The sequence below is a fragment of the Leptodactylus fuscus genome, chromosome 2, assembly GCF_031893055.1.
Source record: "Leptodactylus fuscus isolate aLepFus1 chromosome 2, aLepFus1.hap2, whole genome shotgun sequence".
NCBI classification, from domain to species: Eukaryota; Metazoa; Chordata; class Amphibia; order Anura; family Leptodactylidae; genus Leptodactylus; species Leptodactylus fuscus.
The window spans coordinates 148,453,482-148,597,660 of record NC_134266.1 but is presented as its reverse complement, the minus strand read 5'-3'; the positions used below and the strand labels follow the sequence as shown (position 1 = coordinate 148,597,660).

The window sequence follows — 144,179 nt, the reverse complement described above, 5'->3', positions numbered from 1 at the left end:
ATAAAATGGAGGTGTAACGCCGAATGTAAGCACATAGGTGTGGGTATTGCTTTAAAAAATAATTTTAACCCCTGACAAAGCTTTGGAGGCAAAATGTGTGTTTGGGCACCTACACTGTGTATGGACCGTATTATGTTTTACTGCCCTCAGCCACTTTAAACCTCTACCATAGTTGTGAAGATGCTGTCAACAGAATAAAAACCATACCCTTCTTAAGTTTCAGGGCCCAAGGGATGCTTAGATAAAGCACCTTTATTCTATATTTAAATGAGGATTGTGGAGCATTGGGGAGTTTTCTTCTATTACTCAGCATTGCTGAATCCTAACTTAAACACACCCATCCTGCATTCAGCTCCTCCCCCTGGGTACTGTGAGGACCAACTGACATTGGGAGGATCAAATTACACTGCCTTGGGGAGGAGCTGAATACAGGATGGGCATGTTTATGTGATGATGCAGCAATGCTCAGTAATAGAAGAAAACCTCCCTGTGCTCCAAGATCCTCATTTCAATAAAGAATAAAAAATGCTTTTTCTACACAACCCTGGGGCTCTGAAACCTACGAAAGATCAGCGTCTACAGCAAGATGGGAGTGGTTTAAAGTAGCTGGGGGCAATGATAAACTCCCTTTAGTCTTGAGTGGATTGTCAGCTTAGATGCTTTTTTGATTTACTTCATTGCTTGGCTTTCCGGTAGCTTGTATACATGGTTAGAAATCTAACTATGCACATCTGGACTTTCCTTTACTCTTATATGTCTTGTACTTACTTCATTTACATGTACTGACTTTCTACGATGTTCATGTGTGGTTACTCTCTCATGTTTTCCTCCTACATATCATGATATTTTTTATCTTTTACTTATTAAATATGTGTTTAACTATTATTTGTCTAGAGAGTTTCTTGTTTTGGTTTACTAATTCTCACTCACAGTCTTTGCAGTCTTCATAATGACCTGTTATATTTTTTTATGTTTTAGCTTTGCTAAAAAAAAAAAAAAAAAAAATTCTTGGCGTCACCATATTCTGATATTCTTTTATATTTCCATGTACAGGGTTGCATAATGCTTTTTTTTTTTTTTTTTTTTTTTGCAGGGCCACATGTTCTTTTTAGTTATACCATTTTTGGGAATGTCTATTGTTTTGATAGCTTTTTATCCAGAAACAGCAAAAAAAAAAAAAAAAAACTGCATAAAAAATATTTTTAGAAGTTTACAGACCGGGCATTTTTGGCCACGAGGATACCATATATAAATGTATTTCACTTTATTTGTTGTTATATATGTTTTAAGGATAGGGGGTGATTTAAAATGTTAGTTTTTGGGTTTGTTTGGTTTTTTTTACTTTTTTTTTAACTGTTATTTTTAGACCCCCTAGGTGTATTGAACCCCAAGGGGTTCTAATCAAAAATTGCTGTACTTTTTTTTTAAATGTAGATCATGAGGCAATATGTCTTTGGAATATGGGATGGAAATCCATGCAAACACAGGGTGAACATGCAAGCTCCTTGCAGATGGTTTTATGCCCTTGGCAGAATTTGAACACCAAGACTCCAGCACTGCAAGGCTGCAGTGCTAACCACTGAGCCACTGTGTGGCTCCCCTAAAATTGCTGTACTTCTGTTGTAGGCTGCTTAGGGCAGCCAGTAAGAGAATACATAGAATGTCAAGCCTCAGAGCCTTCAATAGCCTCCTGGCTGTGATGTCAATGGATCATGCATTTTAGGGTTAGCGGTAATGATGGACTGAGGCATTAGATTGGTTAAACACTGATTGCGAGCATTACTTCCAGGTCTCAACAGTGGTTGGGTTTACAGAAACATCATAAGTTATGGAAATACTGTAGGTCATTCTTTCTCTTATTTCCATTCACATCAATGGGAATTTCTGAGACAGTGTTGCCCACTCAGTGAGCTTGGCTGTTTCCACAAACTCAACAACTATTGGCGGCAGGATTGGGTCAAGCTGGACAGGGGTTAGAGGGGTTATTTCTAAAGATAGGTCTCAAAGGTAGAACCCATATCTTTCACACTTAGATGTACCTTAAAAGAACAAGTCATCCTATCACCAACCCAAAATGGTTGCTTACACTGAATACATTATATTGAACTTCACAATAATAATGGGAAAGGCAACAGTCTTTTTATAAATTATATACTGACATCCAATTGTTTTGTTGTTATGTAACCTCATATTCACTGCTAAGTTATCACTATTGTTGAAACCTCTCATTGAACTGCCTGACAGATTTGTTCAGATATAGACAAACTTCTAAGGCTATATTCACACAACAATGCTGAAGCTTGGTCATGGGTTTTTTTACTACAACATTGTCAGCAAGAGTCTGCATTTTATCAGCAACAATTGGCATGTTTTTTCATAGGGAGAGTCAGGTTTTTGAAAATGTATGTGTATGCTTCCAATTCATCAAAAAGTAGAGAATGCCAGTGAACATTCTCCAAATCACAACTCTATGAAAACATACTGCCATATTAAACTTATATACAATACTCAATAAGGCTAAGGCCCCATGTGGGGTCTGGCAGCATAAAGTACTGCTGGAAAAAAAGCTACAGCAACGCATCGTGGTTCTTCCCTCAGAGCTTTTGATGGCACTTTAGAGTCTAGTACACAGAATGAAGCAGGAGAATCCTATTCAGCACCTCCCTGCTCAATAGAGTTGTATGTGTGAGGTTGAAGTCAAACATGAACGGTCAATCAGTGTCCACTGCAGGCTTCAGGAAGAGACCCGTGATGTCACCGGTAGTGACATCACATGCCCTTTGCTGAGGCCACTGATTGGCCTCAGCAGTCACATGTGGCTGGGACTTCCTCCACATGTCATCACTGGACCAAGAAGACTGGACCGTGCTGGGAGGCATTGGAGCACTGTGGAAAGGTGAGTATGAACTTTTTTTTTTTTTTTTTTATTAACTGCCCCCAGATTTAAACAATAAATGGGTTGTCCATTTTTGCCTGGACAACCCCTTTAAGCAGCATCCTTTCATAGACTTGTGACTTTATAATACTCTAGATAAACAAATATTATTGTGCAATTGCAGCAGGTAAATGAAGAGAAATACTAGACATTCTTGGCCATATAGGCTCCTCTGTCCTCGGGGCATAGCATTTATTGTGGAAGGAATCAGACACGTACCTGCTTGCTGACCTCCAGCTCAGAACATGTACAGTACAAGTATGTCTTGCCTTCCACCAGCACTGAACATCATGGCAGAAATTGTCTCTGTGAGCAGAGATTTCTTTTTTAGATTTTATTCTAATTTACGGTAATAAAATCGACAGATACAAAGTAAAACTTTAAAAGATCTTCAGATACAACATCTAATGTACTGAGAAAAAGACAGCTTGTTAAGATGCAGCTGAGCAGACAATGTATACAACAGAGACAACAAGATAAAGAATATGTGTACTACTAAGATAATTGTTGGGTTAAAGGAAACACAATGAAAAGGGAAAGGGGGACTGGAGCAAAAAGACAGGAGTGAATAAAATAGGAAAGGAGTAAAGATAGAAAGATAGAATATTGCTAGTAGTAATCACAGTGTGGGGGCAAGCTGAAGGCACAATGGTGTAGCTAGAGGAGGTGTAGTGGTAGTAGTCGCTACTGGGTCCTGGACCCTGAGTGGGACCCAAAAGATGTGCTGCTACGTAAATTATACCACTATTATAAATGGCACATGGTAAATGAAGGCCCCATTACACATTTTGCATAATATAAGATGCACATCATACTGATTCATTTTTAGCAAAATGGCAATGCTAACTTCACTAAGGATCAGCAGATATAGAACAGATGGGGCCGATGACAAACTGTACATCTGTGAGAAACTGTATTTTTGAATTCAGCAGAAATAAAAATGTGATAACTGCTTCTTGGATTGTGAAGTAATAACTAATTTTAAGACCCCTCTCAGTGAAACTTGGATAGAAGCCATGGTTTAGCCTTTTGGTTCTCTGCATGCCATTGTCCTTACTGTCATTTGCTTGCACACTTAATTACTGTGCCCCATTTCTCAGTTTCATTTCAACAGCCCCTATTCTCTATTTCTACTGACAGTGCTGGATCTCTAGTAAAATGAGATGTGCTGGAGGCAGTGCCTGTAGCTAGAAACACACCCAAGATCGCAGCATGTCATTTATACCTGCAGTAAAACTGGCGGTTTCCCTATAGGTATAATTGAAGCTTTTTCTATAAATGTGATGTGTTGCCGCCGCGGTTTTTCCTGCAGTGCTTTTTTGCTGTGGGCCACTACGTGGGGCCTTATCCTTTGACTGAGCACTCTAGCCTCTTAATTTTATTTTATTTATTTTTTTGCAGTAATTACTCTACCTACATGCCATATTTTTTTTTAGCAGCAGAGCATAAGACCTCCATCATAAACACAAATAATAATTTATTATTTAATAGGCCATCTATACTTTGATCCAAGAAAAACCCTTTAAGGCCGGGATCCCACGGCCCAGAAACGCCGCGATTTGCCTGTGGCGGAAACACCGTGGGAAAAACTGCAGTGTTTTACAGTATCTGTAAAGTGGATGGGATTCATGCGAATCCCATGCTCACTTTACGCTCCAAACTGCAACGAGGACACTCTGCGATTTCCAAAACCAGTGCAATTTTGGAAATCGCAGCATGTCAATTATATCTATGGAAACGCCGGTGGATTTCCTGTAGATATAATGGTAACAGAAAGTCCTGAGAGGAAAACTCTGTGAACTTTCTGTTCAAAGCACTGCAGGAAGAACCGCAATGCAGGGACCAGTGATGGAGCCACTGTATGGGGACCAGTGATAGGTCCATAATATTGTATGAGGGTGGTGATGGTGGCCATTGTACTGTATGAGGGTAGTGATGGGACTAATATTTGAGGGTGAGGGTGCTGGAACATTAGGGAGAATATTAAATGAGCAACCCTTCTGATGGCTGGATGAGGGGTAAAATATAAAAAAAAAAGCATACTAAACTGTCCCCTGCTTCAGTGTCCACTCAGTCTCATCCTGGCACCTTGATACTGTAAGTCCTGCTCATTTTTTTATAATCAAATTTTATTAAGGGTTTTTGAATACAGAAAAAGGAGTAAACAAAAAAAAAAAAGAAACAGTAAATGAGGCTTGCAGACCTCCCGAGGATATGAGATACAGAGTACAGCATTCGGCCAATCAGCACACAGTCGGCTCTGCTGCATCTCAGATGTAGCAGGGTTCAGCGCACAGTCAGCTCTGCAGCATCTCCAATGTAGCAGGGTTCAGCGCACAGTCAGCTCTGCTCCGTCTCAGATGTAGCAGGGTTCAGCGCGCAGTCAGCTCTGCTACATCTGAGATGCAGCAGGGTTCAGCAGTCAGCTCTGCTGCATCTCAGGTGAGGCAGAGCTCAGTGCACAGCCAGCTATGCTATATCTGAGATCGGACCACAATGGAGACTGTTATGGACCGATCTTAGACTCTGCCTCCTCCGGCAGAACCAGCGTTGATTGGCCGAATGCTGTACATTGTATGGCATTCGGCCAATCAACGCTGGTCAATGCATTCCTATGGGAAAAAGTCAGCTCCCGTATAACGCAAGCTGACAGGGATCCCGATGAGATAGAGAGCTGTTTGAGTAACATTCCCACCTAAATAAAGGTAATCCCTAGCTAACCTTGCCTGTACATCTATCCCTGTCTCACAGTCACATAGTTCACAGTCTCATATGACCCAGATATTAAATCCACTATTCGTATAAATTGGAGGTCACCTGATTTAGCCAGTCAATTACTTTTACCGATTTTTTTTTCGATGCCTACGTTGTCGTAGTTCCTGTCCCACCTCCCCTGCACAGTTATTGGTGCAAAAAAAGCGCCAGGGAAGGTGGGAGGGGATACGAATTTTCAGTGCGTTTGCCGCATGGTATTCGATTGGAATCGAATATATCGAGCAGCCTGATAATCGATTGAATATCAATTCAATCGAATGCGGTTCGCTCATCTCTACTTTTGAGGCAATCACTGCAATCCAACGATTCCTGTAACTGTCAATGAGACTTCTGCACCTCTCAGCAGGTATTTTGGCCTACTCCTCCTCATGAGCACACTGCTCCAGTTGGCTCGGGTTTGAAGGGTGCCTTTTCCGGATGGCATGTTTCAGCTCCTTCCAAAGATGCTCAATAGGATTTAGGTCAGGGCTTATAGAAGGCCACTTCAGAATAGTCCAATGTTTTCCTTTTAGCCATTCTTGGGTGTTTTTAGCTGTGTTTTTTGGATTATTATCCTGTTGCAAAACCCATGACCTGCAACTGAGAACAAGCTTTTTGATTCTGGGCAGCACATTTCTATCTAGAGTATATTGATAGTCTTGAGATTTCATTGTACCCTGCACAGATTCAAGACACCCTGTGCCAGATGTAGCAAAGCAGCCCCAGAACATAACGGAGCCTCCTCCATGTTTCACAGTAGTGACAGTGTTCTTTTCAAGATATGCTTCATTTTTCCGTCTGTGAATATAGAGCTGATGTGCCTTGCCAAAAAGTTCGATTTTTGTCTCGTTTGTCCATAGGAACTTCTCCCAGAAGCTTTGTGGCTTGTCAACAAATTTTATTTATTATTACTTTTGTCAGATTCAAGTTATTTCTGTGACCATTGTGGGTTTTTCTTTCATTAAATGAGGTGTACCAACAATTTATTTATTTTAAATGTAGATTGTGAGCCCTACATAGAGCTCACAATGTACATTTTTCCCTATCAGTATGTCTTTTTTGGAATATGGGATGGAAATCCATACAGACACAAGGAGAACATACAAGCTCCTTGCAGATGTTTTTTTGCCCTTGGTGGGATTTGACCACCAGGACTCCAGCACTGCAAGGCTGCAGTGCTAACCACTGAGCCACCGTGTGGCCCCTGTATACCAACAATTTTGTCCACGTGTGTATATCCTATTAATATTATAAATGTGAAAGTTTGTGAGTTTGTGAGTTTCAATCACGCAAAACCCGCTCGACCGATTTGGCTGAAAGTTTCCACAAACATAGTTAATACACCCGATTGTGCAATAGGCTACTTTTCGTCACAATAGCGCACATACGTTTGTGCCAGGACCCCCACAAAACCCAAACTCACACCACCAACTCTGCAATCTCACACACTTTGGACCATAGCAAGCCACAAAATTCATATTGCCCTCTACAGCCTAGCCCCTAACCCCACACAATCACATATACATATACTTTACCACTTTGCCCCTCACCTTAACGATACTCCAGGAGGCTCTCTTTAACGCTCCGGAGCAGTCATGTTTGCCGACCGCCACCGCTCTGACAATCCGCGACACCGCCCGCCCATGTCAATACCCCTAGGTGGTCTAATAAATACAAAAAAAAAGTTTAAAAAAGTTAAAAAAAATATTTAAAAAAATAAAAAGGATTAAAAATTCAAATCACCCCCCCTTTTCCTAGAACACATATACAAGTAGTTAAAAACTGTGAAACACATACATGTTAGGTATCCCCGCATCCGAAATCGCCCACTCTACAAAGCTATACAAATATTTTTCCTGTTCGGTAAACGCCGTAGCGGGAAAAATGGTCAAAAGTGCCAAACCGCCGTTTTTTCACTGTTTTGATTCTGATAAAAATTTGAATAAAAAGTGATCAACGCAATAACATTTCCCGAAAATGGTAGAACTACAAAGTACACCCGGTCCCGCAAAAAAGGCGCCCTATACATCCCCGTACACGCACGTATAAAAAAGTTACGGCTGTCAGAATATGGTGACTTTTCAAAAAAAAAAATTTTAACACAGTTTTGGATTTTTTTTAAGGGGTCAAAATGTAAATAAAACCATATAAATTTGGTTTCCCCGCAATCGTAACGAAACACAGAATACAGGGGACATGTCATTTTGGTATTTTGGTTGCACAGTGAACGCCGTAAAACCAAAGCCCATAAGAAAGTCGCAGAAATGCATTTTTTCTTCAAATCCACCCCATTCTGATTTTTTTCCCTGCTTCCCAGTACATTATATAGAATAAATAATGGTGGCATCATGAAGAAAAATTTGTCCCAGGAAAAATTAAGACCTCATATGGCTCCTGGGAGTGGAGAAATAAAAAAATTATGGGGTTTAGAAGGAGGGGAGTCAAAAAAGAAAAACGAAAATCAAAAAAATGCCATCGGCGGGAAAGGGTTAACTTCAAATACTTCTGTTCCAAAGTCACTATGTAAAGTTACTCACAACACCGTATAGCAGCTCAAATACAAATTAACTTCAACACAAAAGTCTCACGTATTCTCTGAATTACAGCAAAAACAAGATACAAAGTTACATTTGATATCCCATACCTTATACACACTACGAAAACCTTACCTACGCCTGTATATACCCACTTCTACAATCACCGCAGACGAAGTCGCAGGTACCAGCTAGTGATGCATATACCACACTACCTTTCTTATCCCTGCACCCACATATGATGTCCTTAATTTATCATGAGGTGTATGTCTCCTCATAATTTGAGCACATCCTCTGGCAATCTGTGAACATAGACTGAAATCTGCTAGCTCATAGCTGGCATAGATTTCAGTCTTCATGTATGGCAGAGAATTGATATATGTAAACTATACTAAATCTGGCAGGGCTGCAGACAAACCTTTCCCATGCCCTTTTTCAGAAAGTATAGAGGGCAACATAAAAAAGTAACTGGCACACAATTTTTGCAGCAATAGCATTTAAAAAGTCGCATACTCAAGATATTCTTAGCAAAATGATTTCAAGGTTTATGGGGTTTTTTAGAAGCAATCTTGTTATGCCATAAAAAGGACACACAAACAAGAAGTGCTGCATTAATCCATAGCAATAAACATTGCTATTATTATAGTATTATTATTATTATATAGATTATAACTTTGGGTTCTTCTGTCATTACAGCTGATATTAAATTTAAATTTTCTCAACTACTGCACCTCCAAGTATTATAGTCTGGTATAATGAGAGATGTCTTGGAGATCTATGCTTGCATATTAAGTCTTCAGACATAGTGGGAAGAAACAATGTGCAGGTACACTGACATTCTCATTATCTCACTGTGGTCAATTGATCTTTCAACAGAAAGTGATGAATTATTGAATATTGTTCATGGAGCTTTATGATCAGCAAACTATATTACTAAAAGCTTGCTGACTTCTGTTAGACGGGTTTAGCAGCTGCTTTTTTCTTCTTTTTTTAATTTAAATAGTATATATCAAGCAGAAATAGATACTCACCTCTAAACAAGAGATAACAGACTCGGCTTTATAAGCAAACTGCAACTAGCTGAACTGATTGCCCTACCAGCACTGAGTAAGTGACATCACTTGTTCTATCTCACAGGTCCGTGGTTATAGCAACTCTGTGTAAACAATGGGAGGGATAAGTTCACATAGCAAGCAAATAAAGCAGCATTTCTAAAGCAATATATTTAGGAAAAGTCTTCAATTTACATACCAGTATATATAGGATCCTTGAGATGGGACAACCCCTTTAATTAGGGACCACCTTCCACACCACTCATACATTTAATAAGGATTGACTTAACCTTCACTGAAACATTTACTAATCCCCTACCCTGCACTCATATACTGTATGTACTAAGAGGCCCCTCCACTCAAACTTCCACCATTGTCATTAACTGTATGAATGGTAGGGGAGGGTACCCTCGGTAAGGCTCTGTTCACATAGTGTTTGTGAACTACTATATATATACCTCCCAACTTTTGAAGAACTGAAAGATGGACAAAACGTGTGGCGCGCTGCATGCACTACGGTAAATTTAGTCCCATCCACTTTTATGTTGACTCCGCCCATTCACATTCATTTTTCATGTGCCCCCACACAGTATAATACTCCTACAGTCACCCGTAAATTATATGCCCCCCCTCCATCTCTCTCCCAGTTTCATATACCCCCTTCATCTGCCCCCAGTTTCATGTCCCCCTCTATCTCTGTCCCCAGTTTCATGTTGCCCACATCTCTGCCCCCAGTTTCATGTCCCCCCCATCTCTGCTCCCCAGTTTCATGTCCCCCATCTCTGCCCCCAGCTTCCTATCCCCCCAGCTCTGCCCTCATATTCATGTCCCCCATCTCTGCCCACAGTTTCATGTCCCCATCTCTGCCCCAGATTCATGTCCGCCATCTCTGCCCACAGTTTCATGTCCCCATCTCTTCCCCCAGATTCATGTCCCCATGTCTGCCCCCAGTTTCATGCCGTTCCCCCCCCCCTTCATCTGCCCGTATATATTTCACACATGTGAAAGCTAACAGTGCATATGCTGTCTGTATTAATAACCAGCTTTCAACTAGCATATGCAAAGCCCAATTTGCATATTGACAAAAACAACCATATCTCAGCAATGGAGGCAACGATTCACAAGGGGAAAACACTGTTTAATTCAGGTAACCCTAAACTTTGTATCTGCAGGGCTTGGTGGCAATGCTGAGTTCTGATGACAGATTCTTTTTAATTCTATTTCTCTTTTCTTCCTATCCCCTCCCCACTCCACAGAGTTCATTATAAACTGATCTGCCTCTATATGGTTTAGGACAGACTCACAGAGTGATAACAAGTATATAAAGAAGGCACTTTTCTTTAGTTACTATAAGTATATTGCAAAATGTATAGATTTATGAAAAAAATAAAGTAGTTTTACACTTTAAAGTAAAGGGCATGTGTACGAACCCTAAATTCTGCTATGGGGCATTAATATTAACTATGGACTATTTTCTTATAGTCATTCTTACAATCTGTTCCAGTGTTTAAGGTTTTTTTCCATGCTCTGTAGTGTAGTAAGGAGGAGGGCACTGCAGAGATCACTTCTTTTTGGCATCATCAAATGTTTGTAATGAAAATACTCTTGAATATGAAAGGGAATCCTTGTAGCATCTGGCTGTGGTTGCCATTTCCTCTCTTATGTCTCATCATACATATACAGTAATGTTTTATAGTGTAATTGAACATACCTAGCAGCTGCTAACATTTTAATCTCCTGCTCCCTGCCTCTGTAGGAAAAATGAGAATTCGGCTTAAAATGCAAGATGCCATTATCTTCTGTATTGCTTGCTTGCATCATAAAAAGTGCAATCTGTAGTACACAAACAGTACAGCACTTCATCATCTGGCAGTCATATATTCTCTCACTTCATTTTTTTGTCGGTAATCCAATTATATGGGAAGGAGAAACAAACAGAGAGAGAAAACCACAGAACATTGTTATCTTGGTAAAAGAATCTGGGGTTCTTTGTAAAGACAATTTGATCAACTGGTTGTAAGGTTTGGCATAAGGCTAGTATGTAACTGAAATATGGAAATCATTTGTTCAAGTTGGATGGTGCCACAAAGTAGAATAAATGACAGGTACATACAGTATCTGATTATACACTGTACACTGCTGCAGATTTTTACTATATAAAGTAAATGCTTGACGATATGGGTAAAGATATAAAATCAGACATTAGCTCCAGCTATGTAAACCACGTGGGCGATGTGTCACAGGGTCTATACTGCAACAATAAATATACAAGTACAATAAATAATAATAAAAGCTTAGAAAACAAATAACATCCCTTTATATATTCCAATAGATAATGGATGAATGGGTATATCTCTACCCATATCGCTCTTTTGTGCAAATTTTATATATGGGGGTTTATGGCAACGTACGCACAAACATTTTTGTTTTATTTATTTATTAATACACGGTATTATTACTGTGTTTTTGAATAGATCTGATGAAGGGCTGGAGTTTTTAAAATACCATGTATCCCGAAATGCGTTATCCTAATAAAAGTTCAAACCATTATCTCAAGCTCCAGTGGTCTTCCTTCAAGGAGTGTGTGCGCCCCCTGGGTTTCTTTGGATCCTTCTATACGTTGTCTATATCCTTCAGCCCAGTCAGCATGACGGCTGTTATCCAGGTGGTGACGGCCCTTCATTTGGCTATTTAGCCGTGCTAATCCACCTATACTTCCCAATAAGGAAAGAGTGGCTGTTTCATGATCCTGAGGAAGGATTGTGGACCCACCATATTTAATCAACTATAGTTCCATCAAAAGGAAGCGCATTTCCTCCATGTATTTGTTTCCTCACAATTGCATTATTAATCTAAAGATTCACACAGGGGGTATTATTAATTTTCAGTGGATTTTTCTATTATATATTTTATAAGTAGGGGTAGCAGTAGGATATGGACTTTGTATAGGTGAGGACAATGTGGGTTGGGTGTCTATAAAAGTGTGTAGCCAAAGACATCTGTGTTGCAAACTTTACAGAGATAAGTCACAGCTGATAGAAGTGGTCATGGCGGTCTAGATGGAAGAGACAGGTAATGTGAACGATTGCAGTCAGAGACGTCACTTGTAAGCAACTATGTTTGTTCCTGTACTGTATTCACTCAAATGGTCTGCAAAGCCCTGTGTACAGCTGATATCTACCACTATATTGTCACTGTATGGTGGTAATAGTGAGAGCCCACTCGGATAAGTTTGCCCCCCATGCTGAACCCCTAGTTACTCTTCTAATCAGAGCGCTATTCACAGTATACACTGTAAAGCAACACATAGAGCACTGTATGCAGCATTCATTTAATAAAGGAGGGCATAACTCTTCAATCATTTTACGAAAGCAATGTAGCACATATACAGGATCATTCTCGCATAGCTTAATAATTCTATTAAAAGGCACAAGCAGCTCTGGTAAAGTGAATCACGTACAATGATTTCATACAAGTCATTAGAATTAGCATGCTAGAAACAGCTAGGTGAAACACATTGCTTTTCCTCTTCCTGAGGTGCCAAATGACAAGCAGCATGTTTTTATTAATGTTTCTGATAGATACAACCTACTGCCGAGAGCTTGAAGATAAGAGAGGCCAAAGGGTATATGCAGTGTGCGACAGAGAACATCTACCCAGAGTAATGCAATGTAAACACTGAAGCTTCACCTAACCATTTGTATCACATATAAAACAGAGAGACATTTACAGAAGGAGTTCAATTTCATTTCAAAGAAATGTCTAATTTTTGCAACATACTGCCATCAATCTTTAACAATGATCTTTTTATAACATTATGGCCAAGATTTACTATTGTGGTTACAACTTGGCACCAGAGGTGTAGCTAGGGGCTCAGCAGAGGGGGAACAAACGTGTCCAAGTGGGCCCCCAACTTAGGTATACCAATATTATCACTGTATAGTGGCAGATATCAGCTCTGCACAGGGCTCTAAAGACTATTTAGGTGAATACAATACAGTAAAATTTTGTGACTTACCAGTGATGTCTCTGACTGTAACCTTTGTGGGGAATTGCTCAGGTAGATGCTTGTAGCAGTGCAGGAAACAGGGACACAGACACTGGATTGCATACAGGTTCAGGCTTTATTCACATGTAACACATACACTGCTTTTGCAAAGCCACAGGATAAACAAAACAAAATCTTTCTTGGCTGAGAGACTAACTTAAACGTAAGGAAACTTTTCCCTGACTATACAGGAGACTGGCTACCAGTCTCCCACCTTGGCAACAACAACGGGTGGCACAGTACCTGCTTTGGAGGTCCGGCCTGGACAGTTCAGCTCTGTCAGTGTGGTGCCACCCTGCTAGTCTTCACACTCAGACTGTTATTAGGGCCTGATTAGTCAGCTGACCCCCCTGGTGTGAGTTTTTACCAAACACCCTTTAGCTGCCTGGCTGGGACATACCTGTCTTCCCAGACCACACCCTTCACTCTCCCACACCATTCACATTTCCCTTTTCTTACCTCTGGACCGCCATGATTGCTTCTTCCAACTGTGACTTGTATCTGTAAAGTTTACAATACAGACGTCTTTCGCTCCTCACTAGAGATGAGTGAACACTATTCGAAACAGCCGTTTCGAATAGCATGCTCCCATTGAAATGAATGGAAGCGGCCGGCACGCGGGGGGTTAAGACCTACTGACCTTCTGTTCACCCTCCCATCCCATCAAGTAGTTTTACCGCTCTCCTTCTCTCTCATTCCATTTTTATTTCCTTTCTGGTTTTCTTTTCTTCTCCTTTTCCTCATTTTAATTATCTTGTATTTTAATGTAATTTCTTCCTGTTGTTTTAACCATTTGTGTTTTCCCATCATACTACAGGACTTCTTTTTTAGATGTAATTTGATTTTCTATTTGGCTATTCTTCATACAGATACATGTTAACATTATGGTGCTTAGCCCCTAATATTAAGCTTTCGTATTACTCAACTTTTCCCCTGTATGATGCTTTTGTTTATATGTATTGTTCTATAAAAATTATAAAACAGTTTGGTAATGGGAAAAAGTCAAGTGGGCTATAAGGGACATTTACATTTGCCTATCATGCCTCCTGGTAATAATAATCAATGATAAATAAGTACGGCTGATCTTTATTTTCATGTACGCTGGACAATTATTGCTAAGAGATGAGCAAGCTATATTGATCATTGATCAGTTTAAACAATTTTTAGGGTCTTTATAATCCATTACTGGCATTGACTGAAAAAAAATTTGGACTATGGACTATGTGAGCTTGGTCTAACAAAGCAGCAACATACAGTAGAACATGTGTATATTTATATTTTCTGTGTAATCAATAAAATTAATATAAAAGTTTTATTTCTGTGAATCTATTTTATATAAACAGATGGGAGTTTTCTGGGTAAGACATAACTTGTAGATGTGCCACGTATTGAAAATTCAGATTTTTGGCTTATTAGACATAAGCATGTGATGATTACTTTGTAGGTTTTGGCACAAGTTTTCTCCTAAAGAATGTGAGGTTTCCTTTCTCAAGCTTATATGGGACTATTGAAGGATTCAAGCTGTTTTAATACTATTCAGCCTTTAACTTTTGTAACTGGATTTGGAATGTAATCTCCTTTAACAATTTAGTATCCCAGTGAGCAGTGGCACATTAAGGCACATTTGTAAAAATTTGCTTTGATACGTTTATTTAGCTTACTAATATAGCGCCATCAAATTCTGCAGTGCTTTACAGATATATTGTCAACCCATGCAAACATGGAGAGAACATATAAACTTTTTATATGATATGCTATATACTTTAGTTATATTATGTAATTGAAAATGGTGATCCTTGGCAGGGGATATTACAATATCTTTCATTGTTTGTGACAGCAACATACCTACCTTTGTTATGTATGTCGCTTTTGTAGATAAAAGACGAAACATTGTTATATATATCAGTTTTGTAGATTTGGATAAAAACAACATTGATATCTTATGCAGATGAGGCAGTTGGTGCACTTAAGGTGGGCCTTTAGATCTGGGAGCACTGCTCTTGTTGCTTAGATAATATAGGTGATGTCATAGCAATGATAGGCTCAACGCCCGCTGTAAATGGTAGTGCAGGCAGGAGGTGGTAGGGGTCTGAGTATTCCAAACTGAAGGTCCATCCCAAGTGCCTCATTTGGAGACTTTAAATCTACAAAAGTGACACACATAACAATGGTAGGATGTTTAACAGTGTAATGTGCTCTGGAATGACGTGATGATAGTTCAGTATGTTTGGGGGAGATAATAGACTCCTTTTAATGAACAAGTTCTTTGTCATATTTTTAATCATTGCCTTCCTAGAATCAAATTTTTTTTATTTTTCAGTATTGCCATCTTCTAGGAATCATAACTCTTTTATTTTACCATGGGTGGAACTGAGTGAGTGCTTTTTTCCCCTGCAGAACAAGTGGATGGGTTTTTTCGTTGATACCAGAGGCATAGATAAGGGTTCAGTACGGGGGAGCAAACACATTCGGGTGTGCCCCCAACTCAGGTAGATCATATAGTGGCAGACATAAACATTAGAAGGGGCTAGTGCAGGAACAGTGTATAGGTATGCAGTCACTATGAGGAAGGTTTGCATTTAGCGTGGGTGTTTTTTTTCCTGATTTATTTGTATTCTTTTGTAATATTATGTTCCCCCCCCCCCCTTAGGTAATAAAAGACCCCTGGGGACATTTTCATTTTTTTTTTCTACTTTTGATTTTGCCACTGTGGGCATCAATAGGAGCTCCAGTTACATGAAAAAAACATTCCTTGGCAAAGTGCTCAGCCACTTCTGCTCTCACTAGATTGCAGGAGTAGGAGCTTTAAGCTAGCGCCATGCATGTACAATTAGGAATGCACAGAGCAAGTACACCTGGGAAATGTAGTTTTTCTTAGTGAAGTAGACAGTCAAATTCTACATAGCAAGGACTGCCTACTTTGGCCATTGTAGAGTATAATGGAGCTATGGGAGTGCAGAATGGAGCTATGTGGGTGCAGAAAATACTGATGACCTCTCCTAAATATAGGTCACAAATGTCAGATTGGTGGGGGTCGAACAACAAACACCCCATCGATTAGCAGTTCTTAGCAGCTGATCCACAGAGAATGGAGCAACAAGCAGACAGCTCTGTTCTTTGTGTAGTGAGGAAACGAGTCACTGAGCTCCCTTGCAAATGAATGGGATCTGACCTGCTGTAATCTGGTCTGACCACTACACAGAGAACAGCAGTATCTGCTATGGACTCCATTCTTTGTGTATCAGATACTGAGACCTGCTTATTGGTGGAGGTGTTGGGTTTCAGACCCTCATGGATCTGATATTGATAACTTATCCTTTAAACCCAAACAATTTTTTCATTCATTGTCTGGTGATCAGGATTCTTCTTTCCTGCCTCCTTGTTGTAGTACATGAGATTGCAATTGATTGCCCCGGTTTCTGATATTGACCCCATTTCCTGACTATGCTCCTGCTTTGTCCTGCAGATACTATACCTGGTGCTTGTAGTATTACTCTTGATCTTAACTCCTGGTCGCTCCTGACTATGTTCCTGCCTTGTCCTTCTTGATATTTGGCTACTCCTGACTACACTAACATTGAAGTTGACTACATAAAAAAATGACATTAGGAAACTAAATGCACAGTGAATACATATTTATTTACATCAGAATTTGCCAGTCTTTTCAGAACCCAAGAGGTCACCAAAATATAAACACTGGGCAGAAATTTCTCTGAACACCAAACTGCTATCAGAAGATTTTTAGATATTAGATAATTAATGGTACAAATCCTTTTCTATTTTGTACTCCTATCACTGGGACATCTGAAATGCATTATTATTGCACATGACATAAAATTATATAAGAAAACGCAATAGATCTGTTTATCATATTTTGTACTCTTGTTAGCATTACAGATATAACCCAAACAGCTTGAAAGCAATTGAAAAAATATGAGTTTAGTAATAATGACATCACTTTCTCTAAATCATGCACAGGCAATGTGATTCTTCACAGGCATGAGTAGCTGATCATAAGCTATACAGGAGGCATATATCGATAACTAAAAAATGGAAGTGAAGACCTCAAACTAGCTATGTATTAGGATCATATGTTTAACAGATTTTTCCTATTCACAGATTATCTGGCATTATATATTTCTCTATGGGTCCTCCATGTAGGGTCAAGGAAAAAAGAAAATATAACCTCTTAGAAATGTACGGTTTTATGTACCAGGACATGAGAAAAATATCTACTCCTTAGGTCTTAAAAATAGCTATATACAACCTCAGCAGAACTAATACATGACAAATTACACCATGCAGAAGTTGTTTGGAAAAAATTAACTACTCCTATACTGTTTTCATAGGGATTAGGGTGGTGCCACACAGTGTCCCAAACACTATTAAGGCTAAGGCCCACGTAGCAGGCCACAGCGAAAAAAAAGTGCTGCGGGAAAAACCACAGTGGCAACGCAAAGCATTTCCATAGGTATAATAGACATGCTGCGATTTCCAAAACCGCAACAGTTTTGGAAATTGCAGCATTTCTGCTACACATATTTTTCTGCAATGTGTGGATAAGATTCGCTAAAGGGGCCCCAGCCTAAAATAGCATCACTGCTGAAGCCAAAGATGATTTCACTTATAAGTAAGTGACATACAATTAATTACAGGCAATTTCCTTCTTACTGGCCATGTGGTAACTGCAAAACTTCACGCCCAGTAATAAGAAATAGCCTGCAATGAGTTGTGTTTCACCCACTTATTAGTGAAAGGGTATTAACTCGTTTTTGGCAAAAAGTGGAGTTAGAACCTTCTTGATCTAATGCCGTAAGTTGCAAAGCCACATTGACAGATGTCCCAGCAGCTGTATGGGGATGTAAAGGGAGTCTTTTGGGGGGGGCCAGGTCTACTTTTTAGTTATACCATTTTGGGGAATGTCTATTGTTTAGATCACTTTTTATTCAAATCAGAGGCGAAACAATTTCAATATAAAATTTATAGAATAAAAAAGCAGTGGCAAAATCGCAGTTTTTATCTATTCCTTCCCAAAAAAGTTAATAAAAATGTAACTGCTTTTCCTATCTACCTCTCTCACTAGCTTAGCCTGCTGCCTCTTCGTCTTGCTTCCTGTACAGCAAGCTGGTGGGTGGGCTTTGACTGTTTGATGGACAGGACAATATGAAGTAACTCAGTCTTTTATCATGAAAGATCATTTTTATGATTATTAGAAATCTATATAAGATCAAATAATATGCACAGTAAATGTATAATACATTACACAGGTTTGGGGAGAAAAAAAAACTTACATGCTGCTAGGACAGACAACAGACTTGCAGTAAACTCAATCTTATCTGTTTATCAATGTTATGTGTTTACATAGAGAGATAACAGACACTGTCTGAGAAGTTAGCAATTATTAGTTATTAACTGACCTGGGACCAAAGATCAGGAGATAATAGCAATTGTGATCCGAGAACTCAGCCCCCCTCCTCTCTAGAGAGAAGTCACATCATGAAATCAGATAAAAGGTCTGGGTCCAAGGAAACATTGTGTAAACAGTGGGAAGAGAATAATTTTATATAGGGAAGCAGCATTTCTAAAGCAATATATTTAGGAAAAAATCTTGAATTTGCATAAACTAGCAGCTTAGATTTATGAAACTACCCAAAAGAAAAACTTTTCTTGCCCATAGCAACCAATCACAGCTCAACTTTTATTTATTTTTCTGCTCTTAATAAATGAAAGCTGTGCTTTGATTGGTTGCTATAGATAACAAAGACAGTTTCTCTTTTAAGCTAAGTCCCCATATTGTGGAAACACAGCTTTTATTTGCAGATTTTGCTGCATTTTTTTGAGCCAAAGCCAGGAGTGAATTGAGCAGAAGGTAGAAGTATAAGTGATTTCTATATACTGTATTTCCCATTCTGTCACGAACTGAATTCACTGGGTCTTGAACCCATGACTTCCTGGCTATGTTCTGCGGCCTTAACCATTGCACTATTTGGAAACCTGTTTTGTTCTGTGCTTTACCTTGTCTGGTCTCTTCTGTTGGAGTAATTGGGTTATTAAGATCACCTGTTCTGTGGCCAATCACAGTTTAGCCCATCCTATATAAACTCACAGCTCACTCCATCCTGTGCCTGATTATTCTGGCTGTCTGCTTCCTGTTGCCCTGAACCTCACCACTACCTTGCTGCTCTTGTGTACTGAACTTTGCTAACGCCTGACTACGATTGATCTGCTCCTCCCGTGTACCGAACCTTGCTAACGCCTGACTACGATTGATCTGCTGCTCCTGTGTACCGAACCTTGCTAACGCCTGACTACGATTGATCTGCTCCTCCCGTGTACCGAACCTTGCTAACGCCTGACTACGATTGATCTGCTCCTCCTGTGTACCGAACCTTCTGACCACGGTTTCTTCTACTTCTGAGGTACTTATCCTTCATTTATTACTATTTAAGAACTGTACCATTTGCCCCACCAATTGGACTCCAAATCTGATAACTAGCATCGTTACATAATAATCAGGCCCAACATGGAGGCCGGAGGGGCGGAGTCTGCTTTGTCACAGCATGCCTTCCAGATCTCAGAATTGCATAACCTTGTGTATGGCCTTCAAGGACAATTAAATTAAATGAAAAGTCAAGTCACTGAATTACAACAACAAGTAAATGAATTGCGTGCAAATTCTGCTGCTGTCAGTGCCACTTCGCAAGTTTACCGGATTCCACTACCAGAAAAATTTGGTGGAAAGAGACACTTGTACTGAGGATTCCTTAATCATTGCCGGATGATTTTTTCTACGCATTCCTCACAGTTCCCTACTGATAGGTCCAAAGTTGTGTTCATCATTGCCCTGCTAATAGACGATGCACAAGCATGGGCATCACCTTATTTAGAACAGGATGATGAGATTTTGGACAATCTGAAGGACTTTCTTGCAGCAATGGACTTAGTATTTGATGACCCCAATCGTTGCGCCACTGCTGAGGGGGCTCTGCGGGATCTTCGACAGGGAAGACGCTCTGTTGCGGAATATGCTGCAGAGTTTCGGCGCTGGGCTTCTGATGTTTCCTGGAACACCTCCGCACTAAAATTGCGGTTCTATGGAGGACTTTCTGAATCTGTTAAAGATGAACTTGTTAAGGTAGAACTTCCAGCTGACTTTGAGGAGTATATACGGTTATGCGTCCGTATTGACCAAAGACTCCTGGAAAGGAAGCGAGAAAGACGAGGCTGTTATGATGCAGGCACCTTCTCTCATTTACCTGAGGGACGGTTTCTCCCAAAGATGCAGACACCCTCTCAAACAGGTTCGGCCCCAGAACCTATGCAAGTAGATGCCATCCGGGGACCAATTTCAACTGCTGAAAAACGTCGCCGCCTTGCTGAAAGATTATGCCTTTATTGTGGACAACCTGGACATTATGTTCTTGACTGCCCTAAGAAACCTCAACGGGCAGTTGCGGCAACTGAGATTCGACCAAATTTGGAATCTTGTCCCCACTGTGCTTCTCTTAGTCTGGTGACACAGCCTCTGTTTTCCACCACACCATGTCCTGACAATATGACCTCTAACCGACCTCATTTCACCTTACCAGTTCAGCTTTCATATGGTTCCTATAAGTTGTCCACTACAGCAATGTTGGATTCCGGTGCAGCTGGAAATTTCATGGACATTAAGTTTGCATTTGATAATCATATTGAGCACAGTGCAAGATCTTCACCAGTTGAATTAGTAACTGTTGATGGGTCACCTTTAAATTCTGGTCCGGTTACTCATGAAACTACTGAACTGGAAGTATTCATTGATCCCGGTCATCAGGAGAGGATTAGTTTCCAGTTAATCTCTTCACCAAAATTTCCAGTAATTTTGGGCATACCATGGCTTAGCATCCACAATCCTTCAGTAGACTGGAAGTCAGGAAATGTAACTTTCACTTCTGAATATTGTCAACAAAATTGTCAACTGAAGCAGCCTATTCTTTCACAGGTAGGAGCTACTGAAAGATCCAGCACTATCGCTGTCGAATTACCTGAACCTTATAAGGAATTTAAAGATGTTTGTGACAAAAGGAATGCCGACCAGCTACCCCCTCACCGCACGTATGATTGTCCTATTGAACTTTTACCAGGCGCATCCATACCTTATGGACGCATCTATCCACTTGCAGAGATGGAGCTGAAGGTCCTGGATGAGTACATCAAAGAAAATCTGGCTAAAGGATTTATACGGCATTCCACTTCTCCGGCAGGTACACCTATATTCTTTGTACCAAAGAAAGATGGCACATTACGTCCTTGTATTGACTACAGAGAACTAAATCAAATAACCGTTAAAAATCGTTATCCTCTTCCGCTTATTCCAGAGTTACTCGAGAGATTACGGTCAGCAAAGATCTTTACTAAGTTGGATCTACGAGGGGCATACAATCTTGTCCGTATACGACCTGGGGACGAGTGGAAGACAGCATTCCGAACACGCTACGGCCATTTTGAATCCCTTGTTATGCCTTTTGGACTTTGCAATGCCCCAGCAACTTTTCAACATTTTATTAATGATGTCTTCCGAGATCTGCTGGATCAATTTGTGGTGGCGTATTTGGATGACATATTAATATACTCTGAGAACCTTGAAGAACATCGTAAGCAGGTTACCATGGTTTTGAGCCGTCTAAGAGAGAACCAACTATATATTAAACTGGAAAAATGTGAATTTGAAAAGACAGAAATTCAGTTTTTGGGGTACATCATTTCTACAGAAGGATTGCGCATGGACCCTAGTAAGATCCAAGCTATTTTAGACTGGCCTTCTCCCAAGAATGTCAAGGAGATCCAAAGATTTGTCGGCTTTGCAAACTTCTACCGCAAATTTATTAGGAATTTCTCAAAAGTTATTAGTCCGATAACAAAATTAACCCAGAAAGGGATTCCTTTTAAATGGTCTTCAAGTGCCGACGAAGCATTTAACCAATTAAAGACACTTTTTTTTACTTCTGCTCCTATCTTAGTTCATCCTAATCCAGACCTCCCATTTATAGTTGAAGTGGATGCTTCAGATTCAGCAGTAGGAGCAGTGTTGTCCCAAAGAGTTGGAGATAAACAGTTGCTTCATCCTTGTGCTTTTTTCTCTTGCCTGATGTCTCCTCCAGAAAGAAACTATGACATTGGGAATAAAGAATTACTTGCAATTAAGAAAGCATACACAGAATGGAGGCATCTTCTTGAAGGAGCATCTCATGTGGTTCAGGTTCTTACAGATCACCGAAATCTAGAATTTATTAAATCAGCCAAGAGACTTTCTAGTAGACAGGCTAGATGGTCTTTATTTTTTTCAAGATTTAATTTCATTATTTCCTACAGACCGGGATCCCGCAATGGAAAAGCAGACGCCTTATCCCGGATGTGTTCTGAAATAACACAAGATGACACATCCGAAACCACCATCTTACCTGCTAAGAATTTTGTAGGGGCAATCATTTCCAAGGATATACTTCAGAAGATCAAAGAAGGTTATAATGGAGATCCCTTCCTGAATCATCCCCCCACAGATATTGATTTGGTGTTTAGAGATGGGGTTTGGACTCTTGATCAGTGTGTATATGTTCCTGAGACTACTCGATTGGAAATTCTGCGCCTTGTTCACGACTCTAAACCCGCAGGTCACATGGGAGTCGAAAAGACCAAAGAACTTTTGTCTCGTTCATTTTGGTGGCCCAAATATCAAGTGGATGTAAAGAAGTATGTTTCTTCCTGTCAAACCTGTGCTAGGAATAAGACCCCTCGATCCTCACCAGTGGGATTACTTCAACCCCTTCCTATTCCATCTCGTCCTTGGGGTTCTGTTTCCATGGATTTTATTGTTGAACTACCATCTTCAAGAGATATGCGTACAATTCTGGTAGTGGTAGACCGTCTGACCAAAATGGCTCATTTTATACCAACAAAGGGGGTACCCTCTGCTGAAGAGACTGCAGAATTAGTCATCCGAGAAGTTTTCCGCCTACATGGCATACCCGACAATGTAGTTTCTGACCGTGGGGTACAATTTACCTCAAAGTTCTGGAAGAGTTTTTGTGCCACTCTAGGAATTGAAGTAAACTTATCTTCTGCCTTTCATCCACAATCTAATGGGCAAACTGAGCGCACTAACCAAACCCTTGAACAGTATTTGCGGTGTTACACAAGTTATCTCCAGGATGACTGGGTTAATTTCCTTCCTACAGCGGAATTTGCTTATAACAACTCCCAGCATTCTTCTACATCTCAGAGTCCATTTTTTGCCAATATGGGTTTCCATCCTACATTCATTCCCAACCTTCCAATTTCTTCTTCAGTTCCTGCTGTCTCCGACAGACTGTCTACTTTGAAGCAAGTTCAAGAAAAATTGACAAACGCTCTGCATGAAGCCCAAGATCGCTATAAGAAGACTGCTGATAGACATCGCAAGTCTTTTCCTTCCTTTGGTATAGGAGATAGGGTATGGCTCTCTACAAGGAATTTGAAGCTCAAGGTACCTTCAGCCAAGCTAGGTCAGAAATTTATTGGACCATTTGAGATTGTGGCTCAAATTAATCCTGTAGCATTTCGTTTAAAACTCCCAGAATCTATGCGGATTCACCCTGTTTTTCATTCCTCTCTTCTCAAGCCTTTTGTGGAAAATCCATTCCCGGGATGTAACTTGCCTCCACCTGACCCAGTTATTATTGAGGGAGAAGAGGAATATCTAGTAGAGGCTATTTTGGATTCTCGTATTCATCGAAATCAGTTACAGTACTTGATAAAGTGGCAAGGGTATGGTCCTGAAGACAATTCATGGGAACCCGTAAACAACATCCATGCTCCACAACTGGTAAGAGAATTTCATCACCGCTATCCAGAAAAGCCAAGCCAAGTACCGTCCAGAGGACGCTCCTGGAGAAGGGGGAGTAATGTCACGAACTGAATTCACTGGGTCTTGAACCCATGACTTCCTGGCTATGTTCTGCGGCCTTAACCATTGCACTATTTTTAAACCTGTTTTGTTCTGTGCTTTACCTTGTCTGGTCTCTTCTGTTGGAGTAATTGGGTTATTAAGATCACCTGTTCTGTGGCCAATCACAGTTTAGCCCGTCCTATATAAACTCACAGCTCACTCCATCCTGTGCCTGATTATTCTGGCTGTCTGCTTCCTGTTGCCCTGAACCTCACCACTACCTTGCTGCTCTTGTGTACTGAACTTTGCTAACGCCTGACTACGATTGATCTGCTCCTCCCGTGTACCGAACCTTGCTAACGCCTGACTACGATTGATCTGCTCCTCCCGTGTACTGAACCTTGCTAACGCCTGACTACGATTGATCTGCTCCTCCTGTGTACCGAACCTTGCTAACGTCTGACCACGGTTTCTTCTACTTCTGAGGTACTTATCCTTCATTTATTACTATTTAAGTACTGTACCATTTGCCCCACCATTTGGACTCCAAATCTGATAACCAGAATCGTTACACATTCCTTTTGTAGCCATTCTTGGCTATTGATCAAAATAAAATGAGCAATGTGGGGCTTCAGCCTTAGAGTAAGTTCACACAGAGTTTTTTGATCAAAGTTTTGAGGCCGTATCTGCCTCAAAACCCTGACCAAAAAGATGGCTCCCATTGAAATCAATGGGAGCAACTCAGGTCTTTTTTCCAGGAGCCGTTTCTTCCATCTCCCGGAAAAAAGAAGTGAGATGTTCATCCTTCAGGCCGAGTCGCCTCGCGATTCAGTCTGAAGACACACCCTCCTCCCAACTAGGCCCATTCATTGGGCCTAATCCGGAGCAGAGTGCATGGCTGGATGTCGGTGCAGTGCAGCGGCTTTCAGTCGCAGCTACCCGGTTTTTGGATTGATACCTGAGGCGACCTCCACCTCATGTTCCAATCCAAAAAAAAAAACCTGTGTGATTTATGAAAACTGTCTAAAAAGCAAAACTGTCCTTGTTTTCATTTTGTATTAATTGGTTACTTTGTGCAATGTAGACAGTTTTCCTTTATAGACAGTTTAATAAATTTTACCCAGTATTAGTAAATCTGTCCCAATGTATTACTTTAGGGCACCATACACATTAGAGCAAAGAAGAATAAACCAGGCAATATCGTCATACTGGCCAAATATTTCATGGATATGGTGGACTCCGCACTCTGCTCTGACAGATGATCCGTTCCTTTTGTTCTCGGAGAACATAAACCACTTTGCAACAGCTTACTCTCCTCTCCTCATTTTACTACACAGACACAATTTGAAGTTTTAAACATAGACAATTTTTTACTAACAGTATAAACGATATTTCTTTACTGCCAAACAAAGGTACTTTACTGTCTCTTGGCAAGTTAGGCGTTGGCTTATACAATTCACAACTTTCTTAACCCCTTAAGGACCAGGCCATTTTTTGGTTTCGCATTTTCGTTTTTCCCTCCTCACATTTCAAGAGCCATAACTTTTTCATTTTTCAGTTCACAGAGTCACATGATGGCTTATTGTTTGCGGGACAAATTGTACTTTGTAATGGCATCATTCAATATGCTGTGCAATGTACTGGGAAGCTGGAAAAAAATTCAGAATGAGGTGCAATTGGAGAAAAAATGCATTTGCGCCATTTTCTTATGGGTTTAATTTTTACAGCGTTCACTGTTTGGTACAAATGACATGTTACCTGTGTTCTACGTGTCAGTACGAACGCGGTGATATCAAATTTATATAGTATTTGAAATGTTTTGATACTTTTAAAAAAATGATAAACTTTGCAAAATAGAAAAAAAATTTGTGTCATCATGTTCTAACACCTGTAACTTTTTCATATTTCCATGTATGGAGCTGGTTGTGGTGTCTTTTTATGCGGGACAAGATGACGTTTCTATTGATACCATTTGGGGAAAGATCTGATGGTTTGATCACTTTTTATTCAATTTTTTATAGGAGGCAAAGTGTTGAAAAAAACGCTTTTTGGCTGTTTTTATGTTTTTTGCCGCTACGCCGTTCGCAGTACGGGATAAATGTTTTAATATTCTAATAGTTCGGGCATTTTGGAGCGCGGGGATACCTAATATGTTTATGTTTAATGTTCTTTAATTACTTTTATAGATAATCTAGGGAAAGGGGGGTGATTTGAACTTTTTTTTTTTTTTTTTTTTTAATACTTTTAAAAACTTTTTTTTTTCTTCTGTTACATTTATGATCAGACCCCTTAGGTACCTTGAAACCTAGGGGGTCTGATCGCTCATACTATTCACTGCAATACTACAGTACTGCAGTGAATAGCAGAATCCCAGCACTTCTATTAGACGATGCCTCTGGCATCGTCTAATAGATCTCGGGCAGAGACATGCCTGGAAGCCTTCAATAGGCTTCCGGCTGTCATAGCAACCGATCACCGCCCTCATGTGACGTTCAGGAGGGCGGCGATCGGGGAAACATGGCGGCGCCCATGCCGCCTGCGCTGTTTACACGCTGCGGTCGCGTTTGACCGCAGTGTGTAAAGGGTTAACAGCAGCGATCGGCTCGGGCACCGACCGCTGCTGTTATTGGCAGGTCCTGGCTGTATTATACAGCCGGCATCTGCCGTGTATGGAGCGAGCTCAGCGTGTGAGCTCGCTCTATACATCCCCATGCGACCCATGACGTACAGTTACGTCAAGGGTCGCTAAGGGGTTAATGCTTTTCTAAAGTTATTAATAACATTAATAACACAAAAAATGCCCATTTATTTGATACTTTGTAGTGTATAGTGCTACCTCTTAGTTTCTTGTGCCCCCAGTAAATAAATAGTGCCCCCTGTTAACTAATCATGTCCCCAGTGCCTTATTCTCTTAATTATTAGTGCCCCAGTGCCCTACTTAGTTATGAGTGCCCCCATCCCCTCAGTGCCTCCCTTTTCGAAGTACTACCACGAGAGGAGCTGAGAGTTTGGGTACTTCAACCAAGGCAGGATGCTAGCCCAGTGTAAGAATAGTGGACCATGATGGTGCCCGAATGTGTAAATAGATTTCCAGGCTGTTCCTTTGGAAGGAGAAGTGGAATTGTAAAATAAGAGGGGATCTGCTGGTTTGTTTCCCATGAAAATTTTTGTCAGTACCAAACTTCTTTCACCTACAGGGAGACCTTAAAACGAACCATAGCTTGTACATTTCTGATTTTGTATCTATATATAAGGTAAGATGTATAGTCTTTAATATTCATTGTCCTCATTTTCACCATCAGTCATTTTAACTCCGTCCGTTAACTTATTTATATATAGATCTTCTGCGTGACCAGCATTAATTTTCTCCATGACAGAAATTAAATCAAATAAACTAATTTTCCTATCTTTTGAAACCAGTGGAAATATAGTCTAAGGAGCGACAATTACGCCTTTCAATCTGGTCTGATGGACAAGTGAGGATTTGTCATATGCCAGCAGAACTTTACATTTGTGTCTACTGTACAGTTTAGTAGAGGTGGCCTAGTACTATGGGATTGGATTTCAGGGTTTAGCCTAGTCCGCTTAGATCCAGTGAAGAGTAATGTTAAAACTTCAGCATACCAAGGCATTTTGAACAATTTTGAACAATTGTACTGTATGTTTTCATCTATATGGCAAAAGTTTGGTCAAGGCATTTTTATGTTTCAGCATGACTGTGCCTGGGTGCACAAAGTCATGTCCATAAAGACATGATTAAGTGAGTTTGGTGTGGTCCGCAAAGAGTGAGTTCTAACCACAACCCCATCACAAACCTTTGAGAAGAAACTAAACAGATTATGAGGCATATTTAAAGCTTCTTCCTCCTCAGCCTTCTGTCTGCTATTTGCTTGTACATACTGGGGCTTCTATATCTTGACTGTTTGTGAGGGTCTGCTTTATATTGACCAATGGCTTGTTACTGGAGATCCGTTTGTTTTCTGATTTTGGTTCCGATGTAACCTCTTGAACTGACTTTTGGCATGGGCGTTCACTTTCCTGATTCATCTCCCTGTTTTATACCTCACTTGTAAGTTTATTGTTGTTCCTGGTTTGACTTCAGATTGTGGAGCAATCTGAATTTTTCATACTAGATTCTATGGTGATAACTTGGGCTCCAAATTCTGCACAAGTGAATCTGCCTTTGCAGCTAATGCTAGTGAAGGTGTTTGGGTGCTTGGGATCTATCTTTCAGCCCAGGGTAATAGTTAAACACCTACTACTACTCTCTGTTGTCAGCCAGTTCCTGCAATTTACTCAAGAGACACTATCATAACAAAGATTTCCCAGAAGACAGGCAGTTTTTTTTTTGTTTTTGTTTTTTTGCAACACTGGGTAAGGTAGAGTGTTTATCGTGTAAAAATGATAAAAATAAAATTTGATAGAACTTTGCTATACCCGAATAAAATACAATTTCCATTTATTGCAGAACTTATAAAGGTTGTCCATCTTAATCTTAAAATCATACAGATATGCGGATTGCACAGCTTCAAAATAAAATTTGTAAAATTGTCTAATATATTTTCAGTATCAATTCGTTACGGTTTTCTAGATCCCTGCTTGCTGTCATTTATTCTGCTTAATCCCAGTGGGTAAAAATTAGTCCACGGTCATGTGATGAACACACAGGTGCACAGCTTGTTCTAGTCCATGCACAGTAATCAGACATCTGTCTGCTGTGCACCTGTGTGTCCATCACATGACCATTGATCAAATATCACATGACCATGGACTGCTTTTTATCCACTGGAAGTAATCAGCATGAATGACAGAAGCAGAGATCTAGAAAAGGAGGTATATTATACAAACAATAACAGTTGTCTCTCAATATTGGTCTGAAAGTGGACAACCCCTTTAACATCATTCATTGGCTGATAATACTGATGCTTACATTGTCCCATTTGAATGTTAGCTATCACATTCCTTAGTGATTAGTATAGAGCGTCTGCACTTATAAAGCTGCTTCTTATTACAGAATGGCTTTTCTTGGAGACCAGGAACTAAAAATCTTACCACCTTCTTTGGCTTTTATTTACATTCTGGCACGGTTGTTGTCTGTCTTTGCATAAATTTCCATGGATTACTTATGTTAAACCCCATATATTTTGTGTTGAATTACAGCCTGCTAAAAAGAATGTGAGAGCTATTTTCTTAAAAGATGATGTCATGTGAGACTGCTTGTGTTACTGATGTCTGCTGTTTGTTCAGTCACATATCTCCTCTCTGTACTTTCTCTTAGCATATCACAACATAGGATGTAAGCCATGTACATTATGTATCAGTTGGCAAGGTGACAATTACATCTTTAGGCCAAGGCCCCATGTGGCCATAAACGCTGTGTGTTTTACATTACATGCAAAGTGGATGGGATTCTGACTAATCCCATACATACATTGCAGAAAAAAATCTGCAGTAGATTATACCTATAGAAACTCTCCTGTTCTCCATACAGGGTTGTGAATAAAACGCTGCAGAAAAAAAGTGATGTTTCCACCATGTTTTTTTCTACAGCATTTTCTTGTGGTGTCTCACTATGTGGGGCTTTAGCCTTAGGCTGGGGCCCCACGGGCTAGAAATGTCGCGATTTGCTCACGAAGAAAACGCTACAAGAAAAATCGCGGTGTTTTACAGTAACTGCAAAGTGGATGGGATTCTTGCAAATCCCATGCCAACTTTGTGGTAAAACCGCAGCACCGGCGCAGTTTTGGAAATCGCAGCATATTAATTATACGTACGGAAATGCCGGCGGCTTCCCCGTAGATCTAATTGTAACAGAAAGTCCGCAGAGGAAAACTGCGTTCCTGCTTACGGTGGTTTCAAACAAAGCATTGTACTGAAAAAAGCCATGTTATTTAGCCATTGACTTATATTACTAAGTTGTCCTCTTATTTCACACTTTTAGCACAAGCGGCACATAATATCAGTACAACTCTGAATGCTGCAGAATTTTGAATGCAACTCTGCTCCATTTTACAGGCTGTATAAGAGGATTAGTACAAGAAAAATAATGTATGGAATGATATGTATAGGTATGCAAAGATACTCAACTTGTTATATACTGTAGATTGAACATATATTTTTAGGAATATGGACAATGTTTTCTGTTGACTCCGCCCATTCTCATTCATTTTTCATGTGCTCCCACACAGTATAATCCTCCTACAGTCACCCGTAAATTATATGCCTCCCCTCCATCTCTCCCCCAGTTTCATATACACCCTTCCTCTGCCCCCAGTTTCATGTCCCCCCTCCATCTCTGTCCCCAGTTTCATGCTGCTCTCCCCCTTTCAACTGCCCACAGTTTCATGTCCCCCCGTCTCTGCCCCATTGTCATGCCATTCCCCCCCCTCATCTGCCCCAGTGTCATGCCATTCTCCCCCCTTCATCTTCCTCAGTGTCATGCCATTCTGCCCCAGTGTCATGCCGTTCCCCCCCCTTTCATCTGCCCCAGTGTCATGCCGTTCCCCCCCCTTTCATCTGCCCCAGTGTCATGCCATTCCCCCCCTTCATCTGCCCCAGTGTCATGCCGTTCTCTCCCCACCCCCTTCATCTGCCCCAGTGTCATGCCGTTCTCTCCCCACCCCCTTCATCTGCCCCAGTGTCATGCCGTTCTCCCCCCCACCCCCTTCATCTGCCCCAGTGTCATGCCGTTCTCTCCCCCTTCACCTGCCCCAGTGTCATGCCATTCTCTCCCCACCCCCCTTCACCTGCCCCAGTGTCATGCCATTCTCTCCCCACCCCCCTTCATCTGCCCCAGTGTCATGCCATTCTCCCCCCCTTCATCTGCCCCAGTGTCATGCCATTCTCCCCCCCTTCATCTGCCCCAGTGTCATGCCATTCTCCCCCCCCCCCTTCATCTGCCCCAGTGTCATGCCATTCTCTCCCCACCCCCTTCATCTTCCACAGTGTCATGCCGTTCCCCCCCTCCCCTTCATTTGCCCCCCAGTTTCATGGGCCCCTTCATTATGTTCCATCTTAATGTTAAACACAAAACAAACACTTACACTTACCTCTTCCATCGCTCCCCCGACGCTCCTCTCTCTGCTCACTCCACTGACATAATTGTAGGCGCGATGTGATGACGTCATCGCGCCTACACACGCCGAAGCCAGGCAGCTGCGTTTAAAGCAGGAGCTGAGCTGTCACAGCTCCTGCTTTAATCGCGTATGTATTCTGCTCATCGGCGTCCGACAGACGCCGGTGAGCTGAAATCGGGACCGGCAAGTGCTGGGGCGGGCAAGTGCCGGGGGCCCCCAGAGGCTCTGTGGACCCCGGCACTTGCCCGACTATGCCCTGCGCTGACGCCGGCCCTGAATGACTGCTGCGGGTGCCAGGGGGCCGGCACACGGTGGCGGGCCAAAACCGGGCCCCCTCCATTTTTCAATTTTGCCGGGCCCCTGACGCCAGTACCAGTAATACTGGCCTATCGGCGGCCCTGAGTGTATCGATGGAATTTGTTTAATTTGCATTAAGATAGCCACTGGTGATTCCACTGTAGCTAACTGTAACAAACACATCCCATATGTCCCCAGCCTTAGGACAGTTTCAGATGAGCATACTTAGTCCGTGAAATGCAAAGTGTGTGTCAGTTGTAACTTCCTGACATTAACCTGCAATAAGCATGGGAAAAAGGCTAGTGCAAAACAGCATAAAACATATTAGGGTCCATTTGCACGGAGGAAAATGGGGAGGAATTTGGTGTGGAATTTCAACTCTGAAAAAAAAAGCCTCCCATTGACTTCAATGGGTTCTTTTTTCTGCTAAGAAAACGGAAGCAGCGGAGAATAACACAATACATTACTTTGAGTATTGTGTTATTCTCCGCTGCTTCCGTTTTCTTGTTAATTTTATGGAGAAACCTATACGGGATAAATAGGGGTATTGACAGGCTTATCTAATAAGTATCAGATTGTAAGACTCCTCCTGACGAAGGCTCTCTGCGCCGAAACGCGCGTCGGGCTTTGGGTAGTGGGTGCCCGTCCCTGGTGATCTGCTGATTACTTTCCCCATGGGTGAGTGTCTATACAAATCTTCTTGTACTTGCAACATGTCTTTCTTCTAACATATGGTGGTTACTAGACCTCTGAGGGCAATGTATACGCCGCTCTTTGTATACAGGAAGTAAGATAAATCTTAATAGGACCTGTAGTCTTTGATATTATAGTATCTATTGTTCATCCTTAAGGGTGAACATAAAAATACTGGGAGTCAGAATTTATATTTGTGTCCTATATAGTTGTTTATGATGGTAACACTCACCTATGTGAATTTCAATACATAATACGAGAGTGTGTATTTTGTACTTTATTATGGCTCATGAGGGAAATTAGCAGTATTCACAGGGACCACTATTTGCTGTGGCATCCATTATACCCATTTGTGTATGTGTACATTTGCTTTCTTTGCATCGTCCTATTTTGTGTATGTGTTAAATTATTATAATAAAGATTTTTTGAGATTTTTATTATTAGTGTGTTTATTATGTCATACTTACCCTTTTTTGTGGTTTGTGTTATCTAATAAGTACACTGTTTCTTACTATATTAATGAATTATTGTCATGGTGTTGTTTTCTTTTTCTGCTAGCATTGAAGTCAATGGGAGGCTTTTTTTATAGCGCTTAAATTCCACACCAAATTCCTCACCATTTTCCTCCATGTGAATAGAGCCTACAGCATCAGTAAAACAGTCTACTACTTAGCAGAGGCCCTCTTGGAATTTTTCACTAAGTTTGATTTCCTCCCTTATCTCTTCAGTCAACCTCTTGGATAGAATCTGTATCCAACCTTACATACAGAAGTCTATGGAGAGGGTAGGGGGAGTTTACTAATATGTAATTTATTGTTACGCTGTACAGAGTTAGAGAGTTATTTCACTAGATACAATAGAGTATGCTATCTTACTGTTAGGATTGTGCAGAGACTGCGGCCATGATATGGGCGTCGCTGTCTGTTCCTCTGCACAATCCAGGGTTGCAAGAGTTAACCTGCCTTGCAACAGCTGGGCGTGGTCAACTGGTTGATTGACATAGGAGTCGACCAATAGACGCTCGGATTGGGCAGCTGGGCTATTTGCTGGTGACCGCCCCTTGCCTATATAAGGGGGCTGGTCTGGACTCCCGGCGCTCTATGATCGCATTCCAAAGTGTGTGTGTGTGTGTGTGTGTGTGTGTGTGTGTGTATATATATATATGTACGAGCGTGTGTGTGTGTGTGTGTGTGTACGAGCGCTCCCCATTGAAATGAATGGGCTGCTTTTTACTCTACGAGCGCTCCCATTGAAGTGAATGGGACTGAGTCGAGCGCCGGGCTCCTTCACACGGCGAGCCGTACACGTGAGCGCTTCCCATTCACTTCAATGGGAGCGCTCGTAGAGTAAAAAAGAACCCATTCATTTCAATGGGGAGCGCTCGTATGCCGGCTCCCATTGAAATGAATGGGATCTGCTTTATACGCGCTAATTCTGACCGTGTTTTAACATTTAGAATCAGGCAGCGTATCCGTAGTGTGAAGGGGCCCTAACTTTGACATCAGGCATTGGGCTGTACAGTTCCTGAGAAAACTGTGACAGCTAGCGAGTATCTTGACTATAATGGGGTATGTGAGTTTTCCACGCGGTGTCTGCACGGAACATGCAGAGAGAGAAGTACTTCATGAACTACTTTACTCTCCGTGTGACTTGTGTGGACACCGCGCAAAAGACAGGTACCCCATTATAGTCTATGGGGTCTGTGTGCTTTCATAAACTCACCGCTTGTCAATGCATTCAGGATATTTCTGCCTCTAGAAAGCTTGGATAAAATAAATTGATAATCTAGGGATCCAGCATTTGCTGCTGCATAATATTCCTTTGTACACAAACAATTTGGTGGTACCATTCCACATGGATTCCATCGGATTCCTGGAATTGTAACAACTGGATCTATAGACCCTGGGGATAAGTTGGATCTGAATACGCGGGTTACTTGCTGCCAACATAAGTGAACTGGGATCATTAATTGTAGCAATGGCTGTAATTCAACCTCCAGCATCTGGCTCTGGATGGAAGTTCAGGACGCCAGCACTGTGTTTTCATGCACTGCATCCAAAATAATCAGTCCTGATTGTCAACATGCCATTTCATTGTGAAGTATTAGAGGCGAGCAATACCAACACTCTACATAGGAACGTTCCTTTTTCCATGTAAAACTTATTACAGCCTAAATTCATTAAAAATTGGAAGTGATTTTTGTCTCATTACTATACATATAGCTATAGTTCTATATAGTTTGCTCTACATGCAGCAGAGTGTGTTAGAAAGATTCATTGGCAACCCATTATATCTATCACTAAGCATGCAGATCTGAAATATAAAACAGCTTGTGTCCTGGGGTGAACCCGTTTCCTGTAATGGTGCTCACTTAACGCTATTATAGCTGCATCACATCTGATGCATTATGTCAGTTTAATCCTTCTTGCTAACGTATTGTCCACAATTTAAAGGGGTTGTCCAGTATTTATGCTATCCCATGATAAAAAGTTATGTTATAAGGCCATAATAATCATTCAAGCCTCATGCACAAATACTGTCAACATTGTCTACCAGGTAGATTTGTGCCCTGTAAGTTTTATTCACAGAATGTGAATATTTGTTTTTGGGTTTTTTTTTTGTAAAAATCTTACCTACAATACCGCTAATTTACATGGCAGAAGATTAGATAATTACTCCACATCATGTGTGTCCACAGTGTTAGGGCCCTTACACATGAATGATTTATCAGTATATGTGTTATCCATGAAATTACAGCACACAGTCTCATTATAGTCAATGGGGGTTTTCACACATCTGTTGTTTTTCACAGATAAAGAGAAACGAAGAAAAAAAAACATGGAATGCAGTATTTTTTTTTCTCATTTCTCTACTCATCTCAGCCATTCATTTCTAGAAGACTGTGAAATAAAACAGGCTGCACACAGATATCATCCATGTGCTGCCCGTTTTTCTTGCATACATTGCTACAGATGTAGAGTGATATGTCTGGATTACTCCCCCCTTGCTGTGACTGCAGGACATGCCTGGCAATTTATATGAATAGTTGCACACTGCGGGATTTTATGTCCACAAAAAAATCCCCCAGACGTGACGGAGTTGGTGTAAACGGACAATAACGGACAACACATAAAATTCCACTGAAATGAATAGGATTTTTAACAGATTTATGATGGTTCTGTTAGTGTCCGTTGTTAACATTGTGTAATGGATTCTAGAAATGAACACTGCTAACGGTAGTTTGAACGCCCCCCTAAGGGTCAGTTCACAAGTTTTTGCAGGCGGATTTTGATGCGGAATCCGTCTCCCATTCATTTAAATGGGAGTCACTAGCAGTTTTTTCTTCTATTGTTTTTTTCAGCTAGCAGAAAAAAAAGTGACATGAAATATCTTCAGTGGGATTCTGCCTGAAAAACCCATTTTGCAAAAACCGCTAGCATTTTTTTTAAAGAAAAGTTTCCAGGTTCACACAATGTGCTGGAGCAAAAAAAAAAAAACGTAACAAAAACCGTGTCAAAATACTGTTTCCTATTTCTTGAAGCAGATTTTTTTCTGCCTGCAGAAAACTCTGTGTGAACTAGCCCTAAGAAAGAAGCTTGTAGATCAGGTCAGTTTTTAGAAGTAAGCATTGGTAATCCTTATAAGCAGAATATTTTATAAGCATTCAATACATACAGTTAAGTTTCTACATATGTTTTTCATTAGACAGTGTATCCAGATGACATATAGATCTTTCTGTCATAGTCTAGGTTTAACTGGGGACATATTGGGCAGAACATAGATTTTGTCTGTTACGTTACACATCGTTTAGATCTTACATAAAATTCTACTTTCCCACATCAGAAGCCTGGGATTTTCAGAATTCTGTTCACTTTGCTAAGTCATGATTTGGAACCATTGCCAGGGGGAGTTATCCTCACAAATTTAAGGTCAGGTCTGATATCCCTATACACACCATTAATGCAAATGAATTAAGGTGTTATACGTTCATACACATACTGCCACAATTCTATCAAATTGAACCACCTCTCCTGCAAGCAGCATAACTGCCATCGATCCTAAACAGGGGAGGAATTCAAATGTTTGACAACAGGTTCTGTGGGGTGGTGAGGAGGTGGTGGTACACAAAGCTTGGTGCGCAAATATTTTTGCAAGTGGGAGGGAGCAGTTGGGAACCCCTGCAGATCAGCTGTTTCAAGACAGCAAGACTACTGTTAATGATAACATGCTAAGTGTGACTCCTTTCACCCTGCTGCAGTACTTAAACCTACCACTACACATTATAGGCACTATACATATTGTAGTAAACAGTGCAGCACCTGGAATGTTAAAGGGATTCTACCATTAAAACCTCTTTTTTTGTAGATAAGACGTCGGAATAGCCTTTAGAAAGGCTATTCGTCTCTTACCTTTAGATGTGATCTCCGCCGCGCCGTTCCTTAGAAATACTGGTTTTTACCGGTATGTAAATTAGTTCTCTGGCAGCGATGGCGGCGTCTCCACTGCTGCTCAAGAACACGATCCTGCGACGTCCCTATCTTCGGCTGGATCCTCCCCTTCTCTGTTGTCTTCCTCCTGCCTCTCCTCCGACGCCTGCGCAGTTGGCTCTGCCAGTGAGACACTAGTAGAGCCGACTGCGCATGCCGGTCGGCGGCCATTTTTGGGAGGCCGCTCTTGTAGTTCAATGCACCATTCATTCCTATTTAAGGCAATTTCAGGTTTATAGCAACAATTCCCTGTGAGGTGCCCCCGATGTTGATTGTAAGGCAATTTTGGCAGGATTCTTGATATGTAGTATAGTAATAGAAATTAATTCTAGAGTTGCTAATTTTAGTGGGTTCGTGAGACAAATACAAGTGATAAGTGCCCAGCAGACAAAAGTTTTATGGCTCTGCATTAAAAAAGGTTTGTTTGTTTTTTTGTTTTTTTAAAACCATTTATACAGTGGACAAGTGTGCCACTAATTATAAATTAAAGCAGCCATGTGCAACCCCTTTAAAATCCATTTACAGCCAGCACCTGTCTTCTCCTAGTGGTGACCACAAACAGCCAGAATGTTATATACCAAGTCAGAAAACCAGTGCTCCCCTATAGGGTATATATAAGATAATCCTTTAATAGTCCCACATTGGGGAAATTTCAGTATGTTACAGCAGCATAGTAATACAGATACAGGATAATACACAGTAATATATGTGGCTGTTTACGTGAAAAGGGCCCAGATCGTCGATACTAATTATAGAGAAAATAGTCCAAAACATATTTGGGTAAAAAAATCACAATTTTGTTTTATGCAAAAATTTTATTTAAAAATATGTCAAGTTTACAAATTTGTTGAGACTTTTAAGAATTTGTACACTTTTGGTGCGGATTTCGTTAGAATTAAAGTGACATATAAAAGGGCCCAGATCGTCGGCGCTACTTTCCAACCCGGTTTTGTCGCCTTTTATTGGCTTATTGTTACTTAATGGTTACATTGTAATACAATATTAAGTATGCATTATTATTGTAGCTAAGATCTCAAGCTTTCATTTGATATATAACATGCCATAACTTGTAATAGTTTGATTTGTAATGATTTAAAGTCGTCGTTACTTTTTGAAGTGAAATTTCTCGAAATTGACTTTCTTGTGGTATGTTGTGTTTTTCACTTTTTTTCTCGTAATTGTGCTTTCAATAAAATTTTTTTTGCTGTTTCGGACAATGTTATACCATAACCGTTACAATGATACCAAGAACTCCATATCGACAGTGTGGGCCCTTTTCACATAAACAGCCACATATTACAGACGTAGACACACACATGCTGAGAAGAGAAGATATACTAGGAGTCCATAGCAGCTAAGGAACAGAAGAAGAAAGAAGGAAGACTTTATAGTCATAATCAGTAGTTTTCTGTGCGGAGTGATCTTCGCTTGGTTTGATGTAGATTATACAGCCTGATCGCGGTTGGAAGGAAGGACTTGCGATAGCGCTCCTTCTCACACTTGGGGTGAAGCAGACGGTCACTTACAGTGCTGCTAAGTGTCATCAAGGTCCCATACATGGGGTGGGATTTGTTCACCCGCATGGAGGTCACCACAGACAGTATCCTTCTGTCACCCACCACCTGTGCTGGGTCCAGGGGGCTCCCCAGGACAGAGCTGGCCCTTCTGATCAGACTGTCAAGTCTATTTCTATCCCTGGTTGATATACTGCTCCCCCAGCAGGCCACCCCAAAAAAGATGGCAGAAGCAACCACAGAGTTGAAAAAGGCCCTAAGAAGTGGCCCCTGGACTCCGAAGGCCCTCAGCCTCCTGAGCAGGTAGAGTCTGCTGTGGCCCTTTCTGTGCAGCGCCTCCAGGTGATCAGCCCAGTCTAGTTTAATATTCAGGAGCACACCTAGTGGCGTAACTACTGCCATAGCAGCGGAGGCAGTTGCCACAGGGCCCAGGACATTAGGGGCCCGGTGACAGCTGCTACCGCTGCTATCATTATACTCGGAGGTCTTTTCGGACCCCCGAGTATAATGATTGGCGGACCGGGAGAGGTAAGAAAAATAAAAAACATGTTACTTACCTCTCCACGATCCTGCCAGGCCTCCTTCCTGACGTCTTTGACGTCACATGAACCCGGCCTGCGTCCCAGGTCATGTGACGTCCGACATCATTGAACATGGACAGCAGCGGAAAAGGCAGCGGAGAAGACCGCGTTTGAGCCGGGGGACAGGTAAGTAACAGTAGTTTTTTATGTTTTTATTCCCCCCGGATCTCCGATTATTATACTCTGGGGTCTGAAAAGACCCCAGAGTATAATTGTTTATGGGTGTCCACAGTAGGACATCATACTGTGTGCAGGGGCCACTATGGGGGATAATACTGTGTGCAGGGGCCACTATGGGGGATCATACTGTGTGCAGGGGCCACTATGGGGGATCATACTGTGTGCAGGGGCCACTATGGGGGATCATACTGTGTGCAGGAGCCACTATGGGGGATCATACTGTGTGCAGGAGCCACTATGGGGCATAATAGAACACGCAGAAATGCATAGGAGGGGGTCGGTCAAGGTCTTCGTCGTCGGTCGGGGGGGGCATGTCAAAAGTTCGCCCCGCCATTCTTAGTTACGCCACTGAGCACACCCAGATACTTATAATTCCTGACTATCTCAATGCATGTCCCTTGGATCTCCACTGGGGTCGGAGCACTTCTCCACTTACTAAAGTCCACCACCATCTCCTTGGTCTTCCCAGCATTAATCCAGAGGTGATTCTGCTGGCACCATTCAACAAAGTCCCAGTTTAAGTCTCTGTATTCCCGATCGTCACCATCAGTAATAAGGCCGACTATAGCAGAGTCATCGGAGTACTTCTGTAAGTAACAGCTGGATGAAATTAATCAACCTGGTTACATTGTCTTATTCCTATTGGGTGGGAGGTTCATCACAGAGAAATGATTTCTATGGTGAGTAGTGTATCTTAAATTATTGTGTGGATATACTCATTCCCCATACAGCTGAGACTAAAATATCCAAGGAATCAAAGAATTAATAATGAATCCATATAGCACACCACGTTTGGCAGTAACATCAAGAACCATTCCCATACTACCATACAAAACTATAGAGTGAGCAGCTGTCACTGAGCACAAACATCTGGATAACCAGACTGTACTTTATTTAGTCATAAACAATTCACATATAATAATATTCATTGGACTAAGCCAACTGAACCTGGCCTACATCCCAAGTGTCTGACTGCAGACACAGACTGATATATGTAATACAAGGAGGAGTTACAAGTGCAAATAAATGGGATCAATCTCGCTACAATATATCTGTAAAAAGAAATTACATGGAATTAAACCAAAAATGTGAAAGCTGTGATCCTCGTACAAGTGAGATCTGCCTATGAAAAGTAGAAACATATTTTACCCTGCTACATGGCCACCAGATTGCCTCAAAATGAACTGTATTGCATTGTGTGCAACGTAATCAAAATCTTGTGGGGAAAAGTCCAAAGTAAATACAAATGGAATGTGCAAGATTAGAAAAAACAGATGCTTTCTGCTAGAAACAGCGCCACATCTGTTCACAGGTTGCATGTGGTATATCAGCTTAGGACTGGTTCACATCTGCACCCGGGGTCTCCGTTCTGCAGGTTTCTGTTTCCTGCTCGAAACTGGACAGGAGACGGAAACCTGCAGGCATTTGTCAAACCCATTCATTTGAATGGGTTTGAAAAGTGTCCGGCCGTGAGTGCCGGTGAGCATTTTATGCTCTCCGCGGCGAAACAGGATTTTTTTAACCGGACACAAAGTCGGACATGCAGGACTTTGTGTACGGTTTAAAAACGGTTTCGCTGTGGAGAGCATAAAATGCTCACCGGCGCTCACGACCAGACTCTGTCTGACTGGTTTCTGAAACCTCAGAACAGAGACCCGAACGCTGGTGTGAACCCAGCGTCAACCGTATTCACTTCAATGGAGCTGCAATGCCAGATACTACCCATTGATATCTGTCAGCAGACATATTCCTGTAATTCTGAACAGCAAGTTAACAGGTGATTACATATAACCCACACCTGGAGACGCTGAGAGGAATCACACGCAAATTACATCCACTACTGCAAAAACACAACCGTCTAAAATCCATATTCCAGACCCCCCTCTCCTGTGCTATAGACAGCCACCAAACCTCAGGAATATGGTTGTGAGCAGCTCACTGTCACCTCCAACTAACACAGGAACATTTCCATGCGGACAGAAAAGGTGCAAAACCTTCCCTCACATACTGACCACTGACAGGATAGAGATACCAAACTCTAACAGGGAATATAAAATCCCAGGTACATTCACCTGTAACACACCTAATGTAGTGTATTTGATCATGTGCACCAAATGTTCCACTGAAAATCTGTTGGAGAGACCGGCCAGAAACTCAGAATGAGAATCAATTCACATCGCCATACAATTAAACAATAGAGAATGGATCGTCCCGTGCCAAAACATTTCTGCCAGGAAGATCATAATATCACCAGTGACATGAAAATTTAGATTTTAAGAGGGAATTTTAAATCAAGAAAACAGCGACTGATTTATGAGTACAAGTGCATGACCCTATTCAAGACTCTGGATAGTGAAATGAACCTTTCACATGAGTTCATGTCTTTCTATACAAATCACTGAACTAAGTTAGCCATAAAGATAAAGAATCTGGGAACTGGGAATTGATTATTTGTTTTTATATGTATATAGTAATAAGCCTCTTCCCCCCCCCCCTCCCTCCCTCCTGTAATCCTATCCTTGTGTCCAGTTATACATAAATATGCAGCCTGCAGAAAGTGTTTTTAGATATATCTGAAGAAGAAGCCAGAGGAAGCTTCGAAATGTCATATTCTGTCATCATTATGAGTTAGCCATTAAAAAAAAGTATCACCTACTGAAGACTTGCAAGTTTTTTTTGGTTTTTTTTTATACATCAATTTATAGACAATCATCTTGGCTCATACATGAATTTGACTTGCAGCTATTTAGCATGTGATTCGTTTTGCTGATTCCTGTCATGTAACGGTTACTGTTCTGCTTCTAAAAATCTAGATTTAAATTATTTTGTAAATTCACATTTGACTTTGAAACATTGCCTGAATCATTCTTGGCATGATCTCGATCAGATTCTAGCATGTCTCAACCGAAATCAGATCCCAGGTCTCTTTTACACGTTCCCAAAGTTGGTGCATACTAGTTTATTCACTTGGGTATTTCTCTACAACTCTACCCACAAGTGTTCAATTGGGTTGAGGTCTGGGGACTGGGGACCCAGCACCTCTACTTCATAGTCATTGAACCATTTCTTTGTTCATTTTGAAGTATGCTTTGGGTGGTTGTCCTGCTGGAACACTGTCATCATTTTCATATCCATAGTATTCGAGTGTATGAAGTAACTTATCTTGTAGGATACTCACATATAGCTCAGCATTGAGACCACTATCGATCACAGCCAAAGGTATCTTGACCAGGAAACAACCCCATGATATCAGGCTACCAGACAGTTCCTTTAATTTCTTGATCCATTAGCCCCTTTTTCCCTTGTTTCTTCCAGACGCATTTGCATCTATCAGAGCCCAGTCTATTGACTTTCGTCTCATTGCTCCAAATCACCCATTTCCAATCTAAGGCTGGTCTTACACGACTGTAATGAATGTACGGTCCGCAAGTTGCTGATCAGCAACACTAGTTGCTGATCGGCAACATAGGCTCCGCAGATGTCAGTGTCCGGCCGCACTCGCCCATAGAGTTCTATGGGCGAGTCCGTGCAGTGCCGCAATTCACGGCCCTTACGGACATGTCCTATAAATTGCGGACCACAATATCCGGTGGTGTAAGAGGCCACATTGAATATAATGTGTCCGCAATTGAAAACCCTCAATTGCGGACCATTTGCGGACTTGCATTACGGTCGTGTAAAACCAGCCTTATACCGTCCACTTTTCATATTCTTCTATCATGGCACTCACATGACGCAGTTTGACAATTTTTCTATTTTTTTTTTGGGGGGGGGGGAAATCTTCTTCATGGTTGATCCTCAATTTGAACCAGTGACCTTTCCCTTGGGAATCAACCCAATAACACAATGTGCTATTAAGGAATGTGAGAATAGGATGTAAATTGTAGTATAAAAGAAGAAAACAAAAAAGCAAAACGGTAACAATGCAGTTACATGACAAGAATCTGCATAAGTAATCATATGCTAAATAATTCAATAGTCAAATTTATGTATGAGATAGTCATGATAAAGGTCTATAAAATGATGATAGTCTCTCATTCGAAGCTGTAGTGGATGGTGAGATATGAAGTCTGAAAGTCAAAAGTTCCACCTCAGTCTATTCACAGAATCAACTTACTGTGCTATTTTAATATTATTCCTGAAATATGTGGGAATATGAGTGCATGCAACCAAAAAAAAAAAAAAAATTGTCGAAAGGAGTAAATTACAATATATAAAAAAGACATCATACTAACACAGCATTTATTTAGAAGAAAAAGAACTAATACAAAAAAGTAGTTTGGTTTGCTTACGAATCAGCTAATAAGTAATAAAACTAAAATTGTTAAATATGTTAATTAAAACATAAAACAAGATGCACTTTTTAACGAAATGCAATTGCTTAGATTTCACTGGACATGTGACAATAAAATAAATAAATACTGGCTACAAAATGTAGTAAAAGAAAACTATTATTATTCTTGAGGAATGCCATCTTCTTCCATTGCAGTTTGTTCTTGTGCCTCAGCTTCTGGGTCCCCAGGAAGAGTATTAGTGATGGTCTCAATGAGCTGCTCAATCTGCTCCTCTGTCAGCCTTTCTTCACTTTCTTCCACCATCTATTTCAAAACAATAGGCAGAAGGTAAAGGGGTTACACAGAGAAAATAGAGCTGATAATCTTTACTACTAATCTATCTAGGTCCTTTGGTAGCCCCATTTGGGGAGTGGCACCTGGGTTTGTTCCTCAGCGTATCCTGCTGATTCGACTCGGTTTCACTCTACGAACCCACAGAAGGAGTACATCAGATATGGTGGCGTCAGAAAGCCGCAGAGATAAGGCACAGAGACTTCCAGGACCTAGCTGTGCTCTGCAAATGTAATTATCTGGGCTCTAGGGAACCTGCTTATGTATTAGTAAGAAAGCTGGCCCAATGCATGGAATGCACAGACAGGCTTTATTTTTTCCATGCATAACCTCTTCCATAGAACTTATTATTAAAACTTAGAGACAAATTTCAGAAAACAAGTAAAGTTCCGTGACAATTCCTGTGGGAACGGCAAAGGCAATCATTATGGTTGACAACTAGAGATGAGCGAACACTAAAATGTTCGAGGTTCGAAATTCGATTCGAACAGCCGCTCAATGTTCGTGTGTTCGAACGGGTTTCGAACCCCATTATAGTCTATGGGGAACAGATACTCGTTAAGGGGGAAACCCAAATCCGTGTCTGGAGGGTCACCAAGTCCACTATGACACCCCAGGAAATGATGCCAACACCTCTGGAATGACACTGGGACAGCAGGGGAAGCATGTCTGGGGGCATCTAACACACCAAAGACCCTCTATTACCCCAACATCACAGCCTAACAACTACACACTTTCCACATTCAAAAAAACCTCTATCAAAGTGGGAAAATACCTGGAAACCTTCTTTACTCCCCAAATGGATGGACACAAACCCCAATTTAAGCTCAACAAACAGTAACAACCACCCCTTTAAATCACGTTCCCCATGACAACCACAAATGGAATAGGCAATGGGAATTCCAAAAGCCCTCACCCTTAACTGTCATTTTGAGTGTGTGTGTGTGTGTGTGTGTGTGTGTGTGTGTGTGTGTGTGTGTGTGTGTGTGTGTGTGTGTGAGATGTGGTAAGACCTTCCAAAATTCACTTTTCTAGCCCTTAACATGAGCCCTTCCAAACAAAGTTACAGGACCTTAAGCTGAGCTACCAGCAGAGATTGAGGCCCTTGGCATGAGTAGAGCCTTGCACCAGCAGTGTTTTTGGCACTTAGGGTGAGTTGAGCCTTGTACCAGCGTGTGTCCCTTAACATCAGGCGGGCCCTAAGTTCTGCGCTTTGCACAAAAGTTCCACATTAACTAGGCTGAATGGTACAAAGATTAGTAGGCCCGAGAACCAGGAACAGGTCTTGCAATGGCTGTCGGATAACGCTTAAAGCACATTGTCCACCAGCCAGTCAGCCTCTACCTCCTCTTACCCAACAGTCTTGTCCTCCTTCCACCCAAAATTCCCAATCTTCCCAGAACAATAACCCCAACTGTCCCTGCTCCCCAGAGCTGTTCTCCCTTCCTTTGACTGTACCGCAACCTGCCCCTCCATTTCGCGATTCCACGGACCTAACAGACGAGTATCTGTGTCCAGATGCTCAAACACTAGAGTCTCCTCCATTCCATCTCCGGTCGATTTGGTGGCGGATGACCAGCAACCCACCCTCATCGACGACGATGAGACGCAGTTGCTGTCAGGGCAGCCAGTTGACATGCGCATTGTGCAGGAGGAGGAGGCGAGACAGGAGTTGGAAGAGGAGGTGGTGGACGACGAGGACACCGACCCCACCTGGACAAGGTGCATGTCAAGCTGGGAAAGTAGTGTAGATGTTGAGGCAGGTGCAGCACCAAAAAGGGTAGCTAGAGGCAGAGACATGTCCAGAGGCAGAGGTCAGCTGCTTTGCCGAAGCCAGGCCAGACCCGGAATGTCCGAAGATGTTCCCTTTTGTACCCAGCCCAGAAAAACTCCCCCATCGAGGGCACGTTTCTTGAAGGTGTAGAGTTTTTTCAAGGAATGCGCCGAGGACAGATATAGTGTCGTCTACACAATTTGCCTCTCGAAATCAAGTAGGGGCCCTGAGAAGAGCAACCTGTCCACCACTTCAATGCACCGTCATTTGGAATCCAAGCAATGGAATCAGTGGCAGGCAGCAACGGCAGGACAAACGTCGCCCGTCGTTCATGCCACTGCCTCTGCTCACAGTGCTGGCGATGCACTCCAGAGGACGAGCCAGGACATCACTTCATCTGCCTCCGCCACTTTGTTGACTTCTCCCTCATCCTCCCCTGTCTCTGTCTTATCTCCTTCTCCTGCACCATCAAAGGCACCATCAGGCGCTTCTTCATAACAACCCACCATCTCTCAGACATTGGAGCGCCGGCAGAAATACACCGCTAACCACCCACCCACGCAAGCCTAGAACGCCAACATCGCTAAACTGCTGGCCCAGGAGAGGTTGGCGTTCCGGCTTGTTGAAACTCCCGCCTTCCCGGACCTGATGGCAACTGTGGCACCTCACTATGCCGTCCCTAGCCGTCACAACTTCTCCCGGTGTGGCGTCCCCGCCTTGCACCAGCACGTGTCACTCAACATCAGGTGGGCCCTTAGTTCCGCGCTTTGCTGCAAGGTCCACTTGACCACCGACACTTGGACAAGCGCCTGTGGTCAGGGATGCTGCTTATCTTTAAGGACAGGCAGGGTGAATGTGGTGGAGTCTGGTCCCGGGGTGCAAACTGAGGTACCCTATCTCCTCTCCCAGGCCAAAATTCATGGCAGGAGTAGACTGAAACCCTACGACGCTGCAACCTCCACCCCAGCTACTAGCGGCAAACGCTAAAACACTGGTGTGGGGAGACGTCAGCAGGCGGTGCTGAAGCTCATCAGCTTGGGGGACAGACAGCACAGTGCCTCCGAGGTCAGGGATGCCATCCTGGCTGAGATGGCATTTTTTTTTCCCTGCTACACCTGGGGCCTGGCATTTTTACGCCTGTGATAATGGCTGGAACCTGGTAGCGGCTCTGGAGCTTGCCAGCCTCCAACACGTTCCATGTTTGGCCCACGTCTAACCTAGTGGTGCAAAGTTTTTTGAAAACATACCCAAATGTACCGAAGCTACTGTTGAAAATGCGGCGCTTGTGCGCCCACTTTTGCAAGTGCACAGGAGTCGCTGCTAGCCTAAAAACACTCTAGCAAGGCCTACATCTGTCCACACACAGGCTGTTGTCCGTCATTCACACACTCTGAAACCCTACAATACCATATCTTGAGCAGGGTGTGTGAGCTGCACAGACCTTTGATGGAGTTCCAACTACAAAACCCAAGGGTTCCTCAAAGTCAGCTCCCAAAGTTTCTGCACCATGAGTTTCCAGGGGTGGCAGAGTTATGGCTAGGGGCAGAGGCATGGATAGGGATGATGTCTAGGGGCAAAAGCAGTGTGGATGTGGAGGCAAGCTAAGCAGGAAAAACTGGGGGTACAAGCTAAGGCATGGACTGGGGTGATGTCTAGGGGCAAAAGCAGTGTGGATGTGGAGGCAAGCTAAGCAGGAAAAACTGGGGGTACAAGCTAAGGCATGGACTGGGGTGATGTCTAGGGGCAAAAGCAGTGTGGATGTGGAGGCAAGCTAAGCAGGAAAAACTGGGGGTACAAGCTAAGGCATGGACTGGGGTGATGTCTAGGGGCAAAAGCAGTGTGGATGTGGAGGCAAGCTAAGCAGGAAAAACTGGGGGTACAAGCTAAGGCATGGACTGGGGTGATGTCTAGGGGCAAAAGCAGTGTGGATGTGGAGGCAAGCTAAGCAGGAAAAACTGGGGGTACAAGCTAAGGCATGGACTGGGGTGATGTCTAGGGGCAAAAGCAGTGTGGATGTGGAGGCAAGCAAAGCAGGGAAAATGGTGGCTAGAGGCAAAGGGATGTCCATAGGCAGCAAGGGCAAAGATGCAAAACTCTCCCGTTTCAAGAATTTTCCTGACTTGTCTCCCCACAAAACATTCCTGGGAGGAGGGCTGAAACACCACCCTCCTCCTCCTCCGCTGTTAGATTGACCCCAGCTACGAGCTGAAAACGCTGCAACACTGGTGTGGGGAGACGTCAGCAGGCTGGGCTGAAGCTCATCAGCTTGGGAGACGGACAGCACACTGCCTCTGAGGTCAGGGATGCCATCCTGGATGAGATGGCAATTTGTTGATCCCCGCTGCCCCTGGGGCCAGGCTTTTTTGTCTTGTTGGAGGGCTCTGGAGCTTGCCAGCCTCCAACACGTTCCATGCCTGGCCCACGTGTTCAATGTAGTGGTGCAATGATTTTTAAAAACATACTCCAAATTAGCTGAGCTAAGGGTGAAAGTGCGGCACTTGGACACCCACTTTCCCAAGTCTACAGTACCTGGAGCTAGCCGCAATACACTCCAGCAAGGCCTACATCTGCCTGAAGCACCTACTGTTGTGCGAGGTCACCACACGATCTAACCCTAGATACCGTATGTTGAGCAGGGTGTGTGAGCAGCAGAGACCTTTGATGGAGTACCAGCTACAAAACCCAAGGGTTCCTCAGAGTCAGCTCCCTCACGTTCTGCACCATGAGTTTCCATGGGTGGCAGACTTATGGCTAGAGGCACAGGCATGGATAGGGGTGATGTGTAGGGGCAAAAGCAGTGTGGATGTGGAGACAAGCTAAGCAGCAAAAACTGGGGGTACAAGCAGCCGGTGGCATCATCACTGACAAGCACAGCTGTCTGTCAGCTGACAGGCTGACTTTCACCAAAATGAACAGACAATGGATAGACTCATCATATACATGTCAGTTACATGACAAATTTAGTGCAATTTGCAAGTCCAAGATGGGTTGGAGATCTGCAGAGAGGAATCTCACCACCTCTTGCGGGTGCCATCTTTTGGAAGGCAAGCCCTGGGCTCAGTGGGTGAGAGCAAGCGCAGGATAATCGTCGTTTGGCCTGGCGGCCACTGCCTCTCCCACTGTTGACAGGGCTGGCGCTGCAGTCCAGACCAGCAGCCAGGACACCTCCACATCTGCCTCTGACACTTTGGGGAGTTCACCCTCATCCTCACCTTTTCCTGCCATTTCTCCTTTTGCCCGCGCCATCATGCGCCTCTTCCCAGCAACTCCCCATCTCCCAAGCCTTTCATTTCATGCTAAAGTACAGCGCAACCCACCCACATGCCCAAGGCTTCAACGGCCTCATCTCAAGAAATCTGGCCCAGGAGATGTTGGAATCCCGGCTGGGGGACACTCTGCCCTTTTTGGGCAGAGTGTCTACTGCGCCACCGCACTGTGCCGTCCACACCAGCACTTTCCCCCAAACATGAGGCGGTCCCTAAATTCAACGCTTAGCCCTAAAGTTCCACGTGACCAGTTACGAATGGACAAGTGCATGCGGACAGGGACGCTACCTTTCAATTTTGGCACAGTGGTTGAATGTAGTTGAGGCGTGGACCGGGTCGCAAAATGTGGTGGCCTGACTTGTCTCCCCACACAACATTCCTGGGAGGAGGGCTGAAACACCACCCTCCTCCGCTGTTAAATTGACCCCAGCTACGAGCTGGAAACGCTGCAACACTGGTGTGGGGAGATGTCAGCGGGCCGTGCTGAAGCTCATCAGCTTGGGGGCCAGACAGCACACTGCCTACAAAGTGAGTCATGCCATCCTCGATGAGACGGCAATGTGGTTTTTGCCACTGCACCTGGGCCCAGGCATGTTGTCATGTGTGATAATGGCCGTAACCTGGGATCGGCTCTGTAGCTTGGCAGCCTGCAACATATTCCATGCCTGGGCCACGTTTTTAACTCATTGCTGCTAATCTTTTGAAAAAGGTACCCCAATGTTCCTGAGCTACTGGTGAAAGTGTGGCGCTTTTGCGGATAGTTTTTAAAGTCTATAGTTGCCGCTGCTAGCCTCTATGCACTCCTACAACGCCTGTACCTGCTGGAACAACGGCTGTTGTGCGACGTCTCCACACTGCTGGCACTAAACATATCATGTGTTGAGCAGAGTGTGTGAGCAGCACAGACCTTTGATGTAGTTCCAACTCCAAAACCCTCGGGTTCGTCAAAGTCAACTCCCTCAGTTGCTCAACCATGAGTGGCCATGGGTGGCAGACTTATGTGAAATCCCATCCCATCCATTGCACTGGACACAAAACATTAGCATGCGCTCAGCACAACTTCGGATATGGCAGCTGCGTTAAGCAGGGTGCAGGGTACAACACAGACCAGGCCCGAGCACCAGGAACAGGTGTTAGAAATACTGCAGCATCCGCCATTTCCTTCAAATTTTGGGGTTTTGGACCCGCCACCGACTTGTCTGGACCTAAGTGGGGATCATGAGACACAGTTGCCATCAGGGCAAGCTGTGGTCATGTGCGGTTTGCAGTAAGGGGCCAGTGCGCAATTGGAAGAGGAGTTGGTGGATGACGAGGCCACCGACCCCACATGGACAGGGGTGATGTCTAGGGGCTAAAGCAGTGTAGATGTAGAGGGAAGCTAAATCAACAAAAAACCTGGGTAGAAGCAAAGGCATAAACTGGGGTGATGTTTAGGGGCTAAAGCAGTGTAGATGTGAAGGGAAGCTAATTCAACAAAAAAAACAGGGTAGAAACAAAGGCATAAACTGGGGTGATGTTTAGGGGTGAAAGCAGTGTAGATGTGGAGGGAAGCTAATTCAACAAAAAAAAACAGGGTAGAAACAAAGGCATAAACTGGGGTGATGTTTAGGGGCTAAAGCAGTGTAGATGTGGAGGGAAGCTAATTCAACAAAAAAAACAGGGTAGAAACAAAGGCATAAACTGGGGTGATGTTTAGGGGTGAAAGCAGTGTAGATGTGGAGGGAAGCTAAGCAGCAAAAACAGTGGGTAGAAGCAAAGGCATGCAAAACTCTACCCTGTTGGAAGACTTATTCCTAGGTCTGGAACACGTTAATGGCCCCCCTGGACAAATTACTGCCACTCAGGGGCCTAGTGTCACCAGGAGGGACAAGTATAGGCGCATGTTGTGGGAATACCTGGCCGACACCAGCTCTGTCCTCTCCGATCCCTCTGTGCTCTACAGCCTACACTTATTTTCTCATCTTTTTTTCTGCACTGCACATCTCTTGCCTGCTTCCTTTGGGATCTTACAAGTGGTGGTCCACTTCCACAGATGGTAACTTCAATAGACAGTGTAACGGGAGTAGCTGAGGGATCGCTGTCTTAACCACTTTTTGGCACAAAATTAACTTCCAAAGCCAAATATGGTGCAAGTATATGATGCAAGGACACCTACACACCTATCTCTGACACATTGGGGAGTTCACCCTCATGCGCCCTTTTGGCCTGCACCATCATGCGCCTCTTCCCAGCCATTCCACATTTCCCAAGCTTTTCATTGCAGGCAGAAGTACAACACAACCCACCCCCATGCCCAAGCCTTTAACAGCCTCATCGATAAACTGCTGGCCCTGGAGATGTTGGTGTTTGTTTATGCTTCTGGAGACCCAGGCCTTCCGTCAGCAGATGGCAGCTGGGGCACCTCCCTATGCTGGGCCTAGCCGTTACTACTTCTCTTGGTGTGCTGTCCCTGCCTTGCGCCTGCATGTGTCCCATAACATCAGTCGGGCCCAGAGCTCTGCGCTTTGCTGCAAGGTCCACTTGACCACCGAAACATGGACAAGCGCCTGTGGTCAGGGATGCTGCAGTGCTTATCTTTAACCCCTTCCCGACATGCGCCGTAATAGTACGGCGCGTGTCGGGTCTGTAACTATGGCGACCGCCCGGGAGCCGGGCGGCCGTCATAGCCGCCGGGTGTCTACTGCTTCAAGCAGTAGACAACCGGCTCTAATGCCTCCGATCGGTCCCCGGACCGATCGGAGGCATTAACCCCTCCGGCGCTGCTGTCAAAGGTGCCGGAGGCGCCATCTTCCCAGCGGCGCATGGGCGCCGCCATTTTGGCAGGGATCGCCGGCTCCTGGAGCAAGCTCCAGGGCCGACCCCCCGTTGCCATGACAGCCGGGAGCCTTGTTAAAGGCTCCCAGCCGGTCTGCAAATTCTCTCTTTTGCAGGCTGGTGTATACAGCCTGCAAAAGAGATGATGATTTTTTGCAATGCATTGCAATGCATTAGCATTGTAATGCATTGCATTAGTGATCAGACCCCCTGGGGTTCAACACCCCTAGGGGGTCTAATAAATGCAAAAAAAAAAAAAAAGTAAAAAAAAAATATAAAAAAATATAAAAAGTATTAAAAGTTCAAATCACCCCCCTTTCCCTAGAACAAATATAAAAGTAGTTAAAAACTGTGAAACATATACATGTTAGGTATCCCCGCGTCCGAAATCGCCCGCTCTACAAATCTATAAAAATATTTTTCCTGTTCGGTAAACGCCGTAGCAGGAAAAATAGTCAAAAGTGCCAAACCGCCGTTTTTTCACTGTTTTAATTCTGATAAAAATTTGAATAAAAAGTGATCAAAGCAATAACATTTCCCGAAAATGGTAGAACTAAAAAGTACACCCGGCCCCGCAAAAAAAGACGCCCTATGCATCCCCGTACACCTATGTATAAAAAAGTTACGGCCGTCGGAATATGGCGACTTTTAGAAAAAAAAATTTAACACAGTTTTGGAATTTTTTTTAGGGGTCAAAATGTAAATAAAACCATATAAATTTGGTATCCCTGGAACCGTACCGAAACACAGAATACAGGGGACATGTCATTTTGGCTGCACAGTGAACGCCGTAAAACCAAAGCCCGTAAGAAAGTCGCAGAAATGCATTTTTTCTTCAAATCCACCCCATTCTGAATTTTTTTCCTGCTTCCCAGTACATTATATAGAATAATTAATGGTGGCATCATGAAGAAAAAATTGTCCCGCAAAAATTAAGACCTCATATGACTCTGGGAGCGGAGAAATAAAAAAGTTAAGGGGTTTAGAAGGAGGGGAGTCAAAAACGAAAATCAAAAAATGCCATCGGCGGGAAGGGGTTAATGACAGGCAGGGTGAATGTGGTGGAGTCTGGTCCCCGGGTGCAAACTGGGGTGGCCTATCTCCTCTCCCAGGCCAAAATTCATGGCAGGAGTAGACTGAAACCCTACGATGCTGCAACCTCCACCCCAGCTACTAGCGGAAAACACTGTAACACTGGCGTGGGGAGATGTCAGCAGGCCGTGCTGAAACTGATCAGCTTGGGGGACAGACAGCACAGTGCCTCCGAGGTCAGGGATGCCATCCTGGCTGAGATGGCATTTTTTTTTCCCTGCTACACCTGGGGCCTGGCATTTTTGCGCCTGTGATAATGGCTGGAACCTGGTAGCAGATCTGGAGCTTGCCAGACTCAAACACGGTCCACGCATGGCCCACGTTTTCCAACTTGTTGGTGCCATGTTTCTTTGAAACCTACACCATTGTGCCTGATATACAGGTCAAAGTGGGGCCCATTTTCGTAAGTGAGAACTAGCCTCTGCTAGGCAGAAAACATTCAGAGCACACTCCTCTCATCTTCGCACCGTTGGCTGGCGGAGGAAGACGAGGGGGTTGGAGTGGCATCTGATGTCCCTGTCCCACACGAGGCTAGAGGGTGCACTTCAGTGCATCCCATTGCTTCACCACAAATGGTGTGAAGGGGAGTGGAAAATGGAGGAAATGGAGAGTGACCCTTACAGTTGGGGCCAGCAAAGGCATGCCAAGTAACACACTGGCACACATGGCTGACTTCATCTTGGGTTGCTTTTCAACACATATTTCACATCATGAAGAACAAATAATACTGGATTTTTACAAGCCTCGAACCCCGGTCTAGGTCTAATGTCTGTTCCTTTCTTATATTAGGGGAGAGGGAAAAAAATTACTTCAGTGATACGTTTAGCGTACATAGACTGACTATTAATGTGTATCCCACTTAGTGTTGTTAGGGTTACACACCGTCACAACCTGGCTAAAGCTTCTATAGCTGTTAATAAAGTCAACATAACTTTACGGTATCCAAAAAGACAGCTGGTACCAACAGAGAGCAAGACAAATGTCAACCAAAGCTGTGAGCTCTGAACACCCACAGTGACTTTGGCGTCATCATCATTATAAGGGAGCGGGTGGTAATAAATAACTTGGCAGTGCCTAAAACCCAAAAAGCTTATACAACTATATTTACATTAAGATACACAAATGACACTTTTCAGTAGCATGTCATGAGACAAGCTGATAGGCTCTTCCTTTGTGCAGTGCTATTTGAAAGTTAAACGCTGCCTTTATTTTAATTCTGGAGAAGGTGCAGACATTAGATTTAGAACATGTTGTCTTCATTGTCCAAATCCTCTATATAGGTAACGTGTTTTTCGGGCCGAGCTGTCTGGGAACGAGCTGGTGCAGCACTGACAACCTGGGTGAATATGGCAAGAGCCTGAGATGTAGGGTGAATGAATCCCCAAATTATTTGTGGAATTCCCAGTGAGACAATAGCACTATATACCAGTAGCAAAAATTGTGGGTGCACATAACCCCAATATATTCTTTGAATTCCCAGTCAGACAATGGCACTATATACCAGTAGCAAAAATTGTGGGTGCACGTAACCCCCATATATTCTTTGAATTCCCAGTGAGACAATGGCACTATATACCAGTAGCAAAAATTGTGGGTGCACGTAACCCCCATATATTCTTTGAATTCCCAGTCAGACAATGGCACTATATACCAGTAGCAAAAATTGTGGGTGCACGTAACCCCCATATATTCTTTGAATTCCCAGTCAGACAATGGCACTATATCCCAGTAGCAAAAATTGTGGGTGCACGTAACCCCAATATATTCTTTGAATTCCCAGTGAGACAATGGCACTATATACCAGTAGCAAAAATTGTGGGTGCACGTAACCCCCATATATTCTTTGAATTCCCAGTGAGACAATGGCACTATATACCAGTAGCAAAAATTGTGGGTGCACGTAACCCCCATATATTCTTTGAATTCCCAGTCAGACAATGGCACTATACACTCACCGGCCACTTTATTAGATACACCATGCTAGTAACGGGTTGGACCCCCTTTTGCCTTCAGAACTGCCTCAATTCTTCGTGGCATAGATTCAACAAGGTGCTGGAAGCATTCCTCAGAGATTTTGGTCCATATTGACATGATGGCATCACACAGTTGCCGCAGATTTGTCGGCTGCACATCCATGATGCGAATCTCCCGTTCCACCACATCCCAAAGATGCTCTATTGGATTGAGATCTGGTGACTGTGGAGGCCATTGGAGTACAGTGAACTCATTGTCATGTTCAAGAAACCAGTCTGAGATGATTCCAGCTTTATGACATGGCGCATTATCCTGCTGAAAGTAGCCATCAGATGTTGGGTACATTGTGGTCATAAAGGGATGGACATGGTCAGCAACAATACTCAGGTAGGCTTTGGCGTTGCAACGATGCTCAATTGGTACCAAGGGGCCCAAAGAGTGGCAAGAAAATATTCCCCACACCATGACACCACCACCACCAGCCTGAACCGTTGATACAAGGCAGGATGGATCCATGCTTTCATGTTGTTGATACCAAATTCTGACCCTACCATCCGAATGTCGCAGCAGAAATCGAGACTCATCAGACCAGGCAATGTTTTTCCAATCTTCAATTGTCCAATTTCGATGAGCTTGTGCAAATTGTAGCCTCAGTTTCCTGTTCTTAGCTGAAAGGAGTGGCACCTGGTGTGGTCTTCTGCTGCTGTAGCCCATCTGCCTCAAAGTTCGACGTACTGTGCGTTCAGAGATGCTCTTCTGGCTACCTTGGTTGTAACGGGTGGCTATTTGAGTCACTGTTGCCTTTCTATCAGCTCGAACCAGTCTGGCCATTCTCCTCTGACCTCTGGCATCAACAACGCATTTCCGCCCACAGAACTGTCGCTCACTGGATGCTTTTTCTTTTTCAGACCATTCTCTGTAAACCCTAGAGATGGTTGTGCGTGAAAATCCCAGTAGATCAGCAGTTTCTGAAATACTCAGACCAGCCCTTCTGGCACCAACAACCATGCCACGTTCAAAGGCACTCAAATCACCTTTCTTCCCCATACTGATGCTCGGTTTGAACTGCAGGAGATTGTCTTGACCATGTCTACATGCCTAAATGCACTGAGTTGCCGCCATGTGATTGGCTGATTAGAAATTAAGTGTTAACGAGCAGTTGGACAGGTGTACCTAATAAAGTGGCCGGTGAGTGTATACCAGTAGCAAAAATTGTGGGTGCACGTAACCCCAATATATTCTTTGAATTCCCAGTGAGACAATGGCACTATATACCAGTAGCAAAAATTGTGGGTGCACGTAACCCCCATATATTCTTTGAATTCCCAGTCAGGCAATGGCACTATATACCAGTAGCAAAAATTGTGGGTGCACGTAACCCCAATATATTCTTTGAATTACCAGTCAGAAACTGGAACTATATAGCAGTAGCAAAAATTGTGGGTGCACGTAACCCCCATATATTCTTTGAATTCCCAGTGAGACAATGGCACTATATACCAGTAGCAAAAATTGTGGGTGCACGTAACCCCAATATATTCTTTGAATTCCCAGTCAGACAATGGCACTATATACCAGTAGCAAAAATTGTGGGTGTATATAGCACCAATTCTATTGCTAGGGGACTTGCAGGGTATTTCTGGGGTGAAGGTGGGGGGGCACACCGTTGGAACGGGTATCAGGGGTATATATCGGGTATACGGATCATACGCATTCAGGATCCTGGGAAAGCTGGGTTGCGGCGATTGAGCCCGTCAGTGCCACGTTACACGTTACACAGTGTCTTCCTATCCTAGCCTGTCCCTGCCTACCCAGAATCTAAGCCCTAGCTAACTGGACGGAAACCTCCGTCCCCGGTGAATTGCAAGCTCAGAATGACGCGAAGCTGGGCGTCGCTGTTCTTTTAAATTAGAGGTCACATGTTTTCGGCAGCCAATGGGTTTTGCCTACTTTTTTCAACGTCACCGGTGTCGTAGTTCCTGTCCCACCTACCCTGCGCTGTTATTGGAGCAAAAAAGGCGCCAGGGAAGGTGGGAGGTGGGAATCGAGTAATGGCGCACTTTACCACGCGGTGTTCGATTCGATTCGAACATGCCGAACAGCCTAATATCCGATCGAACATGAGTTCGATAGAACACTGTTCGCTCATCTCTATTGACAACCATTGAAGCCACAGATCAGATGTTGTGCAAAACGTAAGATATAAATGACTTATGTACCGATATTTTCTTAATTTTGTGGGTGATTCCTCTTTAAAAGCAATATTCACTATAGAGCATAAATATTTCACAGAAACTTTTGTCCTAAGGAATACAGAAGTCACAATAGGCTATAAAGATCTGTACGTACCAGTTGAATTTCTACTGCTGTCATAGGTCGGTGGTTAAGTAGTTGTAGTTTTTCAGCTCTGTAAAAATGGAACAATAGTTATTTCTTGACACAATATGCATTATGAAAACTAAATGAAATAATAGAAGCAGCAATTCACCTTTACAAAAGTAATCCTTATACAACCTATATTAAACATTAGCAGCAGTATTGAGCGAATAGTATTGAAAACTATTCGTCGAATACCTCGCTCCCATAGGAACGCGTGGAAGCGGCCAAACAGCAAGAGGTTAAGCGCTGTGACGATTTGCCGGCCGCTAAAACGCATTCCTACGCGAGTGAGGTATTTGGATCTACTATTTGTTCAGCACTAGTTAGCAGCACTACATTCTGGCCATGCTCGTTTATTAAAAATTACTGTAATTCCCATTTAGAATGACTTCTTACTGTGCACTCTGATACAGTACCTCTCTGAGTTAAAGGGGTTTTCCAGGCTTAATATTTGATCACCTATCCTTAGAACAGGTCATCGATTGATGATGGTCAGGAGTCTGACACCCAGGACCTTCAGCTGTTGGAAGAGGCCGCAGTATTTGGGTGACTTCTTCAATACTTACCAAGCACAGTGCTGTACACAGGGAGCTCTGCTACCACTTCAGACTGCTAATCTATGGGGGGGTTTGGGTGTTAAATCCATCCTGATCTTTGACAGGTGAAAATAAATTGATGATAGGTCACAAATGAATAAGTCCTGAAAAACCTCTTCAAGTCTTTGGGAAAAAACAGGTTGTGTATGGGAATCCTGTTACAGAAGGTGCAAACTGGTAAAGCGGACAGCACCTAATAAATGCTTCAAGAAACTGCATTTTTAACCGCCCAATAAAACTGCCACAAAACAAAGTGTGTGAAAGAATAATGTGCAAAATCTGAATCTAAGCCTGACCTATTCATTTAGTCACATAGTTCTCAATGGATCACTCTCAATGAGTCCATAAATATCTAATGACAGCACACAGTGCAATGATTATATTTCCTTTTCTTCCATACACAATGTGCAAATCTAGGACAAAAGCTAACATTGTCACATTTAGATTGATATATTGCATAATATAGAACCAGTAGAATTTTTATATTTCATTTTTATTGCTAGATTCATCTGCAAAGAAGTCATGTGCTGCATTACGGCACGACTGTGCAGTCTACTTTAGTTGGGCGCTTGCCACGCACTAGATTTGCCGGCTATTAATGTGATGAGACAGTTTCTTTCATGCACACTGAAGGAAAAGTGTTATATAAGAAAAAAAAGAGACTCAAAGATTCAGCATCTAACAGGTAAGGTTTTAGCAAGTTAGAAAGACAGAAAAATGCAAATGTGTTTCTTATTGTCATTAGTACAGCAAGCCATAAAGCAGACTGCAGCGCTGTAGTAGTGCAGATAGATCTGCTGACAAAACGTCAGGTTAAATGACCCTACATTAGTGGCCATATTAAGACCACAGTGCTGTACAGTTAGAATAGATTGAAGTTTTCTGTAATGCCCTCCTGATCACAACAGCCAATAAACTTTGAGGAATTTTATTGGATTTTCAAAGTCATCTGATGGACCCCTCTGGGAAATGCAGGCAGTGTTCCTGAATAATGGAGCCTCTGCTGAACTGAACTATAATGCACAGCGATCATAGTGGTAACAGTGTCACATATTTTTGCAGAATGTCTTGTCATGCAGGTATGAGTAAGAGCCATTAAGACTTGTATGAAGTTGTGCAGTACACAACACAAAGGCAGAGTTAGACGAAAACTGCAACAAAATAGGAGGCAGAATATGTCAGAATAGACGCAGAATACAGGTGTTTGTTTTTTTTTTTTAACCTTACAGATACTTTTATTTTTCATATATGGCTTACCCAAAATAGGTCCTCGAAATCTTGGGAACCACTAAGCTTTAATGCATCTAAACAAGTGCCAAGCTGAAACTGCATAACAATGGTTGATGGCTAGTAATTAGCCCTGGTAGCAGAGGTAATTGTACTATTGTGTGCATAGAGTATTACCAATTCCACCTCAGACATGGAGATCAGACTATTACAGTAGATTATTTTATCTGACTGCAGCCCTCCAAGGTTAAACAGAACATCTCAAATACTTTTAGGATTTCAACAGCAATGTCACTGAGCACTGAAAATGTAGGATTCAATCACTTTTACTGTCACTTAAAATGTATATTTAGTAAGTTAACTAGATGGTACAGATGTAGCACCAGTCACTGAACCATGCAGGCAATATAATATACACTAGGTCATGCTGATCCCTTATCTACTGGTTAGGAATCGGAAGTGCACCCTAAGAAGCCTCCGCCTTTATCCATGAACCTTGTTTACAATGATTTATTTCCTCAAAAAAATACAACACTGGCCACGTCACAATGGTTAGATCCACAGAAGAGGGAATGTGTGTAAAACAGTGATCCAATGAATAGAGCATTAATTTTCGTGCACTTTTATGGATTACTGATGCAGTACCTTACGATTCTATTTCTGTCAGCCCTGCTTCAGAATTTCAAAGATCTCAGCAGACCAGTGAACATGGATAATTCCTCTATGCCACAGGGATCACAATGTGGCATGTGGTTTAGTGAAGGATGATACTGACATACTAACAAGTGTCCTCTCTTCCCCTAACATCTATCCATTGTACATTGTTATAGCAGCTAGTTTAGGATTTTACACAAATATCTATTTTTCATCTAATGTCTCCTATTGTTTCCCAAGAGCATATTTTATATGTTTTATTGATGCAGATCACTCACATGTATTGTTACTTTTCTATACCAAAATAGAACAAAAAAAAATCACATGAAGATTTTAGGTAAACAATGAGCACTTACTTAGTTAGCTTATGCCCTTTCAGGGCAGTTAAGAACTCTTGTAGTATTTGAGGACTTTGCCGTTGACATGGACTGTTAGACAAGTATTTTAGTGTCTAGAAATAAAGAAGAAAAAAGTTGTACAAATTAATTTTAGACATAACCAGGATATTTGCATCTGCAACCGGCTTACACTGTCACTAACTGCATTTAATGGCTGGATGCTTTCAACAGGCGAGTACATGAGGTTGACAGAATTGGGAGGACCTGCTATCTCCACTGAGGACCAGTTGGGTGAGTGGGGGACATATATAACTGCGACTGGGGAAACCACTGTTTTCACAACCATTAAAGGGATCCTATCTTTTAAACATAATTTTTTCTCCCTAACATGTTGGAATAGCCTTAAGAAAGTCTATTTGTCTCCTACCTTTCCTTTTCTTCTCCGCGTTGCCGTTCACCTGCAATCCCGTTTTTTCTCGGTATGCAAATGAACACTCTCACAGCACTGGGGGCGTCCTCAATGCTTCCAGAGAGCTCTCCAGCGCCGCCTCCATCTTCGTCTGCGATGAGGTCTTCACCATGTCTTCTTCCTGCTGCGAGAGAGCTCATTTGCATACTGAGAAAAACCGGGATTGCAGGCGAACGGCGGTGCGGAGAAGAAAAGGAAAGGTAGGAGACAAATAGCCTTTTTTAAGGCTATTCCAACATGTTAGGAAGAAAAAAAAAATTGTGTTTAAAAGATAGGATCCCTTTAAGCATAGATATTTTTTTTACTACTACTGGAATCTCATAGATTGTAAGCTATTGTGAGCAGGGCCCGCAGTCCCATTGTGTGAATTGACTATTTCTTTGTAATGTATCTTTTTTGTCTGTACTTGAACCCTACCAGAGCCAGATTTACCGTAGTTATATCAAGGCCGGGGCCGCAGCATCACTCCACTCTTGCCGCTGCAGGAAGCCAGCAGTGCCGGCAGGAGCGTTGCAATCCCGCTCCTCCCCCACTTTATACCCGGCATATACGGCGACCCCCAACTTTTCAGAAGGGGTTAAAAAGTCGTCTTATACAGTGGAAAATACGGTATTATTATATATATCCTATGCAAGGCTGGGCCCACACATAAAATTACCTTTAATCATGCTGTGTGCACCCAACCCTGCAGAGTCATTGCTGGCTTTGAGCTTCCGGCTTAGATTTGTACAGGTCTGCAGTAGCAGTAAAGTATGCTTAAATGCTTACTACTATAAGTACGGGTTCAAACACAGCAATAGTATTGCAGCAGAAGGCCATCAAAACACTTTTCTTTTTTTTTTTTTTTTTAAAACACAAGTTAACCCTTTGAGAATACAGCCACTGAATTTATTGAGGAATCTGTATATAGTTTATACACCACTTAAGTCTAGAAAACTGACTCTCCCTTCTGACTAGATTTTGGTCTGAAGTTGGGGAGCCCATATGTATAACTATATGCATTAATAAGGTACAGTGACAAGGGTTGACTTCATGAGACAACTCCTTCATTGCAGACTTTGCTTTAGGTTTGTAAAATTTGTCATTTGCCATTTTGTTGCTGTTTGCATGAGAACCACAATTCTTAAAATATATTTACTAATAGCCAATAAGTGACCTCACATCATGTGACAACAATGCACATCTGCTTACTATCACTGTGTAATGGTATCAATTATTTCCATCTGGATAATGAGAGAACAAGCAATTGAAATGATCTATTACTCACATGCTTTCATTTAATCTATGAAGCTATAATGTACAATCATCCGCTTTGTTTGCTCTAGTTAAACTAGAATTTATTTCTAGAGCTACATTTATGATGAGCAAAAACAGAGCTGAGGCACATTTGACAAAAAGTAAATTTTCCCACACATTCCAATAACCAAGGAAAAACATAAATTGGTCACAGTCATAGAGCGCCCCCTGCTGAATAATTTGAGGTATGACAGGGTCTCATTCACATAACTACGTTCTCTTCCATATTCTTTAAAATAAAGAGAACGGATTATAGTTTCTTCTTTCATCTATGGGGATACAAACTAAAAAAAGAGAAAGCACAGGGGAAGTGGTTAATACATAAAATGTATGAAACCCACACATTTTATTGTCCTCTCCTCCTACGAAACTTATGGATTCCTAAAACACATAAGCTTCGTCGCAAACTGCTGACATATGAGATTTATGAAATTCCAAACTCACCTCATACATGATAGTATTAAGATTCTGTTGCCCAACACTGTTCTTGTTTTTCCTTCCATCTCTTTGCTGTGCTTTTAGGTCAGTAAGTAACTGAAATACCTTTATTACAGAAAAAAAAGATAGGCTGAATGAATGAAAGAAGGTCTAATATAGTATTTCCTACCATGTCTTATAATACAATTTTACACAATATGTAATGCAAAATACAAAACATTGCTTTAGCCATGCTGGGGTTCTCTAGAAGCATGTGCAGTTTATTTTACGCTAGGTTCACACCTGCGTTCTTCTTTCCGTTCTGTGCTTTCCGTCTTCTGCATGCCAGAAGACGGAAAGCACAGACCAGGTCCGGCCGTGAGCGGCGGTGAGCGTTTTATGCTCTCCGCCGCGAAACCGGATTTTTTTTATCCGGACACAGAGTACTGCATGTCCGACTCTGTGTCTGGATTATAAAACCCGGTTTCGCGGCGGAGAGCGCAAAACGCTCACCGCCGCACATCTCTCTCACCCATTCAAATGAATGGGTGAGAGAGACTCCTGCAGGTTTCCGTCTCCTGCCTCTGTTTTAGGCAGGAAACGGAAACCTCAAGTACGGAGAGGGCGACGCAGATGTGAACGAGCCCTTAGCAGCATTTATATTAGACTTCTAGTAATCAAAATAATCTTTCATGGTAAAGGCAAAGTCTATATTGTGATACTTCATAGTGTCCTGTTCAACAAGATGAGGGGGAGACAGCTTCGACTGATGAAAATATAGGAAGTGAGAAGAAAAGACAGCGGGCAAAGCTGCTTCAACAAGAGGATGGGAAAACCTCTTTAGACTCGGGCCCCACGCAGCGTTTTACAGTACCTGCAAAGTGAAGAGTATTCTAGCAAATCCCATCCACACACTGCAGAAAAATATGCACAGCAAAATTGTTGCATTTTTGTAAGTTACAGCATGTCAATTATACCTACGGAAACGCTGGCAATCTTCCTATAAGTATAATTGAAGCAGAAAGTCCAGAGGAAAACTCTGAAGACTTTCTGTGAAAAGTGCTGCGGGAAAAGCCACAATGCGTTTTCCACGGTGGTTTATCCCAAAGTGCTATTTTGCTGTAGCCCTCTACTTAGGGCCTTAGTCTTAAAGGGGTTGTCGGCCCTAAACCTAAGACCCAACCCACACCGACTGGCAGTAAATTGCAATCTGGCTATCTGATCCTCAAGGAGTCTCAAGTGTGTAGGGAAATTAAGAGGATTAAAGCAGACAAGGCCAGTGGACCCGATGGTGCAAGAGTTCTTAAAGGGTGCAGAGACCAGTAGTGTGGCATCATCATGCACATGTACAATATGAGTCTAAAGCTGGGAGTGGTACCTCAACTGTGGAAAATATCTTGTGTGGTACCAGTACCAAAGAAACCTAACCCGACGGGTTACAATGACTACCGACCTGTAGCACTGACATCCCACCTGATGACGGTCCTAGAGAGACTGGTCCTGACATACCTACGCCCCCTAGTGAGCTCCGGTCTGGACCCCCTTGACCGGGCATTGGGGTAGAGGACACCATCAACCACCTTCTTCACAGAGCTCTCTCTCACCTGGAGAAACCTGGGAACACTGTGAGAATAATGTTCTTTGATTTCTCCAGTGCGTTCAACACCATTCAGCCAGAGCTACTGAGGGAGAAGCTGAACCTTGGTGGAGTGGACCATCACCTGTCCAACTAAATCCTAGACTACCTGACAAACCACTCCCCTCAGTATGTGAGAGCCCAGGCCTGTGTGTCTGACACTGTGATCTGTGGTACGGGGGCACCACAAGGTACAGTTCTTGCCCCATTTCTCTTCACACTGAACACTGCTGACTTTAGGCACAACTCATCCTGCTGTTACCTACAGAAGTACTCCAATGGCTCTGTAATAGTAGGCCTTATCACTGATGGCGATGATAGGGAATTCAGAGACTTAAACTGGGACTTTGTTGAATGGTGCCAGCAGAACCAGCTCAGGATTAATGCTGGGAAGACCAAGGAGATGGTGGTGGACTTTAGTAAACTGAGAAGTGCTCCGACCCTGGTGGAGATCCAAGGGACATGCATTGAGATAGTCAGGACCTATAAGTACCTGGGTGTGCTCCTCAATAATAAACTAGACTGGGCTGATCACCTGGAGGCGCTGCACAGAAAGGGCCACAGCAGACTCTACCTGTTCAGGAGGCTGAGGGCCTTCGGAGTCCAGGGGACACTTCTTAGGGCCTTTTTCAACTCTGTGGTTGCTTCTGCCATTTTTTTCGCTGTGGCCTGCTGGGGGAGCAGTATATCAACCAGGGACAGAAATAGACTTGACAGGCTGATCAGAAGGGCCAGCTCTGTCCTGGGGAGCCCCCTGGACCCAGTACAGGTGGTGGGTGACAGAAGGATACTGTCTGTGGTGACCTCCATGCGGGAGAACAAATCCCACCCCATGTATGAGACCTTGATGGCACTTAGCAGCACTGTATGTGACCGTCTGCTTCACCCCAAATGTGAGAAGGAGCGCTACCGCAAGTCCTTCCTTCCAACTGCGATCACGCTGTATAATCTACATCAGACCAAGCGAAGATCACTCCACACAGAAAATTAATGATTATGACTATGAAGTCTTCCTTCTTTCTTCTTCTGTTCCTTAGCTGCTATGGACTCCTAGTATATCTTCTCTTCTCAGCATATGTGTGTCTACATCTGTAATATATTACTGTGTATTATCCTGCATCTGTATTACTCTGCTGCTGTAACATAGTGAAATTTCCCCACAGTGGGACTATTAAAGGATCTTATATTATCTTAAATTTTTTTACTGATGACCTATCCATGACCTTGTTTTGTCATACAAAAACATTCTGCTGAATTTGGATAAATTGGTTATAAATGTAATCAGGGTACTGTACATTGTAGGTGTGATTCTACAGTCACCAAACATATTCATCAATATACTTCTTTATAAAAATGGAAACCTATTAAATCTAAGCAAAAAGAAAAAAAAAAACTTTCCCAAACCTTTGAGGTTTATATAACAGCAGAGTAGCCACTACGAAAATCTAATTCTGCGACAATGTCAGCAGAACACACGTACTTGCAGCACACCTCCATTACCCAAACAACATTGAATCTGCTGTTTCCTCACTCCTGAAACTACAAAAATACTCCCAAGTAGACCACTCTAATACCCTTCTCTATAGCCTCTGGGCAAAGGCTCTAGCTTCCTTCCAGTTCCAACTCTGCCGCTCACATAATTCACCCCTCTCCTCATTTTTCATCAGCCTTTGCCATTCCCTTAACTGGCTACCCATTGGCCAGCAAATGCAAATTTAAAATGCGAACGCTGACATCCGATCTTCTCCAGTTCTCCTTTTTTTGCTTTGTTCTTATTCGCTCTTCACACAATCACCTTTAAGAATTCTCCAGTGCATTCTCTATACCAGTGATGGCGAACCTATGGCACGCGTGCCAGAGAGGGCACGCAGAGCCCTCTCTGCTGGCACGCGTACCGTCGCCAAGATCACTCACTAACAGGGAATCCGGTACAGGATTCCCCGTTAGTGAGCGATCGCCGCTGCTTTCAGCTGTGTGCGCATTTCCACACACAGTGTAGGCCGCGCGCTACACTGCTTGCAGAGTGTATAACCTCTGCCCCTACGCCGGCGTGATGACGTCATCAGCGCCTGTAGCAGGAGGACGCGGACGCTCTTCGTGGGACTGCCGCCATCAGGTAAGTATTTTAAACTGCTGAGTGGGGGCCACAGCTGTGCAGTGGGGTATATAATATGTGTGGGGGCTACAGGTGGAGCATGTAATGTGTGTAGGGGCCACATGTGGAGCATATAATGTGTGGGGGACAGCAATGGGGTATATAATATGTGTGGGGGCCAGCAATGGGGCATATAACATGTGTGGGGGCCAGCAGTGGGGCATATAATATGTGTGGGGGCCACAGGTGGGGCATATAATGTGTGTGCGGGCCACAGGTGGGGCATATAATGTGTGTGCGGGCCACAGGTGGGGCATATAATGTGTGTGCGGGCCACAGGTGGGGCATATAATGTGTGTGCGGGCCACAGGTGGGGCATATAATGTGTGTGCGGGCCAGCAGTGGGGCATATAATGTGTGGGGGCCACATGTGGTGCATATATGTGGGGGCCAGCAGTGGGGCATATAATGTGTGTGGGGGCCACATAATGTTTGTGGGGGCCACATGTGGTGCATATAATATGTGTGGGGGCCAGCAGTGGGGCATATAATGTGTGTGGGGGCCACAGGTGGGGCATATAATGTGTGTGCGGGCCACAGGTGGTGCATATAATATGTGTGGGGGCCAGCAGTGGGGCATATAATGTGTGTGGGGGCCACAGGTGGGGCATATAATGTGTGTGGGGGCCACAGGTGGGGCATATAATGTGTGTGGGGGCCACAGGTGGGGCATATAATATGTGTGCGGGCCACAGGTGGGGCATATAATATGTGTGGGGGCCAGCAGTGGGGCATATAATGTGTGGGGGCCACATGTGGTGCATATAATATATGTGGGGGCCAGCAGTGGGGCATATAATGTGTGTGTGTGGGCCACATAATGTTTGTGGGGGCCACATGTGGTGCATATAATATGTGTGGGGGCCAGCAGTGGGGCATATAATGTGTGTGGGGGCCACAGGTGGGGCATATAATGTGTGTGGGGGCCAGCAGTGGGGCATATAATGTGTGTGGGGGCATATAATGTGTGTGGGGGGCCACAGGTGGGGCATATAATGTGTGGGGGCCAGCAGTGGGGCATATAATGTGTGGGGGCCACATGTGGTGCATATAATATATGTGGGGGCCAGCAGTGGGGCATATAATGTGTGTGTGGGCCACATAATGTTTGTGGGGGCCACATGTGGTGCATATAATATGTGTGGGGGCCAGCAGTGGGGCATATAATGTGTGTGGGGGCCACAGGTGGGGCATATAATGTGTGTGCGGGCCACAGGTGGGGCATATAATGTGTGTGCGGGCCACAGGTGGGGCATATAATGTGTGTGCGGGCCACAGGTGGGGCATATAATATGTGTGGGGGCCAGCAGTGGGGCATATAATGTGTGTGGGGGCCACAGGTGGGGCATATAATGTGTGTGGGGGCCACAGGTGGGGCATATAATGTGTGTGCGGGCCACAGGTGGGGCATATAATGTGTGTGCGGGCCACAGGTGGGGCATATAATATGTGTGGGGGCCAGCAGTGGGGCATATAATGTGTGGGGGCCACATGTGGTGCATATAATATATGTGGGGGCCAGCAGTGGGGCATATAATGTGTGTGTGGGCCACATAATGTTTGTGGGGGCCACATGTGGTGCATATAATATGTGTGGGGGCCAGCAGTGGGGCATATAATGTGTGTGGGGGCCACAGGTGGGGCATATAATGTGTGTGGGGGCCAGCAGTGGGGCATATAATGTGTGTGGGGGGCCACAGGTGGGGCATATAATATGTGTGGGGGCCAGCAGTGGAGAATATAATATGTGCGGGACCCACAGTGGAGCATATAATGCTGTGGTGGAGCACCTAATACTGGGGAGGGGTTTACTGTGGAGCATTTACTACTGTGTGGAGGCCCATTGTGAAGACTATAATACTGTGGAGGGGACAACAGTGCGGCATATTGTACTGTGTGGCAGCCACTGTGGAGCATATTATGCCTACCTAGCAACATATCTGTTTGGAACCTAAGATATTTGTCTGGCAGATGCTGAAGAGACGTGTCTTGACTGGAAGAAGTCAGACAGACGGAAAAGGAAAGAGGACGACTCTGATTAGAAAATACATCACCTGTGAGTCACTGGATATAACTGCAATCCTTTATATGTTATGCTCATCCTGTGTAGTGCTGGTATTTACATTGGTTATACTCAATAACAGTATTTTGTATTAGTCAGTCACTGTGTGATGGTAATGTGTTTCTGGTGCGCCGCTATTATTTGGCCCTTGTATACTGGTATTATTGTCAATGTTGGTCTGTGTATAATTGTACATTGTTTCATATAAGTATGGTAGTATTAATCAGTCCCTGTGGGCTGGTAATGTGTTTCTGGTTATTATTTGGCCCTTGTATACTGGTATCAATGTTGGTCTGTGTATAGTTGTTTGTACATTTTCGTATAAGTATGGTAGTATTGTCCAGTTGCTGTGTGGTGGAATTATCAGAAAGCACACTGATGGTGGTTTAACAAGTTAAATAATGATAACAACAGTGGTAGCTGTGAGTATTAGATTGTTCTAATCACCATAACTCACTTAGGCTGAGTTCACACAGTTTTTTGGTCAGGAATTTGGTCAGGAATCCGCCTCAAAAAAAGCTTGTTTTGGAGGCTGAATTTGAGGCAAATTCATGACCAAAAAAACTGTGTGAACTCAGCCTAATAGACTGTTGGTTCAGGGAATATCTAATAGTGTTAGTTATTCTGATAGGGATAGATTTATAGTGGGTGCTTCATTTTTTTTTTTTTTTTTTATTTTATGTTTTTGTAGACTCCAAATCTTGAACACCCAAAAATGAGTTCAGCAAAAAAAACAAAAACCGATAGTGGAAGATCATTCCAAGAGGGCTGGACACAGTCATTTGGAGTTATTGAACGCAATGGGAAAGCGTTATGTATTCTGTGTAATGAGAGCGTTGTGTGTCGAACGTCAAGTGTCAGACGTCATTTTGACACCAACCACAAAAATGTTGCCAAACTTAGCGAAACTGAAAGAAAAGAGTTTCTTGAAGGGAAATTGCAGAAATATAATTCCCAGTCTCTTAGTTTTTGCAACTATCTTTCTCGAACCAATTACCTGACAGCTGCCAGTTTTCAAATTTCACTGTGCCTAGTAAAACATGGTAAGCCGCTATCTGATGGGGATGTTTTCAAAGCGGCCATGTTATCAGGAAGTAATTCTCTTTTTCATGATTTCCCAAACAAGGATAAAATTGTTCAACGCATCTCTGAAATGCCACTTAGCAGAAATACTGTTAAAGATCGAATTCAGCGCATGACAAGTGATGTTAGTCAGCAGCTCACCACTGACTTACAGAAGGCAGCCTGTTACTCCATGTGCTTGGATGAAAGCACAGATATAAATAATCATGCAAGGCTAGCAATAATTTTGCGTTATGCTGTTGGTGACATCATGAGAGAAGAGCTGGTGAAACTGGTATCTTTGCCTAAAAGAACACAAGGGATAGATATCTACAATGCTGTGATGGAGACTTTTTTGTCTCAAGACATAAGACCAGAAAAAGTGGTTTCGGTTACTAGTGATGGGGCACCTTCTATGGTGGGGGTAACATCTGGTTTTGTACAGTTCTTTGTTAAAGAAGTAAAACATCAAGTCATTCAGTTTCATTGCATTATACATCAAGAAGCTCTTTGTGCAAGGGAAAGCAGCAAAAAATTTGATGATGTCCTCAAAGATGTCACAAAAATGGTGAATTACATCATGGCTCGTGCTCTGAATTGTCGACAGTTTGAAGCACTTCTTGAAGAGGTTCATGCACAGTATAATTGCTTGCTCATGTACAATAATGTCCGGTGGCTAAGCAGAGGTCAAGTCTTGGAGCGATTTGTAGCCTGCTTGGATGAAATTAGGCTGTTTATGAGTGAAAAAGGGGAGGAATATCCACAGCTCATGGATATAGTCTGGCTTACCAACCTCATGTTTTTTACCGATTTTACACTTCACTTCAATGTACTGAACAAACAACTGCAAGGTGTAGGGAAAACGGCAGAAAGGATGTTTTGTGATATCAAAACATTTGAGAGAAAACTGCAGGTTTTTGAAAGAGACCTTGAAAGTGGGCAACTGAAATATTTTCCAAATCTAAAAATGCATTTAGAAAATTCTACAACTTTTGCAGACAATCCTACAAGCCATCAGGAAGTCTACCAGGAATTTTCTAACATTGTATCAGCTGCAAAGGAGAATTTTAGTAACAGATTTTTACAGTTCCGCAAGATGGAGACAACCCTGTGTTTTCTTACGTCTCCAGATAAAACCAAATTTGAAGAACTTGATCTTTCGTGTGTACACTGGTTAGATTTAGAAAACCTGGAAATGGAGCTATTGGAATTTCAAGAAAGCTCTATCTGGAAAAATAAATTCCATGATCTGCGTGAAACACTCGAGAAAATAGAAGGAATGACAATGGACAGCGCAGTTAGTTCTGAAAATGAAATCCTTAAAGTGTGGAATTCTCTTCCAATTAATTTTAAGTCAATGAAAACACTTGGGATTGCTTTCCTTTCTTTGTTTGGATCATCTTATGCTTGTGAGCAGTTGTTTTCAGCTTTGAATTACATCAAATCTGACACCAAAAATAGACTGACAGATGACCTGAGTGCTGCATGCGTTGCTCTCAAACTTACAAAGTATGAACCAAGAATAGACAAGTTATCAGCATGCATGCAACAGCAAAGATCACATTAATTGTTCAAAAGTTATGCCAAATCCAATCTTTTACATTACAGTATAAAGTTGTTTGTATTATTGAAAATTCTGTTAAACCCTATTAACACGACTGTATTTTGAGGGTCTGTAGCTGTCCACCATTGTGAATCTGCGATTGCAGACAGTTTATTGGGGCTGTTCACACGTCCTGTTCTTTTGCGGTCTGGTGTTTGAGTGCAAAGAAATTGGGCATCTCTTGCAGACAGCAAACATGACTACGGTTGTGTTAATTGGGCCTTGTTGTGTTTTTCTTTTAAGACCAAAGATGTTAATGTATGCATTGTTTTTTCCAAAATAAAACGTCAGTATTAAGGTTAAATTGGTGTGTTGGCACTTTGCAATACATTATCGGGTTTCGCGTTGCAGTTTGGGCACTCGGTCTCCTAAAGGTTCGCCATCACTGCTCTATACCTTCATGAGGACCCTCACCTATTCAGGAAGGCCTACAACCTTCAGTAACCCTGCTGGTCACCATCTGATCCACTTCCACCCTCACCTACTGTCTTTCTCCCCCTTCCCTCATGGACTTTACACCCTTGTGAACATGGTCCGTTTTCCCACTGTACCGGATGGTCACTGTTAGTATTGTATCTTTTTTCATATCTAAATGCTCTTTATATGCACAGCATCAAATAATTAGAATAATAATTATCTATAATTCAGAAAAAACAACTGCTTATAATGCAACTCTTACATGGAAAAATAAAGGTTTGTCAAACATAAATACTATTCAGAGCAGACAATACTATTCAGATTACACATGTACCTCAAAATTGCTTAGTAGGGCTGCATTTGCATCTTTCCTACAAAAAAAAAAAAAAAAATTACTATGGTAATAATTAGAGATGAGCGAGTAGAAAAATACTTGAGATTCGAATATTCGATTTAAGTAGTCCTCAATATTCGACTACTTGATCGAATCCCATTATAGTCTATGGGAATAAAATGCTCATTTTAGGAGAACCAATATTCGACAAATGGGAGTCACCAAGTCCACGAGTAGCAGGAGGAGAGTGTTGAGGAGGAACAAAGGAGAGTGCGGCACTTGGGCAGTCAGCACTGGGAACTATTGAGTAAAAGCAAAAGCAGTACCCTGCGCCTGCTGACACGCCATTAACCCTGTACGGTACATCTGTATGATTATGGGGACACATTATTATAATGGGGACACTTGTTTTCTGGCGTAAAGGATCATAGTGCGGTACGTATATGTCACATATCACATCGTTCAAAGATGAGCCTCCTGCAGAACCAGTGTTGATTGGCTGAATGCTATACAATGTATAGCATTCGGCCAATCAATGCTGGTTCTGCAGGACGAGTAAAAGCAGAGCGGAAGGAGTCCAGGCCCACATACAGAGAAAGAACCGTACAGAGCAGGACACGGCATGGGGAGAATGATAGACCCGCAGGATAGTATTTTACCTTTGAGTAGCAATCCCCAGCTTCCCTCCTGCAGAACCAGCATTGATTGGCTGAATGCTATAGTGTATAGCATTCGGCCAATCAACGTTGGTTCTGTAGGAGGCTCGTCTTTGACGAAGCGGAGTCTGAGATCGGACCACAATGTAGACTGCTCTAATGTTAAATATGCAGTCTACATTGTGGTCCAATCTCAGACTTCGCCTCATCAAAGACGAGCCTCCTGCAGAACCATCGTTGATTGGCCGAATGCTATACACTGTATAGCATTCAGCCAATCAACGTTGGTTCTGTAGGAGGGATGCTGGGGATTGCTACTCAAAGGTACTATCCTGCAGGTCTATCATTCTCCCCGCACCGTGTCCTACTCCTTCCACTTTGCTTTTACTCATCCTGCAGAACCAGCATTGATTAGCCGAATGCTATATACACTGTATAGCATTCAGCCAATCAACGCTGGTTTGGAATCTAATTTTTACTGCAAATAGCGAGTAGTATTTGATCGAGTATGAGTATTTCGAATACCGTATTATTCAATCGAATAATACGGTACAATGCAATACAGACCCGGCATCCGCTGTAATAGAGAGGCGGATGCCGGGGAGTGTTAGACGCTGGCACAGATGCCTGCAACATCGCTATTCTCCTGCCCTGCATGAAGCCAGCAGCGGCAGGAGCGATGCTGCTATTCCGGGGGGGAAGGGCCGCCGGCGGAATAGCAGCATGTCGCCGTCTAACACTCCCCGGCATCCGCCTCTCTATTACAGCGGATGCCGGGTCTGTATTGGCGGCCCCTTCACCCAAATTACAAACTACCCCCCCCCTCCCTCCAGGCTCGCTCCCGTGCACTTAGCCCCTCCTCCCTCAGAGCAGCAGATACATCACTTGACTTATGACCAGATGAGTCAAAGGATGTGTCAACAGAGAAATGAATAAAGTAAGATAGTGGACAAACAAAGCAGTTTTGCTGAAGCAATGTATTTAGGGAAAAGCCTTACATTCACATTAACAAGCAGTATAGATAGGATCCTTGTGACGGGACAACCCCTTTAACTGCTCTAAATGGGGGGGAGGGGTAGTCATATTGTAAACAAAATATTACAGCAGCATGTGACCTCAGATGTGGGAGAGATGCAAGGAAAATAAAGCCAAGCAAAGGGTGCACAATGGAGCAGCGAGTATTCAGCCCTGATGTGGATGTATCTATAGATCATTTCAATCCAATCAATAGAACAGCAATACTTGGATACAGACTGTGCGATGTGGCCGAGAAATATTTTATCATAGACATCCCCTTTAAGTGATTATGATAAGTACAGAGGTGAAAACCAGTTATAGGAACTATAAAAAAAAAACCTCCCCAACAAAACCATGTATGTCACTGAATGTAGAGAGTGAACCTGCCCCTTATAGACAATCATTGCGATACAATAAAGATAACTGAATATTGGTCATATTAGGTCTATGTGCGTTTCTCCGCTCGTATCTACTTAACAGATATACATAGAAAAGTCTATCCAATAACTCATCTTACACCTCCATGCTGCAGTCTCCGGGGTGTTACACCATATCCCTTCCCCCGGAAGCCAGGCACTACAACAACGTTCCGGTTGATAATATAGCCTGAGCCTCCGACCCGGCAATTCCTAAGCAAAACCTGGTGAAGTCTGTAGTTTACAACAAGTGATCGTGACAGAAACAGGAGGGCTCAGTATTCGCCACACACCGGCCGCTATGAGTCCGGTCTGCTGGGAAGGGGATATGGTGACGTCACAGGCAGGACCCTCAGTGCTACCGCCTCACCTGTGATTGGGGCCTGAGCAAGGAGAGGGCGGTGCAGATATGACGTCACGGCACGGAGGCGGATACCCTCAGTGTCAGGTTGGCTAGGTAGATACAAGAGTTGATCACTTGCTGGAAGACACCAGACTGGCAGGTAAGTGAGTGTGGCAGAGTGTCTGCCCTCTATGATCATGTTACTGTGCCCATCTCCACCATAGGACACAGCACTAGAAACTTCAGGCATCTTAGGCACATGAATGGAGCAAACACCCAGCCACTTCCATTGTTTTCATTGACTCTTTTTGCCATTATTGTGTAAATCTAGTCATTAATGTGGTGACATTGCTTTCTGGTGACTCTTGTTGTGCTAGGCACAGTGAACAGAACATCTTCCCACCTCTTGTCCCATACTGGGATATAATAATGATGCAAAGGGTTAAGGGATAGAAAAACATCCGCTAGATTGTCTCACTGGCAATGGATTATTGAAGGAAATTGAAATGGTGTCGGCCAGCACTGGAAGGAAAAATAAACCAGATATGATTGCAAGCAGTGTGTACAGAGCCATAGTGGGCGGGCTGTAGAGAGTCAATAACAATACTGCTCTTATATTATAGCCATGCTGGGAAGCAGAATGATAGAGCATATATAATGTACATACAATTAATCCATAGAATACATTTACTCAACATTGATCAGCAGATATGTAATTGATATTGTAACTAATATCAGCGATACTCAAATACTTACAGCGCCCCTTCAGCCCATGAGCCTGGTGTTATCTGTATGCAGCTGAAAAAAGGGCAAGGGGGCATGGGTTTAATAACAGCAATGAGGGCATGGCTGCCACCAGAAAAGGGGCATGGGTATAGAAAGAGCAATGAGGACATGGCTGCCACCAGAAAAAGGGCAAAGAGGCATGGGTGTAGAAAGAGCAATGAGGGCATGGCTGCCACCAGAAATATGTGGGCCCCTTAGTGACAGATGGTCAAAGCCCCTAATATGCTATTACGTCTATCATGCGTTGGTATTACTCTAGCATGTCTCCACCTTGCCAACATGCATTATTGTTTTATAGAATAAACAGTAGGCACCTATCAATAATGCTGAAGTAAAAGTCCGGCCAGTTATGATGTTTACATACTGCACGTGCACATCGCTCAATAATGCTGAAGCAAAGTTCGGCCGGCCATTTATGATGTTTACATTCTTCACCTCACTTAAGAAATGACTGTTTTATGAATGAAAAGATACTTTTGTCACAGGAAAAACACGTGTCACAAAAAAATGCAGCAAAAGTAATTTTACACAAGTGGAAATTGCTTTGCGATTTCAAGCATATCAAGAAACGAAGTTTTAGCGTGTATTCGTTTCCACCAATATTCCACCAAGTGTACGAGCAACAAAACTTCGGAGGTACTACGCATTTTTCTTCAAATTTCGATTTTCACATGACCCCAATGCACCTCAGTGCACTGTGTGTTAGCACCTGTGGCCAGATCAATAATATTGTACTTACAATCTGAGGTTATCTGTTGTTCATCTGTTACTTAATATGGCATGTAAACACCATAAATTGTCAAAACACAGCTACCTCGGTAAGGAACGTACAGTTTGTAAACATCATAAATAGCCAAACTTTATTTCAGCATTATTGATGGGTACATACCTACTATTAAATCCTACTGTTAAGTATATGATACATTAATGTGGATACATTTTTGTGAAGGTGGATACATGCTAGAGTAATACCTCATGATTTATATATCACAAACAATAAAACCAAAATTAGAAAAATGGAGATATATTCATATCATAGTATATTCATACTTCAGTGCTCTAGACAAAAAAAAATACCTAAGGGCCATGAACTCCTAAACGAAAAAAAAAGGAGCCAAATAGAACTTCCAAATTTAAATACAGTAAAACTTTTCCAAAAAGCCACTTCTTTTAGAAGTACACCCTCTTACCTAGACCACATTTTCTGTGATGGATTTTGAGATTTCCGTTTTAAACCCCCCCAGAAAACCACTTTTTAATGCAATATTTGGTGGTTGTCTCATAGACGTTTTACTGTACATTTATATAATGAATTCTAATAGAATGAAGAAGGTAAAAGAGTGCAGTAAAACCATATGTAGCTACCGGTAATTGCTTAGCTTGCTGTTTATTAAGTCCGTGTGGTCCAGCAACTAGCAAATTTGTGCTGTGTACAGCCATCCTTAGCCCACCGCCACACTGGAACTTGGTTGCGAGTTTTGTTGCACACCTGAAGATTTTCTTGTTGCTTTGGGACCAAGGGAATATTGGGAGCGTGACTTCAAGCCACCAAAAAAGTAGTGTTCCATTCACTTACATTTGTGACCCAAGCCTTGGATGTCGGATCTCTTCTGCACAGTGCATTGCAACAGCCAGACAGCAGCAAGATCTTTCTCAGACAGGTGTCAGGGGCTGGATTTCACCTTATAGCCACACTACCAGAAATGGTGCTTTAAAAAAAATGTTGACTAAAAAAAAAAATCTAGGTCTCAATGGTAATGTTTTTGTAATTATGAGCCCTGGATGTATAAGAATTTAACTACACTGCTGCCCTTGATATTAGGTATGCATAAAGGCACAGGAGACTGGATGGCATTTGAAACAGGCACAGCCCCTGTTCAGTTAATTGGCAAGAAGCAATATTACAAAGCAACATGGATACAAAAATGCTATTACTGCAGAGGGTTCTACAGGGGTAGTTATTCTCTTCATGTCTTCATGCGACCACTGGTGCCCAATCCTCCCTTTCAGGCAACTATTGGAGTAATGCCTGCATACCTCTCAACCATCCCGGATTTCCCTGTATGCTTCATGCCTGGCTGCTGTAGGTGCGATGTGATGACATCACTCACATTGCGCCTGCAGCTCCCTAAAGCCTCTGAGACTGTTGAGGGGAGTGTCATTGTTTTTTTGGGGGGAACAGATGGAGAAGGGACATTAAACTGGGTAGGGTGCCAGTTGAGGAGGAATATTAAACTGGGTCAGGGGCAGATGAAGAGGGACACTAAACTAGGCAGGGGGTCAGTTGAAGAGGGACATTAAATTGGGTAAGGGGCATGTTGAAGAAAGACATTAAACTGGGTAATGGGGCAGAGGAAGAGGGACATTAAACTGGGTGGTGGGCAGATGGAAGGGTAGAATGGGTGAGTTGAGCTACATTTATGTCCTTTCAAAGTTGGGAGATATGCGCATGAGATAACTAATAGAGATGAGCGAACAGTGTTCTATCGAACTCATGTTCGATCGGATATTAGGCTGTTCGGCATGTTCGAATCGAATCGAACACTGCGTGGTAAAGTGCGCCATTACTCGATTCCCCTCCCACCTTCCCTGGCGCCTTTTTTGCTCCAATAACAGCGCAGGGTAGGTGGGACAGGAACTACGACACCGGTGACGTTGAAAAAAGTAGGCAAAACCCATTGGCTGCCGAAAACATGTGACCTCTAATTTAAAAGAACAGCGCCGCCCAGGTTCGCGTCATTCTGAGCTTGCAATTCACCGAGGACGGAGGTTTCCGTCCAGCTAGCTAGGGCTTAAATTCTGGGTAGGCAGGGACAGGCTAGGATAGGAAGGAGAAGACAACCACAACAGCTCTTGTAAGAGCTAAATTCCAGGGAGAAGCTTGTCAGTGTATCGTGGCACTGACGGGCTCAATCGCCGCAACCCAGCTTTCCCAGGATCCTGAATGGAATACACTGTCAGTGTATTCCCGTATACCCGATATATACCCCCGATACCCGTTCCAACGGTGTGCCCCCCCACCTTCACCCCAGAAATACCCTGCGAGTCCCCTAGCAATAGAATTGGGGCTATATACACCCACTATTTTTGCTACTGCCATATAGTGCCAGTTTCTGACTGGTAATTCAAAGAATATATTGGGGTTATAAATACCCTCATTTCTTGCTACTGGTATATAGTGCCATTGTCTGACTGGGAATTCAAAGAATATATTGGGGTTACGTGCACCCACAATTTTTACTACTGGTATACAGTGCCATTGTCTGACTGGGAATTCAAAGAATATATTGGGAATACAAATACCCTCATTTCTTGCTACTGCCATATAGTGCCAGTTTCTGACTGGTAATTCAAAGAATATATTGGGGTTACGTGCACCCACAATTTTTACTACTGGTATACAGTGCCATTGTCTGACTGGGAATTCAAAGACTATATTGGGGTTATAAATACCCTCATTTCTTGCTACTGCCATATAGTGCCAGTTTCTGACTGGTAATTCAAAGAATATATTGGGGTTACGTGCACCCACAATTTTTACTACTGGTATACAGTGCCATTGTCTGACTGGGAATTCAAAGAATATATTGGGAATACAAATACCCTCATTTCTTGCTACTGCCATATAGTGCCAGTTTCTGACTGGTAATTCAAAGAATATATTGGGGTTACGTGCACCCACAATTTTTACTACTGGTATACAGTGCCATTGTCTGACTGGGAATTCAAAGAATATATTGGGAATACAAATACCCTCATTTCTTGCTACTGCCATATAGTGCCAGTTTCTGACTGGTAATTCAAAGAATATATTGGGGTTACGTGCACCCACAATTTTTACTACTGGTATACAGTGCCATTGTCTGACTGGGAATTCAAAGAATATATTGGGAATACAAATACCCTCATTTCTTGCTACTGCCATAAAGTGCCAGTTTCTGACTGGTAATTCAAAGAATATATTGGGGTTACGTGCACCCACAATTTTTACTACTGGTATACAGTGCCATTGTCTGACTGGGAATTCAAAGAATATATTGGGAATACAAATACCCTCATTTCTTGCTACTGCCATATAGTGCCAGTTTCTGACTGGTAATTCAAAGAATATATTGGGGTTACGTGCACCCACAATTTTTACTACTGGTATACAGTGCCATTGTCTGACTGGGAATTCAAAGAATATATTGGGGTTATAAATACCCTCATTTCTTGCTACTGGTATATAGTGCCATTGTCTGACTGGGAATTCAAAGAATATATTGGGGTTACGTGCACCCACAATTTTTACTACTGGTATAGTGCCATTGTCTGACTGGGAATTCAAAGAATATATTGGGGTTATAAATACCCTCATTTCTTGCTACTGCCATATAGTGCCAGTTTCTGACTGGTAATTCAAAGAATATATTGGGGTTACGTGCACCCACAATTTTTACTACTGGTATACAGTGCCATTGTCTGACTGGGAATTCAAAGAATATATTGGGGTTATAAATACCCTCATTTCTTGCTACTGGTATATAGTGCCATTGTCTGACTGGGAATTCAAAGAATATATTGGGGTTACGTGCACCCACAATTTTTACTACTGGTATACAGTGCCATTGTCTGACTGGGAATTCAAAGAATATATTGGGGTTATAAATACCCTCATTTCTTGCTACTGGTATATAGTGCCATTGTCTGACTGGGAATTCAAAGAATATATTGGGGTTACGTGCACCCACAATTTTTACTACTGGTATACAGTGCCATTGTCTGACTGGGAATTCAAAGAATATATTGGGGTTATAAATACCCTCATTTCTTGCTACTGGTATATAGTGCCATTGTCTGACTGGGAATTCAAAGAATATATTGGGGTTACGTGCACCCACAATTTTTACTACTGGTATACAGTGCCATTGTCTGACTGGGAATTCAAAGAATATATTGGGGTTATAAATACCCTCATTTCTTGCTACTGCCATATAGTGCCAGTTTCTGACTGGTAATTCAAAGAATATATTGGGGTTACGTGCACCCACAATTTTTACTACTGGTATACAGTGCCATTGTCTGACTGGGAATTCAAAGAATATATTGGGGTTATAAATACCCTCATTTCTTGCTACTGGTATATAGTGCCATTGTCTGACTGGGAATTCAAAGAATATATTGGGGTTACGTGCACCCACAATTTTTACTACTGGTATACAGTGCCATTGTCTGACTGGGAATTCAAAGAATATATTGGGGTTATAAATACCCTCATTTCTTGCTACTGGTATATAGTGCCATTGTCTGACTGGGAATTCAAAGAATATATTGGGGTTATAAATACCCTCATTTCTTGCTACTGCCATATAGTGCCAGTTTCTGACTGGTAATTCAAAGAATATATTGGGGTTACGTGCACCCACAATTTTTACTACTGGTATACAGTGCCATTGTCTGACTGGGAATTCAAAGAATATATTGGGGTTATAAATACCCTCATTTCTTGCTACTGGTATATAGTGCCATTGTCTGACTGGGAATTCAAAGAATATATTGGGGTTACGTGCACCCACAATTTTTACTACTGGTATAGTGCCATTGTCTGACTGGGAATTCAAAGAATATATTGGGGTTATAAATACCCTCATTTCTTGCTACTGCCATATAGTGCCAGTTTCTGACTGGTAATTCAAAGAATATATTGGGGTTACGTGCACCCACAATTTTTACTACTGGTATACAGTGCCATTGTCTGACTGGGAATTCAAAGAATATATTGGGGTTATAAATACCCTCATTTCTTGCTACTGGTATATAGTGCCATTGTCTGACTGGGAATTCAAAGAATATATTGGGGTTACGTGCACCCACAATTTTTACTACTGGTATACAGTGCCATTGTCTGACTGGGAATTCAAAGAATATATTGGGGTTATAAATACCCTCATTTCTTGCTACTGGTATATAGTGCCATTGTCTGACTGGGAATTCAAAGAATATATTGGGGTTACGTGCACCCACAATTTTTACTACTGGTATACAGTGCCATTGTCTGACTGGGAATTCAAAGAATATATTGGGGTTATAAATACCCTCATTTCTTGCTACTGGTATATAGTGCCATTGTCTGACTGGGAATTCAAAGAATATATTGGGGTTACGTGCACCCACAATTTTTACTACTGGTATACAGTGCCATTGTCTGACTGGGAATTCAAAGAATATATTGGGGTTATAAATACCCTCATTTCTTGCTACTGCCATATAGTGCCAGTTTCTGACTGGTAATTCAAAGAATATATTGGGGTTACGTGCACCCACAATTTTTACTACTGGTATACAGTGCCATTGTCTGACTGGGAATTCAAAGAATATATTGGGGTTATAAATACCCTCATTTCTTGCTACTGGTATATAGTGCCATTGTCTGACTGGGAATTCAAAGAATATATTGGGGTTACGTGCACCCACAATTTTTACTACTGGTATACAGTGCCATTGTCTGACTGGGAATTCAAAGAATATATTGGGGTTATAAATACCCTCATTTCTTGCTACTGGTATATAGTGCCATTGTCTGACTGGGAATTCAAAGAATATATTGGGGTTATAAATACCCTCATTTCTTGCTACTGCCATATAGTGCCAGTTTCTGACTGGTAATTCAAAGAATATATTGGGGTTACGTGCACCCACAATTTTTACTACTGGTATACAGTGCCATTGTCTGACTGGGAATTCAAAGAATATATTGGGAATACAAATACCCTCATTTCTTGCTACTGCCATATAGTGCCAGTTTCTGACTGGTAATTCAAAGAATATATTGGGGTTACGTGCACCCACAATTTTTACTACTGGTATACAGTGCCATTGTCTGACTGGGAATTCAAAGAATATATTGGGGTTATAAATACCCTCATTTCTTGCTACTGCCATATAGTGCCAGTTTCTGACTGGTAATTCAAAGAATATATTGGGGTTACGTGCACCCACAATTTTTACTACTGGTATACAGTGCCATTGTCTGACTGGGAATTCAAAGAATATATTGGGGTTATAAATACCCTCATTTCTTGCTACTGCCATATAGTGCCAGTTTCTGACTGGTAATTCAAAGAATATATTGGGGTTACGTGCACCCACAATTTTTACTACTGGTATACAGTGCCATTGTCTGACTGGGAATTCAAAGAATATATTGGGAATACAAATACCCTCATTTCTTGCTACTGCCATATAGTGCCAGTTTCTGACTGGTAATTCAAAGAATATATTGGGGTTACGTGCACCCACAATTTTTACTACTGGTATACAGTGCCAATTTCTAACTAGGAATTCAAAATGCGCAAGGCTCCCGGAAAGGGACGTGGACGAGGCCGTGGGCGAGGTCGGGGGAATGGTTCTGGGGAGCAAGGTAGCAGTGAAGCCACAGGGCGTCCCGTGCCTACTCCTGTGGGGCAGCAAGCATTGCGCCACTCCACAGTGCCAGGGTTGCTTGCCACATTAACTAAACTGCAGGGTACAAACCTTAGTAGGCCCGAGAACCAGGAACAGGTCTTGCAATGGCTGTCAGAGAACGCTTACAGCACATTGTCCAGCAGCCAGTCAGACTCTGCCTCCTCTCCTCCTATTACCCAACAGTCTTGTCTTCCTTCCTCCCAAAATTCCGAAGCTTTACAGAACAATAACCCAAACTGTCCCTGCTCCCCAGAGCTGTTCTCCGCTCCTTTCATTGTCCCTCAACCTGCCTCTCCACGTTACGATTCCACGAACCTAACAGAGGAGCATCTGTTTCCAGATGCTCAAACACTAGAGTCTCCTCCATCTCCGTTCGATTTGGTGGTGGATGACCAGCAACCCACCCTCATCGACGATGATGTGACGCAGTTGCCGTCAGGGCATCCAGTTGACCGGCGCATTGTGCGGGAGGAGGAGATGAGACAGGAGTTGGAAGAGGAAGTGGTGGATGATGAGGACACTGACCCGACCTGGACAGGGGGGATGTCAAGCGGGGAAAGTAGTGTAGATGTTGAGGCAGGTGCAGCACCAAAAAGGGTAGCTAGAGGCAGAGGCAGAGGTCAGCAGCTTAGGCGAAGCCAGGCCACACCCGGAATCTCCCAAGATGTTCCAGTTCGTACCCAGCCCCGAAAAACTCCCACCTCGAGGGCACGTTTCTCGAAGGTGTGGAGTTTTTTCAAGGAATGCGCCGAGGACAGATATAGTGTTGTCTGCACAATTTGCCTCTCGAAATTGATTAGGGGCTCTGAGAAGAGCAACCTGTTCACCACTTCAATGCGCCGTCATTTGGAATCCAAGCACTGGAATCAGTGGCAGGCAGCAACGGCAGGACAAAGGCCGCCTGCCGTTCACGCCACTGCCACTGCCTCTGCCACTGCCTCTGCCTCTGCCACTGCCACTGCTGACTGTGCTGGCGATGCACTCCAGAGGACGAGCCAGGACACCACTTCATCTGCCTCCGCCACTTTGTTGACTTCTCCCTCATCCTCCCCTGTTCCTGTCTTATCTCCTTCTCCTGCACCATCAAAGGCACCATCAGGCGCTTCTTTACAACAACCCACCATCTCTCAGATATTGGAGCGGCGGCAGAAATACACTGCTAACCACCCACACGCGCAAGCCTTGAACGCCAACATCGCTAAACTGCTGGCCCAGGAGATGTTGGCGTTCCGGCTTGTTGAAACTCCCGCCTTCCTGGACCTGATGGCAACTGCGGCACCTCGCTATGCCGTCCCTAGCCGTCACTACTTCTCCCGGTGTGCCGTCCCCGCCTTGCACCAGCACGTGTCACTCAACATCAGGCGGGCCCTTAGTTCCGCGCTTTGCACAAAGGTCCACTTGACCACCGACGCGTGGACAAGTGCATGCGGACAGGGACGCTACATTTCACTGACGGCACACTGGGTGAATGTAGTTGAGGCTGGGACTGCTTCCCAAACTGGCCCGGTGTACCTCGTCTCCCCGCCTAACATTCCTGGCAGGGACACGAGAAGAACACCCCCCTCCTCCTCCTCCTCTACCGCCTCCTCCTCCGCCACCGCCACCGCCTCCTCCTCCGCTGTTAGATTGACCCCAGCTACGAGTTGGAAACGTTGCAGCACTGGCGTTGGTAGACGTCAGCAGGCTGTGCTGAAGCTGATCAGCTTGGGGGACAGACAGCACACTGCCTCCGAGGTGAGGGATGCCCTCCTCGATGAGACGGCAATATGGTTTGAGCCGCTGCACCTGGGCCCAGGCATGGTCGTTTGTGATAACGGCCGGAACCTGGTAGCAGCTCTGGAGCTTGCCGGACTCCAACATGTTCCATGCCTGGCCCACGTCTTCAACCTAGTGGTGCAACGTTTCCTAAAGAGCTACCCCAATGTTCCAGAGCTACTGGTGAAAGTGCGGCGCATGTGCGCCCACTTTCGCAAGTCGACAGTAGCCGCTGCTAGCTTAAAATCTCTCCAGCAACGCCTGCATGTGCCACAACACCGGCTTTTGTGCGACGTCCCCACACGCTGGAACTCAACGTTTCAGATGTTGAATAGAGTGGTTGAGCAGCAGAGACCTTTGATGGAATACCAGCTACAAAACCCTAGGGTGCCACAAAGTCAGCTGCCTCAGTTTCACATCCATGAGTGGCCATGGATGAGAGACCTTTGTGACATCCTACGGGTCTTTGAGGAGTCCACAAGGAGGGTGAGCTCTGAGGATGCGATGGTGAGCCTTACAATCCCGCTCTTGTGTGTTCTGAGAGAATCCCTGATTGACATCAGGGATAACTCAGATCACACAGAGGAGTTAGGGATAGCATCCGATCCGTCACAGCTGGAGAGTAGGTCCACACATCTGTCCGCTTCATTGCGTTTAATGGAGGAGGAGGAGGAGGAGGAGGAAGAAGAGTTGTCCGATGATGTGATGGTGATACAGGAGGCTTCCGGGCAACTTCGAATCGTCCCATTGTTGCAGCGCGGATGGGTAGACATGGAGGATGAGGAGGAAATGGAGATTGAACTTTCCGGTGGGGCCAGAGGAGTCATGCCAACTAACACTGTGGCAGACATGGCTGAGTTCATGTTGGGGTGCTTTACAACCGACAAGCGTATTGTCAAAATCATGGAGGACAACCAGTACTGGATCTTTGCTATCCTTGACCCCCGGTATAAAAACAACATCTCGTCTTTTATTCCGGTAGAGGGGAGGGCCAATCGCATCAATGCTTGCCACAGGCAATTGGTGCAGAATATGATGGAGATGTTTCCAGCATGTGACGTTGGCGGCAGGGAGGGCAGTTCCTCCAGTAGGCAACCAAGTTCTCACCGGTCCACACAAACGAGGGGCACACTGTCTAAGGTCTGGGACACCTTGATGGCACCCCCTCGCCAAAGTGCCGCCACGGAGGGTCCTAGTGTCACCAGGCGTGAGAAGTATAGGCGCATGTTGCGGGAATACCTTTCCGACCACAGCCCTGTCCTCTCCGACCCCTCTGCGCCCTACACGTATTGGGTGTCGAAGTTGGACCTGTGGCTTGAACTTGCCCTATATGCCTTGGAGGTGCTGTCCTGTCCTGCCGCCAGCGTCCTATCTGAGAGGGTGTTCAGTGCAGCCGGTGGCATCATCACTGACAAGCGCACCCGTCTGTCAGCTGAGAGTGCCGACCTGCTCACTTTGATAAAAATGAACCACCACTGGGTAGAGCCGTCATTTTTGTGCCCACCTGTGTAAAGCACCCCAACATGAAACTCCATGTCTGTACTCAACCTCTCCAATTCCTCCGCATCCTCATACTCATCCACCATAAGCGTTGCACAATTCTGCTAATACTAGGCTCCCTCCACCCTGATTTCCCCCAACTCTGCTGGTTAGAGGCTCCCTCCACCCTGATTTCCACCAACTCTGCTGGTTAGAGGCTCCCTCCACCATGAATTGGTCCAAACTGGGCTGTTTAGCGGCTCCCTCCACCATGAATTGGTCCAAACTGGGGTTTTTAGAGGCTCCCTCCACCATGAATTGGTCCAAACTGGGGTTTTTAGAGGCTCCCTCCACCATGAATTGGTCCAAACTGGGGGTTTTTAGAGGCTCCCTCCACCATGAATTTGCCCAAACTGGGCTGGTTAGAGGCTCCCTCCACCATGAATTGGTCCAAACTGGGTTTTTTAGAGGCTCCCTCCACCATGAATTGGTCCAAACTTGGCTGTTTAGAGGCTCCCTCCACCATTAATTGGTCCAAACTGGGCTGGTTAGAGGCTCCCTCCACCATGAATTTGCCCAAACTGGGCTGTTTAGAGGCTCCCTCCACCATGAATTGGTCCAAACTGGGTTTTTTAGAGGCTCCCTCCACCATGAATTGGTCCAAACTGGGCTGGTTAGAGGCTCCCTCCACCATGAATTTCCCAAAACTTGGCTGTTTAGAGGCTCCCTCCACCATTAATTGGTCCAAACTAGGCTGGTTAGAGGCTCCCTCCACCATGAATTTGCCCAAACTGGGCTGTTTAGAGGCTCCCTCCACCATGAATTGGTCCAAACTGGGTTTTTTAGAGGCTCCCTCCACCATGAATTGGTCCAAACTGGGCTGGTTAGAGGCTCCCTCCACCATGAATTTCCCAAAACTTGGCTGTTTAGAGGCTCCCTCCACCATTAATTGGTCCAAACTGGGCTGGTTAGAGGCTCCCTCCACCATGAATTTGCCCAAACTGGGCTGTTTAGAGGCTCCCTCCACCATGAATTTCCCAAAACTTGGCTGTTTAGAGGCTCCCTCCACCATTAATTGGTCCAAACTGGGCTGTTTAGAGGCTCCCTCCACCATGAATTGGTCCAAACTGGGCTGTTTAGAGGCTCCCTCCACCATGAATTTGCCCAAACTGGGCTGTTTAGAGGCTCCCTCCACCATGAATTTGCCCAAACTGGGCTGGTTAGAGGCTCCCTCCACCATGAATTGGTCCAAACTGGGTTTTTTAGAGGCTCCCTCCACCATGAATTTGCCCAAACTGGGCTGGTTAGAGGCTCCCTCCACCATGAATTGGTCCAAACTGGGCTGGTTAGAGGCTCCCTCCACCATGAATTTCCCAAAACTTGGCTGTTTAGAGGCTCCCTCCACCATTAATTGGTCCAAACTGGGCTGGTTAGAGGCTCCCTCCACCATGAATTTGCCCAAACTGGGCTGTTTAGAGGCTCCCTCCACCATGAATTTGCCCAAACTGGGCTGGTTAGAGGCTCCCTCCACCATGAATTGGTCCAAACTGGGTTTTTTAGAGGCTCCCTCCACCATGAATTGGTCCAAACTTGGCTGTTTAGAGGCTCCCTCCACCATTAATTGGTCCAAACTGGGCTGGTTAGAGGCTCCCTCCACCATGAATTGGTCCAAACTGGGTTTTTTAGAGGCTCCCTCCACCATGAATTTGCCCAAACTGGGCTGGTTAGAGGCTCCCTCCACCATGAATTGGTCCAAACTGGGCTGTTTAGAGGCTCCCTCCACCATGAATTTGCCCAAACTGGGCTGGTTAGAGGCTCCCTCCACCATGAATTGGTCCAAACTGGGTTTTTTAGAGGCTCCCTCCACCATGAATTGGTCCAAACTTGGCTGTTTAGAGGCTCCCTCCACCATTAATTGGTCCAAACTGGGCTGGTTAGAGGCTCCCTCCACCATGAATTTGCCCAAACTGGGCTGTTTAGAGGCTCCCTCCACCATGAATTGGTCCAAACTGGGGTTTTTAGGGGCTCCCTCCACCATGAATTTCCCAAAACTTGGCTGTTTAGAGGCTCCCTCCACCATTAATTGGTCCAAACTGGGCTGGTTAGAGGCTCCCTCCACCATGAATTTGCCCAAACTGGGCTGTTTAGAGGCTCCCTCCACCATGAATTGGTCCAAACTGGGTTTTTTAGAGGCTCCCTCCACCATGAATTGGTCCAAACTGGGCTGTTTAGAGGCTCCCTCCACCATGAATTTGCCCAAACTGGGCTGTTTAGAGGCTTCCTCCACCATGAATTTGCCCAAACTGGGCTGGTTAGAGGCTCCCTCCTCCATGAATTGGTCCAAACTGGGTTTTTTAGAGGCTCCCTCCACCATGAATTTGCCCAAACTGGGCTGGTTAGAGGCTCCCTCCACCATGAATTGGTCCAAACTGGGCTGGTTAGAGGCTCCCTCCACCATTAATTGGTCCAAACTGGGCTGTTTAGAGGCTCCCTCCACCATGAATTTGCCCAAACTGGGCTGGTTAGAGGCTCCCTCCACCATGAATTGGTCCAAACTGGGCTGGTTAGAGGCTCCCTCCACCATGAATTTCCCAAAACTTGGCTGTTTAGAGGCTCCCTCCACCATTAATTGGTCCAAACTGGGCTGGTTAGAGGCTCCCTCCACCATGAGTTTGCCCAAACTGGGCTGTTTAGAGGCTCCCTCCACCATTAATTGGTCCAAACTGGGGTTTTTAGGGGCTCCCTCCACCATGAATTTCCCAAAACTTGGCTGTTTAGAGGCTCCCTCCACCATTAATTGGTCCAAACTGGGCTGGTTAGAGGCTCCCTCCACCATGAATTTGCCCAAACTGGGCTGTTTAGAGGCTCCCTCCACCATGAATTGGTCCAAACTGGGTTTTTTAGAGGCTCCCTCCACCATGAATTGGTCCAAACTGGGCTGTTTAGAGGCTCCCTCCACCATGAATTTGCCCAAACTGGGCTGTTTAGAGGCTCCCTCCACCATGAATTTGCCCAAACTGGGCTGGTTAGAGGCTCCCTCCAGCATGAATTGGTCCAAACTGGGTTTTTTAGAGGCTCCCTCCACCATGAATTTGCCCAAACTGGGCTGGTTAGAGGCTCCCTCCACCATGAATTGGTCCAAACTGGGCTGGTTAGAGGCTCCCTCCACCATTAATTGGTCCAAACTGGGCTGTTTAGAGGCTCCCTCCACCATGAATTTGCCCAAACTGGGCTGGTTAGAGGCTCCCTCCACCATGAATTGGTCCAAACTGGGCTGGTTAGAGGCTCCCTCCACCATGAATTTCCCAAAACTTGGCTGTTTAGAGGCTCCCTCCACCATTAATTGGTCCAAACTGGGCTGGTTAGAGGCTCCCTCCACCATGAATTTGCCCAAACTGGGCTGTTTAGAGGCTCCCTCCACCATGAATTGGTCCAAACTGGGTTTTTTAGAGGCTCCCTCCACCATGAATTGGTCCAAACTGGGTTTTTTAGAGGCTCCCTCCACCATGAATTGGTCCTAACTTGGCTGTTTAGAGGCTCCCTCCACCATTAATTGGTCCAAACTGGGCTGGTTAGAGGCTCCCTCCACCATGAATTGGTCCAAACTGGGTTTTTTAGAGGCTCCCTCCACCATGAATTTGCCCAAACTGTACTGGTTAGAGGCTCCCTCCACCATGAATTGGTCCAAACTGGGGTTTTTAGAGGCTCCCTCCACCATGAATTTGCCCAAACTGGGGTGTTTAGAGGCTCCCTCCACCATGAATTTGCCCAAACTCTGCTGGTTAGAGGCTCAATCCACCCTGATTTTCAAAACAAATGTTGGTGCCAACCTCAACTTACTACAAGGGCCAAATTCACTGCTGGTGACAAGCTCTCCTCACTGCAAGTGCCAAATACACATGTTTCAAGGTGTTTTCCTACTGTCAGAGAGGTGGTATTGAGTGTGTAAAGTGTGTAGTTGTTAGGCTGTGATGTTGGGGTAATAGAGGGTCTTTGGTGTGTTAGATGCCCCCAGACATGCTTCCCCTGCTGTCCCAGTGTCATTCCAGAGGTGTTGGCATCATTTCCTGGGGTGTCATAGTGGACTTGGTGACCCTCCAGACACGGATTTGGGTTTCCCCCTTAACAAGTATCTGTTCCCCATAGACTATAATGGGGTTCGAAACCCGTTCGAACACACGAACATTGAGCGGCTGTTCGAATCGAATTTCGAACCTCGAACATTTTAGTGTTCGCTCATCTCTAATAACTAAGTTTTAGGACAACATCCCTTCATAAAACAGCAGTGCACTTTTTGGGGACACTGTGCCTTACTGTGGAATTGATCACTACTAGAAGCATTCGCAATGTACAGAACGTTTTTAAAGGGGTTTGACCCATGACAATGTATGATTGGGGAGGGTCTCAATTGTTGGTCCACTGTCTGTTAACACCAAGTCCTTGCTGTCCAAACTGGCTGGCCTCACTAGTGCAGCTATCTTCCATAGAAGTAAATGAAAGATGCTGGCAAGAGTAAATTCTAATGCGCTGCGGAATTTGTACGTTGGTGTACATTTTGGGTTGTTTTTTACTGAACATATGCTGTTCTTATTTCAAAATATGTGGACTGTGTTACAAACATGTTGTTGGCATAAAATACGTGTATGTTCCAATGAGCTTGGCAGATATTTCTGTTTACTGCAGAGGATTTGTCTACCTTTGTACTTAGAGTACATGAATATGGGTCCTGGCAACCCCCTTAATCCCTACCTCCTTTATGGTGTGAGCAGATGTGTATGTGGCTACATTTTAACAGCAGATACTGTTTGCTGTCGCATTATTTTGTACTACAGTGGGTAATAGTATTTCAGAAAATCTACTTGAAGTTTACTATTGTTTTCAAAAGTTGTTAAATGTATTATGATATTATTAGTATTATGTTAAAATGTATTTAGTCTTTTTCATTTTTAATTTTTTAGGCTCTTAACTCCTTGAAGGTCTGAAACCTATCAAAATGGCAGCCGAGGTATGAAATATTTTAGTCTGGAAATGAGAGAAAATTCTTTCAAGTGTTTTTTTGAACAAACAGCTAGGTGTACATTCAGTGATGGATGAAAATGGCTGATGTCTTTAAACATAGTATACATTTTTCAATCACAGCAACATTGTAAAATAGTAATCCTTTTGTTATGGAATTAAAAACTATGATTCTTGCATAATATGACATATGGAAGTTAAAGATTGATGATCTCACCATCACCTCACTAAGCAATTTTGGTTAAATGTAATTTATCGGAATGCTGACATGAGGCAACAAACATGACAAGCAAGAAAAATACCCATTATAAAAAAAATTATGGCACAAATTGGATAAAACTGATCAATTATTGGATTAAAAAAAAAAAAATTGGATAAAACTGATCAATTATCACCATTCATAAAAAAAATGTACTGTGAACATTGTTTTAGCCATAGGCTGACACTTTAGATAACTGTTTGCCAAACTTTTAGCCTATTGCTCCTACTCTTAGCCAAGCATGCACATGTTCTGAATCGGAGAAGGGGAGAAATGTGCTGTCTGATATCTCCAGGCGAAAGTTTATCTCCCTGAAATCCAACAGCCCAAACCTTATCTTCCTCAACATCTACTGGGAGGCCTCCAGGGACAACCCCTTAAATTCTGTATTCCCATTCTGAAACACTGTGCAAACAACCATTTAAATAGTTACCGCTGTTAAAGGGGTTATGCAGAATAACCTATTTTAGATAAGTAAGCCAGGAAAGGTAAGAAAAAATAAAAATAAAAAAATCTATACTCACCTGTCCCCAGTGTCTCCTACTGCGGTCCAGTCCTGCAGCTCCAGGTTAATGATATCAGATCAATCGGCATCTGACACTTGGCGAAAGGTCCTCATGCAGGGTTGTCACATCAGGCAGTAGGACTACAAATAACCTTACAGAGTAGGGCGGGTTCACACCCGCTCCCGGTCTCTGCTTTGCAAGTTTCCGTCTTATGCCTAAGAAACTGGACAGGAGATGGAAACAGCAGTCAGTTTTCAAACCCATTCAGTTGAATGGGTTTGCAAAGTGTCCGCCCGTGAGCATCTTCTACCTTTCCGCGGCGAGACCGTTATTTTTTTCCAGACACAAAGTCGGACATGCAGGACTTTGTGTCTGGTTAAAAAAAACTGTTTCGCCACGGAGAGGCACAAGACGCTCACGGGTGGACACTGACTGCCGGGGTTTCCGTCTCCTGTCCAGTTTCTTGGGCAGAAGACGCAAACCCACAAAACGGAGACTGGGCGCAGGTGTGAACCCGCCTTAAGTAAAATTACTGAAACTGATAAGTTTTATTAAAAATTTAAACTCTGCTTTATCCGTATAAACCACCTGAAAGAAAAAGTTAGGAGTGTGGACACCTGCATTTGCCTTATGCCTAGGATTAAACCATTAACCTTTATGCATGAAAGTATGAAATTTATCCCCATCACTGTTTTCTACTTTTGCACAAGTTTAACATTAGTGATCAAAGGTTTGATAAAATTGTTAAGACAGATCATGAAAATATAAAGTCTTTGATATATTTGTGCAATAACCGTAGTTTGCATAGGTGTGAATTTGAAGCTGTCACCTCTGCCTGGGCTAAGTACTAAGTTTGATATTAGAGCATATTATCTTGTTTTCTCTTATTTTTATAGGGGTTTATATATAGGGAGGTAAAGGTTATAGTGTCTAATGGAGTCAGCAAGCATGTATAGTCCTCCAAAATCTGGTATTTTATCAGCGGATTACATTGACTGCCTGGACTGGGACTAACAAAAAATATAGCCATGGCAGTGTGCAAAATTCACTCCAACCCACACATACAACCTTTCTTAATCCCTAGGTGAATTACACATTTCCTAGTTCAAGTTAGCCCCATCATTTTTGGTCCTCAGCATGACGTTCCCCTCATTTTTAGCTGCCAGCATGGCTCCTTCTCTCATTAGTAGTCCTCAGCATTGTAGTCCTTTAAATATTGGTTCTCAGCATGGTTACCCTCCTGGACGCCAGCATGCCTACCTCTCATTCATGGCTTCTAGAATGCCTCATTCACATACCCCAACATGAGTACCCTTTACATTTCTCCCCACACTGCTAACCTTGACCATACTTGCTGACATTTCATTATCCAAAATCTGAACTTTAAAGGGATTCTACCATTAAACTACTTTTTTTTCTAATGAACATGTCGGAATAGCCTTAAGAAAGGCTATTCATCTCCTACCTTTAGACATGGCGCCGTTCCGTAGAAATACCGGTTTTAACCGGTATGCAAATGAGCTCTCCGCAGCAATGAGGGCGGGCCCCAGCGCTGAAAGGCCGATGAGCGCATCCCCATTGCTGCCCAAGAGCTCTTTCCTGCGCCGCCTCCTTCTTCTTCAGCAACTCCGCCTCTTCTGGCTTCTCTTGCTCTTGTAGTTCTATAGAGGAGCATAGAGAGGCCACCCCAAAATGGCCGCCGGCCGGCTCCTGTATTGAACTGCAAGAGTGGCTACCCAAAAATGGCTGCCGGCCGGCCGCTCTTGCAGTTCAATACAAGAGCCGGCCGGCGGCCATTTTGGAGTTTACTAGAATATTACAAGAGAGTCTAAGGAAAGTTGGAAACATGGGCAGAGACTTGGCAAGTGAAGTTTAATGCAGACAAATGTAAGGTTACGCATTTTGTCTGAAGCAATAAAACGCTATACTATAAGGCCCCAAGAACAGAGGCACAATTTAGTAAAATAAAAGTAAGAGCCCATATACACAGCCATAGTATTTGCGGCTGTGTGTTCGAGTTGCATTTAAGAGCCACAAATGCTGGAGTAGGTCCTATACCTGTTTGCATTTGCGGCTCACTCAGTAGAACAGATGGCTCAGTGAAGGCTACGTATGACACCCGGATACCAATTTGGAGTCATCCGTGCCGTTTTCACTGACCCGCAGACTGTAGTCACAGGATCGTGTACATGAAGACTAAGACCTCTGAGGCTATGGAGCTCTCTGCCACAGGAAGTGGTGATGGTGGATTCTTTGTGCAAGTTCAAAGAGGGCCTGGATGCCTTTCTTGAACTTAAAGATATTACAGGTTTTAGAAGACAAGTTGATTCAGAGTTTTATACTGATTGCCGGAGTTGTTGTCAGAATGGAATTTGTTTCTCCTGACGTGGTGCAATTGGCATCAGTGGGCTGCTTACAGAGAAGTAGCTTACATAGAGTATCAGAGGAGAAAAATTTGTCACTGAAAATCAGTCTTTTATTTTATTTTATTTTAATTTAACTTTTAATCTTCCATTAAAAAATGAATACACAGGTTCAATAGTTGCATGTGGCAGATTTACATGTGGCTGCTTAACCTGTGTATTCATTTTTTAATGAAAGATTAAAAGTTAAATTTTATCAGAGTTTACCAGGACTTGGTGCTGAACATTTTCTATTTGAGAAATTTTGTACGATCAGGTCTACAAGTCCAGGACCAACTGTTTACGTGCACAAGCCCTGATATTTGTATGGAGTCCTAATCTGCAGCGACATATACGGTGTGCTGTTCTCCTATATTTGTTATATCTTAAAGATAGGTCATCAATATGTAATTCAAGGAAAGACTCTTTATGGATCATGCAATAAAGTTCACAGCAATGGTGGTTTTTAGTCAGATTTATTAATGAAAGGATTGGAGAATTTCAGGTGCTTGATGGCATATCTCGATTCCAACAGATGTTCTGTGCCCTGCTTGCCACTTTTAGGGACAATAAGCAGGGAATAGCAAGAAGCAAAGCAGGGCAGGGATGTTTTCTACAACACGTGCTAGAAAGCTGGCATGAGTTCTACCATATAATATAGAGATTTCAGTTCTGCACATAGGACCTTAAAGTTATTAAGAGGAGGAGCCATTTAATAATTGTGGCATATCTAGCGACAACAGGGAAATTGGTGAAGACTGACATAAGAAACCCCTGTCTTAGGCGGAATTTATTAATGTAGTTCTGCGCTTGGTACCCTGCCCTGTAACTTTACGTGGTCTACTACTTCATGTCTGTTTCCTAAACCTTTGACTTTCCTATATTACCACGTACAATTGGAATATCTAGGAGAGAAGAAACTTCACAGACAGACTTGTTATAGTGGTGGCATCTTATAATCCCAGTTAGTTCTTTAGAATGAGCCATTCTTTCACAAATTTTAGTGAAAGCAGTCTGCCTGGCTAGGTACAGGATTGTAGGTCCAGGATATGTCATTTGTTCTCTGGACACCGAGACTATTACCTCTTATCAGTTCTGGATAACACCACATGATGCCCAGTTAGTCCTATGACCTGTCTTACACAATAAGTAATGGTTACTTGATCTTTCATGTCCGACTTTGTTATTCTTTGTCTGCTTTTAATTGAGATGAAAAAGAAAGATGTCCCTAAAATTTTGCAATAGCACATGATGTTTTGGCTGTGGTTGAGGTTGTACAAATTTTAGCAATAGATTCTGTCTTTGATAGCTGACATTGCAAAAGTATAACAGTACCTTAGATTGTGCCTTTCATAAGCCTAATATTTCATCTTATTTTACCCAGTGCCTATCAACATTATAATACTACATTACAATTACAGTTATTATTAATAAACACTTTTTTATCATTATTATTTTTAACCCTTTAAGGACATAACTTTATTATTTGTCAACATAGCTATTTTTGGCATGATGCGTTGTACTTTTGTTTCGCACCATTTTGGGATACATACAGTATATATATTTTTTTATTAGCTTTTATTGACGTTTTTGCAGGGTCCATGTAAAAAAAAGCCTCCATTTCTTTCATTATTTTTTTGTATTTTGTTTCTACGGCTTTCACTTTGCATTAAAAATACTATGCCAACTTTGTCGATTGGGCCATTGCTTTTATTATATTTTAACATGTTTACTAATAAAATGACATTTTTTGAAAATAGAGGTTTAGTGGGAAATGAATGGGATTTTGTTTAGTTTCATACACTCATTGTGAGGAAAAAAAGTTGTAGAAAAACTTCGTTGCAAAAAAGCATGCGTTTTCATAACAGTGGCATGTTCATTCTAGCTGTGGAACAGCAAGTCTTATCCCTATGTATTTAATAGGAGAAGATTAAAACTCAGCAAAAACTACATGAAAAATGCTGTGAAAAAAACATCAACAATAAACCCAGCAGGAGACTGTATGACTAATTCGCTATCATATGGTAGGATTTCTTTTTGACAATACTGACTATACAGTCATCAGAAGAAAAGAAATCTTACAGAATATCTCCTAAGGACCATTTTTGTGGTTTCCTTTAGTTTTCATAAAGCCTTGGCTACGTGGAATTCGGGATAGAGAAAAGGATTGTACCCCCTTCTGTTTTTCCCTTTTCATACTGTGTGTTAATGAAGTTTGACATCTCAGAATACTTTAATCGTGTCTGCTCATTACATCTGAATGCGTCCAGTAGGTGGAAAAAGTATGTGGGGGAGGGGATGTGCACCCCACTGGTAGTTAATGCAGTATAAAGTTTCTTTTGAAACTTTTTTTTTTTATTATATGCTTCTTTTCATCAGTATCCACTGTATGGAATAGTGAAGAATTTGGGTATTAAAAGGAGCATATGCCAAACTCCCAATGTTGCACTTTGTTGATCAACCATAGCCTGTTGTTCACTTATTTATTTTCTTTTGCTTTTCAGGGTGATAAACTATGGGGAGGGAGATTTGTTGGCAGCATAGACCCCATTATGGAAATGTTCAATTCTTCAGTTTCGTACGACCAAAGGATGTGGTCAGCTGACATCAGAGGAAGCCAAGCATATGTGAAAGCCTTGGAAAAAGCAGGGCTCGTGAGCAAATCTGAAGTGGAGCAGATTGTCACTGGTCTTGATCAGGTACTGAATTGCTATGATTTAGCCCTCACCAGAACGTATGCTGGTCATTAGTAATAGCTGATGAAAGTTTGCATAAACTGCTATGTTATGTTATGTTATATAGTAGTGTGAAATCGGTTTTCCAGGAATATTAATTGATGACCTATACATAGAGTCTATTCAAGCACCAATGGTGTCCAACACTGGGGATCCCCATTGATCAGCTGTTCGAAGAGAATGCAGCATTTTGGGTGAGCGCTGCTTCCTCTTCACTGAGAACCAAGCACAGCCCTGTAAATTGGTATAGTGGCTCTGCTTAGTATTGTAGCTCAACCCCACTTACTTGAATAAGACTAGCTGTAAACAGGCCATGTGACTGATCAACGTGACGTTACATGGCCAGTGAAACAAAAGCACCGCTCAGGGAGCTCCACTACCACTTCAAACAGTTGACTCTGCTGATCTGCAATTGAGGACCTACCCCAAGGATAGTACTGAACGCACAGCTATAAATCCACAGCTACATTGTTGTAACTTGAAGTCATTGAACACCATTAAGTGCTTCTAGTGGATCCAGGAGTGTGTCTTGGAGCAGTTTATAACTAAGACTATGATCCAGTTGAGAGCTTAGCATGTGTTTAAAATATCTGATAGTATCATTATTAAAGTGGTTTTTTTTTTTTTACAATATAGGTCATCACTATCATATTGTTGGGGGTCCAACTTCTGGCACTCCTATCCATTAGCTCACTGAAGGAGCCTTGGAAATGATAGCAGAGTGCAGTATCCCGGAATTGAACTTCAGATCTGCTGCCATGAAAGTGAATGTGCTGCAGTACCATTCTGGGCAACTGCACAGAGTACAAAGCTTATTTATTTCTGTTATAAGGCACAAATATATTTTTGCAGCACTTTACAGACATTGCCAGTCACTGCCTCATAAAGGGCTTCACAATCTAAAGTCTTTGGAGTATGGATGGAAACCCATACAATCACGGGGAAAACATTCAGTTTGTTCTTGGTCAGATAGCCAGCACTGCGGCCCCTTCAATCAACAGATCAGTGGGGATGTGGAAAGTCAGATATGGATAGGTTTTCAGTGTAACACTACCTGAAAACCTCTTTGATCGCTTTAATATAATTTAATTACTGAAGCTAACTATTTCATATAGATATAAAAATAAAACACGTTATAATTTAAAATTGTAAATCACACGGAAACATGAAAAAATGTCAGATTCTCTATATAAAATTCCAATTAAAGATATTGAGAGTTGGAAATTCCAAAGTACAAAGAGAACAAATGGGTAAAAGAACAAAGATAGTAGAAATAGCTTATAGAATAAATTGCATCCTATCTCCTGGTGCCTAAATGTACCAGTTGTGCTATCATAGAGATGTGTTAGACTTATGGAATGCTATCTTTCTTTCTAGAACATACACAAATGTTGTGAATTGCAGAAATAACTTTTACCTGTTTCACTCAAGGCTGGGTATTTAGCTGTATAGTAACTGAGTTGTGTCAACATGGAAGACCAATAAACAGCAGCGAAGCTTTGATACAAAAGATAAGGAATTGTGTTCTACATTGGCACAGATCATCCATCATTATTAAAGCAATTGTTTGTTTTCTCCCAGATCCATGCAGAATGGGCTCAAGGCACTTTCGTCCTTACTAAAGCAGATGAGGATATACACACTGCCAATGAGCGCCGGCTCAAGGTAAAACTTGTTCGCTACAAATATATTTTAGCATACACATAGAATATGTCAGGGTCTGGAGTTGCAAGGTGGGGTGGCATAGACACACAAGTCCAGTTTCTTTTAGTCCAAAACAAAAGTAGAGATTATTTTCACTCAAAAAGGTAGTAGAGAAACAAAAGGAAACAATACAAAAATAAATACCTGCCCGGCTAGGCTCTAACTAAACATAGAATAGGTTACCTCTAGAGATGAGCGAACACTAAAATGTTCGAGGTTCGAAATTCGATTCGAACAGCCGCTCACTGTTCGAGTGTTCGAATGGGTTTCGAACCCCATTATAGTCTATGGGGAACATAAACTCGTTAAGGGGGAAACCCAAATTCGTGTCTGGAGGGTCACCAAGTCCACTATGACACCCCAGGAAATGATACCAACACCCTGGAATGACACTGGGACAGCAGGGGAAGCATGTCTGGGGGCATAAAAGTCACTTTATTTCATGGAAATCCCTGTCAGTTTGCGATTTTCGCAAGCTAACTTTTCCCCATAGAAATGCATTGGCCAGTGCTGATTGGCCAGAGTACGGAACTCGACCAATCAGCGCTGGCTCTGCTGGAGGAGGCGGAGTCTAAGATAGCTCCACACCAGTCTCCATTCAGGTCCGACCTTAGACTCCGCCTCCTCCGGCAGAGCCAGCGCTGATTGGCCGAAGGCTGGCCAATGCATTCCTATGCGAATGCAGACTTAGCAGTGCTGAGTCAGTTTTGCTCAACTACACATCTGATGCACACTCGGCACTGCTACATCAGATGTAGCAATCTGATGTAGCAGAGCCGAGGGTGCACTAGAACCCCTGTGCAAACTCAGTTCACGCTAATAGAATGCATTGGCCAGCGCTGATTGGCCAATGCATTCTATTAGCCCGATGAAGTAGAGCTGAATGTGTGTGCTAAGCACACACATTCAGCACTGCTTCATCAAGCCAATACAATGCATTAGCCAGTGCTGATTGGCCAGAGTACGGAATTCGGCCAATCAGCGCTGGCTCTGCTGGAGGAGGCGGAGTCTAAGATCGCTCCACACCAGTCTCCATTCAGGTCCGACCTTAGACTCCGCCTCCTCCGGCAGAGCCAGCGCTGATTGGCCGAATTCCGTACTCTGGCCAATCAGCACTGGCTAATGCATTGTATTGGCGTGATGAAGCAGTGCTGAATGTGTGTGCTTAGCACACACATTCAGCTCTACTTCATCGGGCTAATAGAATGCATTGGCCAGCGCTGATTGGCCGAATTCCGTACTCTGGCCAATCAGCACTGGCTAATGCATTGTATTGGCTTGATGAAGCAGTGCTGAATGTGTGTGCTTAGCACACACATTCAGCTCTACTTCATCGGGCTAATAGAATGCATTGGCCAATCAGCGCTGGCCAATGCATTCTATTAGCGTGAACTGAGTTTGCACAGGGGTTCTAGTGCACCCTCGGCTCTGCTACATCAGATTGCTACATCTGATGTAGCAGTGCCGAGTGTGCATCAGATGTGTAGTTGAGCAAAACTGACTCAGCACTGCTAAGTCTCTGCATTCGCATAGGAATGCATTGGCCAGCCTTCGGCCAATCAGCGCTGGCTCTGCCGGAGGAGGCGGAGTCTAAGGTCGGACCTGAATGGAGACTGGTGTGGAGCGATCTTAGACTCCGCCTCCTCCAGCAGAGCCAGCGCTGATTGGTCGAGTTCCATACTCTGGCCAATCAGCGCTGGCCAATGCATTCTATTAGCCCGATGAAGTAGAGCTGAATGTGTGTGCTTAGCACACACATTCAGCTCTACTTCATCAGGCTAATAGAATACATTGGCCAATCAGCGCTGGCCAATGCATTCTATTAGCTTGATGAAGCAGAGTGTGCACAAGGGTTCAAGCGCACCCTCGGCTCTGATGTAGCAGAGCTGAGGGTGCACAAGGGTTCAAGTGCACCCTCGGCTCTCCTACATCAGAGCCGAGGGTGCGCTTGAACCCTTGTGCAGCCTCGGCTCTGCTACATCAGAGCCGAGGGTGCGCTTGAACCCTTGTGCACACTCTGCTTCATCAAGCTAATAGAATGCATTGGCCAGCACTGATTGGCCAGAGTACGGAATTCGGCCAATCAGCACTGGCCAATGCATCCCTATGGGAAAAAGTTTATCTCACAAAAATCACAATTACACACCCGATAGAGCCCCAAAAAGTTATTTTTAATAACATTCCCCCCTAAATAAAGGTTATCCCTAGCTATCCCTGCCTGTACAGCTATCCCTGTCTCATAGTCACAAAGTTCACATTCTCATATGACCCGGATTTGAAATCCACTATTCGTCTAAAATGGAGGTCACCTGATTTCGGCAGCCAATGACTTTTTCCAATTTTTTTCAATGCCCCCAGTGTCGTAGTTCCTGTCCCACCTCCCCTGCGCTGTTATTGGTGCAAAAAAGGCGCCAGGGAAGGTGGGAGGGGAATCGAATTTTGGCGCACTTTACCACGTGGTGTTCGATTCGATTCGAACATGGCGAACACCCTGATATCCGATCGAACATGTGTTCGATAGAACACTGTTCGCTCATCTCTAGTTACCTCACCTAGAATAACAGAAATCCAAAAGCCAGTAGAATCATTCAGGACACAGCTCCAAAAATATGACCTCTCTGTTTGCTCTCCAACCAAGCTCTGCCAAAGTGTTGCTGCTGGAGCTGACTTCTTAAGGCTCCTTGACGAGGAGACTCTCTGCAGCTGCTGGAGCATCCCCAAAGTGTGGACTGGAGGGGGTGGAATGACAGGTCCCACTACCAACCTACCTGCCATTCCTAAAAATCCAGCCCAATACTGAGCATTTACCAAAATGCTCAGCAGACGAAAGTCTGCTGAGAACAAACATTTCTGGAGTTTTCTCATCTCATCCACCTGAGTAGTCTGGGTGAGATGTACACCCCCCTCCATTATCTGACCAGCCATCGGCTTACAAATAATACTTGTTTTCTTGATTTTTCACTGTTGCTAATTCTCAAATACATTTAGGCACATTCACTAAGCTAAATGCACCAGAATTCTGATTTAATTTGCTCTCAATAGAGGTCTACATATTGTGCACCACATTTATTATCGTTTTTTGCCTTGTCGGAAAAGAAAGCTGTGGCTTATAAGGAAGGGGACATGGCTTGCTAAAAGTGGTGGTGCCCCAACCATATTCAATTGTTATCACTACATTACAGAGCACATTACAATGATAAACTTTTTACCTTTGTTACATTTGTAGATTTGGAGAAAAGCAACTTTAAAGTGGTGTGTAAATATAACAGTTGGTGCTTGGACCTTCAATTCTCAGAACACTGCATCTCCTGCACAAGTAGGATGGGTTATGCCATAGCAGTGGCAGGATCATCATCTCTCCCTGTCCCATTGCACTGGGTGACCCAGGTAGGAGATGTCAGGGTCTGAGGGGCAAGAGTAGTGGCCCATGGAGCTGAAGGCCCGCCCCCAGTGCACCAACCATCTCATTTGCATATCAAATTAAAGGGTTTTTTTCCTCCAAATCTACCAAACTGAAATAAAAAACAAAGGTATGTTCTTTATAACTGTAATGTGCTCTATAACACAGTGGTGACAGGTGAATAAGCCTGGGGAAATAGTAGACTCCCTTTAACGTGCGACAATGTATGCTAAAAGCGGGTCAGAATTCTGGTGCTTGGCTAGCCATCTTATAGGTGGTATAGAATTAGACTAGACAGTCTAAAATTGCACCAGATTTATGATCCAGCATCAGACTTTGTGATAATTCTGCCACATTTTAAAATTATTCACTGTTTAAATATCAGCATTAGTAAATCTGCCCTGTTCTGTACTTGACTATAATATGTGCATATCTTTGTTTGCCTAGGAACTTATAGGAGAACCTGCAGGAAAGCTTCACACTGGACGAAGCAGAAATGATCAGGTATCAATGGTTTTGTGGAAAGGTATTTCTTGTACCTATCCTGTTTCTCCAAAAATAAGCCCTACCTCGAAAATAAGCCCTAGTTTGATTTTGTAAGGTTTTTGGAGTGGGCTTGAAATATACCGCTAAGCCCTACTCAAAAATAAGCCCTTGTTACAGTTAGTACCTTCAGCACAAATTATGTCACTTGTCGTCACTGACCTCACAGAGACAGACAATAGGCATACTGTAGTTCCCAACCATCCAGGATATGTGCCCTGCTCCCTCCTACCACGACAGGGCAAAATCCGCTCACTTGTTCCCTCTCCAGAGTCCTGCCTCCTGAGTATATCTTCCGAGTTACTAACCCTAACCATTTTATAGGATTCGTCAAAAGCGAATCAGAAAAGATTCTGATTTGCTCCGGTGCCTTAAAAATAAGACCTATCCAAAATAAGACCTATCCTGAAAATAAGCCCTAGCCATTTTTTTGTAGAAAGAAAATGATATAAGACACTGTCTTATTTTCGGAGAAACACTGGTAGTATTTTATACATTCTGACACATTTGTTTAAATTATCACAGATTGTTTTAGCAGTAGATTAATAAACAGTTTAATAAATCTGCCCCTATGTTACAGAATATTTTGATTTCTTTTTCTAATTGTAGGTGGTGACTGACATGAGGTTATGGCTGCGAGATTCCTGCTCTGTTCTATACCTGCATTTAACTCGTCTTATCCGGACTATGGTTGACAGGGCAGCTATGTAAGTGAATATTGAGAAGGTTCTACCGACACTTGAATTTGGGGGTAGCCAAAATGCTGGCAATCTAATGTACACGGGCTACAACAAACAAGGGAAATGTGGACAGCCTTGTTGGATATTTTCCTAATCTCCTCTTTTGTTCTTGTTGGTGATGAGGAGCTCTAGAGCTTTATGGTAGCCATTTCTCATTCTTCTCCTATAGATATAGGGTACACATGAACAAGCATGTTACTGGGGCTTTCTGGGCTGAATGTGAACAATGTTCTGATTTATTGTGCAGTTAACTAAACTTAGTAATATATCAGTATGTATTACCCTTATTCTTTAGAATATTTAGTGTTTAGAATTGTCCCTCAATAGCAGTTCCATGAAACAAAAATGTATTGTCTAGTCTGTCAGAAAGGTAGATTATATAAGCAAGTGAATGTAACCTTCTAACCAGTTACTGTATTCGTGAATCATTCACTCCCTTTTAGTATTCAACTTTTTGATTGAAAATTCTTTATTAACAATCAGTTGTCAAATACAATCTTGCGATGTACTAGGACACAGTGCAGACTGAGAATCTCCACACAATAGATAACAATCAACATACATAACAAAACAGCATGAAATATAATACAAATTATCCTCCACTGTATGTGACACCGCCTGCTGCTACACTAACATCCCTAACCCCTTTCCACCACAGGCAATTTTCGATTTTCATTATTGACTCCCTGCCTTCCTATCCCAGAACTTTTTAATTTTTCAGTTCACAGTGCCGTATGGGGGCTTAATATTTGCAGAACAAATTATACTTTGTAATGGTACTATTTATTATTCTGTGCAGTGTACTGGGAATGCAGAAAAAATTCAGAATGAGGTGGAATGGGTGAAAAACTGCGTTTACGTGAATTTCTTGTAGGTTTTTGTAGAGTTGTACATGCAGCTTTGCAGTGCTTTTGATTTTTTTTTTCCCGCTATATCGTTCACCATACAGAAATATATAGTTAGGTTAGTAGACCATTTGTTTTTGGACACAGAGATAACTAATGTGTATGTGTTGTACTTTTTATTGTACTTTTAAATGCGTTTTAGGAAAAGGGGAGTGATTTTTTTTATTTTTATTTATTTTTTACTTTTTTTTTGTACTGTAATTATTACACTCCCTAGTATTCTTGAACACCAGGGGGGTCTGAAGACTAATGCAAAGTATTTCAATTAGATGGCCTTTCAATTACAGACTGTATGGAGCAGCTTTCAATAGAAATGAATAGGAGACTAGCCCAGCTGACATAGTAATGGATCGCCAACTCCAGATCTCACTCCTAGGGTTGGCAATCCACAGGAAAATGGCGCCTCGGTCAAAGCCTTGGGGGAATCAGTTTAATGCCCTCAATGTTCATAGACTTTGCTGCCAGTTCTCTGTTGTAAAACACAACAGAGTATAATACAGCAAAACGCTGGCAGCTATGGCTGCTGCTCACCTACTGAGCAGCTGCCCTATTACGGCAGATGTTGAGAGTGAGTTATGCATTTAAGAATAAGCAACACATTCAGTCAACAAAGTATTACAGACCAGTCTGAAGGAGGAGGTAGGGAGAGGAGATCACAGGTCCATTGATTTATTGAAAAACAAAATATTAATCCTGTTCTTCTTCTACACCTGGACTGTCCATGATGGCATAGTGATTGTGTTATATGACTAGCAAAAAGATTCTCCAAATGACATAGCGTCTCGTGTGGATAGAAAGTCAGAAAGGTTACAATGTCTCCTTAGGCAGACTGGTTTTGCAGGCCACCTTTTGGTGTGTAAAGTGCTAAAGCCCATATATGCATGCTCTACTAGGAATTTTATTTAAAAGTTTTATTTATGCTTTTCAACAGTCTTAAAATAAGAACAACTACAGTAGCGCAGTAGATATAGGAAGACAACAGGGTACTCAACTCAAAGTATATGCGCAAAGGTCCAAAAATTAAAGAACAGGTAGAAATATAAAGAACCTAGAAACAGTCACTGCAGTATCAAGAAATAACAACAATAACATCCAGTCACACACTATTCATACCATCCCACCCCCTTCCTGCCCCCCACCCATAAGTACTTGAACACCAAGTTCAAGTTGAACAATCAAGTAGTGGTCTCAGACATCTCCAGCCATCTTGACCATATTTTATCAACGCTATAGAGATATTTCCTACTAAGGTCTAATTATTGATTAAGTGGAACATAAGTGGAAGCCAATTCTCAAGTGATGTTATGTATGTGTTCCAATATAGAACATATATGATTGATGTTTGGAATAAGACTAGAGGTGCTATCAGTATACAGTATCATTCGCTATGATTGATTTCTTATATGGATTCACGAAAAATTACAGCTCTTGTTGCTAACCACATTCGTATAGCATGAGCTATAAAAGAGAATCTGAATTTGCTTTGCCTATGCTTTATGTATTATTATGTGTCCTGATATGATAACTGTCAGGCAGCTAGCTGTAGTGCAGTAACCCAGTTATGTGGTAACATCTAATGCTCAGCACAATACCTGCCATCACATGGAAAAGTTGGGAAATGAGGGTCCACTAGCTGTAATCATAAGGTTAGTGACCTTGTTCTTGCAACATGATTCATGGCCCATTGACTCTTTATACATGCAGTGTAGAGGATTTGTCCTTGTACTCTATTCCCTATTGATGTCACATGTATTGGGCAACACAACTTTATTTTATTCTGTCATTGACTTTAATAGATATTGAGAACATTTCAACTAGTAGAATAAGATGGGGCGCACCCCTCATATTGTTAGAGCTCACTAGCTGGCAACGCTATACTTCAAAGATTAATAAGAGAAACATTTTATAGTTGTTGTTTTAGATACCCCTACATCTTCTCATCCTCTATTACTATGTGGTCCGAAAAAACGTGTATGAAGATGTCTGAATATATATATATATATATATATATATATATATATATATATATATATTTTTTTTTTTAATTAAATGTCTTTTTAAAAGAAAATAAAAAATCTTTTCAGTGTTTTATTCTTATAGGGCATTTTTAACACAGTTCTAACATTTTTCTTTTCTCTTTGGTACAGAGAGGTTGATATATTATTTCCAGGCTATACTCACATGCAGAGAGCACAGCCTATTCGATGGAGTCACTGGATACTAAGGTAACTATTTGCTGTTCTACAGTCCAGCTAATGATGACTATTGCAAATAAGTTAGCTATGTAAATATAGGCTGTCCATATACAAGCAGATGCTGCATTAGGTTTTGATCAGTTATGTCTAATACTAAATCATTAAAGAGGTTGTCCAGGCAAAAACAATATTTTCTTAAATAGGCCAGGTGGAGGTACGAAAAAAAAAATCATACTCATGCGTCTTGGTGCTCCGCCCAATACGGTCCAGTCCTTCTGCTTCAGTGTCTTCATGAATTGAAACTCCTCACCGGCTGTAATGTCCCCACTCCCTTCTGCTGAAGCTAGGTAGGCCAATCAGCGGCCTCAATGGGCACGTGCAGCAGGGACTTCGGCTGGAAAACAACAGCGGACTGGCCTGTGTGGGGAGGCACTGAAGCACCAGGGAAATGTGAGTATGATTTTTCTTTTTCCACCTCTCCCAACCTACTTAAAAAATATTTTTTTTGCCTTAGCAAACCCTTTAATGTTGGGTTCATGTTGCACTTTTTTTTTAAATTGCAAAAATATTCATTTTCCTATGATTAAACTTCTCATATTCTAATGCCAAAAAGGATAAGCAGTAAAGCTATGCAAGTCAGGGAAGCAGCAGATGTTGCTAAGATCTAAAAATCATCATATTTCCAATCTGTGGCATGCGGGAGGCATGAAAACCAGACTGAAAGCAGGTGGGCAACACCATGAAGAGACCTTCAGAAGGGAACATCACACTGAGAGTGTAACAATGTATGTTAGCCCGACCCCTCTAGTCCATATGTTGATTTGGTTGTGGAACCAACGGCCCCCCAATTTCTCCTAAGTGTCCCAGGAGACATTTTTTAACAGAAGGCTGCATGTTGCTTGTGCTACTGTGAGCAGCCTGCATGGGCTAAAGGTGCTACCTTGGCTTGCAGCATCTCCAAACTTTTTTCCCATCATCCAAATTTGTGTTGCCATTGGTTGCAATTGCAAAGGGATCCACCAACGGCCAATCTTCATTTAATATGGCATAACACTTTTCAGACAACCATTATTAACCTAGTTGATAACATGTCAAGGCGTTTAAGTGTGTGCATTACTGCACATGGCGTTTGTACTCGATACTGTTTAAATGAAGATTTTTAAAATATTTTGTTTGAATTTTTTTTCATTGGCATGTCTATTGATCCTGTGACTTCCATAATTACAAATGTTTTCCTTCTTGGTATTGTAATTTCACATGTTGAGTAGTGTAAAGTGGTTCTGGTTTTGGCCGCTTTCGATCTCCTTTAGGAAAAATGGTGAATTGAACTCGCCACATCTATAATGCAGTGAACTCCTGAACAGTCAAAGCGCTACTGTAACTGATATAAAGCTCTCAACTACAGCTGGGTTTCGAGAATCAGGTTTTGTTCAGGAGTGGATCCTAAATGGTGAGAGAGCATATAGGACGGCTGCTACTCCTCTTTTATTTAACTTGACACCCGCCGTAATAGTACGGTGGATGACTGGTATTAAAATATGGTGGTTGATCAGGAGCTTAGCAGCCACAATAGTTGTCGGGTCCCTGCTGTATTTCACAGCAGAGACCTGGCAACAATGTCCACGGTCAGTGCAGACAGTCAGGCTTGTCCAGCGGTTTCAGTTAAAACAAAGAAAAAAACAAAAACATCCAATTGTAGTTGGGCTACATTCATGTCCATCATTTAACAACGTTTAAAACATACTGTGCAATTCAGGTAAGTCCACCCTCCACCATGCATATTGCAGTACTTCAAGGAGTTGTTGCTATCTTCTTGGTTCCAATCACTACAGAACACTTTTAGAGGTTTTGTGGAGTCATGCTTCAAGGGGTCACTGTTGTTTTGCCGGTACAAGTGGGACCTACACTATATTAGACAGGTGGCTTTAATGTCATAGTTGACCAGTGTATGTAGGACTTACTCAATTTCTCCTTTTCACCTCTCAGCCATGCGGTGGCATTGTGCAGAGATGCTGAGAGACTTGGAGAAATAAAGAAGAGGATTAATGTTTTACCGCTGGGAAGGTAAGGAATTTATTAGTAGTAGTGTATATCTCTCCAATCTGGCTTGTTGTGATCTTGGAAATACTACTGACAACTTTAAAAATGGGCACAGTGGAGACAAACCAGTTTGAGTAAACCTAGTCATGAACATGGGCTACACACGCTGCCACGACTCGAAACCTCTTCATTTTCTTTTATCACAAAGTACAGTATGTGAAAATCACAAAATAAACTTAATTAAAATAAATATAAAACTAGAGCTCCCCCCACTAAGTTTGGGTGAGGTCGGGTGGTTTTGTAGAGTATGCATCCTAAGCTTTACATGCTGTAACAAAAAACTGAATGTGTTTCTGTTGCTCTTGACTTGTGTGATTTCTGATGTCATTGCCAAGTATGATTCTGCCACTAAAACACTGTTTTGTGTGCTTTAGACGTCGGAATAGCCTTTAGAAAGGCTATTCGTCTCTTACCTTTAGATGTGGTCTCCGCCGCGCCGTTCCTTAGAAATACCGGTTTTTACCGGTATGCTAATGAGTTCTCCACAGCAATGAGGGCGGGCCCCAGCGCTCAAACGGCAATGGGGGCGTCCCCTCTGCTGCCCGAGAATCCGCTCCAGCGACACCTTCTTTTTCAGCTGCATCCTCCCCTTTTCTGTCGTCTTCCTTCTTCCTCATCTGTGACGCCTGCGCAGTCGGCTCTGCCAGCGAGACACTGGTAGAGCCAACTTAGCATGCCGGCCGGCGGCCATATTTTCGAGGCCGCAAGGGAAGACTGCGCAGGCGTCAGAGCTGACAAAGAAGGAAGACGACAGAAAAGGTGAGGATGCAGCTGATGAAGAAGGCGTCGCTAAAGTGGGTTCTCGGGCAGCAGTGGGGACGCCCCCATCGCTGTTTGAGCGCTGTGGCCTGCCCTCATTGCTGCGGAGAACTCATTAGCATACCGGTAAAATTGGTATATCTAAGGAACGGCGCGGCGGAGACCACGTCTAAAGGTAAGAGACGAATAGCCTTTCTAAAGGCTATTCCGACGTCTAAAGCACACAAAACAGTGTTTTAGTGGTAGAATCCCTTTAACTGTGGTATAACAGTTGGCAGAAATTTTGGGCATGTCTGCTCTGAAAAAATAAAGGGGTTATCTAGTTTCTGTGGTTTCTCCCATAGACCTCACTGGTAAAATACTGCATTGCCTACAGTCTCTACTACAGTTTGTTCAGCAAGTGAGTAGTGAGGCTCTCAGAATGTAAACATTACAGAGAACCATATTGTCTCAGTACAGGTGATTTGCGTGTCCTGTGTGTTGGACCCCCACAGATCTAATATTGGTGGCGTATCCTAAAAATATTAGAAACCTGATAACCGCCTAAGAGGTCACCTCTGCAACTGCAGGCAACTACATGTCACGACATTCAATTCATAACACTGACACCACTTATGGTATACCTACCCTCTACTCTTCCCCATGTGTAATGTCATAATCTGTGCCATTGTCACCTGTTACTGATATTGCATATTATGAGTTTATGACCCCGTCACACTATGACCTCTGATATCTCTAAAGCTGATTGAGTGATGTCATGATATGTGCTGGTTCTCTGCAAGGAGCCCATAACAATGTGTTCCTGAAAACTATATTATTGTAAACATCAGCAGTGACCTTATTATGGCAGAGATGTCAGCCCTTCTAATTCACATCCTGTGTATCAAAATTTACAATGGAGACTTAAAAGAAATGCAACCCCATTAAAAGATCACCTATGGCTCTGGGTGCAGCCACTTTGTTTCTGACGTTCCCTGCAGTCATTTTGTAGGATTAACAGATAATGTGAAGTCACCACCCTTGTTAAGGAACTTAAAGGGCATTTCCCATTAATGTAAACATATTTAGATTTTAGACAATTACAGTTGTGCAGAGTTTTATGGATTTTCTCTACCTATTTTAGTGGTGACTATCTATTGTTGTGATCGGTTGCCACTGGAAACTATCATGAATGTACAAATCTGGTCAGGCACATGTCAGAGACCCAGCCATGATTTCCTTATTGTGGTGGGTTATCTTCTTATTTAGTGTCCCAGTTTTATAAGCTGCCCTCAATAAGGAAATCATGGCTGGGTTTCTGACAAGATCCAGAACGTTCCTACATTCATGGTCATATCCTTTGGCAACTGATCAAGACAAAACACTGTCATCACTAAGATGGTTGAATAAAACTTTAAAACTCTGTAAAATTTTTAATATTTTAACACATTACCGACATCTGCCATAATAGTATGGAAGATGATGGGTGTTTAAATATGGCAGCTGCTCAGGAGGTGAGTAATCTCCAGGTCTCTGCTGTATTATACAGTGGAGACCCAAAAAACATGCTAGTTTTCCCAGGGTTTTGCAAGTCACAATAAGAAATTTCTTCCACACTGCAGGACTAAAAATTGGGTTGAGTCTAGATTGGAGTGGGTAAAATAAGGTGTGGCATGGATCCAGTAGGTGGTGCTGCCTTGGATCCAGGAATGTTAGCTTTGTAGTCTGTTTGCCTTTGCATTTGGGGTGCAGATTGGTTTAAGTAGAAGCTAACTATGCCTCTTGTAAATGCAACCTGAACCTGTCTGGTTTGGTGTGCACACAGCAGGTGGTGCTTCATACTAACAGTCACAGGTGGTAGTGCTCCCGCTTATTGGATCCATGGCTTAGTATGGGCCAATGATTCCTTGTAAGTAGTAGGTAACGATTGGAATTATGACTATTATACACAGGCTTTTATATTTTAATTGAAATCTTAATTTTGTATGTATTAGAGCAATAACAAAAGTGGTTACTATAGGGGATAAACCTATTAAATAGGAATTGGTTGCATTCACTGGAAAAATATATTGTATCAACTTTTGATATTTTTTTTTGTTTTTACAGTGGAGCAATAGCTGGAAATCCCTTAGGTATAGACAGAGAACTTCTACGTAAAGGTAAAAGTTTTTGATGAAGTAAAGCGAAGATTTTGAACTTTTATTTTATTATGTCGATTTTGGAAGTTGACATAAGCTTATGTCCACATCTCTATCATAGTCACGTAGGCACTGAGTTAGTCTGAAATTGCAGACAAAAAAGTCCCTCTTCCAACAGTAATATCTTGAGAAAATAATGGATTCCCAACAGTTTCCATTATAGTAATAAGATCCCTGGGGATCCATGGTTATCATTCATTAGTATGATCCATTTTATTGTTTAGTCCTTAACAAGTGAGTCGTGAGTCAAGGATCTATCTCTATCTGAAGGTCAGTGGGTGGATAGAGTCAGTATAATAGATTACAGGAGATACAAAAAAATATCTAAAGCCATAAGAAACAAAAAAAAACAAAAAAAACTATAAGGATTCATGCTTCCTTCCCTGGGAGGATTCTGATCTTGTAACACTTTCCCGTTATGTTTTTTAATCCCTTTCCTCTGATACCGTTTTTCATTTTTGCATTTAAATTTTTACTGCTTGTCTTTCAAAGAATTAATTTTTATTTTTTATTTTGATGTTCAGTGTGATATTGGCAATACAAAATTTATATAGTTTTAAACCTTTAAACTTGTTCCGGCGGAAGTCCTCACCGCAGCAGCCTAAGGAAAATACCTGGGACGTCACAGGTGACACATGTGAATAACATTTTCTTAGGCCGCTGAGGCCTCAACGGTCACATGCGGCGAGTACTTCCACCAGAATAAGGCAAGTTTTTTTTGTTTTTTTCACCTTCCCCAGGCTCCCTGTTTTTCCTGGACAACCCCTTTATATTTCAAAGGGTTAATAGGGGAGATGGAAGTCCACCTCTGCTGGAGTATTTTTTTTTCCGGCACTGTCTACATTGATTGGACAGTGGCAGAGTGTGAAGGACTGTCCTTTGACTAGGAGAGTTGTAATCCCAGATTGTCAGTTTATTCATACATTCCCAAGAGGAACCAAGGAGCAAAACAATGAAAAGTTCTAATAAAAAAATAAAAATAATCCAGCTGTTTCTTGAAGAATACAGCTATTCCATAAAACTGACATGTTAGATAACCGATAGGTCCCTTTTTACCACAAAGCTTATTGTTGTTTGGTGTATGTGATGTTTAGCAATATTAAATACACTTACAATTTACACTAAAGTCTTAGAATTATGTACAGTACATGCTGTTATGGTAAACCTGATTTTACTTAAAGAATCTAAATTTTCTACAATTATTATTATTAACAGAACTAAACTTTAATTCGATGAGCCTGAACAGCATGGACGCTACCAGTGAGCGGGACTTTATAGGTAAACAGAGCACCTTTTTCTCTCTGTATAGATTTTAACTATTCTACTGGGTTGGCCAACAAAAGTTTTGCAATCTGGCTGAGACATTCCTGGGAAAACCTTGATGTGTGTGGGCAAGCATTATGCTTCCGAAAAATGGCAGTTGGGTGGATCAAATGATCCTGTCTTCTGGTGGTTTATCTGGGCCTTCCAGAGCCTGTTCACTATGTGTGCATGCCCTCACATAACCACTGCCTTCAACCTCCTAACAGCTGGGTCAGAATGGCCTAGATGCTGGGAAGTCCAATGATGCCCCACCTCTCCAAGGCTGTCAACTAGATAAGATGTCATTGAATGCATCCTAGAGGCCTGTATAGCAGTCAGTGATCTCTCACCAAGGAGTACACTACCCAAAAGTAGCCTTTTCATAGGGCAGCAGGAGATGAACTTTAAAGTCCTCTTGTGGCAAGACCCAGTGTATAATCAGACCACACCTATAACAACTTATATATCTACCTGAGACATAACTGCATGCTGTGTTTTGTAGCAATCTGACATTTCTATCTCAGTGCATTATTTTATTTGTCAATGAATGTACAGAACAAAACTGTTTCCATTCATTCTTTTAATTTATCTATGTTGCAAACCAGTAGAAATTTACCATGGCACAATTAAGAATTTATCAGCTTTGAAAATTGTTGTGGAAACTGTTTGTTGTATTTTTTCCACATTATGGTTTGTAAATTTTGGTACCATTCACACGCATTTCATTTGGTTTCAGCTGAATTTCTTTTCTGGGCTTCTCTGTGCATGACTCATCTAAGTAAGATGTCAGAAGATCTTATTATTTACAGCACCAAGGAGTTCAGCTTTGTTACACTCTCTGACTCTTACAGGTTTGTGGTTTATAGAGAGATTACTACATTTAAGATGATAATAAATACCATTAGTCTGCTGTACAGTCTGATTGTATATGGAATTTCACAAGAACAGATACAGGAGATTGAGCAAAAATCGATATGGAAATTCCACTGATTAACCCAAAATATGCTGCTATTATTTTGTATTTTAAAGGAGGTAACATGATGGTCCCTTTCCAGATACCCTTTCAATATAGATTTCAAACACAATACTAGTAAAAGGGACATAATATACAAAAAACATCACAGAAAAAAGGCCGCACTTACCAAATATCAGATGATGCTTGGCTGTGCAGGATGCTAGCAGAGATATGCTGCAAGGTATGATACAAAAAAAGACAGGTGCAAAATGCCAATGAAACATCCACTTACACACCTACAATTCATGAGGGGGTGGATGCTAGTACCTCAGATGCATACAAATGAAACTTATACAGTACATAGCCACTGTCATGTCACTGTCCCACTTATTGGGTGCATTTGTGCCACTTTCTTATGGGCTTGGTTTATACGATGTTCACTCTGCAGCCAAAATGACATGTTACCTGTATTCTATGTTTTGGTATGATTCCAGGGATACTAAATGTATATAGTTTTATTTATATTTTAACCCCTCAACAAAGATCCAAACTTTGCAAAAAAAATTTTTTCTTAAAGTTGCCATATTCTGACACCCGTAATTGTTTTATATTTCCATATATGGGGATACATAAGGCGTCTTTTTGTTGCGGGGCCAGGTGTACTTTTTTGCTATACCATTTTGGGGAATGTCTACTGCTTTGATTACTTTTCATTCAAATTTTTATCAGAGGCAAAGCAGTGAAAAAAAACAAACAGCGGTTCAATATTTAATACAGCAGTGTAATACAGGAATGACCTGACAGCTTTAGTGGCCACCACATTTAAATACCTGGGAAGGTGTTAAGGTGCTGGGCAGCCCGTCTGATCTAATAGTCTGGGGGATGCAGGACAGCAATCCTTCCTGTCTCAAGGCTGTCTTGAGGTAGCCTTGGGCCCAATCTTCTCCCTCAGGGACTGTATGGAAGTAGTTGGCTCTCAGAGATAAGGACAATATAAGCGGGAGATACTTTGTTTTTTCTGTTGTATGTTGCAATTGGAGCATGCTAGCAATCTGCACAGTCACGCATAAGGCAAGTGTGGCCCTTTTCTGTGATTTTTTTTTTTTTTTTGTCAACTACAATGTACAACTATACTATAACTACCCTTCCCACCATTAAAGGGGTTTTCCTATGAAAGCAAGTTATCCCCTGTTCTCTTTCGTTCCACTATGCTTTTGTTGGAAAACCCCTTTAATTTGATTTTGTCCTGCACCAGACCTTTTTGCTTTTGCACCATCCCTAGCAAATTTCTGTACTTTGTAAGGGGTTCAGCTCACACAGCTGGGAACGGCAATGACACCATGCAGACAGGTAGTAGAATAAACAAGTCCAGTGTTTTATTTGAGCATTCGGCATAAAACAGGGTGCCAGCAAAGAAACAAAACAACAAACAAAACTTAAGCCTTGTCCGGCTCTACCTAAACAGCAGGTTACCTCTCTGACCTAGAGCAGGTTGAGTCACCATATGAGCCAGTCAAAGTCCACAAGGTACCTGTTTTCCTCACACACTCCTTGTGTGTGCCAGGCTCCTAACTGAGCTTCCTTCCCCAGTAAAATAGCCCTAAGGAAGCTCACCTGTGGATGCCCCAGACTCAGGGCAAAACCCGTGGTGGAGTAAGGGTGTGGACTGGAAGGCTCCCACTACCAACCTGCCCTCCAGTCCAGAAAAGCCAGCCCATAATAAGGAACAAGAGTTCCAGCAGACTATGCTCTGCTAGAACATGCTTACCCTGGCTTTCCTTTATCTCACCTGGCTGAGGAAACCAGGCGAGATATACACGCCATCCACCACCTTACCGTACACTTTACCACATATCCCCCCCTCTTCTCCAGACCAGAGGTCTGGGCATTTTTACTGAAGAGACAGCAGACCCTGGACAATGCATCCGCATTTCCTTGCAATTTCCCTGGTCTATGTTCAAGGTTGAAACAGAAGTTTTGTAAGGAGAGAAACCATCTGGTCACCCTGGCATTTCTCTCCTTATTTTGCTTCATCCAGGCCAGTGGAGCGTGATCTGTCACCAACACAAACTTTCTACCCAGCAAATAATATTTTAGGGACTCCAGGGCCCACTTGATGGCCAGACACTCTCTCTCCACTATGGCATAATTTCTCTCTGCTGGGGTCAGTTTCCTACTCAGGTACATCACTGGGTGTTCTTCCCCATTTACTACCTGTGACAGGACGGCTCCCAACCCTGTATCCGATGCATCAGTCTGAACCAGAAACTGTTTTCTGAAATCTGGGGAGATTAGCACTGGCTGTTCACACAGAGCGGACTTTAGACTCTGAAAAGCCTTCTCTGCCTCTGGGGTCCATTTTACCATGACTGACTTACCGCCCTTTGTTAAGTCCGTCAATGGTGATGCAATGGAGGCAAAATTGGGCACAAACCGACGGTAGTATCCGGTAATGCCCAGGAAGGCCTTGACCTGTTTTTTCGTTAGCGGTCTAGGCCAATTCTGTATCGCCTCAATTTTATTTATCTGGGGCTTAACCAATCCCTTACCAATAATGTAACCCAGGTATTTTGCTTCCTCCAGACCCACTGCACACTTCTCAGGGTTTATGGTCAGGCCTGCATCACTGATGGAGTCTAGGACGGCCTGTACTTTACAGAGGTGACTTTTCCAATCAGGCGAAAAAATGACCACATCGTCCAGGTAGGCAGCAGCATAATCACGATGTGGTCTCAAGATCAGATCCATCAGCCTCTGAAATGTAGCAGGGGCCCCATGTAACCCAAATGGCATCACTACATACTGGAACAGGCCTTCAGGAGTGGAGAATGCAGTCTTTTCTTTTGCCGCATCAGATAATGGTATCTGCCAGTAACCCTTTGTAAGGTCAAGTGTTGTGATGTACCTGGCACTCCCCAGCCTCTCTATCAGTTCATCCACTCGGGGCATGGGGTACGCATCAAATTTGGATACCTCATTTAACTTCCTGAAGTCATTACAGAACCTCCATGTCCCATTGGGCTTTGGGATTAGTACAATGGGGCTTGACCATTCGCTGTTTGACTCCTCAATGACTCCCAGTTCAAGCATGCGCTTGACCTCAGAGGATACCGCCACTCTGCGGGCTTCTGGTATCCTGTACGGCTTCAGGCTCACTTTAGTATTGGGCTCAGTTTTAATATGATGTTTTATCAGGTGCGTTCGGCCGGGTAGGTCAGAAAACTTGCCCCTGTTGCGCTGTAGGAACTCCTTTACCTCCTGTTTCTGGTGTCCTGACAGGGCCTCTCCTATTCTTACTGGGGGAATGGGCTGTAACCCTTCTTTAACCACAGTCGGGGCGGCTACCAAAGCCTCTCTATCCTTCCACGGCTTGATGAGGTTTATGTGGTAAATCTGGAAGGGTTTTCTCTTGCCTGGCTGATGCACCTTGTAATTTACCTCACTCACCTTTTCTACAATCTCATAGGGACCCTGCCACTTTGCCAGAAACTTACTCTCAATGCTGGGAACTAGAACTAGGACCCGGTCCCCTGGATTAAAGGTCCTCACCCGGGCAGACCTGTTGTAAATTCTGCTCTGGGCCTCCTGAGCTTTTTGCATATGCTCTCTGACAATGGGCATCACTGTCTCTATTCGGTCCTGCATCTGGGCCACATGTTCCACAACACTTTTATATGGGGTGGCCTCAGTCTCCCAGGTCTCTTTGGCAATATCTAGCAAACCCCTTGGATGCCGGCCATAAACTAACTCAAAGGGGGAAAACCCTGTAGATGCTTGGGGAACCTCCCTGATGGAGAACATAAGATACGGTAACAGACAGTCCCAGTCCCGGCCATCCCTTTCCACTACCTTTTTCAACATGTGCTTGAGGGTTTTATTGAACCTCTCCACTAATCCATCAGTTTGGGGGTGGTACACTGATGTACGGATATGCGCGATTTTAAACAATTTGCATAGTTCTTTCATAACGTTTGACATAAAGGGGGTACCCTGGTCCGTAAGTATTTCTTTGGGAATTCCTGTGCGAGAGAACATGTAAAACAACTCCCGAGCTATATTTTTGGAGGCCATGTTTCTTAAGGGAACTGCCTCCGGGTACCTGGTGGCATAGTCTAACACAACCAGAATGTATTGATGTCCCCTAGCGGATTTGACTAGAGGCCCCACCAGGTCCATTGCAATTCTTTCAAATGGTACCTCAATGATAGGGAGTGGCACCAACGGGCTACGGTAGTGGGGTGTGGGGGCACTTAATTGGCACATGGGGCATGACTCACAGTACCTCCTCACCTCTTCATATACCCCAGGCCAAAAAAAACGTTGGAGGACTCTCTCTTGTGTTTTACTAGTCCCCAAATGACCCCCCAACACATGATTATGAGCCATATCTAGCACCATGCGACGGTACAGTTTTGGCACCAAAAGCTGTTCCACAATTTCATTGTTACACTTGGTGACTCGATACACCAGGTCCCTATTCATAGAAAAGTGTGGAAATTTGTGGTCAGCTTCGGGATCCTGTGGTACACCATTTATTACCGTGACATTGGCACGTGCAGTACTCAAAGTGGGGTCTCTTGCTTGCTCAGTCCCAAAGTTACCCCGAGACACTCCTAAATCTAGCACCTGCTGCCCTGGTGGGGACGTTTCTTCTTCTTCCCCGGCTAACACTTGCAGGGGGAACCATTCATCATTGCACACCTCAGGTTCATTCACATTTTTCCCAAAATTAGTTTTACTACTTCCATGGGTCCCGGCACATGAACCATTATTTTCAGAGAAAGGAACAGATTCTGCTGGAGTTACTTCACTGGCAGCAGGAGCGTTACCTTTCTTCCATAATTCCCAAAACAATGGGAAATCACGGCCCAAAATCACCTCATACATGAGCCGTTTTACCACACCGACCTCATAGGTCACAGTCCCAGAGGGAGTTACCAGTTTAACTGAGGCCACAGGGTAAGCTATAATATCCCCATGGATGCACAATACTTTCACCTGTTTGCCTGTTATATAGTCCCCAGTCACAAGGCTGGCTTTAACCAAAGTCACTGAGCTACCAGAGTCCAGCAGGGCTGTTGCTGAGCGGTCATTAACCCTTAACATGCATCGCATGTGGCTCAGTCCCTGGCATGGCTGCACACACCGGTACAGCAAATAGCGACTGCCGCCTATTAGCGTCACACTCCATGAGCTCTGAAGTAAGAGGGCAATGGGCGGCCACATGTCCCCACTCATAACACCTCCAGCACTGGAGGGACCCAGTCCTTTTCAACAGGGAGTCATTTCTAGGACCTGTGGGCCCCTTAGGTTCAAGTTCAGTCTTTTGCCCTCGCCCAAGGTCCAGAGCCCTGTTCCCTCTCGCACTTTTCCACACTCCTCCCACTGTACCCTTCTTACCCACCAATGTCACGGGATGGGTAGTCCTGAGAGGAGTTGGTGCTGTGGGAACATCATGGAGGAAGTCCTCGGTCGCTATATACCTTTCCACCAGGTTGACCAGTTGATCAGCAGTCTTGGGGTCCCCGTGTCCGACCCAGCGTTGTAGCTCTGCCGGCAGCGCCCTGAAGAAGCGATCGACGACCACCTTTTCCACGATTTGGGCGGGTGTGCAGGTCTCTGGTTCCAGCCATTTGCGTACCAGATGGATTAGGTCGTACATCTGGGACCTGGTGGGTTTGTCAATGGAGTAGGTCCAACTGTGAACTCTCCTAGCGCGGATAGCTGGTGTGACACCCAGGCGAGCAAGGATCTCCAACTTTAGTTTGGTATAGTCCCGGACATCCTGCTCCCTGAGGTCATAGTAGGCCTTTTGGGGTTCACCGGAGAGGAAGGGCGCAATCACATCTGCCCACTCTGCACTCGGCAGACCCTCTCTCTCTGCCACTCTCTCAAACACCGTGAGGTAGGCCTCGGCGTCATCATCAGATGTCATTTTCTGCAAGACCTGCTGTACAGCCCTCTTTACCTTGGCAGTCTCAGGCGGGATTACCTCCATTCGTCGGGCTTGAGTCGTGCCAGACTCTCGGAGTGCAGCCATCTGCTCTATTAACAGGCGGTTTGTTTCCTGTTGCTGCGCCAGGGCCTGTTGTTGTTGCATCTGGACCTGTATCAGCTGCTTTAATACCTCTTCCATGGTATTGGACTGTCCTTGCAAAGTTGCAGCAGCTTTCACCCAGGACATCTACCTCTGGCTCCTTTAATGTCTGCCACACACAGTTGTCCAGACTTCTGCCATGCCGTTGTGCCCGCATCCTCCACCAATTGTAAGGGGTTCAGCTCACACAGCTGGGAACGGCAATGACACCATGCAGACAGGTAGTAGAATAAACAAGTCCAGTGTTTTATTTGAGCATTCGGCATAAAACAGGGTGCCAGCAAAGAAACAAAACAACAAACAAAACTTAAGCCTTGTCCGGCTCTATCTATACAGCAGGTTACCTCTCTGACCTACAGCAGGTTGAGTCACCATATGAGCCAGTCAAAGTCCACAAGGTACCTGTTTTCCTCACACACTCCTTGTGTGTGCCAGGCTCCTAACTGAGCTTCCTTCCCCAGTAAAATAGCCCTAAGGAAGCTCACCTGTGGATGCCCCAGACTCAGGGCAAAACCCGTGGTGGAGTAAGGGTGTGGACTGGAAGGCTCCCACTACCAACCTGCCCTCCAGTCCAGAAAAGCCAGCCCATAATAAGGAACAAGAGCTCCAGCAGACTATGCTCTGCTAGAACATGCTTACCCTGGCTTTCCTTTATCTCACCTGGCTGAGGAAACCAGGCGAGATATACACGCCATCCACCACCTTACCGTACACTTTACCACAACTTATATAACAAACATCCTTTTGCAGATACTACTTATATGGTGAAGGGATCGAGAGATATGTAGTAATAAAAATAGAGCTTTTGTTCTCATTACTGTAGCTTTGTCATATAGAAAACAATGCAAACATATTTATGGTTATGCACAGGTGATTTGGTTATTTAATAATTTTCACATGAGTTTTTGAAAAATGCAGTGTTTTCATTTTACATTCATAAATTTCCAATATTCCATACCTGCATGAATAATACATAATTTTCCACATAGACTTATATCTGGGGAGGCAAAACTACACAACGCGGTGAAAATTGAAAGCTACATGTGACCTTAGCTTAAAGGTGGAATTCTGCATGTCTTTTTTGGCAGTCTTTGATTCAGTTTTGTAAGCCAGTGTCCACTTTGGATCGAGTAGGATGGAGAACTATAAATCCTTCCTTTACATTTTCCATTTCTTTAAATCTACATCTGGCCTTGACAAAAAAATAAATAAAAACAACCGTCAAAAACTAAAGCAGCCTAGCCTGTAATATTAATAGCTGCAAAGTGCATGCAATATACAGAAAAAAATAATAATACATCTCCATCTCATTTCTCCTCAGTACTGGAAGTAGCTTAATGCCTCAAAAGAAGAATCCTGACAGTTTGGAACTAATCCGCAGCAAGGCCGGACGTGTATTTGGCCGAGTATGGGCACTAGAATTATCGTAAAATATCTCTGTGTATAACTTTTACATAATTGTGACACATTTTTTGCAATGTACCGTATTTTTCGGACTATAAGACGCACTTTTTTTCCCCCAAATTTCGGAGGAAAATGAGGGTGCGTGTTATAGTCTGAATGTGGGTTTGCAGCATGGCCGTGCTACTGCCACCGCTAGTTTTCTTCAGCGGCAGTAGCGCGGCAATCTGCAGGCCCCGGCAGCTAAGACAGTCCCCGGCATCTGCTGTAATAGACCGGCGGATGCCGGGGAGTGTCTTAGCTGCCGGGGCCTGCAGATTGCCGCGCTACTGCCACCGCTGGTTTTCTTCAGCGGCAGGAGTGTGACAATACCGCAGGCCCCGGCAGCTAAGACACTCCCCGGCATCCGCCGGTCTATTACAGCAGATGCCGGGGACTGTCTTAGCTGCCGGGGCCGCGCTACTGCCGCTGAAGAAAACCAGCGGTGGCAGTAGCGCGGCCATGCTGCAAATCCGCTCCTCCTCCACAGGTCCCGGTAGTCAGTTAGCCCCCCCACCGGCCCCATACCTTTAGTGATGCAGGCCGGCTCCTGCACGGCGAGGCCGCAGGAGCCGACCTGTTCCGATGACAGCCGGGAGCCTAATGAAGGCTCCGAGGCTTGTCATAGATATATATTACTATCGCGGCTGGTCTATGACCCTCCGCAATAGTAATGTATAGAATCTCCCATAGACGGCAATACACTTGTATTGCTGTCTATGGGACTTGCAATCAAATGATTGCAGGTTCAAGCCCCCTAGGCGGGGGATATTAAAATAGTAAAAAAAAAAAAAACACTTAAAAAAAATATAATAAAAAATAAAATAAATAAAAGTTCACCTCCTTTCCCTAGAATACATATAAAAGTATAACATTACTGTGAAACATACACATTAGGTATCCCTGTGTCTGAAAATGCCCGGTCTACTAATAGTTTTATGTACAGTGAACGTCAAAATCAAAAGTGCTAAACTGCCGGGTTTTTCTCTCTGTTTTGCCTCTGAATTAAATAAAAGGTGATCTAAGCAATAAACATTTCCCAAAATGGTATATCTAAAAAGTACACCTGGCCCCACAAAAAAAAACGCCCTATACATCCCCGTACAGCTGCAGGGACACCTGTCAATGTGGCCTTGCAGCTGTTCCAAAACTACAACTCCCATATATTAAATATTTTACCATTTTTTGCCTGAAATTTTATAGTTACTATAGATGCACTATTTTTGCTGAAAAGTTCCTGATTTCAATATAATATTGAAGAAAAGTGGAATGATGTCCGTCTGCAGCGTTTCTAAGAAATATAGGCTCAGAGGTGTAGTTTAAAGCTCCTGGGCACCAATGCAAACTCTTTAATGGGGCTCCTTCTATCTATGCCATTTACTGGTATATATGATGTGGCAGAGGGACCTTTGGGGCGCTCACAGGGGCCAGAGCTTGGTAGACTTCTTCTGCTGCACCCCATATAGCTATGCCCAGATTGACTATTGTAGTTATTACTAGACACTGACATAAACATGGCACATCTTTTCCCAATGTAGAGCATCAATTTTGGGCTAAATTTTTTACAATCTAAGGATGTGAAAAAAAACCCAATAGAATGCATAAATAAATATAAAAATATTAATTATACAAAATATTATAGACTATAAAAAATTCTGTACAAAAAAAAGAATAAAAGAAAGAGACCTGTCAGAACCACAGAAAATGTTACCAAAGATTTCCGCAATGTATTAATCAATAAACACATCGTAATAATTCATATCTGTGAATAATAAAGAATAACTAATTCATGGCAGTTGATTCCACAATAAAAATCAATTTACACAAACAGGTCAGAAATCCCAGCCTTTGGCTGGATTCAAACTCAAGTTTCAAGTGCTAACCACTGGGCTACCAGGCTGCCTGTCAGACTAGCCCACCAGGTCTGCCTCAAGCAGAATAAGGATATTATTTCCATCTGCAGAAATAAATGGTGGGAGTGTAGAAGCAACATTAGGATCTATTGTCTTTACTTGTATAAAACAAAAAAAATTCCGCTTAGTAGGGCTTTAAGGAGGATCTTTCATGACCTCAGGCACATGCAGTTTTATATACCGCTAGAAAGAAGACAGTACATTGAATTCTGTCTGCTTTCCCGTTATGTGCCCCGGGTGAAGAGATAAAAAAAGAAAAACAGGGCGCCGAGCCGACCCTAGTGCAGTAATTTCAATAAATGGAATGGAAATATAAGATGAAAACAGGATGGCCTCTCACCTTGGCAGGTTGTGTGAAACACAACAACCTATAGGCACAATCAAATGGAACATTCAGGAGGGCAGCAGCTGAAAAGGCCGTCAGGAAGACGTGAGGAAGACCGTTCCTCACGTGAATTCCGGGTGAAGAGATATCATTGCAGTTACCGATATCTCTTCACTGTCAGAAGGGCGTTCCTGACCCTCTAGTTGGGCTGTGAGGAATGCCCCTCCTGACAGTACTGTCTGTAGCTCTATACTGTCAGAGGGGGTGCTCTTTACCGCCCAGTCTTGACGCTAACCTGTGAGGACCATGCCCCCCCTCCTCGTCCATAGACTAGTACTGGGGGGCTTTCCTCACCGCTCAGCGTCATGGCAGGGCAGTAAGGAACACCCCCTCAGACAGTATAGAGCTACGGGCAGTACTGGGGGGGGTGGGGGAGGCGTTCCTCACAGCCCAGCTAGATTGTTAGGAACGCCCTTCTGACAATGAAGAGATATCGGTAACGGCACCGATATCTATTTACCTGGAGAGCATAACGGGTAAACTGACAATGTGCTGAATTCAGCGCTCTGTCTGCTTTTTAGTGGTATATAAAACTGTGTCTCCGAGGACATGAAAGGACCTCTTTAATGTCATCATGGAGACTGACCAGGTATACAAGAAGATATGATAATATGTAGATATAGGCCATTTCTGCCAACTACAAGATTTTCTATATGGTTATGTAAGTATTTCTCTATTCTATATTAGAATGTCTGATGGTTGACCATTGGTGTTATAGTAGGTTTCTATGCATTTTTATAAACCTAATGATGATATAACTCTTTCTATATGTGTATTAGTACTTTATTTGCGCTAAATGTTCTAAACCTGTGCAATGTATTTCTTTTCAAGTGTTCTGGTTTTCTGATGACATTAAAAGGACTTCCAAGCACGTACAACAAGGACCTGCAGGTAAGTATGACCTGTTACCCACTCAGTTTTCTCTTCTTTTTCTTGTGCAGAGCAGACTCCGTTCCAACATAGTGAGTTGAGTTTGGTCTGCAGAGAGTCCTTAACTGAACCCCATTGAACTCCCTATTGAAAAATGAATTGTGGGGACCAACTTCATATGAATGCACACCATATTGTGACATGTGCATCAGTGGTATAGAATATTGATATCTGGGTATCCACATACTTTTGGCCATGTAATATTGCTGCCATATCATTTTTGTCATATAGATCTTTAAAAACATTTGTTAAAATGTACAGAGCTTTCAGTGGAAGGAAACCGATGTTTGCTTTATGCTGCTATGTTTCCTTCTATTCTTTTTCACTTCCTTCCTCTTAGTTCTACTACACTTCTATCACAATCATCGTTTCTTCCATGTAATCTTCAATATTGTTGTCTCTGTCCTGTACATCTACCATTCTTTCACTTGTGACTTCTGTATTGTATACACATTTATATACATATATTAACCAAACCTTCAATAGCGGTGTAGCATTTGTTCAAGTTGGCATTAAGAAACTCCCTAAAAAATCCCTATGTACATATATAGCTTAGATAATGGCAGACAATAAATATAGAGATCAAAACGTAACTGTGCTTGATTTTCTTTTCTGCTGCTGTGTAGGGAGGATATGCTGAATATTTCTGTGGTATAACTTATTAGCTTATTAGCCTAATGTTCTCCTTACCAACACTCTAAGCAAGCAATGTAAGGGAGCCTTCACACAATGTAATGCTGCGCTCATTCTGATCGTAAAAACACGTTCAGAATGAGCGCGTAAAAAGCAGCTCCCATTGACTTGAATGGGAACCGGCATACGTGCACTCCCCATTGAAATCAATGAGAGGCTTTTTTCCCTATGCTTTCAATGTATTATGCGCGTAATACATTGAAAGCATAGGGGAAAAAAGCCTCTCATTGATTTCAATGGGGAGCGCACGTATGCCGGTTCCCATTCAAGTCAATGGGAGCTGCTTTTTACGCGCTCATTCTGAACGTGTTTTTATGATCGTGTGAAGGCTCCCTTAGGTAGATCTGTCATATATTCAACCTATATTGCCATTAGATCCAAATACAACAATTTCCAAAGGAGGAATCTATGCCACCTAGAAAAGCTGAGTCTCATACTGCAGTGTATAAAAATCATATTCCTAATTGTGTTTAGTTTATCTAGAGATGTCTCTGTTTTATAAGATTCTCAACTTGCACATGACATCAGAAGCAATTTACCAGGTATTATAAAACCAGAGATACGGCTATTTGAAGTGAACCTCCTCTTCGGATGTCGCTATATTTGTATATACTGGCAATACGGGAATCTCCCTAACAACTCTAAGTTGTTCTCCATTGCTATGGAGAATGTCAGAATCTGTTTTCTTCTGAAACAAAGTACAATATATTAATAAAGTATATTTCCAAAACATCCAGCAAAGAAACCTTCAACTTTTGTGATGTTCCATACATGTTTTTTTTTCAACTCTGCCCTGATCTTAAAAAGGCAGTGTCAATTTATGGTGTAAAAACAATAGTACTATAACAGAGGGTTGTCAAACACTTAAGAAAAAAAACACTGAAAAGTTATTAACAATGCATATTTTTTTTCATGTAGGAAGACAAGGAGGCCATGTTTGATGTTTATGACACTATATGTGCTGTGCTTCAAGTGGCATCTGGAGTGATATCCACATTGCAGGTATAGCTCTTAGTTTTCTGTTTTGTTCACTGTGAGTCTTCTGTATTGAATTTTTCGGAGAATATATATTACGAATGGAAAACACAGGCTTTATCTACATGACCATAGTTTTTTGCTGTGTATTATTCAGTTATGGGTCTTTTGATTGCGAATGATATATGGTCCCATTCATTCTGATGGTCCCAATTTCTGTAGTTTTTACGGTTGTGAGTGGGGGGCCATGTTTGGAATTACAATATGATTTAGAATTTCTATTCTAGATAAACAAAGAGGCTATGGAGAAAGCTTTGAGTCCAGATATGCTGGCCACTGACATTGCTTATTATTTGGTCAGGAAAGGGGTAAGTGGTACTTGTTCTTCATAGGGGTTGAGTATGATTAGGTGTGTATACTGTATATCACCCAGAGGCATTATGTGAAAGGCACCACACTACATCTTAGCAGGAAAAAAACTAAATCTGCAAAATAATTGTGGCCCAGTTCACATGGTGGAACCTCCTTTTGGTTTTGTGGTGGATTCCACCTCACACTAAGGGCTCGTTCACACGGAGTAAACGCGCCACGCAATGTGGCGCATTTACGGGACGTGTACGCTGCGTTTTTTTACGGTGCGCGTTAACACGGCGTATGCGCGCACCGTAAAAAAACCGCGGCGTACACGTCCCGTAAACGCGCCACATTGCGTGGCGCGTTTACTCCGTGTGAACGAGCCCTAAGCTGCAGATTCTGCCCTGATTCTGCCTCCCGGAAAATGAAGAGAAAATTGAGTTGGATGTCTGCCTCAAATTCTAGTTAATTTTCTGACTTCTGAATGGGCCCTAATACTACAATATTAATATTCTGCTGCATAAAGATCCCTCCAAGCTGATACATTTTACTTGCACTTGATACATTGTACCAAATTGTCAGGGCAGGCAAACAATTTGTACTCCTAATACACTTGGCTCATAGAGGATTGTTAGACTGTATACAACTGTAGCATACTAGGAATATTAGTCCTGTATCATTTCTTTAGTTTCTGGCTGTAGACAAACATGATCCCTCTATGAGGAGTAACACTATGCTATTGTGCTACAGTAACAATGCTAAATATCAAGGCAAAGAATGATGGGGATAGTGGACTGACCAGGGGTAAAATCATGTGGTATTCCGTGCAAAGGTAATAATGGTTTATTGTGTAATTACAGATGCCCTTCAGACAAGCACATGGAGTCTCTGGAAAAGTTGTTCAGTTAGCAGAAACCAAGGGCATTACTCTTAACAAGCTTTCACTGGAGGACTTGAAGAGCATCAGGTATGTGACAGGCAACTGTATAGATTTATCGCTACAGATTTTTTTTGTAAAATAAAGCTCTATCAGACTCCTATCTAATTTGTGTGACCGAATTGAAGGTTCTCCTGGCAGCAGTAGATGATGGCTATCAATTTGGTGGAGAATGTATTGCGCTAGACAGGTTCTGTTGTCACACCAGTGTCTTCACTAATGCACTCCGTCAGTTCAGAAGGGGAACTAACGCAGGTTAGATAAAATCTATTCTCATAGAGACCCATTCTTTGTTCCTCTTTCCTACTCAAAAGTATGAAGGTTTATGCTTGGTTTGTTGAAATAAAATATCTTGATAATTAACATTATATATGTACGGCTATACATACATTATACCTCTACTTAGACACATCCAGTTTTCTAGATACCTTTGAAAACTGGCAGAGGTAGAAGCTGTAAAATCAGATTATTTTTTTTATATACCAGTAATCTGTATAAATATGGAGTACCGAAGGCATCCATTGTCAAACTGTTAATTCAATAACTGATATAGAAGATAGACACCTGAGACAGATTTATAACAAATTATGAATTATTTCACAATAGTCATGTTCTTAAGTGCTTGTGACTGTTGTACGTTTCAATATATTACTATTGTTTGCAGCTGATGCATAGCAAGGAATGTATGTAAAGTCTCAGCTTTGTAAGAAATAAATAAATGGACCTCAGCCCAATGGCTTCCAGTATCTTCAGTATTTCTCATTTTAATTCCATCTTTATCTTTTGCAGTCCCCTCTTTGCCAGTGATGTGTCCAAATTATGGAATTATACAAACAGCGTGGAACAGTATACAGCAGCAGGGGGGACAGCAAAGAGCTGTGTGGTTGCACAGGTTGAACAGCTCCGAGACTGGATGAAAAATCACAAGGACCATTAAGATCATGAATTGTCTTATAACAGGTTGTTAATTGTATGAAGAGTAATTCGATAATCTATCATTATAAGGCGGAAATTCTCTCTAGAGTAGTGGGACCATCATCTGATATAGTTATTCTTTGTTTGAGGTGCATTGAGATGATACACGCTTCAGTAAGCTGCAACTAGTATACCACCAAGTATTTCCACACCACTAAGAAACAGAACTTCCATGTTATCTGAAAATAGATAAGTGGTTTGAGTGACGATGCTAAAATAGTGGAACATTTCTTTTGTCTTGCTCTCCTGTGTAAGATACTATACGTGTTCAGCTACTGTAAAGCTTTACTATTCAGTGATGATACCAAGAAAGATCGGACAAGGATGCTGGATGAAATACTGGTTACACTGTAACTTTGCTGAATACCTGCCACTTCTGCCATATATGCATGTACCATTCTAAAGGATTTGCTTATTTGTGTAGAGCAACTTTCTAAATGGTGAACATTGCCAATGTAAATAAATAATCAAATCAATAAAATGTATTCAGTTCTTACCATGGAGCTTTTGTCAAGTCTTTTTAGGTGACTACAAACAGATTTTATTTCCTTTCTGTAGTGCTAGCTATCTTCTTCTATTCTACCTCTGGCAGTAGATGGTGAGTATAGCTCAGTTGTACGGTACTCCCCCATATTAAAAAAAAAAAATGTGTTTATGCCTACTGTACAGCAAATCTCTAGAGCTGCTGCATATATATGTAACATATATATGCATGTATAATATTGTTTAGTATGTTATTTTAATTGCATGATGGCAGGGAACGTAATAAAATAAGTATTACTAAGGTGCAAAAACCCTAGAACTCTAGCGCCACTACTTCAGCGGTCCCTGTTGACATTTGTTTACTGTGCTGATGTGATGATATACTGTACATGTGCTGGCCTCAGCGGTAATACCTGCATGTACGGCATAAGACCACTTAGGCCAGTGATTGGCTGAAACATTTAGGTGGATGTATATGATGATAGGATTAATTTATCACATTCACTACTTTTAGATAATTTATTTGAAATCCACAACCCCTTTAATTATACACTGCATTCTAAATTATTATGCTAATCAAATACAGGTATCATAAAGATTTAAGTTTATGTTTTTTAATTAAATTCATGGATGACATTGTGTGCGCTCTTTGGGTCTCTGAAATCAATCTCAAACACCTTTGATAGTTTGCCAGGTGAACCCAATTAAAGGAAACCTTCTTAGCCTGGGACCCCACGGGCCGGAAACGCCGCAATTTGCCTATAGTGTTATACAGTACTTAAAAAAAGTGGATGGGATTCATGCGAATCCCAACCCCACTTTGTGGAAAGAATCGCAGCACGGATACACTGTGATTTCCAAAACCGTTGCGGTTTTGAAAATCGCAGCATGTCAATTGTATCTACAGAAATGCAGGCGGCTTCCCCGTAGATATAACTGTAACAGAAAGTCCGTGGAGGAAAACTGTGAACTTTCTGTTCAATGCGCTGCGGGAAGAACCGCAATACGTTCACGTAGTGGTTATTCCCGCAGCGCTTTAGCAATGCGTTTCCGGCCTGTGGGGCCTTAGCCTAAAGAGGGATGATCCACATTATTAAACAGGCCACAGATTTCAAGCAATATGGTAAATAAAATGGATATTTCTACTGTTGAAGAGCATCAAATAGTGCAATTCCTTGAACACAGTATGCCACATCTGCCTCCACCACTTTGGAGACTTCTCCCTCATCCTCCCCTTTTCCTGCCTCAGCCTGCCTACCTTCCCCTGTACCATCATGCGCCTCTTCACAGCAACCCACCATCTCCAGACTTTTGAGCACAGGATAAAATACAGCGCTACTCACCCCCATGCACAAGCCTTAAACACGCACATCTCCAAACTCCTGGCCCAGGAGATGTTGCCGTTCCGGCTTGTAGAAACTCAGGCCTTCCGTGACCTGATGGCAAGTGCAGCACCTCGCTATGCCGTCCACTTTCGCAAGTCTACAGTAGCCGCTGCTAGCCTTCGAAGCCTCCAGGAATGCCACCATCTGCCAGAACACCGGCTGATGTGCGACGTCTCCACACGCTGGAACTCGACCAACCATATGTTGAGTAGAGTGTTTGAGCAGCAGAAACCCTTGATGGAGTACCATCTCCAAAACCCAAGGGTTCCTCAGAGTCAGCTCCCACAGTTTCTGCACCATGAGTGGCCATGGATGGTAGACTTATGCGAGATCTTGCGTTTCTTTGAGGAGTCAACCATGAGGGTCAGCTGTGACAACGCACTCGTGTCACAATCCCGCTCCTGTGTGTGATGCGAGAATCCCTCATCGCCATCAGGGATAACACATTGGACGCTGAGGAGTCGGGCATAGGAGCACAACCATCCCAGCAGGATAGTCAGGGCACACTCCTGTCCGCTTCACAGCGTATATTGAAGGAGGAGGATGACGAAGTGGCAGATCTCATTGTCACACAGGAGGGTAGCGGCAAAGTTCAGTGCGTCTCATTGCTGCAGCGCGGATGGGGGGAAATGGAGGAGGAGGGGGAAATGGAGAGTGACCATTCCGGTGGGGGCAGCCAAGTCATGCCAAGTAACACTCTGGCACACATGGCTGAAGACATGTTGGAGTGCATCTCAACTGAAAAATGCATTGTCAAAATCCTGGAGACCAACGAATACTGGATTTTTGCAATCCTCGACCCCTGGCGTAAAAATAATGTTTCAAATTTTTTTCCGGTAGAGGGGAGGGCCAGTAGCATGAGTCATTGCCACAAGGAACTGGTGCAGAATATGATGGAGATGTTTCCATCAACTCTCGTTGGCGGCACACAGGAGAGTTCCTCCAAAAGGCGAACAACTGCCATCCAGTCCACACCCAGCAGGGGGCACACTCTCCAAGGTCTGGGACACGTTAATGGCACCCACTCACCAAACTACCGCCACTGAGGGGCCTAGTGTCACCAGGAGGAACAAGTATAGGCGCATGTTGCGGGAGTACCTGGCCGATCCCAGCCATGTCCTCTCCGATCCCTCTGCACCCTATACTTATTGGGTCTCCAAGTTGGATTTGTGGCTGGAATTTGCGCTGTATGCATTGGAGGTCCTTTCCTGCCCTGCCGCCAGCGCGCTTTCAGAAAGGGTCTTTAGCACAGCTGGTGGCATTATTATGGATAAGTGCAGCCGGCTGTCAGCTGACAGTGCTGACCGGCTGACGATCAAAATGAACAGCCATCATTTTCATGTCCACTGGTGTCAAGCACCCTGACATGAAGTTTCATGCGTGTTCTCACCCTCAACAATTCCTCCTCCTCCTGCACCATCAGCGTTGTACAATTATGCTCCTACTAGGCTCAATCCACCCTCATTCCCCCCAACTCTGCTGTTTAGAGTCTTAATCTACCCTGATTCCCCCCAACTCTACTGGTTAGAGTCTCAATCCACCCTGATTCCCCCCCCCCAACTCTGCTGGTTAGTCTCAATCCACCCTCATTCCCCCCAACTCTGCTGGTTAGAGTCTCAATCCACCCTCATTCCCCCCAACTCTGCTGGTTAGAGTCTCAATCCACCCTCATTCCCGCCAACTCTCCTGGTTAGAGTCTCAATCCACCCTCATTCCCCCCAACTCTGCTGGTTAGAGTCTCAATCCACCCTCATTCCCCCCAACTCTGCTGGTTAGAGTCTCAATCCACCCTCATTCCCCCCCAACTCTGCTGGTTAGAGTCTCAATCCACCCTCATTCCCCCAAACTGTGCTGGTTAGAGTCTCAATCCACCCTGATTCCCCCCAACTCTGATGGTTAGAGTAGCAATCCATCCTCATTCCCCCAAACTCTGCTGGTTAGAGGCTCTACTCACTCCAAGGGCCCAAAACTCTGATGGTGCAAGGCTCTACTCACTCTAAGGGCCTAAAACTCTGCTGGTAAGAGGCTGAAGTCACCTAAAGGACCTCAATCTCTACTGGTAGCTCAGCTTAAGGGCCTGTAACTTAATTTTGAAGGGCTCACGTTAAGGACCATAAAAGTGAATTTTGGAAGGTCTTACCACATCACACACACATTCACAATAAAAGTTCAGGGTGGGTACTGTTGGATTTCCCATTGCCTATTCCATCTGTGGTTGTCATGGGCAACGTGATTTAAAGGGGTGCTTGTTAAGGTTTCATTAAAGGGGTATTCCCACCTCACATACTCATCAGTCTTTACTGCTGTAAAATATTATTTCTTCCTGGTTTCTTGCATAATTTGGTGGGCGGGGTTTCACATGCAACCTGACGTTTAGCCCCGCCCCAAATTGTGTGTAGCTCCGCCCACCCACATTGGACTATGAAGTACAGGCAGCAGCAACTCCATTCTGTGTTACATACAAAGACTGCCTGTCTCTGCCATAATGAACACAATTGAATTAGCTAGCCTGATAACTGGGAGAACAGAAGAAATGAAAGCAGCTGCTCTCCTCTATCTGCTAACAGGAAGCTAGGTCACGTGGTGTAGACACAGGAATAGCTAGATACACAGGCTCGCTCCCTGCACTTAGCCCCTCCTCCCTCCACCCTGAGAGCAGCAGATACATCACTTGACTCATGAGCAGCTAAGTCAGGGCTGTGGCCACAAAGAATTGAATAAAGTAAGATAGTGGATAAACAAAGCAGTTTTGCTGAAGCAGTGTATTTAGGAAAAGTCTTATATCCACATTAACAAGCAGTATAGATAGGATCCTTGTGATGGGACAACCCCTTTAAAGTAAAATTTGGGTTTCTGTCCATACAATTGGGGAGTAAAGAAGGTTTCCAGGTATTTTCCCACTTTCATAGAGGTTTTTTTGAGTGTGGAAAGTATGTAGTTGATAGGCTGTGATGGTGGGGTAAAACAGTGACTTGAGCTTGTTAGATGCCCCCAGGCATTCTTCCCCTGCTGTCCCAGTTGCATTGCAGAGGAGCTGGCATCATTTGCTGAAGTGTCATAGTGGACTTGGTGACCCTCCTGAGTCGAATGGTAGGTTCTCCTGAAACAAAGCATTTTTCCCCATAGACTATAATAGGGTTTGATATTTGTTCGAATAGTCGAATATTGAGCGGCTATTCGAAATGAATATCGAATATTTTACTGTTCGCTCATCTCTATTCCCTACTAGCCCAGTCTCATACATGTGACAAGATACAGTATAAAGAAAAGGATGTGATGTAATAGATAATGAATACATGATAACTAAGCCAAATTTACTCAACAATGTGTCTGTTATTTTACAATAAAGTGTAAAATTATATTTAACCCCTTATGGATGCAGCATAGGAAGGGCACAAAGGTTTTGAAAATATAATTTTTATTCCATCACTGCATTATGAAAACCATAACTTTCTTATTTTTCTGTTGACAGATTGAGATGTAAAGGCACCATTTAAGATACATTTATCATATTAAATTTTCTAATTTTCTTTTTTTTTTTTTTACACAAATAGGGGGAAATTTGGCATAGTGGCATGATGGTATGGTGTATACTTAGCGCAAGGCTTTTTCTGGCGCCAAGCATGTGGCACAACCCTAATTCTGTGCCTTGCTCGCCACATTATGTTCATACCAGTTTTCTGGTGAGAGTTATACTAAAGATCTGTGCCAGTTTCTAATTGGCATAGATCTCCATTCAGACATGATATGACAGCCTTAATAAAAATGCCCCATACTGTCTTACTGTACAAATAATATACATAAAAAACTTAATAAACTCCCCTTATTATTTGTACAGGGCAAGGCGGCAGAATTCTTGAGAAGCTGTGGCCTCTTAATAATTCTGGCCCACCACAGGAGGTCCCATGTGTTATATAGAATTGAAACTTCAAGGACTAGCGTAGATTTCATGTGTTTAAAGAGGACCTTTCATCAGATCGGGCACATGCAGTTCTATATACTGCTGGAAAGCTGACTTCAGCGCACTATCGGCTTTCCCGATCTGTGCCCGGTGTAAAGCGCTATCGGTCCCGGTACCGTAGGGCTTTACAGTCAGAAGGGCGTTTCTGACACTTAGCCAGGGACGCCCTTCTGCCCAGCAGCGCCTATCGCGCTGTACAGTGGAGCGGGGAGGAACTCCCCCCTCCCTCTCCTGATAATACTCATCTATGGACGAGCTGTGTGAGCAGAGGGAGGGGGCGTTCCTCCCCGCTGCACAGTACAGCGCGATAGGCGCTGCTGGGCAGAAGGGCGTCCCTGGCTAAGTGTCAGAAATGCCCTTCTGACTGTAAAGCGCTACGGTACCAGGACCGATAGCGCTTTACACCGGGCACAGATCGGGAAAGCCGATAGTGCGCTGAATTCAGCGCACTGTCAGCTTTCCAACAGTACATAGAACTGTATGTGCCCGATCTGATGAAAGGTCCTCTTTAACTTAAGTTGTAAAAGATAGAGAAACACCGAGCACACTTTATAGTGTAGATAGTCTATTCACCTTTTTAGATAATTGTAATAAATGTATCAGACCTGGTGGCCTCTCACCTGGTTTGGTTGTGACAGCGTTCACAACTCCGTACTAGGGTGTATATGATACCAGGTATGGGGAGCAGCACGTCTCAAAGGCACCGGTTGTGTCAACCGGGGAAACAGCAGAGGAATAGGGCAGGACGGCGCTCACAGGTCCAATAGATTTTATTAATAAGAAGAATTGCATGTTGAGTCCTTCAAATACGATGGTAGACTGATTACATAACATTGAAGTGTTACATCAACGTAATGCGAAAGATTGCGTGTTAGTGCGTTGAGACCTGAAATGATAGGTCGTCCTGGTGGGTTGAAGTGTTACATCAACGTAATGCGACGTTATGTAATCAGTCTACCATCGTAATTGAAGGACTCAACGTGCAATTCTTCTTATTAATAAAATCTATTGGACCTGTGAGCGCCGTCCTGCCCTATTCCTCTTTAACTTAAGGGACATGTTGTTACAGATTCGGTGATACCAGTTATGTTTTTGTTTTTTCTGATACTAAAGCACTTTGTAAGGGAAATAGTGTTTTGGGTTTTCTTCAATTGGATTCTTAATTTATTGTCTAAAACTTTTTTGAACTTCAGAAGTCTCTGCCGGTTTCAGTTTTATATTAAAGAACACCTGCAGGACACCATTATAGTCAATGGAGTACGTCGGATTCCGTTTGTTACTTCTGTTTTAGGGCTTCTCCTCTCCGTTGTTCTGGTTCTTTGACAGACCAGAACAACAGAGAGGCGATGCTATTTTGAGCCTCGTGTTACAGCTGACATTACTGATGGTGCAGGTTCAGTTCTTAAACCTACAGTATCACAATGCCATAATAGTATGGTGTTGTACACTAATTCCATTTCCGTAGTGCCATGATAAAGGCTGCATGAGTTCCTTGCCATTCATTTGAACAGCAGTGATCTGCAACACAACACACACACTGCTAAAAGTTCCAATCATCCTCCTTTTTTTTTTTTTTTTTTTTTTTTTTTTTATATCAGATCATCAGATATAAAAATAAAGTAAAACGTACACATTAGGTATCCCCATGTCCAAAAATTCCTGAACTAAAAACTTCTAAAAATATTTATCCATACGATGAATGCTGTAGTGGGAGAAAAAAACACCACTCTTTATTTTTCAATAGCGTCTATGAATTAGGCTTTGCACTGACACAAACACTAGAAGAATGAAGTCAGAGCCTTAGGGCTGCTGCGGGCCGGGTCACTACACCAGCTTGTCCTGTTCTAGTCCTCTCAGAGATGCGGAAGAAGACGGGTCACCGCATCCAGCCATCCCCGGAATCGCGCAGGCGCCAGCTTCTTCCTCCATCACGTGACGATGTGCATCATGTGACCAGCCCCAATTGTCAGTCACGGGAGTTATAGCTAGTTACAGCCCGAAGGAGAGGACTGTGCGCTGACTGCAGCTATGTGTGCGCAATGGGGCTGCTGGAGCTTACTGCTCCTGGGCACGGGCATCTGTCAGGCGCTGAGCGGGGGGATGTTGTTCCCTAAGGAGACCCTCACCAGGGAGCTGAAGGAACTAAATGGTATCTGGAGTTTCCGGGCTGATAAATCCCCTTACAGGGACGAGGGATTCCAGCAACAGTGGTACAAGCGGCCCCTGAGGGAGGTAAGTGCCTGCAGAAGCCGTGTGGATTGTGACTGTGCACACTGTACTGCGGTGCCGCAGACGTGCCCCCCCCCTTAGTTATCTGTCAGCATTTCTTCAGGTGTCAGACGAGGATAAGGTTGTGGTCACGTGAGTGGTGACTTATTTGTGGTTTAGGTGTAAGGCAGAAATTCTCCAAAACATGGCGTCTTCCCCATAATATCAGAATTGTAGGAGTAACTCAGCATAATGTGCAGCAGAGCACCTTCCCCACCAGTGCCAGTTATTACAGGGCACACTCCCCACTGGCGCCAGCTATTGTCCGTAGCGGAGCACGCTCCCCACCAGCGCCAGCCATTGTCCGTAGCGGAGCACACTCCCCACCAGCGTCAGTTATTGTCCGTAGTGGAGCACGCTCCCCACCAGCGCCAGCTATTGTCCGTAGTGGAGCACGCTCCCCACCAGCGTCAGTTATTGTCCGTAGTGGAGCACGCTCCCCACCAGCGCCAGCTATTGTCCGTAGTGGAGCACGCTCCCCACCAGCGCCAGCTATTGTCCGTAGTGGAGCACGCTCCCCACCAGCGCCAGCTATTGTCCGTAGTGGAGCACGCTCCCCACCAGCGCCAGCCATTGTCCGTAGCGGAGCACGCTCCCCACCCGCGCCAGCTATTGTCCGTAGTGGAGCACGCTCCCCACCAGCGCCAGCCATTGTCCGTAGCGGAGCACGCTCCCCACCCGCGCCAGCTATTGTCCGTAGCGGAGCACGCTCCCCTCCAGCGCCAGCTATTGTCCGTAGCGGAGCACGCTCCCCACCAGCGTCAGTTATTGTCCGTAGTGGAGCACGCTCCCCACCAGCGTCAGTTATTGTCCGTAGTGGAGCACGCTCCCCACCAGCGCCAGCTATTGTCCGTAGTGGAGCACGCTCCCCACCAGCGCCAGCCATTGTCCGTAGTGGAGCACGCTCCCCACCAGCGTCAGTTATTGTCCGTAGCGGAGCACGCTCCCCACCAGCGCCAGCTATTGTCCGTAGCGGAGCACGCTCCCCACCAGCGCCAGCTATTGTCCGTAGCGGAGCACGCTCCCCACCAGCGCCAGCTATTGTCCGTAGCGGAGCACGCTCCCCACCAGCGCCAGCTATTGTCCGTAGCGGAGCACGCTCCCCACCAGTGCCAGCCATTGTCCGTAGCGGAGCACGCTCCCCACCCGCGCCAGCTATTGTCCGTAGCGGAGCACGCTCCCCTCCAGCGCCAGCTATTGTCCGTAGCGGAGCACGCTCCCCACCAGCGTCAGTTATTGTCCGTAGTGGAGCACGCTCCCCACCAGCGTCAGCTATTGTCCGTAGCGGAGCACGCTCCCCACCAGCGCCAGCCATTGTCCGTAGTGGAGCACGCTCCCCACCCGCGCCAGCTATTGTCCGTAGCGGAGCACGCTCCCCTCCAGCGCCAGCTATTGTCCGTAGCGGAGCACGCTCCCCACCAGCGTCAGTTATTGTCCGTAGTGGAGCACGCTCCCCACCAGCGTCAGCTATTGTCCGTAGCGGAGCACGCTCCCCACCAGCGCCAGCCATTGTCCGTAGTGGAGCACGCTCCCCACCAGCGCCAGCCATTGTCCGTAGTGGAGCACGCTCCCCACCAGCGTCAGTTATTGTCCGTAGTGGAGCACGCTCCCCACCAGCGCCAGCTATTGTCCGTAGCGGAGCACGCTCCCCACCAGCGCCAGCTATTGTCCGTAGCGGAGCACGCTCCCCACCAGTGCCAGCTATTGTCCGTAGCGGAGCACGCTCCCCACCAGCGCCAGCTTTTGTGCAGCAGAGATGCCTCCCTACCAAGGACCAGCTCTTTGTGCAGCAGAGATGCCTCCCTACCAAGGACCAGCTCTTTGTGTAGCACTCTTCCCACCTGCACCAGTTATAGTCAGTAACTTAGCACCCTCACCACCAGCGCCAGCTCTTGTGTGTAGCAGAGCCTCCTCCCCACCAGTGCCAGCTCATGTATGTAGCAGAGGACGCCCCCTAGCAGCACCAGCTTGTATGTAGCTCAGGACCCTCCCCAGCAGAGCCAGCTCTTGAGTGTAACGGCGTACCCATTGAAGAGGGTGTGGGTATCCAGTGTACATTAATTTGTAGACAGTAATGACTGGTTATCTTTTTACTTCTACCTGCAATTACTTAGTTTTACATACCCATAATTGTAGAGTAACGTTAACCTATGCAATGTGTATGTTTCATTCCACAGACTGGCCCTGTTTTAGATATGCCAGTACCTGCCAGCTACAATGATATCACTCAGGACATCAGTCTGAGAGATTTTATTGGATGGGTCTGGTATGAGAAAGAAGTCTGGTTGCCAAATCGCTGGTTGGAAAACTTGGCATCTAACAGAATTATGCTGCGGATTGGCAGTGCCCACTATTTCTCCATAGTGGTGAGTACAACATAACAAGCACATTTCAACACTTAGGCTAAGGCCTCACGTTGCGGAAACGCAGATTTTTTTTTGTTGCAGATTTTATTGCTTTTTTTTTTTTTTTAACCAAAACCAGGAGTGGATTGAGAAGAAGGTAGAAGTATGAGAGCTTCCTATAGATTTCCCATTCGTTTTGCAACCATTCTTCGCTTTGGTTAAAAAAAAAAAAAAAAATCTGCAAGAAAAAAAAATGCATTTCTGCTACGTGGGGCCTCAGCCTTAGGGTGTTTATGTATAAAACAGAGCATTATGAGAGAGGGCTAAATCAAATTTTTTAAAAATTTTTTTTTTTAAAAAGTCTAGTTTTAGCAAGTAAAGGGTTAATTGTTAGTATTCAGTAGCTCAGGGGTGCCCAATACGTCGATCGCGATCTACCGGTAGATCACAATGGACGTATGGGTCGATCGCGGGATGCAGCCAGGGATCCCCGGTGTCTACTTGCTCACAGTGCAGGCTGAGAGTCGACTCTCAGCCTGCGCTGTGAACAGGCACTCCCGACACTTGCAGGATGCTCTTAGGGATGGAGGGGGCCGGGGTGCTGCTTGTTCACAGCGCAGGCTATGAGTCATCTACAGACACTGGCAGGCGCAGCTGCCGCAGCCCCAGCCTGACACTGTCCAGAGATAACTCTCAGCCTGTGCTGTGAACAAGCAGACAGCGGGGATCCCTGGGTGACTACAGAACTCCGCTGTCTCCTGCTCTCACGCTCCGCAAGGCCCCGCCCACAGGTCCGGCCCCGCCCACAAGAAGTGGGTAGTAGATCTTTCAACTTGTTCATGTAATACAGTAGCTCACACGCTCATGTGATCAGTGGGGTCTGACAACTGTAGCCTGCCCAGATCAGCTGTTGTAGCAGCAGTGCTACACTTCACCCAAATCCTTGCTATGTGGTAGACAGGGCTTTTGCTCTTCTCCTTTTACTTGAATAGAACAGTTGGTGCACTGTACCTGTGCTGATCTTGCTTGCTGGACCCCCACTGATGATTTATCCTGTGGTTTAGTCATCTGTATGAAAAAGTCAGTTTGGGGCCTGAAATAGCATAGCAGAACTAGAATAGCAGCAGAGCTGATCTCCTCCTCCCCTCATCTTTTCTGCTAATACACAGCTTATAATTTGGAACAAGTATCGTAAAGAGCAGCCAAACAAAGGTATATTTCCAGTATGCTCTTTTTTTATTAAAATGTGCTTCTTTGGTCTTCTTTGTGCCTTGCTTGTAGTGGGTTAATGGTGTTCAAGTGACACAACATGAAGGAGGACACTTGCCATTTGAAGCCAACATATCCACTGTTTTAAAAGGAAGTTTAGGAGCTCCCTGTCGGATCACCATTGCTGTAAATAATACCCTGACTCCAAACACCTTACCTCCAGGATCCATCAAATTCATGAACGACCCTACACGGTAAATACTTTGACTATATGACAACCTTTTTACTACTTCAAACTATGGGGCAGGTAAACTAATGAAAGGGGGTGGGATTTAAAATGCAACACAATGTGCTCCAAAAAATTTGCCAAAACCATGGTACATTTTATTTTTGTTGTAAACTAAGCCAGTTAATAAGACAGTTGAAAAGTACACCAGATTTTTCAAACTGCTTTAGACACTGAAATCTAGTGCAGTTTAAGATTGTGTAGTTTGTGCACTATGTAATACTGTATTAGTTTATCTGTTCTGATGTGTTCTTAGAGGAAGTTTATTGTGACTATGGCCACAGATAAGCACAGGTACAAGTAGAGGAAAATTTTACACAGTGACTTAGGAGAGTATGGCACAAAAATTGTGACTGTTGCTTCTACTTTTCAGTGTTCATGCAAAGCTGGTCACTGGCAATAGAACACGTGTTAGTAGTCTGGAGTGATATGCTCCCACAATGGGGTTTTCAAAACATAAAATAAAACCTAACCTTTAATAAATAAGATTAAAACCAGAAGAGATAGCAGACACACAGCTAGTAATTAGATAGAATCCCTATCTTTCCTGAATGCCCCGAGATTGCTTACGGGCTCAGGAGTAGGGAACTCGCTTAACAAGCTATATCCCATTCCTCGTATAAAGGTGGCTAACTGGTTAAAGATAAGAATAATACATAACCCCCTAAGAGAATGTACTCTATCAACTCATAGCAAGTGAGAAGTATATAAACTTCCTCCAAAGGATGTAGGATAAATACACACACTGACCCGCATATATCAAACGGGGAAAACTGGCCCGTATACCATCAACAAGCCAATAAATAGTGAAGATATATACATATGGCCCTGAAAGCACAGGAGAAGTACATGGGTAGGTAAGTGTTAAAGGGGTATTCCCATGACGCTTGTTCACTAACCTGCAGGCTGTTGTGCTCTCTTCACTTCCTGCTTTTCTCGGCACATAGGTGGGCGGGGTTTCACTTGCACAGGATTGGTTGTAAATGAATTACCACAGTGTGAAGCTGATGTAGCAGAGCTGGATTTGAGTCAGTTTGCATTACATACAGAGGTAACGGACTCCCTATCTTAGCTCTTATCAGCCAAATTCAATTAAACCGACTGAAAAGAGCTCAGAAATCCCGGAGCTCTCACCTCGCCTATCTGAGAAGCTCCGCTACTTAAAAGACACAAACAGCTCAAAGCTGTTCTCAGCCCCTCCCTCCCCCTCTGAGAGCAGGCAGCTACATCACTTGACAAATGAGCAGATAATCCCAAGGGCCATAGAAACTGAGTGTAAACAATGAAGTGAATAAATTAAGATAGCGGCCAAACAAAGCAGTTTTGATAAAGCAATGCATTTAGGAAAAGTCTTAAATCCACATAAACTAGCAGTATAGATAGGATCCTTGTGATGGGACAACCCCTTTAAGGTTCAACTATGGCCAGTTACCTGGTGTCTGCCCATGTAAATAACAATGTCCTAGTTGAACCCAGCTTGCTTGGGACAGGGCACAACTTGGGCCTTTTTCTGGGCAAGCTTCCTATATTAGTCACATCTATGGTCTGGTTATCCTGTTATATTTTAGCTTCTCCACCATGGCAGAGTATTACAGAGAGACTTTTGTTGTGTTTTTATTATATCGCATTCTTTCTAGATACACTTATGTATAATGTATATAACTTATACCATGCTCTTATTTTTTATTCTAGATATCCCAAAGGATATTTTATTCAAAATATAGATTTTGATTTTTTTAATTATGCCGGTATACATCGCCCTGTTGTTCTTTACACAACACCCTTAGTGTACATTGATGACATCACAATTATTACGGACATCAGTGAAAACACAGGTAACAATTTCTATGTCAACTAGTTGCATGGCCTAATTATGTCATATTAGTAAAATGCCACAAATTGTTTGCAATTAAAGGGAATATGCGACCTAATAAATCTTTAACTTTTTTTTTTATACAAGGTTTCTATGAATATTCTGAGATATTGTAGTCTTCACACAGCCACGGTTGCCTGATGTTGTTTTAGGCATTTACCAAATTAGAGGGTTTTTTCTGTCTTGAAAAATCATGTGTGAAATGAGAATAATTGGCTGCACATTCCGACCACTAGGGAGGGACTTATGGAAATAGATGATCAATGCTACTCTATGCTATTTCTATTACTCCAATAGAAGTGAATGGGTACTACATAAACAATGTAGTTCACTCGTCACTGGCTAAACTGTTGCTTCTTTTCTAGACGGTGGCCTTATTTTTTTTTTTTTTTTTTTTTTTTTTAATTTCTGTGGCTTTTTACAACGTTCTATTTCATATGTGAAAACGATATTCACTGTTCATTCTACTCTTGCCCCCTACATTAAATTTGTAGCGTGTATACTATAACAGATTTAGGTTTGGAGCCCACGTAGCATAAACGGCATTGTGGAAACGCTACTTTAAAAAGACCTACGTTTCACAGTCCCTGCAAATTGGATGGAATTCTGGTGAATCCCATCAACACATTGTGAAAATGATGTGATTTCCAAAAACGTTGCGTTTATAGAGATCACAGCATGTCAGTTATACCTACAGAAATGCCAACAGTATCCCTATAGGTATAATTAAAGCAGAATTTCCGTAGAGGAAAACTCTTGTGGACTTTCTGTGAAAAGTGTTTTTTTGCTGCGGCTTGCTACGTGGGAGGTTTAAGGCCTTAAGGAGGTTCAGAACGTATAGTTTGTGCAGATTTGCTCCATTCTAAAAACTTTTAGATAATAATCTTTATTATTTTTCTTCCTTTTGCCAGGATTGGTAAATTATGAAGTGTCTGTGGTTGGTTCAGAATACTATTCAGTAGAAGTTACCATGCGATGTCAAGATGGCCAAGAGGTAGCCACTGCAGTGGGGGCTATAGGACAGCTAAAAATTGCCAATGCCAACCTTTGGTGGCCGTATTTAATGCATGAAAACCCTGGGTATCTATATTCCTTTGAGGTAAGATAGACCGCTACAAACATATTAACATGATAATACTTTCAGCTTATTTCCTTTACAACCTATTCAGATGACCAAGTCATTGGCCACGTTGCGCTTGTGATCTGGGAAAAATAAAACCTGCTCAGAGTGTTTGTTAACTAGGTTAGAGTTTGTCATGTTTCTACTTGCTCATGTTCTTCAGGTGAAAATAAGGGTGGATGGAGACGGTGGAGTGAGTGAGGATATTTACACTTTACCTGTTGGGATAAGAACAGTTCAGGCATCAAGTCAACAGTTCTTCATCAACGGCAAGCCTTTCTACTTCCATGGAGTGAACAAGCATGAAGACTATGATGTAAGTACACTACTACATCAATATACTATGCGGTATAAAATGTTATACTTAATGATGCAGCCCAAATGTGCATTAGGGATACAGCCTCATTTTTCAAAACTGACATGACATATTGTACTTCATGTTAGCGGTAACCACTGATCAATATTTTCATATTTATAAAAATAAATAAATAAATAAGAAATTTGGACCAATTCAAAGAATTCAAAACACTATTTGGGAATTTTAACCCTTTAAGCATTTGCTTGGAATTAAAACAATATGGACATGAAATTTCGAAGTTTATTTTATTTATTTTTTTTAATAATACATTCACTTAGCCCTAAATTTAATATATCCACAAAGGCTTAAAGGAGAAAATGGATGATTGTTGTGCAATTTCTCGCGAGCACAGAAATTCCCACATGTGGGTGTTAACTGTTGTTTGGGCACACGGCACTGCATGGAAAGGAAGGAGCGACACTTGGCATTTGAAAAGAAATTTTGCTGGAATAATTTTCGGGTGCCATGTCTCATTTGCAGAGCAATACTATGGAAACCCTCCAAAAGCGACCTCATTTTGGAAACTGCACCATTGACAGAATTTATCAATAAGTATAGTAGCCATTTTAACACCACAGTTGTTTCACACATTTTATTAACATTGGATGTGTAAATGAAAAACTACTAAAACGTCAGTTTATCTCAAAAGTTTTAGTTTTCACAAAGAGTTAAAAAGAGAAAAAGCCCCCCACAGTTTATTAAACAATTGCTCCTGAACACGGTAATACCTCATAAGTGGTAAGCAATCTGCTGTATGGTTTATGGCGGGACTCAGGATGGAAAGAGCGCTATTTGGCTTTTTGGAGGGTGGATTTTGCTGGAATATTTTTTAGGTGTCGTGTCATATTTACAGAGTTACTAACGTACCTATACAATAAAAAAAACAAACCCAAAAAGTGACCTCATTTTTGAAACTACACCCCTTATAGAATTTAGCAAGGGGTATAGTGAGCATTTGACCTCACAGCTGTTATTAGCATTGGGATGTGAAAATCAAAATAAATTTTTTTTTTCTAATAAACCGTCCATTTAGTCAGAGATTTTTACATTTTTACAAGAGGGTAAAGAAGAAAAAGCGCCCCACAGTTTATTACACAATTTCTCCTGAACACGGCAGTACCCCATATGTGGTTGTAAACTGCTGTATGGAAACATGGTGGTGCTCAGAATGGAAAGAGCGCTGTTTGGCTTTTGAAAGGCAGAGACAGGACCCTGTAGGGGGAATTTTAGAATTTACACACATGGCGCTTCACTTTCATGTAAACCACTGTTTTATTTATAAGCAAATGATGGGAAACATGTTTTTCCCTGTGATTTAGAGCTGACAACCTAAGGGACACTACCCCAGTATTTTC

At 43.2% G+C, this 144,179-nt stretch overlaps 3 protein-coding genes across 4 annotated transcripts in view; 2 read left to right on the top strand and 1 right to left on the bottom strand.

The window, feature by feature from the left end:
- Positions 1–43,397: 43,397 nt before the first annotated feature.
- CRCP (CGRP receptor component) lies at positions 43,398–73,602 on the bottom strand. The gene is made up of 6 exons (XM_075264944.1): positions 73,435–73,602; positions 71,245–71,281; positions 62,003–62,101; positions 59,812–59,906; positions 56,949–57,006; positions 43,398–43,652 (listed from the first exon to the last, which is right to left on the bottom strand). The coding sequence occupies exons 1-6, from the start codon at positions 73,440–73,442 to the stop codon at positions 43,509–43,511; spliced, it is 441 nt and encodes a 146-aa protein (XP_075121045.1). The 5' UTR covers positions 73,443–73,602; the 3' UTR covers positions 43,398–43,508.
- Positions 73,603–73,717: 115 nt separating this feature from the next.
- ASL (argininosuccinate lyase) lies at positions 73,718–128,005 on the top strand. Of its 2 annotated transcripts, XM_075264900.1 has the most exons (17): positions 73,718–73,836; positions 90,098–90,144; positions 95,827–96,021; positions 97,639–97,722; positions 101,609–101,665; positions 102,314–102,411; positions 105,497–105,574; positions 107,531–107,608; positions 110,489–110,541; positions 111,796–111,858; positions 112,619–112,733; positions 120,256–120,340; positions 123,504–123,563; positions 125,214–125,297; positions 125,558–125,638; positions 126,485–126,591; positions 127,351–128,005. In XM_075264900.1, the coding sequence occupies exons 2-17, from the start codon at positions 90,133–90,135 to the stop codon at positions 127,496–127,498; spliced, it is 1,398 nt and encodes a 465-aa protein (XP_075121001.1). In that variant the 5' UTR covers positions 73,718–73,836; positions 90,098–90,132; the 3' UTR covers positions 127,499–128,005. The 2 variants fall into 2 exon arrangements, with proteins under 2 accessions (XP_075121001.1, XP_075121002.1); XM_075264901.1 differs by lacking the exon at positions 111,796–111,858.
- A 7,298-nt stretch (positions 128,006–135,303) lies between these two features.
- GUSB (glucuronidase beta) overlaps positions 135,304–144,179 on the top strand; it is a 21,623-nt gene continuing 12,747 nt past the window's right edge. Inside the window, exons 1-6 of the mRNA XM_075264835.1 lie at positions 135,304–135,597; positions 137,811–137,999; positions 139,260–139,441; positions 141,166–141,308; positions 142,258–142,445; positions 142,630–142,782. Coding sequence (XP_075120936.1) covers positions 135,394–135,597; positions 137,811–137,999; positions 139,260–139,441; positions 141,166–141,308; positions 142,258–142,445; positions 142,630–142,782 — 1,059 coding nt within the window. The 5' untranslated portion in view covers positions 135,304–135,393. The remainder of the gene's footprint in view (positions 135,598–137,810; positions 138,000–139,259; positions 139,442–141,165; positions 141,309–142,257; positions 142,446–142,629; positions 142,783–144,179) is intronic.

What these genes read in the sequence shown, in the direction of transcription:
- CRCP (XM_075264944.1), bottom strand. An exon ending in AAAGGGCATAAGCTAACTAA is followed by an intron (nt 57,007 to 59,811) that starts GTAAGTGCTCAT and finishes CCATTTTTACAG; the next exon opens with AGCTGAAAAACTACAACTAC. An exon ending in CAGCAGTAGAAATTCAACTG is followed by an intron (nt 43,653 to 56,948) that starts GTACGTACAGAT and finishes GTTTTGAAATAG; the next exon opens with ATGGTGGAAGAAAGTGAAGA.
- ASL (XM_075264900.1), top strand. An exon ending in GACGAAGCAGAAATGATCAG is followed by an intron (nt 101,666 to 102,313) that starts GTATCAATGGTT and finishes TTCTAATTGTAG; the next exon opens with GTGGTGACTGACATGAGGTT. An exon ending in CAGTGAGCGGGACTTTATAG is followed by an intron (nt 111,859 to 112,618) that starts GTAAACAGAGCA and finishes ATTTGGTTTCAG; the next exon opens with CTGAATTTCTTTTCTGGGCT.